Source organism: Mauremys mutica, chromosome 9 (genome assembly GCF_020497125.1).
Source record: "Mauremys mutica isolate MM-2020 ecotype Southern chromosome 9, ASM2049712v1, whole genome shotgun sequence".
NCBI classification, from domain to species: Eukaryota; Metazoa; Chordata; order Testudines; family Geoemydidae; genus Mauremys; species Mauremys mutica.
This window is the reverse complement of record NC_059080.1, coordinates 86,602,481-86,746,659: the sequence shown is the minus strand read 5'-3', so window position 1 is coordinate 86,746,659 and position 144,179 is coordinate 86,602,481. Positions and strand designations below refer to the sequence as shown.

General features: G+C 41.9%; 1 protein-coding gene and 1 long non-coding RNA gene across 2 annotated transcripts; one reads left to right on the top strand and one right to left on the bottom strand.

The window, feature by feature from the left end:
- Positions 1 to 63,571: 63,571 nt before the first annotated feature.
- LOC123377672 lies at positions 63,572 to 135,975 on the bottom strand. The gene is made up of 3 exons (XR_006582270.1): positions 135,284 to 135,975; positions 68,657 to 68,814; positions 63,572 to 63,678 (listed from the first exon to the last, which is right to left on the bottom strand). It is a non-coding gene; the product is annotated as an uncharacterized LOC123377672 (long non-coding RNA).
- Positions 135,494 to 141,298, top strand: SLITRK3 (SLIT and NTRK like family member 3). Its single transcript, XM_045030846.1, has 3 exons — positions 135,494 to 135,934; positions 136,592 to 136,619; positions 138,243 to 141,298. Exon 3 carries the CDS (start codon positions 138,261 to 138,263, stop codon positions 141,126 to 141,128), a length of 2,868 nt encoding a protein of 955 aa, XP_044886781.1. The 5' UTR covers positions 135,494 to 135,934; positions 136,592 to 136,619; positions 138,243 to 138,260; the 3' UTR covers positions 141,129 to 141,298.
- Positions 141,299 to 144,179: the final 2,881 nt, after the last annotated feature.

Here is a 144,179-nt window from a genome sequence, read left to right as displayed (position 1 = left end):
GGTAGGGCCTTAGTTCCTTGAACTCCTTTCAGAAATCAGGCATAAGTTCTTTATGTAAATATCCAATAGAGGAAGGAGAAAAGAATCCCAAAAGCAGCATATAAACAATTAAGATGATTTTTGAAGACTCAGTTTGTTTTTTCTCCTCTTTTTTTATACTTTACACAATAAACTCTCTAATCTTTGTATTGTGTTCTCAGCCCTGTGGGAAAAAATATCACATTCTGACAAAAATATGCTAAGCTACTAATTTTCATTTTGTGGATCTGATATTTTTTTACAAGGCCTGTAATTTTGCAGGTGCACCTGCAATTAATTATAGATGCAAAACTGGAGGTGATCTTAACTGCAAGAGCCAATACTAGCATTTTGATGACTTAGTATCTGGCTGTGCTTATAAATCAATATTCCTACATCTGAAATGTTAGCATTTGTGTCTGCAATTGCTTTCTCAACTTGGTCCCAGAAAATTGTTGGCTAGCTTGAGTCCTTTTTGAAAATTTGAATTTAGGGTTCTTGGTATAGGAAAGTGCACATGAGATGAAAATAATCATTATTTTGGAACATACCACTATATGATTTTTGGTCTTGCCAGCAGTGGCAATCACTTCAAAGCTATGGATTCTGTGGACCTCATCCTGAGAGCTGCTGAGCAACCCCTACTCGCTTTGGTCCCAATTCATTGTTGCCTACAGCCCCTTTGCTCAATCATAGCAATAGGTTAAGGCACCTCCAATTCATATCATAGGTACAGGAAGCTGTTCTGCCCACTCTACACACGCCCAAAGAGAGGTGAAAGCTTAGAGGCCTCCATCTGAGGGACACTCCTGGAGCGGACCATGGAAAGAGTGGGGAGGGTCAAAGGTGCAGTTACCTTGAAACTGTGGCATATTGATCTGACCATTTGGATGGGAGATTTTTATGAGAATTCTTTATAATAGTATTTCTGTGCTCCCCTTTCTGGTTTGAGCTCCAGAAAATCTTTCAGATGAGATGGTGAGAGAGACCCAATTTCCAGTCTGTGTTGTGGTGACTAGGAAAAGCATCTTCAGGGAGTGTAAAAAGGCACTATCATGGTTTAGCTTGCTAATCTTAGCTTGCTTTGTGAGATGGGCATTAGCACATTTATATGTAGATATTCAGAGTACAGGTTCTTATCTGTTTAATATCTTTGCATCTGAACTATCTCTTGCACATCTGTTACTCCACCTTAAAGGTGGAGTCTGTTTGTCTGCCTGGGCTGAAATTTTAAATAAGTGGCCTTTATTCATATGTAACTTCTATTGAAATAAGGAGTTTTTTTCTGCAGTAAGCCTGCAGGATTGGACATCCATAAGAGTATGCAGCAAAAGAGAACCTGAGAATAGTCAAGAGACAGGAGGAGATGGGGTAATTGTTAGATGTATATTTTGGCAGCCCTTAAATGTGATTTAAAGGATTGGGAATTTACCAGGTGATTAAATAATGTTCCATCTTTGGTAGGGTACATGCTGTGTAGAGATCCAGAAGAGATGCAACTTAAAAGCTTCACAAATTGGTGTAGATTTTATATTGTATTTCCTACTTAGTGTTTTGTGGCTGCTTATTCCCAGTTCATTTTATAGACTGGCTAGAAAAATGACTCCTCGGATCCTCTCTGTTAATCTTGCATGATCCTTTTGTTTTTATGTTAACCAATCCTTATAAAATATTGCATGCTCCTTATGTCCTTTAAACATGTACAGCTTTCACTCTTGTTTATGCTGACTCCAGAAGGCATTGCTAGTAATGCAGCCTTATTATACTGTGTGCATATATATATATAAACACATCAGTTATTTCTCTTTATACAGCAACAAAGAGAAAAGATGATCTGTTTCCCAGTCATATCACTTAACTCTAAGAAGATTTGTGCTCTCTTCCGGACTTTGCCACTAGCTTCTGACATGACCGTGGACAAGTCACATAACCTTTCTGTGACTTAGTTTCCCCAACTGTAAAATAAAGACAATTATACCTACACACAGGGTACTATGAGGTCAAACCAATGTGTGTCCAGAATGTTACAGTTATCGCACAGAATGCAGTGTATAATTGCCAAGTACTATAACCAATATCTACAGACTGCATGACATTTAATTTATAACCAGAGGATGAGGTTTTTTTCATAAAATACAGTTAATTGGTTAGCGTTGCTTGCTTTCAATCCGCTCTTCCATTACTGTGCTCTTATCATTAATTACACTGGGTTTTTTCCTACTGTGAGGCAGAAAGAACAAATAAGTAATAATTCATAATAATAATAGCTCATTTTTATATAGCATTTTTCATCAGTAGATCTCAAAATGCTTTACACCAAAGGGAGGTAAGTATCATTATCCCCATTTTACAGATGGAGAAACTGAAGCACAGAGAATGGCAATGACTTACCCAATGTAACTCAGCAGGTCAGCGGCAAAGCCAAGAAATGAATCCAGGTCCCTAAGTTCCAGCCCAGTGCTCTATCTTTTAGGCCCCACTGTCTATCCATGTCTGACATATATTTAATTTCATAACTTGGAGTAACAGAATGAAAATAGGTAAAAAAGAAAAAGAAGAGTGAACATCCGAGAATGAAAATCTTGAAAATGAAATAATCTCCCAGGGAAACCTAATCATTAGGGATTTTTAAAGCTAATCTGGACAATGCATTTGTGCATGTATTGTAGGGGGAAATCCTGCACTGGCAAAAGGAGGGATTAGAAAACCATAAAAGTTCCCCCCCTTCTTTTTAGTTTCTGTGACTGTGGTTCTACGAAACATGAACCCAGTAACTCCTGTGTGCAATTCAGACCTAGATATGTGACATGGAAAACATCTTTCCTGTTGTTGTTGTTGTAACCACTATTTTCAAATCCCGTAACACCCAATTAAAGCCATTATGAAGATACCAAGGTGTGAACTATCACAAGCTCAAGGGGTGGTTTAAGGCTGGCAGATAACTGTCAGTGGAGCAATCCCTCTTGGTTGCTGTACCAGTGAGGAATGTATTTCCCTAAGTGGTCTTGTTAGAACCTCATTACTTCCAGAATTGTCAGAATCCGTTCCAGGATTATTTATAACAGAAGACTTTGCAACCAAATTTCCATCTCGGCTACAGTAAACTGCACTACAGCAGCTGTATCCATGCAATTAGTTGTATTAAATAATGGTCAGAGCTGGATGCTAAAGCTGTCCTTTAAAATGAAGACTTCAAAACTAATGGAGTGGAATGCAGGAAGGTGTGATTAATTCTCTGGCGACGATTTTTCTTTATTAAGGCTCTAATTAGATTTTTATGTTTCAAACTGTCAGTTAATAAAAATATTAATATTTGATATTTATCTACTGCCAAATAATAATAGCACACAGTAGCACAACTCTGCACTGGGTTAGACTGACATTTCCATGATAAACTCTCTTCTGGAATTATATTTTAGTTGTTTTAATTACCATTGAGCTTCACCATGGCATAAAATACGTCAACCTAGGTACAATAGGGATCACTTATATAAGTGCAAATCTACTGACTTCATCATCATTGTTGTTATTACAATAAGTGTGTGGCCAGGGGATCCAAATCAGGTCTTATTGTGCATGGCATTGCGCATACCATAACTAGAGACAGCCTCTGCCCTGCAGAACTTGCAACCTAAACAGACAAGACAGATAAAGGGTGGAATGAAGAAAGTATTCGCCCCATTTTACAGAGCTGGAGCAGCAAAGACAGCGAGTGACTTGCTTGAGGTTATCCAGGAACTCTATGGCCAAGCTGGGAATTGAAACAAGATCTTTTGAATTCTAAACCAATGGCTTACCAAAAGATAATTGTTTTTAAATTCTTGAGTAGATTTACATACATATAAGGGAGAGCAGATTCAGAGCAGCCATTCTTAAACGTGCTCTTTAAAAAAATGTTTAGGGATAAACTGCTCCTTCGCATGAACTGGTGGCATTTGTTCATTGGGTTTTTTTATATCTCAAGTGTAAAATCGTTAGCTTCTTTGAAGATGAAAGGAAGCTGTTGTTTATTCTGAAGAGCTGCTGTACAATAGCTACTTGTCATCCGTAGCACAAATGGTAAAACTGATAAAACATTATAGAAAAATCTTCTGGTTCCAAAGTCATATTACATCTGAAGGACTTGTGGCTCCATATGATGTCAGTGGAAGGGAAGCCATACGCTTCTGTTTGATGTCCTGGTGATTTCTTAGAACCAGTTACAATGTTAGTGGTGTCTGTTCCATTGATCTTATAATATGTTTTCAGTTAAAGTGTCTCCCATGATGCATAAATCAGAGTATTTCAAACACCTCTGAAATAGCTGCAGCTACAAGATGTTGTCAACCACAGTTTGAGTTATTTCATACATACACCATGACATTTACACTGTAGTGATGTCAATCCAAGCATGGGTGGGAAATGCTTCGTATGATTTATTTGCCATTTCAAAATATTTTATTAAGATTCTAAACGTTTGGGGCCAACTATAATGGCTAAGCAAATTTTTGATTGTGACCTTTGTTATACAAGTCTGATACAATCTCCACAGGCGTTACAAAAACAAAGAAATAAACAAAGGGAAAGACCCTCAGCTGGTATATATCAGTATGATCTCCATTGCCTTCCTTGAGGTCAATGAATCTGTGCCAATTTACACCAGCTGAAGAAATGGCTCATTATTTCTAATAGAGAAAAAAAACCATAGATTCAGTAATGTTAAGTCAGAACAGGATTTCAACTGAGAGTATGAATTAGTGTAGCTTTTGTTCCAAGTAACCCAATGGCTCTGTGCGAGGTCCTATGAGCCACTGTCTGAGAAACTGGAAAGCCAGAGATATTTTATGTTGTTGCTCCTTGAAATGGTATAATGCATTTAAAGCACTGGTCCCCAAACGGTGATGTGCCCCCCTAGGGGGGCACAGAGAAATGTTCAGGGGCACTTGTGGGGCCCAGGCCAGCCCCCACAGGAGGCAGGGAGAGAGTGCCATGCTTTTCCTGCTCCATTCCACCCTCAGACAAGCTCCATCCCAACCCCATTCAGCACCCTGTCCTGCTCCAGCTCCAGGCCAGATCCACCACCAGTCCCACTCCGTCCCCAGCGCCAACTCCAATCTGCCCCCACCCCACCTCTGCCCTCATTCCTTCTCTGCCCCCAGGCCAGCTCCGCCTCTACCCCAACTCCTCTTCAATCCCCAGTCCCTCCCCCAGCTCCACCTTCAGCCCAAGCTCTGCTGTTGAGCTGTGTGGTAATGGAGGGGGGGCACAAACAGATTCCATTAATGGCAGGGCCTAAATTCAGCTGAAGCCCACCAGAGCAGAGTTCTGAAAAATATTTTCAAACCCACGGGAGCCCCAGCGCCTGCCATGGGGCTGAAGCTCAGAGCCCCAGCACCTTCCCTGCCCCATGGGGCTGAAGCCCCATTCCCCCACCTGCAGGGCTAAAGCCCTGAGACCCCCCCAGCCCTGCAGCTGAAGCCCGGGGTCCTGAATGGCGGGTGGGAGGCTCCGGGAAATAATCTAAGAATTTTAGCCCTGGTTAATGGTAAGGGGCGGGGGCGCGACTGTAAAAGTTTGTGCACCACTGATTTAAAGACATAATATGAAGCAGCTGCAATGACAGAAAATACTAGTTGTCGCTCACATCTTGGTTGTGAGTTAAATGCCATTATTATGTAGTTGAAAACTGGAAAAGGGATGAGATGAAAAAAATTAAAAGTAGAAGTCAGTCAGGAATAATTAGGAGGGTGACGACTGATACCTTGATTCATGAAACTAAAATTGGGTTTCACTTGTCAGATGACAGACATTAAAAATAGCACTGAGAACAATTTAATAATAAACATTAGGGCCAAAAAAGAAGTGTTAGTGATCGATGGCTTGAAAGACTAATAGTTTGATCCATCTCTTACACCACAGAGAATCTGGAGTAATGACATTGCTGCCTATGGAGCTCTTTTAGTTTTACTCTAGTGTCAGTGAAAGCAGAATGATGGCCCGATATCTGCAGTGTTAATGGAATCTGTTATGTGATGTAAGATATACAGAAATAGGAACAATTGTTAAATATCATATCCTTAAATGGCCACAGATAGGAATCTCAAACCTTGCCTGGGATTTTGTGAAAAACGCCCTGCAAATGCTGCTTTGGCTGGGCAGTGAAATGTAGCACAAAAACAGTTCCTCCTAATAACATCCTCACAGGAAGGAGGACATGCGAAGAAGGGAGCAGAGAGACAACAGAGCATGCGTAGGGGCAGTGCAGCCCAAGTGGGAAAGGGGAAGAGAAGGGGGGGAAGAGGATAAACCGATCAGAGAGAATCAGAGGAAGGATGAGAAATGCTGTAGAAAGTGTAAACAGGGGCAGAGGAAAAGAGGCAGATGGGGTGGGGGTGGATAAGAGAGAAATAATTAGGAGAGAAGAGAGATGTTAGGAGGAAAATAGTCCAGGGACAAGGGAAGAAAGAGGGAAAGAAATGGAGATGCAGAACAATCACTGGCAAAAGGGGGTGATTCAGCAAGAACTAATTCAGGCTTATGGAAAGGCATGAACAACAAATAGGAACCATCATTTTGTTCTCTGTTTGTATGGCACCTCACACAATGGGATCCCGGTCCATGCCTGTGGCTTCTAGGTGTTATTGCAATACAGATAATAAATAATAGCTACATTGCCAAATGACTGCTTATAGCTCTCTTCTCAAGTTGCTACTGGGAAACTGAAGCCAAAGGAGCCTTCACTCCCACTACGTCTCACAACAGGTTCCCATGGAAATATTTCAGTAGGCAGGTCATGGATCCGGCATATAGAAATTTATCACTTGTTGAAACAGATTTTAAGTTGGCATAAGTCATGTTACTCCATAGATAATAATGCCGCAAGACTGATTTACACCAGCTGAGGGCTTGTCCTGCTATTTTCAGAGATATCAGATTATAAACAATTATTACACTCTTCAAAGCACCTCGAGGAAAAATGTAGTGGAAATAACAAATGTACATATAGAACGATTCCATTTTGCACCACAGTTTTCATTTTGTGAATTTTTAAAATAATTTAATTTAGTGCAAAGCTAATTTCCCTTTTGTATTTATTTTTAATTAATTAGAGACTCATTTCTTTTTACTCCCAGATTATCATCAACAGCACATCCATTCCAAAAAAGGGATAGCACCAAAGTGGTATAGACATGGAGGGGTCACCAATGACAGGAATACTTTATAATTCTAATACACTATCTTACAAGCTGTCCCTTGCTGTCACTGCTATTGTCTAAACATTGTCCACTTTGATTGTTTCTATTTACAAATTGTCCCTTCTGCGCTAAAGTTTAAATATTCCCTGCAGGTCTAGGTTTAATTTAATTAAGTATCTTAAGCTTTTCAATAATAGCTGCCCTTTAAACTATAAATATATTGGCCCAAACCAAAGTCAATGGGGATTGTGTGTGTATCTGTGCACAGAATATCATCAGTCAAATTCAAGGTAGGCTTGATGTATCATGACAGAGGTGGAGACCATGATAGCTGTACCTCTCAGAGACACATACACCCTGACATGTGGATCATACCCCTGCTTCTCTTCGCTGACAAAAGCCAGAGAAGACCCCCTAGGCCGGACCTGAATTAGCACTTCACAAGAGCATTAGCACTTCCTATAAAGAAGGCAAAAGTCTGGCCAGTCATCACTTGATGATTGATGGCCACTACTTAATTCCATGATCTTGCCAACTACTGGCGCATCTCCAACCTCCCACTCCTGGACAAAGTAATTGAGAATGCAATGCCAAGGAGGATCTAGTAACATCTGATCACTGTCAATTCTGTAGAGTCTTGACATTGAGGATTCCAACCAGGACATCAGAGAGAGAGAGAGAGAGTATGCTGTTATAGGTGTTCTCCTCTTAGCCAGGGACAGAAGACAAACATCTGTGGTGAGGTCTTCCCTCACTGGTGATTATTTCCAAACTGCCAAACCTGGCCTGGGGGGCGGAGAAGCCTCCTACAGCCTTTGGGGAGGCAGGAATTCACCCAGAATAATTCCAACATCATTATTAATAGCACATCATCACCTTTATCAGAAAGTCACCTTTATTAGTCCCAGTGCCCCGCCAACCCCAGTCTCTTATGCCCAGATCCTCAAAGGTATTTAGGCTCCTAAGTTCTATTTAAGTCAATGGAAGTCAGGAGACTAAACGCATTTGAGAATCTGCCTTGTGCTGGTCACTAGTGCTTAGGCACAGTGCAAACTCAGAGTACTGAGTTCTATTCTTTGCTGCATTGCTTGAAGCCTATCTCTGTGGTCACTGTGATGGTCAGGGCTCCTCTGCTGGTTCTAGACTGCTCCTTCAGCTGGCTGTGGCCCTGGCCTGCTCCTTGGGCTGATCACTTTGCCCTGGATCCAGGCTATGCTGAGCCTGCTCCCCAGCAGCACCAACACATGCTCTTATCTCAGCATGTATGTCCTCTTTCTCACCCTACCCCAGAGCCAGTCAATTGTCCAAGACTATTCAGATGACCTGCAGGCTGTCCCTGATCTGAAGTAATGTCCCTCCCCTCCGATGTGGAGGCTGGTTGGCAGCAGGAAGTTTGCAGTGTTTTTTCTCCTAGTTCTCCAGGGCCAGCTCTCCTTTCTGCATCCGCACACAGCTTCAACAACCCCGGGGAGTAGGATGACACTGTGGCCACAACACACATCCATGCTCATACCTCATGATTTCTCAGCAGATTCCCACACTGATCTCAAGATGTTGCTATCTCTAGTGCAAGACCTAGGAGAAGTGGATGCTACAATACCAAGATGTATTTATCAGAGGGGTAGCCGTGTTAGTCTGGTTCTGTAGAAGCAGCAAAGAATCCTGTGGCACCTTATAGACTAACAGATGTTTTTGCAGCATGAGCTTTCGTGGGTGAATACCCACTTCTTCGGATGCAAGATGTATTTGTGGCTCTTGGATAGATCCCAGAAAGTCCTGTTCTTCTTCTGCAAGAGCTTTTACCTGTAGAGTCCCACATGGTATAACCCTATCCCCTCTACTCTTTTACATATATGCAAGACCCTCAAAAGACAATGTGAGGCACCATGAGCTGCAGTGTTAATATGCCAAAGGCGAAGAGTTGTGCATCTTCTCAGCAGACTCAGACAGAATCTTCGCTCAGAGGTCCCAGAGACTAAATGAAATAAACTCATGGATGAAAAGCAGGTAAACTCAATCCAGGTAAAACAGGGATGACGCTGGAATAATCAAGAAGAAACAATTTGAAGAGCTAACTGAAATAATGACCTGCACTGAGGACATCTGTCATCAAAATAGCACATTGTCTAAGTATTCTACTGTACCCTTGGCCAAGATTTTTAGAGATATTTAGGCATTGCTGTGCTTGGTGTCACAATGTCCAACTGATTTAGGACATAAAATTTTTTAAAGGGATTTAGGTACTTAGGAGTCTAAATCCCATTGACTGTTGATGGAATATAAACTCCTAAGTACCTAAATCCCTGTTGAAAATTAGATTTAGATTCCTATATCAGTTAGGCATTGTGACGCTGAGCACAGCAGTGCCTAACTACCTTTAAAAATCTGGGCCTGTGCCTAAACATATAAACTGATACAATGGCAAGAAATTACTTCTTCAATTTCTTGCTAGTTAGGATATTGCTCCCATTCTTCTCTCTCTGTAAAACCCGTGGGAGTAAAAGGAAACTGTGGAGGGAAGGGATAGCTACATTGAATATTTGAATTCTTTTGCTAAGTTATAAAAATTGTATAAATAATTCCATACAGGGCACTTTCTATCATTCATCTTGTCTGATCTGGAAGCCATAAATCCCACTGAAGTCAGTGAGCGACATATACAAAAGTACTGCAAGATAATGCATTCTACATTGCTCTGGCTCATATCATTCCAACTGTGAAAACAATGTTGACCAAAAGGGGGTTTTAACTGTACTTGAACATTTGTGTCTCAGCATGGCTTGCATATTAATACTGGCACTTAAGCCTAAGTAGGCCGTGAATACAAACCTTTCAATGAGGTAAATCAACGGTGGACTTCAATCTTTCCTGAGAATGTTGGCTGTGGATAGGTTTCTGCAAGACTGACTCAAGCTGGTGAGGAGACATTCACTGAATGCTCTTTACTACAATGAAAGGTGCTACAAGTGTGAGATTGTTTGAAATGGAAGCATTGAGTCTGTACTTTATGCAGAGCACATTATTTTTTCATGTTAGTGATTTTCAACTGGCTCTGGGCATGAGCAGCCATGATAAAGTTGTTTAATGAACAAATGAACATCCTCAAGGAATATTAGATCAGAACTTCTCTAATATGTATACACAGCACGTTCATGATAAAAATCTGAGAAGCACTTGAAGCCAAAAAATTTTAAGTTTAAAATCCACACTTTTTTAATGAAGATTGTAAATTAACCGATATATCCATTGTCATTATGCTTGGAATAATAGTAATTGAGAGCCCAGAAGCACATTAGAAATAAAACAACTGAATTTATTAAAAAATGTGAATTAGGTCTATTGATATCTATCTATATGGTGCTGATAACCATGGGATCTAGACATTTAATTCCAGCTACTCTTAATTGAAACTGCAGTGACAAGTGCTAGTTCCAAATCAGTTTCCAACCAATGCCAAAGAAATTTCACCCATATTAAATCTCTGGGAAAATATCAAGTAAACACTCAAATAGTAAAACACAAGATAAAAGTATGTCACTATTAGAACAAATGCCCATTGGCTGTACAAATGTAGAGGTCAAGACACTATATCACTCTATGTGGAATCACTTGGGGTGAAATCCTGGCCCCACTGAAGTTAATGGCAAACTCCCATTGACTTCAATGGGGCCTGGAGCTCACCCTTGGCTTTTAGGAATTAACTTTTTCTTGGGTTTCCCATATGCCACAATTATCTAAATATGTAGAAGTGTTAATGGCCCAATTCTTTCACCTTTACTCATGTTGAGGAAGCACCTTATGCTACAACTCAGACATGCTGACATCAGTAAGGTTACTTGAAGAGTAATGTGCTACTTGTGATGAGTAAGGAAAGCAAAAAATGGCCATAAATGATCATAGCTTCTGCTGTACTAGCAAGTGTATAAGTATTGTGAATAATGATTCCAGGAATTGTTGCTACAGTAATAAATATAAGGACATTTTAGAAACTTTTGTGATGTCTTTCAGTTACGTGTGGGTATTGCTGTAAAGGTCACAGACTGCAAAGTTAAACAGCTGAAAAATGTGGAGTTAGCCAGTCAGATTATATATCAACTAACAATGAGTTATTTAGTCTTAAAATGTCAACTAAGTGCACTAGAAGGTCAGTTGTGCAATTGCAAAAGGACAAATTCAGTTCCACCTTAGAAGGCAACAAGTGGCTTATTGTACTTCAGAACCAGCTAGAATATGATTAGAAAATATTATAGTTTTGGCTGGTGAACTTGATACAATGAATCACAGCTGATCCTTCCATCTAAATTGTGTTTCAAGGTGATTTTTTTAATCCCTTATTTGCTCATGACAGAATATTAAGTACTGAGTGATCTTAGCCACAAATGATATGTAAATACAGACGTATGAAGTCTGAGGAATTTGGATTAAGGTTTCCTCCATTTGCATGTTAGGTTATTGAGCTTTAGCAAACGGATCCCTTTTGAACATCAGTGGCCAGATGACGCCTCACATTCTATTATATTGTGTCAGTTTAACTGGGTACGACACATAAATCCACCCATGCATAAAGGCAAAGAAATTAAAAAGACACATGGTGTACTGAGAATTACATCTTCAGCATTTCTTTCATGCTTGATTTTTTTACTAATAAATATTTTATCCAAAGTAACCATTAAAATGATTTCCTATGGAAAACTGCTTTCTCCAGTGGTCCACTTTTGAATCTTCAGGGCACCCATAAAAAATGATGTAGCCTGGACAGTCCTCCTACACATCAGCCCACTAGAGCAGGGTTCATTGCACCTGTTGCTTCCTAATGGCGATGCATCCCCACAAACACAGGCCAGTGGCTAAATGCCATAATTTGGCCATAAGTGATTTTTTTCTGTAGCCCTCTTACACAATAGTAAAAAACAATATGGTTTTCCTCTGAGAAGGCTAATGAAAGCAACCCAGAGTCAAAGCTAGAATTTCAACTCAGGAGTTCTTGGCTGTAAGTGCTGTGCTCCTTCCACTACTAGACCATGTTGCTTTTCCTCGAGCAGGCAGTGGTTATTTCTTTACTGGTGGTAAGGAAGGCCTTGAGCTTCAGCTTAGCATGCTGAAGGACACAAAGAATGGTGTTTGGCAGAACACATTCAGTCAGCAGATGAGCCACTGAGTTTGAGAATGAATGACAGGCTAAGGATTCTACAGTCCCCAGGAATGATACATGAAACTGGACAAAACAAACAAACAGATCAGTGGTCGACACTAGCCATAATGTGTTGCATAACTTTACCAGTCATCTCTCCTTTTGGATAAACTGCAGCCTCACATGCAAAACCCAATAACAAGATGATGAGGAGGTATTTTAAGAAGTAAACATACCTCCTTCATTATGACCGTTGCTCTAAATGTCTACTTCTAATCTTCTGCAAGAGCTGGTAAATGGTTCTTAAATTCCAATAAAAGAGAAGACTTGCTGATGCTGTTAGACCTGGAGCTTATCAGGGAAAAGAATGAGCCAGCCTCAACTATTAAATCCCACTTGCCAAGGTGCAAACTCTTTTCCTTTAGTCATGCAGTATTTGGGCTAAGTGCACTATTTTTCCATAAATCCAGCAAGAGCCAGATTATCTTTGATTTGTTGTGAAAATCTAAAGTTATTTCTCAGTGAGGATACTGCGTTATTTCTAGAGTTCTGGCATATAGTCTAAGGAGCAACCTACTGCACAAATCTTCCTGAAACAAGGAAGTGGTTGTGCATCTGATGACTAAATGATACTGCAGATTTAGAAAAGCTATGCCTTAATTTCTTTTCTTTTGTCATTTAGGGTCCAATCCTGAAGTTCTTTCTTAGGCAAAGGTCCCATTGACTGGAAGTCAAATCCAGAGAAAGATCCTATGAATAAAACACCTGGGTATTTAGCTTTGCTGATTATTCAAATAAGCCTCCCCATACAGTTTACAGAAATTGTGATAACAGAACTTATTCAGAAACAATGAAGAGTACTGTTGCTTAGTTTAGCTACCACCGTATATAGTTACTAATTCTATTCATGAATTCAGTACACGGTTTTCCCCAAATTAAACCAGTTACAGTAAGCTTATTTAATCATTATATTTAAGAATTTAAACCATCAGTTCTATCCATGGATTTTATATTATTATATAAATTACCCTAAATAACAGAGTATGTTGGAAAATGGAGAGCAAATAAAATAAGTTAAATGATGCTTTATCTGCAGTGAAGTGGCTTAAATAAATGCAGCTGTCTTGGTGTCACTAACATAAATAGTACACATTGTCTAACAGATCCTCACTGGTGTAAATCAATGGAGCTCCACTGAGTTCAGCTGAGGTACCCAACTTACATCAGCAGAGGATTTGGTCCTTGAGTCTGAAATACTATGAAATGCTATTTGGAAAATGCTATTGGGGAAAAAATGAAGGGGTTAGTCAAATGACAGATCCTAGGAATGGGTAAACATGTCCATTAGCTGTATAAAAAACGACACTGTCATTTCTACAAAAGCATATATGCCATTAATAACAGTAACAAATCAATTCATGAATGAATATCAAACATCCTTCTTTATCTGGCATATTATAAGTACTCTGAGAAGGTAACTCTGGAGAGTGGCAAAATTAACAGAGATTGATGATTTTTTTTTAATTTTATTTTATTTTTAGGATGCTTTCTCAAATATTGCTACAAAGGCAGATGTGAAAGAAACTTTCTAGTAACTGATGTAGAAATGATCCAGCGTGTTGTGAAATCATTATTGATTTCAGGTTAAATATGTTAAAAATTAACAAAAACAACACACCACATTTTAAATATTACATCTTTACCTGACAGCTTTAAAATCACAAATCAGTAAAAAAACAGATTTCTAGATTTGGAGAAATTAAGATGAATCGAAAAAGATTCCAAGTATATATCAGTAACAGCACCCTCATGGGGATACCACACATTTGCCTCTGGATAAGTGGGCCATCTTCTACACAGCTGTTTGCAGATTTTAAGCAAGAGTCATGGATGATGGAACTACTGCATTTGGTTGCGGGGGAGAAGCAGGAGAGAATGGTCTTGGACTGGGATTCAAATTATCTGGATTCAATTCCTGGCCCTATCACAGATTTCTTGCATGACCTTGGGAAATATTTCTGTGCCTCAGTTCCCTATCTGTATAAAGGGGGTACCTTTAGTAATACTTTTCTTCCATGCTTTTCTGTCTTGTCTGTTAAGACTGTGAACTCTTACGGGCAGGGAGTGATCTTATTATGTGTTCATAAAGCATCTAGGACAAAGGGGACCCAATTTCAGTTGGTGCATCTAGGTACTATGGTAGCAGCAATCATTAAAAGGAGGATAAATCCAGCACCAGATTAAAAGACACAAGGTGCCTCCATCTGGGGAAACAGAACCCACAACAAGAGACCAGTCAACTTTACAGGGGTATCCTTAGTGACTCATTCACACTAATAGGAGCAATGCTTGCAATCCAAGAGCCAACAGAACACACACAAGGACAACAAAATCACAGAAGCAGTGACAGGCCAATTTGGATGGCTGTATTTAAACTAACAAGCAGATTAAACTGGCAATAGAAAACTTAAATCTGGTTAAACAGCTCTGTAGAAAATATAGTAATAATAAACACCTCACAAGTCAACCTCTCCCACTTCATGTGTTCATTGAATAGGCCCTCTGCTCTTCCCTTGCAGATAAGACTAACATCCAGCATACGTTATCATTTAGCTGGGACTACTGCGTACTCACTTGTTTAAAAAATATGCACAGAAGATGCCCAGCTTTAGGTGGTGGGGCCTGTTGCTATGGGTAAGGGACAGCAGTGATCAGGTAAGAGAGGCTGAACAAGCCTGGAGATCTCCCAGGAACACTCAGTCTCTGAGTAGGAGTGATGTTGTGGAACTTTCTCAGATTTGTGACAGAAGGTTCTTCAGATCCATTCAAGGTTTCCATCTTCCTAGCTGAGAAGGGCAGGACCAGACCGTACCTGATAAGGGTCTTTCCTATCTTTTTTTCTTTAGCCTGGTGTTTTCCCTGAAGTCTTTACCCAGAAGCTTGGGGCAGTAAATAAATACACATGGACTGAGGCCCCTTGTCTCACCAGCAATGACTGAAGCCTGCTGAGGATAAGCTGAGAACTCTGGCTGAGTCCTCCTTCCCCCAGGAGCTCCAGCTGGGATGGATTCTTGTTGCTATGGCAATCAGAGCAAAAACAAGAGCTCCAGTAGGCTTTAGGGCGATTTCTGTCCTATGTCAGTGTTGAAGTGAGGTGGTAAAGTATTTACATCCGCCCTCCTTGTACACTGTAGGAAAGACCGGAAGGGCTCACAAACCCCATATAGGTTGCTTGCCTTTAAAAATTACTTAGTTCAAGTTGCTGGAATAACCTAAATACCAAGGGGAAAATATACACTGGAATGTAAGGAATCGGGCTTGCATCTTCCATAAACAATTGCAAGACTTCTGGGCCCAATTTCTTGAAAAAGTTACCCCTAGTGGCTTCAAGCTGACCTTAGATGTACAGGCATGCATTATCCTCACCTGCTTTTGTAACTTATTTATGGCATACACTCATACAGTACACATGCACAGTAACTGCTTGTATAAGCCACATGTTGATAGAGCTCGTCATGCTATCCAATAACTCCTTAGAATCTGGAAGATGAAAGCTGGCAACCTGATATAGATGTAGCATTAATCCTTTTATTAATTTAAAATAATAAGTAAAACCTGATCACTTCTGAAGTATAATTTAGAAATCCTTCATTCTCTGAATTACACCCTGGATAGATTTGTCAGCTAGTAATGATATCAAGTCCTAGTCTGCAGAACTTCCAGCTCATGGTCTGTAAAAGATGTGGTTGAGATACTACTGCATGTTGACATGTTCTCAGCTAAATCCTAATCGGAAGTTTTGCTGAACAACCTCCTGCAGCCTTCAATTACCACTGCAGAACTTTAGAATTGGATCAGTGATGGCTTTTCTGACCAGAGGAACATAATGGTGTGATTTTTATTGTACACAGCCAGCCATGGAGTGCCAGGTTATACTGTAATGAGCTTTAATACTTATTTTTAATTATAGTGTTACAGTAAGGGATAATGATCAATAAAGCAATGCCTCCTGCCTGAGGTTTATAAGCGATAATGACCATCATTTCTTGAGGGAGAACCACTGAATGGAAAAGAAAAAAGAAACACCACAAAACAAAACAAAAAAAACCCATAATCTAGCTGACCAAACTCACTTTACTTTTAAAGAAACAAAAGTTCTACAGTTTTCCCAGGTTTGCGATCATGAGTAGAGCTGGTTGAACAATTTGTTGAATTTAATCTTTTTTTTTCCTGTTTGAAAATTATCAGCAAACAGGTCTTGATTTTTGAACATATTCTTTATTTGCCATTGTTCAACGGAGCTATTCCAGCTTTGGTTTGCTTGTGAGCCAGTCTGTGGCAGAATTCATGTGATTATTACTCATTAGTAATTTGCTGTTCGTGTTGTGTGGTTGGTCACCCTGGTATCACAGAACTGTTTCTCTTCCCTGTTGGGTAACCTAACTTTTAGTAACGGTGTCTTATTAAATCCACCAAGGTTTTGAACCTCTCTAGAACAGAGGGGGCGGATTGGCTCAGCTGTGGGAATGCTTTTTTGTTTTTTTGGTTTTGTTTTTTTCTGAGAGATATGCAGCACGGCAGGACAAATCCAGGTAAATATGAGGCACAGCAACAGCACCAACAGTGTCACAAGCATACAAAGCTATAGACCCATAAAAGGTCACTGTCACCCAGCACACACCTTCTGAGGGCACATTCAGAAGGTAAGAAGGTAAGACAATGCACTCCCTGAATACTACCTGGACAAATACCCTGGTGCTTGACCTACTCCCTTTTCCCCATAAGAAGGCCAACAGCTTCTCAAAATGGTAAGAAATCCTTTTATTTCCAAAATGCTATGTCAAATATTTGTCCTGCACTGAACGTTGCAATTCAACAGCTTTCTGAGAGCTGTGAGACTGGCGAAGGCACAACTAACCATAGACGTGGGGACCAATGCTCCTAGCACTCACTGCATGTCTATCAGGGATCAGATCTGTAGAGTAAATTTTTATATGGTCACTTAACTTGTCTTGTCTTGCCTTGTCTGCATTTTGAGTACCTGGTGTGGATTAGTGGTACAAAAGCGCAGGAAAGAAAAAGCTGCATGGGACCTGAGAAGAGAGTTGTAGCTAGTTTCAAATGAACTGTTTAAAAAGCAGATCCTCATGAGCTATGGATATTAGAGAGGAATCACGGAGAGTTGCGATGAGGACTGTGGTTTGTACAACATGTTGCTAATCATGAGTGATGAACACCAAGATGTTACATAAGGTATTATAACTAATCCCTGAAGTTTCCTTTAAAGCTCTCCCTAGGCTTTCAAGCTTAGCAGCCTTTTTTTTTTTTTTTAACTGAGCTTGCTCAGTTCAACTGGCAGGTTTTTCCAGACCCTTCCATTTTAAGCCACCAAAAGTCATTTTGAAGTCAGGCTTCCCCTTTAGCTATAACAATGACTCTTCATATGAAAATGTTTCCTCTACATCTGAATTTTTTTACATAATATTAAAGGCACTGCAAAGTTTACTCAAGAAATATTTATTATGAAAGACAGTTATGGTGCAAGTTAATATTCTAAATGCAACTTGCAAATTCCAAAGGTATCAATCTGTAAATGCAGTTATTTTAAAAAAAAATCTCCTCACATATTCATGTTGTAATATTTTACTCCTTATGGATTTTACCATGATCTGTCTCCTCTTTTTTTCTATAAACATTGTCTGACATCCCTCATAGACTTCACCCTAAACAGATTTTCTTCATCAAACCAAACTTGGTGCCTGACCCTCCTCACAATAATGTACACATGGCTTGGCAACAAAGGAACTATTCATGGTGGTAAGCACTATGATCAGTAATAAGCTTTTGTAGGATTGGATTCTTATGCCTTAAAGGTAGCTCCTTTTTGTCTCCCTATCCCTTGTGGTTATCAGAGTGGATTGATATTTTTGGTATAATATAAATTAGACATATTGGTTCAGTAAATACAGTAGATGATATTACTAGTGAGCAACTTAAATCAAGTCACTGAAACTCACTAACGGGATACATAACTTTGATCCTTATTGATCATTAAGTGAGAACATTCACACAACATTGCCTGTGTTGTCAAAGTCCTGTCCCAGCATTCACTAGACTCAATGTAAAATCTGGGATCAATTTCCTGGGGTCAGTCTCTTCTCTGGTTACTCCAAAGGCCTGGTTAGAGATCTCCAGGGCATTACAACAAATGTAAAATAGACATGTGTCAAGAAAGGTAAATATATAGGCAGGAGCCACATTGGAAAAGAGGGGCCAACAAAGCCAGGAGCTATCCTTGCACATGGAAGAGGGTCGCCTTCACTGTGGTTGCCCAATATCTTTGTGTTTAGAAGGATGCATGGACTCCAAAACTGAGACTTCCCCAACCTTTCCTACCAGAAGGTAAATTTCTTATGGACATTTCTTCACTCATTAACCCAACCTTGCCTAAGATTTGTCTGCCAGAAGGTGTAATTCCTCAGTGTTTGCTCATGGCTGTGTATACCAGCACTCTGTAATGGATAGAATTAGAACTGCGTAACTGTGCTTTTGGAGCAGGAAGATCTACAGTTCCATCCCCAGTGGTATTGTTAAGTTAAAAGTGACTATGGTGTACAACATAGTGACAGCCTTGAAGCCCTAGGTGCCCTGTATGTTAACAACTAAGTTTATTTTCCTGTTGTGAAGTGACAATTGCTCATGGAGAATTGTCTGTATCTGTTTCATTCACTGGACTGGAAACTGTGTCTTTTGTCTCAATTAAGTAGATTCTTGAGTAGCAGATGTACCAAAAGTCCAGCACCAGCAAGTTCATCTCAACAAGACAGCATCCAAATGAGCAGCTGCTCTGTCACTACCAGTTCTGAGCTCAGCTACACTGGTATATCTGTGCAATAATTCCATTGACTACAGTCACATTACCTCAGATTTACACTGTCGTCAGAGTTTTGCCCAAAGAGATTAAAGAGTTATTATGGCCGAAATCCCTGAAGCCTTCAAATTAATGTGGAATTGCAATTAAGATGTGAAACTATAAACAACCTAGATTATAATTGTTAGAGAAAAGAAATATGAATGAAAGAAGACAGCATTACTGCTACATAAAGCACAGGTATGAGTCTTGTTTCCAGTGCTGATTGCTGTGTGTTAAACTCAGCAGAATTTTTCTTAGACTGGCAGAGCATTGGGGGACCCCAGAAATAATGTGACTCAAAACCTTAACTGGCCAAAAAAAATTGATACTTTTACTGGGTTAAAAAGATTACTTGGAGATCAGAGGGACTAGCAAATTGATCCAAATAAATGTTACATGTTTGAACAAAAAAGTTTATTGGATGTAACATTCGCCAAAAAGTAATACATTAAGGGGTAAGGAAAAAAACTACTCTTTTAGGTAAAGCATAGTCCACAAAAAATATAATATATGGCACCTGATATAGTGAAACTGAAGCAAAAATTCATACATTATTCATAGGCTCATGAATGGTTTTTACCAAACTACTACTATAGACTATAGACAGAGTCTTTCATGCCACTTTGGAAATGAATTAAGATAAAACAAATTAAGGCCACTTCAATTTGGAATGAAGGTGTTCACACAGGGGTTTAATGTGGTTTAACTAATCTACTTCAAATTCACACCATTAGTTAATTCAGATTAATTTTCCTGGATGTCCCCATGTAGACAAACTCAAAGATATTTTCCATGTAATACTAATGTGCTGCTCAGTATGATTCTGCTCATTATCCTGCTCAATATGATCCTAAAGCCCTTTCATCAGACAACTGAATATAAAGGCTATAAAATGTACTTTTTAAAGCCATTTGGTTCTTTAAAAGATTGTTTGTGTGTGTGTTCCCTATACAGATGAGTGAGCCACAACTGCAATATATAAATATCCTACTTCCTTCCCTCTTTGCCTCTAGGTTTGCATATATGGTTCTGCAGAAGGCTTTTGGAGAAGCAAGTGCTGTTGTTATGGAATGAGAAAAATAATTATAAGTATGAAGAAAATTGGTTTTAGAGAAACATCAAACATCCAAAAGCGCAAATAAAAATTACTTATTGGTCCCAAATATTGTATTCCATTATTTACCTTGTCTACTTCTTAAAAAGGACACTGCCAAATTGGTAGGGTTAAAATCTGACCTGTACTATAGAGGTATAAATATAGATACAGGCCCAAATTTTGCTCTAATTTAAACTCAAGCATATCTGAAAGTCAGTAAAGTCTATTAAAGTCTATTGAACTTCTCCAGATTTACACTGCTATAACAGTGAGTAGAATATGTCTCACAATTGCTAACTCAATGTAACTTTTTTAGGCATTTACTTGTTTTCAACAATGTACTTGATACGCCTGCTTTCTTTATTTAAAATTCAAAAAATAAAACAAACAAATAACCCTTCTACCCCAAAACATGCCAGCTGTCTCTCTGTCATCCAATAGTACAATACCAAGTCAATCTGTGAACACAAACTATTTAGTAAGCAAACGGATTCCATTTCAAATAATTTAAGAATGCTTTTTTAATATAAAAGAACCTTAATAAAATCCCCATAATAGTCCACTTGTGAAGTGACTCACACCTAATATCTTAGCAATAAAATATTTCTTCCCAGAATACTGACCTAAAAATGTCAATGGTATCTACTAGCTCTTCATATGGTAATCATTATTATATACTATTTGCACAGTAGTAGCACTCCAAAGGCTACAATTAGGATTGGGACTCTGTTGAGATAGGTGTTATAAAAACACACAGGAAGACATGATTACTGTCCTGAAGAGTTTACAACCTATTTTTATTGTGAACTGTAATGGGAAATGTGTTATAACTCTCTTTAAGACTGTGTTTCTCTTCAGTAGACCCTAGTAGCCAAATCTACCCCTGGTGTAATGTCAGTCACTTCAGCGAAACTTCATCAGGGATGAATTTAACTCTCTGTGTCAAAAAGACATTTTGTATTACCTTTAAATGTAGCTATTTTATATGACGGATAGATCTTTCAGACAGTACATTGAAACAGAGGTCCTGTCTCTTCTGCATGAACATCAGAAGCCTTGTCAACATTAAAAATTGAGATGTGGTTTAAAACCCTTCTACCTCCATTTTACCTTAAGCCATTGTTGAACACTTTTTGTCCACTGGTGTGAAGCATCCTAGTGCATAGGGTTCAACACCAAATGCACCTTCTTAGATCATACTGTATTAGGCACTCCATATGGTTTATCTCTGTCCATACCAACCACTAAATCTGGTCAATCACTTTGCGGCCAGGGGCAGGGGCAGGAGCAGGAAGGAACTCGTTTAGACATTGCATATCAAACCTGGATCAATTCCTAGTGTACACATAAAGGAAGTTTGGATTATAACATGAGGAGAAACCCTTTCTCTTGTCAAAATTAACATGGAATATTTGACCACTCTATGCTCAGCGTTGTTTTCCCAAAAATGTTTCCAACGCTGCTTCCTCCAGTTCCTCAAATGGTATTAATGAAGGAAGCATTAGTGTAGAGAGAGTTCCAGGAAATCACCAGTATCTTAAACATCATATCATCTAAAGCTGCTCAAAGCAGATCCACATGAAACAGTGATTAAAATGCCGACAGCTGCCAATGCCTTGACCATATTAGTTCCCTAATGTTGTTACCACCAGTGAGGCTGAAATTATGGTGACAACAGTGGACATTTGGGGCAAAGAAGTATACTTCAAGTAAGAAGCATAAGCTCTTTGAGACCATCTTTTTGTTCTGTGTTTGTACTGCACGATGAGGTCTGGCCCATCAGATGCTCAGACACCATGTTAATAGGTGCAGCATAAAAATATATAGAGATGGTATCCATATAGATAGTAGCCACTGAGTTCATTAGCTACTGTTACAACTAATAATAACAATACCAGTGTTGCCAACATTAGTTGCAGATCTTGCAATATTTGGTATTTTTCCTAAAGTCCCAGCTTTTTCAGACTTTAATGGAATTATGTGAACAGAGAATTTGGCCTCTATTGTTCAGAAGTGGATTTGCTTTGACAAAGATTTTGTGCGTGAGTTTAGATTCAAAATCTGTTCTCAAGGGATTTAAGCTCCATATGATTGGAATCTTATGCGATAAACTGTTTTCACAAGATTTCCACCATTTCTCCCAGCATCATGATTTTCACTATTGTTCTCATGAGATCTTGGCCATAGGCAAATTGGAATTGGAAAATTGGACCCTTTCAGTATTGGATCCAGGGCCGGCTCCGGACCCCAGCGCGGCTAGTGCGCACTTGGGGCGGCGTCCCGCGGGAGGGCGGCAGGCGGACCCTCCGCAGGCACGTCTGCAGGAGGTCCACGGGAGCCGCGGGACCGGCGACCGCCAGAGCGCCCCCAGCAGCGTGCCGCCCTGCTTGGGGCGGCGCAAATCCTAGAGCCGCCCCTCATTGGATCCAACCCTGAAACAAAATTGTGGTGGTAGAGATTCAAAGATGAAGACATGCAAAACTTGAAGGATTTCAGATTCAAGGTTCTAGTTTATCCTTGTATTCAACCTACATTTATGATGACTGTGACATATCAGCCACTGTGTTGTTCTGACAAAGGAACCAACAACAGGTTGCAGCTCAGGATCTTGGAGACCTAATGACTGTCTCATATTTTGTTACACTACTGGGCTAATTACATTTTTAAACAGAAGCTATATACCTCTTTCCTCTTCTGGGAACTTATATACAAGTTCTTTCATTTCCAGCCAAACCTTCAGAGTTCAATTAATCCCAGAGTATTAGAGAAAATATCTACATTTGCTGGAGTTGTGAGCAGCTTATTTGCTGAGTTTAGCAACAGGAGGCCTAAAGTCAATCAGTTCAGCTTTACCTATACATCGGAATGCAATACAGTATGTTATGAGTATGGGAAGGTAAATTGACCAGTAAGGATGAATATCTGATCAGGAAAATCTGCAGGTTAATTATCTCAATGTCTGAACATTCGGGGCAGAGTGTTGTAATTCATAGTATTTAGAATATTGCTCTGGCATTGTGGATCTGGGAGGGTTCTTGTTTTCTTGCACATAATCTAAGTTCAATCAATAATTAGTTCCATAGCTGGATAGAAACGTGTATTCTCAGCTCAGGAGGATTTTATGTTTCATATTAGGAAATGTGTATCTGCATGTAGAAGGGGATTCCAGAACAAAACATCCCACACACATGATCTAAGTTAAAGCAATGCAAGTTCTTGGTTTTTTTAAAAAGTTGCATTTTCCACATACTAAACACTTATTTGTCTCCCTCTTCTTGTCTGTATTATTATTTATTTATTAATTGAGCACTATCACTTCTTATTCTAAAATGCTTACAAGAATATACCACAGCAGGGTTCATTCTCTATGAAGCCACCATGGGAACATCTCCCTCTTTCAGGATTCTACTGTGTCCCAGCTTGATTCCCTAAATACAACAAAGTCAATAATGCCCCTTTCCTCTACTCTCCAAGGAGCTAAGCCAATTTCAGGTCACCAAAACACAGGGTATAAATATGAATTGAGATGGATAAAACTGTCTGAAATCCTCCTGGGGTTGTATACCTTTATAACTCTTCTTGGATTCACTAAACAGTCCTTTTTTTGAGCTAGGTTTAATTGATATGGCCAAAACTCACTGCCTGGAAGTAAGGAAAACAACAACAACGACGAACACCCTACTGTATATTTTACAACCATGTTGTAATTGGAGAATTGCATTTTACGAGAGCTCCATAAAACCTCTTCATTGATTTCAGAGCTGTGAAATATACAGACTCAAAGTAAAAAAACCACAGGAATCGTTTCCAGGCAATTGACATTTAGGGCTGGATTGTGCCTTTAAAATGCAGCCTTAAATAAGGAACAATACAGAGCCACACCCATCTCAAACAGATTGTGTCTCACTGGGCTCTGCATTGACCAGCAGGATTGAGCAGTTTGCATCTATGTTATAGTCAGAGTTCACCACATATTATAGTCATGATTAGAGTTACTGCAGGTATTCACACAACAAGAAACTTTTTTGAATGTGAGAAGAGCCAGAGATTCAGATTTGTCCAAGTGTAGCTTGAAGGTTGTGCTATAGAGTGCTCTCGGGCACTCCTGGGAGCCCTTTGTTAAAAACCCCACCCCCTGGTCAATGTTTTCAAAACTTGTTTCCCTTAATCAATTTTAAGGCACCCTCATAAAAGTAGCCAGATTTTTGGAGGTGCTGAGCTACCCAGGATAACTCCCTTTGACCTCAACACCTCTGAAAATCAGTTTACTTAGGCCTGGTCTACACTGGGGAGGGGGTCGATCAAAGATACACAACTTCTGCTATGAGAATAGCGTAGCTAAGTCGACATATCTCAGCTCGACTTAGATTGACTTACTTCATGTCCTCAGGGAGCGGGATCGACAGCCACCGCTCCCCCGTCGATTCCGCTTCCACCTCTCACCCTGGTGGACTTCCGGAGTCAACGGGGAGCACATTCAGGGATCAATATATCACGTCTAGACGAGAAGCGATACATCAATCCTCGATAGATCGATCACTACCCACCGATTCAGCGGGTAGTGTAGACATACCCTTACCTTGGTACCTAATCATGGAGATAAGTACTCATATGCTCAAGTCTGAAAAATTCACTTACATCAGGTTTTGCCCTTATATTTTTCAGTGACAAAGTATAAATATTTCCTGAAAGCGAAGCCTGATATAAGTTTGTTTGCCAAGTTGTCTTGTGCACTACCTTGCTTATGGTGAGAAGAGAGAGGCTTTTTTTATTCAGAAAAAAAAATTGCTAGATTCTTTAGATCTTAACCTTCTTCTCTTTAAGTGTGAATACAAAGTGTTTATCAGAGGCTAAGGGAGAAAAGTGTGTGGGTGCCCCTTGTGGCTGCCTGCTGCATGGGAAACCAGGGAGGGAATGAGATTGCTGCTCTATCTCACAACTTTAGCACACCTGCTAAGAAGCAATTCATAGAGTGAGTGAGTGTGTGTGTTTGTGCATCTGAATTCATACGTATGTTAACTAGGAGTGTGTGGGGGGGGGGTGCTGCAGCACCCCCTGACGTGAAGTGGATTCCAATGTATGCAGGGTTTACAGTTTGGTTCAATGGCTCTCAGCACCTCCACTATACAAATTGTTCCAGGACCCCTGCCCAAATTTCAAACTAAAAAAAAAATGTCAAAATGTTTATTTTCTCTAATTAAACAATTGACAATAGTAGCGACAATAAAGATAATGTCATAAAGGGGAAGGGAAACTACTTTTACCTAGTAAATACATCCCCAACCAGGGCACATTTAGCTTTTGTTGATTGTCAGTAGGGTTGCCAATTTTGTCTGGATGTACGCCTGGAGATTTCATCACGTGACATAATCTTTAATTAAAGATTAATCTTTAATTCCTGGAGACTCCAGGACAATCCTGGAGGGTTGGAAACCCTAATTGTCAAGGAAGTAGGTCTCAGTAAGAAGTTGTTAACTGACTAGTCCTATGATCCTGAAAAGTCTTCTCCTCTCACATACATATTTTCAGCTTGTTAGAGTGGCAACATGGCAGTAAAAAAGAATGGGGTGTATTTCTGCTCTTGCATAGTAAGAATCACATTTAGATGCTCTGGGTCAGGATTTTATAGTCAGATAGCAGAACAAGGAAAATGGCCTTCTTCTACGATTTACCAAATAATAAAAGGAAAATCTAAATAACTAAGCTGGATATAAGGGACTCTGCAGTGCTTCACTGAATATTAGAAAATATGGCTGAAAAAGCTTTCTTTTTCTTGGTCTCATGTCCTGCAAAATAAATTAAAAAATGACCAAATGTTAGAGATGATCTGAATTTATACTGGGTGAAAGCACATACTTCTGCCATTATCTCCTTTACTGCTTCCCATATAAATCCAAACTGGATAGCATCCAATTTCTCATCACAACAGCCTCTGGAAATGAAAGAGAGCCTGAATAGAGGAGGAGATGAGCTGCTTTAAATGCTTTTTCATAGTTTTTCTCACTGCTGTGAAAGCGCCATTAGAAGCTGCAGCTTGCTTGTTTTCTGACTCTTCTAAAGTAATGAACATATAATTGCACTGAAAACCTGGGAGGAGGAAAGTATCATTGTAAATCAAATATGGAAAACACATTATTTTTTAAATCATTTTGTACTTCCTTGGGAAATGGAGCCCACTCTATCATTATTAATTCAAGAAAATTCAGAAGAAAAGGTGTCCTTTTAAAGGGGGGGTGGGGTGATTAAAATGACTGAATGTCTATGTACTTGAAGAGATTAGTCTTTCATAAGCTACTGCATGTGAATCTATTTTGTACTGTGGCAGTGCTATGCCTATATTGTCTGCCTTAGCCACAGTCCCTCATTACCAAAATAGAACAAAAACAATTACTTTATTGCTACATAATTAAAAGTCTTATTTTATTACCTTTAACTGGGGTATTTACCTTTGCTGAGATAATGAGGTGAAGAAACAAAAGCAGCAATGAGGGAAATTTGCGATATAATTGTGATCTTGGATGCCCAGGACATATTACAGCATACTCAGCTACTCTGCTAATATATGCGTATGCTGTAAGTGATTCCACAAGCTTCAGTCTAATATCTGATGTCATCCAAAATCAGAGTCTGGCATCTACATGAGAATAATTGTTCTTTGAAACAGCTGGACGTGGTCTTAGACCTTGCTATTAATGCATGTATGATGGCCACCCTGTTGGCAGACACACCAGGGATTGAACTGAGGTGCTCCAGGGCTAAAAGAATGAACTGCTACAGCTTGAGCTAAAAAGCCAACCTCTGTAGCTAGGGGCTGTAACAGCTCATGTCCTCTGTGGATCGGCAGAGAGAAGAACTCAGAACACACGCTCACCAGTGGGTTACATATGCATTTAACAAAACAAACTATAACAACAAAAAATCCCTCCAACTATGGATTCTACATATTTTTTAAGTCACTCTATTCTTGTGTTTTCTCATGGGATAGCCGCTTTCCCCAGGGCCTGACCTTGTGAAGTGCAGCAAGCCACTGGGGAGATACTTCCCACACTCTGTCGCAGAAGCCACTGGTGTCAGGATATATCAGCCTTTAACGGCGATCATATGACAAGAGTGAAACTTTGTGCAATTCTGCTCCCTGCCATGTGACTAGGACCAGGCAATAAAGATCACTCTTTTTCTTACTCACTACCATGTGTCACACCATTATTCACACACCTACGAATTGAGGGTGATGGGGACTTTTGGGGAGGTCCGTAGCAGCTTGCAGGATTCTGTCTAGGTATTTGCATGGCCCTCATCACCACAGCATCTGAGGTCCAGTCCCAAGACACACATACATAATTCCCAGTAAATTTAATGGGTGTTAGACTTGTGCATCAGGCAGAGATTAGATTCTAGCATATATAGAAAGAGAAAGCAAGAGAGAGAGAGAGTAGATTCTGTGCATGTAAATACACATTTCTTTAATCTCCTCTGTAACCATATTCCCATGCCTTCTTTCTGCCTGAAGTATTCATTATATCATGTAAAGATCAAAGATCTTAAATTGTTATTTTGAACCTCTGTTTATGTTATATGAATGCTCCATCTCCTCATTTCCAATTTACTTCTGGAACCTCAATGAAAAATCCTTTCCAGCTTATAATGAAGTAGAGTCTTTGGATTCATATCCTGTGTAAATTTGTGAAGCCATGTATTTCAAATGGATTTCTTTCCGCAAATGGAACACTGATAACATTGGCCCTCAAGCCTTTCTCTAGTTAAATCTGCATTAAAGTTCAGCAATACGAAAGTGGTATTTGCATGTGTAGCCTTTGTTTCACAGATTGATAAAATAGATGGCCTTTCCAGAAAATGAAAAGTGACTGTGAAAAATGACATTGGGACCAAACACAGATTTTGCACCCTTTTGTGTCAATGGGAGTTTCTCCATTTACTTTAATGGAAGCATGATCAATCCTACTGTGTGAAAAATCAAGTGATTTTCTTTCTGCCTCATCAATATAAATTTTGCACTCATGGAGTAAACGCCCAAAGCCCTTACTCAGCTTTCATTCACCCTTGACTCATGTAAAATTCTTACTGATACCAACAGTAAATTTCACTGTGTAAGGTAGGATGGAGTATAAATTGTGCAGCCAGTGGTCCCTCTGAAATCTATATATGGAGAAGTAGCTCCACTCATGGGTCCTACCAAGCCCCCCTGGTAGGGAAGAAGGTCAACCATCTCTATCCATTGTCCAACTCCCCATTAACCCTATTCCTGAACAGGTGATGGGTTCTCCACAAGTCTGTACCTATATGTGGGCAGACCACAATGCTGGAATTGGGAGTCCCTACAGAATCCCTCTCATTATGATAAATAGTTCCCCAATAGATGGTGCTATAGTATGATTGTATATAGGAACTTAGAGAACTCTACATTCAGGAAGTGCTTGATGAGGGAGCACAGTATATGTGGAGGAGGGAATGAAGCCTGAATGTTGCACTGACTTGTTTTACTTGCTTTGGGTTTGCACAAAGAACATCTCTCATCCCATGGTGAATCCAGTTATAAGTAAATACAGGCTCAGACTGTATTAACTCCTGAGCAGATCCCCATGGGCATCTGCAGGTGAGGGAAGCACTAACTTCCATTAGGAAGGGCAGGGAGTGCAGAATCAGTGGCACAGAGCCCTGCTCCTCAACAAGTCCTTGAGACTCACAAGGCTCTTGGTAGGATACGTCTTCCTTCAAATCCCTCCTTACCACTCACCTACAGAATCCTTAATGATCATATAACAATTGATTTCCCCCTTCTCTTCTTTTCCTATTCCTTTCCCTACCTCTCCCCCCAATTAAAATGTTACAATCCATGTAAGTTATAAAGCTAGACCAAATCTTTACCAAGTTCATTTGCTTGTATATTGCATCTCCATCCCTCATCCTTTGTCTTTAGGTTTGAAGCCCTTCTGGGCAGACATTGTCTCTTTTCTATGCACAATGAGACCCCAATCCCAATGTGGACTTTTGGGAATTATAATAACAATACATAAGCAGTCTGAATTCTTTATTTGTTTGGGGGGTTTTTGGGTGGGGAGGGGGAATTCCACACTCAATGGAATAATTTGGAGGATATCCCACTAGGAGAATTTTGCAGAATATTCTTCCCCTTAGTACTCTCTCACATTTTCCTATGAGTTTTCCATGTGAGGGAGTGATGGGGCTCTTAATAAGGACTTCAGGATTAGTGTTAGAAAGGCTTGTAAAGAGCTCTGAAAATTCAAAATGTCACAGAAGTGCTAACAGTTTTGAAAATGATGCACAAGAATCTAGTACAGACTCTAGTTTGATTTTTCGTAGCCATATTAGCTCTGCAGCTCAAACAATAGCAAATAATTCTGTACGTGCATCAGGACTTGAAGATGTCTGGGACTAGATTTTCAAATCTGGATGTGTGCAACTACACACCTAATTTATGCACTAGGTCTAATGGTACCTTGTGCATCCTGTGTATTTGTATGTGAACATGATCACCAACTAGATGTATAACTGATCACCTTGTGAAAAAGCCAATTTATGCACATAGTCATAATATTTGCCTGAATAAATTAGGCATGCACCATTGTCAGGGGTGGCTCCAGGCCCTAGCACACCAAGCACGTGCTTGGGGCGGCATGCTGCAGGGGGCGCTCTACCGGCTGCCGGGGGGGCGGCAGGCAGGCAGCCTTCGGCGGCACGCCTGCGAGAGGACCTCCGGAGCCGCGGGACCGGCAGAGCGCCCCCCCGCGGCATGTCGCCGTGCTTGGGGCGGCGAAATGTGTAGAGCCGCCCCTGACCATTGTGAGTATGAAATTCTTTTAAGATCTAGCCCCCAGAAGAAGTGTTCTTGAATAAAATGCAGCAAAGAATCCTGTGGCACCTTATAGACTAACAGACGTTTTGCAGCATGAGCTTTCGTGGGTATTCGAAAGCTTGCATCCGAAGAAGTGGGTATTCACCCACGAAAGCTCATGCTGCAAAACGTCTGTTAGTCTATAAGGTGCCACAGGATTCTTTGCTGCTTCTACAGAACCAGACTAACACGGCTACCCCTCTGATACTTGAATAAAATGGTGACTTTTTCCATAGATATGTTCCTGTCTTTAAATACACTTTAAAATTTGGAAAGTGCCATTTTAATATCAATTACATCAATTTCATTTTTTTTAACATCTGGGCAGAGTTGCCAGGGCTATCCTCAAAGAATCTAGTGGATACGGAAGACATAGAACCTGGATCCAAGAGATACTGCCCCATGTTACTCACTAGAAAGGCTGTATAGCTGTGGAAGCAATGCAGTAAACAGAACACTAGACAGAGATTTTTAAAATGGGCTTTTGTGCACAGATGTGAAGTTTCTTTTGAAATACATGCAGGATTCTTTTTTCTCTTGTGCTTAATTTTGGAATCTAGTGAGGAAACAAGGGAAATATTTGCTCTTCCATCTGTACACCAGACTGTCTAAATTTTCATCAAAAATCTCAAGCATTTTCAGGTGGAACAGTCCCCTGACACTCCCAGAAGCAATTAATATTATCTGTTTTTGTAAACGTTTTTCTGCCCATGCCTATTTGTCATGGGAACTATACAAATATCATTTTCAGGGTATTTTTCAAGCACTAACTGCTTATCCCAAAGTTGCTGAGCTGACTAAGAGATGGAGAGACCATAAAGTGTCTTGACATCACCACCTATATCCATGCCATGCTGCTAATGCGCATTATTCCAGCCATAGGCAGGAGTAATTTGCCAGCTTGACAGTGAAGGGGCAAACAGGTAGGATGTGGGCAACCCATCGCTGAATAGTCCTGTCATTTTCTTTCTTTTAATAGGAAAAAATTACCTTGGACCTCTGGGTAAGAAAAAAGCCCTAAATTGATGTTATTGGCAGAGTAGTCTTTTCCCCAGCTGACAAAGCATGTGGTGGATATCAGTGAGCTAAGGAAGTTCTTTAAAGTGCCATCGGCTGGAATTTGGATGTGTTCATGAGCCAAGAAAAACAGTATATGCCAACATTTGCATTTACTACTCTTATTATTCACAGGGAAGTAGAGACAAATAGTTGGCATAAAAACAAGCTAACAAAAAAACCCGCTTTCCTTGTCTAGCGAGAGAAATGGCAGTTAGGAAAGAGATAGAGGAGAAAATAAAGGCGCATATAGATATTAATGTTAGTGTTCGTTGATTTTCTTGGCTGACTTCCAGGCCACTTCCCAAACCTCCAGGTGTCTTTTCAAAATGACTGACATCTAATTCTTAGGCCAGCAAGGGAATAACCCTTCCTTATATTAAGAGACTTGAATTGCACTCTCTGAGTATGGTGGGTGGAATTAGGGACTCCTTTCGGAATGCCTTGAAGAATTGTGCTTAGCCCTGGAGCAAAGGAGGCCCATAGATCAGCAATTAAGGCAGTAGCTTTTGTTTACTAAGCCCTTCAAGGAGGTTACAAGTTTTGGGATTTACTGTATTTAATTGTCAAAATAAAACTCAACAGATTTTGTGTGCTTAAAAATATCATTTTAAATGTCACTCGTTTTTCATAAATTCACCAACATTTGCTGGACTTTTCCTTTTCTCTTTGGACAATGACAGCAACATGCAAATAATTTATTGTCAGAAACAAAGAAAGGGCAAGTGCAGTAGTTGAAGAGAATGTGTTTGTGTTTAATTCCTAAATATTTAATAGTGGAAGCAGTAATGCACTGTAGTGTTTTGGCATCATGTAATGTTTTGTTTGCTTGTGTAGGTACAATATGTAAGCAGTTTCTACACCTAAGTAAATCCGTCAGTCAGAGTGAGAGAGATGAAGGCAGAACAGCCCTTGCCAATGATATGCACTAGTGTCTAAAGAGACGTGAACATCTTTCCTATATACCCAATGTTTTTACAATGTTCCTCAGGCTGAATGGCTTGCTATGCATGATTCAAATATGTCTGGATGTTGCTTTAGGTGTTTAGGCTTACTGTATAATGTCTTTGTGATTTTATGTAATGGCATGATGCCAAGGATTTAGGAATCAGATGTTTTTTGGTTATTTTGCAAATCTAAATGAATAATTACATCATTTAGCCTATATATCTGTCTGAGCAAGACAGAACCAGACGCAACATGAAAAACACCTTTATTCACATAACAAAGCATTTAAAAATATTACAAAAGTTATAGAATTACAATATATACACAGAAGACATAAAATAAAGCAAAACACATCTTAAGATAATAACAAACATGGATCACTAAAGCATCATCATCACCAAGTTCACTCAAAATGTGATTAACACCCCAGGTCATCCAAAAAGTGTCCAGGTTTCAAGTCAATATACAAAAAGCATAATCAGTCTGCTCCTAGGCCATAATTATTGTGCAGAACAGCCCAAGTGCATCACACTACTCCACCCTGGCCCATTCTGTTCTGGTGAGATTTCAAAATATCTCGTTTTGCCTGACCCAGCAAAAAGTTAACCAGCCAAATATGAGCACTGTATCTCACCTTGAGATCAAATTCTTTCATCAGCTGAGACAAGAAGTTGGATCCTCTGTCCATCAGGATTTCCCTTGGGATTCTGTCCCTGGTGAAGACCTTCATTAGCTCACCCGTTATTGTGGGTGCCTTCATTGTATGCAATGGGATGGCCCCAGAATACTGGGTGGCGTAGTCTACATTCACCAGTATATACTGAAACCCAGATCCTGGATCCCAGTTCTATTACTACCCGCTCAAATTCCAGTAGGGGAAATTCAATCAGGGAGCCTTGGGCATCCCTTTGGGACCTGTCAACTAGCACACAGGGCATGAGGCACAGAAACCATGTACCTCCTTGTGGATGCCTGGCCAGAAATACCTGAGGGCTACCCATTGCAGCATTTACTCTCTCCTTCAGTGTCTGGGCCAGATGTAATAGCACCCACCGGAACCTCCTGAGAACTAATAGCTGCGGCAGTGTCTCTGGGGTTTGGGAGTCTTTCATCACCCACTACTGTCAGTCATTGTGGATTTTTAAGTGGTGTCTCAGGGTCCCCAGTCCCCTCCCTTGAGTGGTAACTATCTGTTCCCAGGTACTACTTAGGGTCTGGTCTTATTGCTGCTCCCTCACAAAATCCCTATTGTCTGTCAACCATTCTTGGCCTGTCTTCTCATCTAATGCCTCCACATCTTAGGGGTCCAACAACAGTGTCTCTGCCTGTTCTGAGGGACCCTTGCCCAGGTCCTCCATCTCCTCTCAGCCCATGACCCTCCTCACTTTCGGGCCTGGGTTTGTTTCTGCAGGGCAGTTGCTGCTCTATCACTTCCAGATCTTCCCAAACCACATCCAGTCCCATGCCAGAATTACAGGGTAGGAGACATTGGTCACTAAGCTGACCCAGCACATTTCCTCATGGCCTTCTACTTTGTCACCAGGTAGGGCTGAACGTCTCCATGGATGCACTGAAGGTAGATGGGGGTCTCCACTGTGTCAGGGGATCCCACCAGACTTATCCAGACAATAGTCTGGCTACACCCAGAGTCCACGAAGACTGTTACCTGGGTGTTGACCTGCATTAGTAGCAGTAGCTTGGGTGGGCCACTCTTGGGTGGAGGCCTGCGGTCTACACCTAGCCATAGATACAGTCCCTAAAAGGGTACTCCTGCTTGAAATGCCCCTCCTATCTGTACCTGAAACATTGGCTCTTCAGGGCCCCCGTTGGTCTTCTCCTTCCTGGGATGGTAAGGCCCCTGGTTGGTGTGTATTCCTCTCCCTGGGGTTCTCAGTCTCCTCTTCATAATACCTCAGTACCCAAGTTCTTCCCTCTTGTTGGAAATACCTCCCAGAGGGTTGGTCAGATGAGCAGTCTCCATTCTTCTTGTCTCACCCAGCCTCTGCTGGAATTCAGGGCTTTAGTACCAGGGCTACCTGGCCTTCCCTTCTAACAGGACCTAGTCAATGCCCGCATTCTCCACCATGTGTCAGGGGTTGGCTGTGTGCTCTAGGCCACCAGTACCGCCTTAAGGCGATGCTCCAGGGCATAATGCCTAATTGCAAGAGTCCAAGAGTCAATTTACCTGGCAGTTATAGTTCAGGGTAGTGTCTCCAACTGGCAAGAGTCCAAAGGCCACCTTGCCTCATGGCTGTAGTTCAGGGTAATGTTATCCACTGGTGAAAATCCAAAGGTCACTTTGCCAAATAGATATAGTTTGAAGTAGTGTTACCCACTGGTAAAAGTCCAAAGGTTGCTTTGCCTAGTGACTATATTTCAGGGTAGTGTCGCCCACTGACGAGGGGCATGGATTGGGAAAACTGGGCCCACCCTCCTGTGTTCCCTTCTGATCTGTCTCCAGAATCTCTTTCACTGGCCACAGCGAGTTGTCACCCTTGGCTCCCATGCCCGACAGGCTTCCAGCAGCTTGGCTGTGAGGCTTGGTCCTGGCATAGTGGAGTCTTGGTGGCTTCCTGGCAAGAGACTGCTGCACTTGACTGCTCTCCTCTGTCAGCTCAAACTGAGCTGAGTCACTTCCTTTTAAATGCTCCCTCCACTTAGAGCATGACCAGCAGAGGTGAGGAGGAGTGGCCTTTTGGGCCCAGAGCAGCTCTTTTACCCTCGTGTCACCAGTACGGGGTTGGTACACCCCATCACACATCCCTAAAACAAAGAACTAGCAAGTAAAACAAAAACAAACACAGATTATCAGAAACACAGCTAGTGCACACAGCACCTACCGAACACAGCCTCACTCTCAGAAACTCCCACAATCCCAAGAGAAAGAGAAGTCATTGGTTGGGACAGTCAGGGTTTACAAATGTCCTCAGGCAAGCCAAGGTTTTGATCCTTTTCATATTGGTATAACACACATTGCAATGAAAGTAATATCAGATAACTCAATATAAAATACATTTTTTTTAAAAAGCAAAATTTTGGGGTATCAGCAACTTGACCTATAACCTCCTTTCTTAAGTAAGCAAATGCCTCAAGTTTCTCTGCCAGATAAGCCATTGACTTCACCATAATCCTCCAAATATTACATTTTTGAGGGTTGTAAAACAAAAACAAAAAAAAGGAAGTATGAACGCTGAATAGTATTTAGGGGAAATCATTTGTGCTGGGTTATAATTTGCTACTAATGTGGCTGCACCCTAAGATCATAGAGAGTCAGGAGCCAATAATCAACAGTGTAGAAGTCATTTGCCAAGTGCAATGTAATGAAAAACACGATAGAGTCATTGTGCATAGCCAAAGGAAAGCCATATGATACCTCCATCATTGTGGCTTCCATGCTGACACTTAAATTCCTTAAATAAATGAATCTGATTGAGGTGACCCTGAAGCAATTCAGCCACCAACTTCTCTAGCAGCTAGCAAGGAAACAAAATAGGTCAACTAGAGAATGGGAATATTTCTTAATTAGTGGCAAACCCCCTCGAAGCCTAAAAACAGATGCTGCATGGCTAGAAGCTAGAGAGGCACTGACAATGATGGTAATGATGAGACCCATAACTACAAGGTTCTTTTTGAACAGCAGCACTGTCCATGGGTCCAGCCTTCAGATGGTTTATCTCAGCCCCAGGACCTAATAGCATACACAGAAAATATTTGAAAATCAGACAGTCTTGTCAGAATGTCATACGGAGAAAACATACTCAGGAAATTACTGACAGTTCTGTAAAGTAGAATCGACACTAGAAATGTAAAAACGGAGACAAATAGAATTGATACAGTGTATCTAGGCTAAACTAGGCTCAATATTTTCTTTGTAAAACATCTGCAAAGTAGTTCTAATTGGACCAAAGAAAAACAAACTGTCATTTTAATCTGTCATTCCACATTTCAGAAGAGAAACATGCAAAGAATCAAGGGACAATTATTACCAGAGAAAACTAATTTATTGGTACAACGAAGTTATTTGGAGAATGAAGAGCATCTTTCTGTCATACATTTAACATACATTTTCAACATCATGAAGTGTTTTAAAGACATAATTCACAGACCACTGAAGTTAATACAAACCTGTTCATTGACTTTAACAGGCTTTAGGTGAGACCCTAACTTCCCATCTTGACATTGGGCTTGTCTTCATTACAGAGTTAACTTGGGCTCTTATTCTGTTGTTATCTATAATGTGGCTCCCATCCACATACAAAATTCTCTGACAGTTGTGTTATCTACACCCCTCTGAGCTGCTGGTCTTTTATCAGGACTTCCTCAGGACCTGCAAGTTAAACTCAGTTACCAGGTCTGTAATGGCTGCCGAGGGGGAGGACATCCATACAGAATCTCTGCTACACAATCTGCATCTTTCTGCGGCGTGGGTAATGGTCTTGGCTGGTGCCACCAGAATTAGAGACCTCCTGGACTTTGAGATTAGGGACTGGGGGACCTCTCAACATTTGGCCAACACAGGTGGCTGTTCAAACTGCATGTCCCCTGTTGTGTGCTCCAAGAAGTGAAGGCAGCCTTGCCTCCTGCTTCTCTCACTTTCCTCATGCAGGCCCTGTGGGATGATGCTCCTTGCCCACTCCTCACTACTGGCCCTCTGGAACTTGTCATCAGACTCCTGCCCTGTGAGCTTCCTTGGCTGTCCCCAGCCATGACATCAAGCTGCTCGGCCTCTGAAGCATGCCTAAAGGACATCTGTACCACAGTTGCCAACTTTCACATAGTAAATAAGCACCCCGACTTTCACAATAAACCAAAAATCAAGCTAATCCCATTTCAAAACAAGGCCAAAAGAAGACAATCCCTAAGAACCCCGACACTCTATGTGACTAGATCCCCCTGATGTGCAGTCTTGGATTGTGGGGGGCCCACTGCACACCCCTGACTCTCTCCCCACCTTCCCCCTGCTTGCCCTTTGCCCCCCTTTGCCAGGAGCCAATCAAAAGGAAGCAAAAAGCTACAAGCCCCATTTCTGTGTTTTTTTCACAGGTTTGGCATGTCTGATCTGTACATACATGTGCTTCATACTATCCACTTCCTTAATATATGGAGATATACTTATTTCATAGAGCTGGAAGGGACCCTGAAAGGTCATTGAGTCCAACCCCCTGCCTTTACTAGCAGGACCAAGTACTGATTTTGCCCCAGATCCCTAAGTGGCCCCCTCAAGGATTGAACTCACAACCCTGGATTTAGCAGGCCAATGCACAAACCACTGAGCTATCCCTCCCTTGTCCTTGTGGTCCACCCTGACACCAACTGGCAGGACTTGTTGCCCCCATCCCTTGCCACCAAAGTCGTGGGACCTCCTCTCCAACCTCCTCTTGACACTAGCCAAGACTTTGGGAGAAGGCAGCTGGATGGTATGGGGGTACTCTGTGACTATTGCGGCCTGTGACTAGTTGGGAAACCTGATGTGCACAGGTGCAACACTCACAATATAGAAACTCTTTTATATTTACAAATATAATTTATTAATACATTTAGCACAGTCACAAGCACCCCAACTTAGTAAGATAGATAGAGATACTACAGAATGTACATCTACACACACCATTTCTTAAAGAACAACCTGAAATGTTAGCTATCATCTTCCTCATCACTATCACCTTCCCCATCATCACTAGTGGTCATCATTCTGTCACCTCCCAAGGACTACATCTCTCTCTCCTACTGCCCCTAGGCTGGGATGCCACATTTATGTGTTACACTGACACCGTTATGTTCAATGCATATTCAGTAAGGGATTTTTCCCTTTCTCTTATTTGTATTTCTTCACCTCACTAATGTTGGAGTATCTTTTTCCTGTTGGTTAGTATATCAATGATCTCAACTTATTATATACGTCAATTCATTACCATGGCTCCTTTGTGGATAGATATCACATTTGTTATTTCTGTCCTAACTGGTTATTTCAGTTCTTTCCAAGTTCAAAGTTGTGGCATACCTGTTAAGTTTAAAAGGGTATGAACTCAGGAAAGCTCCTGTGCCAACCTGCTTTAACGCATCCTTTATGTTAAAGGTTGCAGTCATACATGGACCTTATGCTTTGGCTCCATTTATCTAGGTGAAAGGGCCCAGACATATGTATGCTAACTTTGCCGTAGCCTTAGTTCACTGTACAGGAGGTATGGCCTGCAGGTCCCTTCTGTTACAGCCAAAATATACCCTAATATAAACCTATTATAGTAAAACAAATAAAACAAATAATAAACATAATAAAATAAGAAACTTATAAGAAATATATATATATATATAAGCAAGCAGGCTAGCCTTAAATGTATCTCATGTACCTGTTATATACGTCAGTTAGTTGCCAGGACACTTCTGTGGTTGAATTATTTACCTATGGTCAGAACATCCCCTTAAACTCTATTTTCAGCTCCCCAAATACTTGGGGGGTTTCCGTTGGGCCATTTATCTGTTCAAAGATCATAGGTCTCAAGCCTTATGCTAACTTGCTGTAATGTCTTACAGGATACAGGCCTGTAAGTTTCTGGCATTACTGCTGAATATAATGCAAAGCAGAATATAATGCAAAGCAGTAAATATAATGAAGGCAAGCTAGCCCACTGGACTACAGTAGCAGTGAATATAATAAAGCAAACTAGCCCACTGGGCTACAGAACAGAGTGGCAGCCTAAATATTTTAAATCAAAATTTACTTTAGCAACTGGCTAATCACACAGTGGTGAAAATGAACTCACTATGGGAAGGGCCAGAATAAGGGGTCCAGACACATACAACTCTGCCACCCCCACCTTGAGTAGCACTGTTAGGGATTTCCCCTCCGAGAGAATCTAGGACAGTGGCAGTAAGCCCTCTTATTCCCTTGAAGAAAGGCAACATCACCCCTTCTTGGAGATGCCAGAGTGGTAGTGGGGTTCTCCTATGCTCCCCAGAGAAGTAGGAATGGCAGCCAGGAATGAGCTTATCACTCACACCAATAACTGTCATATAGCTGCATAGATGGGGCAGGCCTGCTGCACTCTTCTCCTACTCACAGAGGTATTTGTTGAGGTTAGTCTTGAAATTAATGTAGAAGGCAGTTCCCTCCTTCAGATCTATTCTTTCAGGCTGTCTGCAGATTCAGGCAGTTGTCATTGTATCTGTTACACTCAAGTCTCATTTTCAAGGTTTTTTGTAACCAGAAGAGCTGAAATAATAAAGCTGAAATTCTGCAGTTATCACATGGCTCCAGGAGCTGGAGTCCTAATCATGGCCTTATCGTATCCATGCCTAATCTGGTCCTGACTAGGCTTGATTCTCTTCTCACTAACACCAAGGTAACTTGACTTCACTGGAGTGTCTCCTAATTTACACCAGCGTAAGTTATAGCAGAATCTGGCCCACTATATTTCCATTGATGAAAGAGCCATACTGAGTAAAACTACAATATTTTTAAGGGATACTTAAATTTGGCCCCTAATTTAATTTTTGTAAGAAACAAGCTGCTGTAAAACCTAATGTCAGTAAAAATGGTTCTTTTTTGTTTGTTTGTTTGTTTTAAAGAGCTTCCAGTGAAAGGAGTTGTTTTATACAAATAAACACTCCTTTGTGACATTTGAAACCTAAGGGTTACAGCATTAAGAATCTGAAAGTGAAAGGTCCAGATCCTCAAAGCTATTTAGGTTCCAAAACACTATTGAGAATCAGGGCCAAACTGAAGAAAAGGGAAACTGGCTGTTCAGGCTGGCAAAAAAACCAAAAAGTCAAAATGGTGGCAAATTGGATTTTTAAAATTGTTTGACTTTTAATAACTGAAGATGTTTTTAGTACAAAAGTAAATATTATGTTTACAACATATGATTTTAAAGTAGGTTGAAAGTGTCCCTTTAAATGCAGTCCTAGGAATTCTGTTTTTAAAACACTTTCTGCAGCATGAGAACAATTTGCTGATAATTTTAAGTCAAAATTTATGCCACATAAGTGTAGCTGTTCAACACTGCTGTGTATTCTATCAGTTTCCTCTGTGATTTCTGCTTTGAACTCCTTTTCATTTGCCTCAGCTTGCACTGCTAATTTTAAAGTCAAGTCTGAACTTTCAGTGGATTATTGCAATAATCAGAGCATCTGAAAGCCACTAAATGCTGAAGAGTCTAATATTTCCATTAAGGCTTTTAACCCTGTGTAGAAAGTTTTGTGTTGTTTTTTCTGCGTTAGCTAGTGCTATAGATTTATTTGCTGAAAAACATGCTTGATGTTTTTAACAACAGGAGAACAGGTTGTGTTTCTTGATTTGTAATTATTGGGTTAAGTTTACACAGGGGATTCAGCATAGGAGGCTCAGGTGGTTGGGATTTAGAAAATGTGTTGTAAATTGGAAATCAGCTTTTTGATGAGGAGGCATGAAGGATAAAAGGCAGGTTTCTGGGGACAAGCAAGGCTTTGATAGTTGTTGTGTCAGCTAGGAGGGGAAATTTTGGTAGGAACTTTTCCCTGCTTGTATAGATGGTTTTTCTTGGGAATTTAAGGTGGAAGAAACTTATCTGCCCCATCCTGAGAGTACATGGAAATATTTGCTGGTATAATAGTGGGGAACAACAAACTAATGAGAGAATATGAGGTGTGTAACAGGCAAAAATGACACTATGGTTACCTTGACCTTGTTAATGATGGCTTCAAGGGTATAACTGTTTATAGCTATTTGTATATAAAGGCCCATCCATTTACTTGACAAATAAATGGAAGTTTCTCTGGTTATACCCATTTGATTTTTGCTTTGTTTTCTCTCATAAGAATCATAGAAATAGAAAGGGCTCTTATTCATTCTAAGTCCATCCTCTTAACAGTGGAGGATTTTTCACTGCATTAATGTGTTTCATAAGGAAGCAAACTTTGCTCAGTGATATAACTCTGGCTTCTTAATATTTTATTCTTCCTTTTTATTTTATTGCATGTTAGGCTGACTAAAGAGTTTTCATCATGTGCTTGGGAGAAGCTGATTTATAAGTAAAATTATTTTTACTAGTTCTGGAATGAGATCTCCCAGTAGCGCAGTTGAGATTTTCGTATGGAGTACTAGGATTTCAGTGTGATTCCTTTTTAAACAAAGGCTGCTCTTTTCATCGTCTGCCCCTCTCTCAGGGGAGTAGGGGCATTCTGAGTGTGGCCATGTTGCTTCTTGCAACGATGCATAGTTCTTAATTTGAGTCTTTGTGGACACAACAGACTAACTAAATGGAAAATGTCCAGCGAAGTATTGCTTCAGAGGGAGATCGATGCGGGGATCAACACAAGTTCAAAACTTGTCCTGGCAAATAGGCAGAAGTAATTTCCTGACACAGGACACATATCTACCATTAATACCACTGTGTGTCTCTAACAGCACTGAAACATTGTCACAGACTTTGGGTCAAAGGAGATTTTTATAAGAGGGCATCAGACATACAGAATGCATACATATAGGTGTGACACTTGGCAAGGTGTTAGGCTAAGCATGGCAGAAACTAATAAAAGAGGATTCAATTCCTTCATATAAACAGAAAACATAGCAGGGTATCTTAAGGCCCCACTCTTTTCTGAGTAAATAGATGCCAGTAATCCCAATCCAGTACTGCTTGAAAAAAAGGATGGGAAAAGTACCTAAACCCCATAAGTTAACATCGCTAGTTCAGAGATTTTCACTGCATCCTAAATGCCATTCCTTGAATCCTTTGTGATTATATTCTTTAAGTACACAAATAGCTTGGGGGGGGGGAGAAAGGGAAGGAAGCAATCATTCAGACATAAATTTTCAAAAATGCTTTCCTAATTTTGAGTGCCTCCATTTTTGGATGCTACATAGGGCCAGTGGATGTTCTGAGCACCCATGACACGAATTGATTTCAATGGGAGTCTGTAGGTGCTGAGTGCCTCTGAAAATCAGGCCCTACCTGACAATCTGAGAAATTGTGGTCTCAAAAATGAAAGCACCCAAGATTAATGAACACATTGAAACACATAGGTCTTGTTATTCAGCAGCTGAAGATTTGTATTCAGTATAGCAGATTTTTTATCCCTCTGTCAGAAGAGCTGCTTGGGTGGAAACTTAGATAATGTTTCATTATTTGTAATAAAATAAGTTTAATATAATAATGACTGCACCCACATTCCATAAGTAGTATTTGCACAAGAGATATCTGGAGAACAACTGTGGCCTTCTAGCTCTTCATGTCTTCTGCATAAGATTTTTTGATAGATACATGAAGAAAATACATATTTGTCAATGACAGTGGTTTGTTTATTTTTACCTTGCTTGATAGGTTAAGTTGTTTGGATAAGTCTCCTCCCTGCCTTAGCACACTTGGATTTTTTGTTTCCTAGCTGGTTTTTGAGGTAGTTAAAGTATCTGGGGGCAGTTGCCATCTTGTTTCCTTCAGCTGCATTCATACACTTCTGGATAACTAGATTCATCTCTCCACCCTTAGACAGGTAAATCCAACATGAGACCAGGCATAGGGAGATATTTTTGATCAGATGGCAAATCAGAGAACGGTGTTTATATTAAAAGAATCTCTAGTTCTGAGTCTCTGGGCCAGGGCCGGTGCAAGGAAGTTTCACACCCTAGGCAAAACTTGCACCTTGCACCCCCCCAGCCCTGCAGCAGCTCCCCACCCCCCCTCCGCCCTGAGGCGCCTCCCCCCCCGCGGCTGCTGGCGGCGGCTCAGACTCCCTCTCCCTCCCAGCGCAGCGGCCGCTGAAACTCTTTAAAAAAATTTGGGGGGGCGCTGCTTTTTGGCGCTCCCAAATCTTGGCACCCTAGGCAACCGCCTAGTTGGCCTAAATGGTAGCACCGGCCCTGCTCTGGGATCTGAAATTTGTTTTAGGGCCAAAGAAGTGGTAAAACACAGCAGGCCTGCTCTGCAAGAAGACTCAGTTTATCCCTAGTCTCTCAAACCCCAAACTGGGACAGCTGTAGAAACAGTATGCTGTGCTCAGAAGGGAGGAGGAAGTGCCTTGTATCACTAAAACTACCCTGACAAGCTACATCAGTTTCAGTAGGGAGTTACGTCCAGTTCTCTTCATCTCAAGTGCTGGCTGGCTACAATTTGGGCATCAGTGGTGGGAGAAATTTGGTCTCATCTGTATTTCTGACAAGGAATGAGGTCAATCCCCTCATAAAAGAAACTTGGGTCAGATGATGAAAGTAACACAACAGATTTCTGTCACTCCTCTGTATATTCAATAGGCTGCATCTCTACACTGCACTGTAAGGGACCAACCTTGTAATGAACTTCGATATGGATGGATACCTGCACCTGTGCACAGAGATTCTTGCAGGATCAGGATCAAAGTACAGTATGTTAATCTGCAAAAATGTGCTTGTCTTGAGTATACTCCTCTCATAAAATACTTTAGGGTATATCAGGAGCAACAGAAAGTTTTATTTGGAGCGTTGTTACCTCTAAAAAAATCAGAACATAACAGATCCATTCCAAAACATGTGTTGGTAAGTTCAGGTGCTATGTCTCTGTTCTGTAACAACTATACCACAGAATAACAAATGAGGCAAGAGTGTTTTTGTTAGAGTGGCATTGATGGAAGCTTAGAAAACTGAGAAATGTCATAATTAGGGCTTGGATTCTGAAGAAAAAGCCACATTGCTTTGCTGCTCTGTGCCTCAGTTTCCCCATCTGTAAAATGGACATAGTGATACTCTCCTTTCTGAAGCGCTTTGAGATCTGGGTGAAAATGCTGTATCAGAATTAGAATTTTTGTACCATCCAACTCTCAACAATTTCAGGTTATCCCAGGATACATCTTCAGAAAGGCATCTAAGAATGCTCTTTTATAGCACCAGTGAGTCTAAAGCGGGATTGTGACCAATTTGCAGGTAGGCAAAGAGGCTCCTTCTCTTCCCAAATTGTGCTCCTGCCCCAGTCCTTCTGGGAGTGCAGGAATCACTGCCTCTGCACACCATTTTGAGGGTATGTCTACACTGCGATTAAAAAACCTATGGCCCTGGGTCTCAGAGGCCAGGTCAGTTGGCTCAGGCTGCAGGCTAAACATTGCAGTGTAGAAATTCAAGCTCAGGCTAGAGCCTGGACTCTGAGACCCTCACCACTCCCAGGGTCTCAGAGCCCTGGATCCAGCCCAAGCCTGAACAGTTCCACTTTTTAACCCTGTAGTCCAAGCCCCATGAGCCTGCGTTAGGGTGACCAGATATCCCGATTTTATAGGGACAGTCCTGACATTTGGGAGCTTTTTTTTATATGGGCTCCTAACACCCCCATCCCGATTTTTCATACTTGCTATCTGGCCACCCTAGTCTGTGTCAGCTGACCTAAGCCACCCATGGCCATGCCTCGAGGCTTTTATTGCAGTGTAGATGTACCCAGAGAGTCTAATGCTTCAAAAGGGGCAGGGAGGGCTGGAAATGAAGTGGGGTCATGGTTCCACAGCCCCGCCAGCCTGGTTAACCACCTCTGCAGCATGGCATGGACATTTTGGAAGAAATTTGTCTGCCTGAGGCAGAACTGATCCCAAATCCTCCCTCCAGCCAGTGTGACTCTGAATTGCCCTTAATGCAAGACAGTACCTCAGAGAGAGAACTGATCACCTAAGGGCTTTAATAAGGCTGGAATAGTGAAGGCCCAAAAGGTTTTGAGGCTGCCATTGCACATGGCATACCTGCTGTCCAAGGATAAACTAACCAGCAAAAGTGGGCGTGCTCCCATGACCTAGGGCAGAGCAGTCCTTCCCTTAATGAGCAAAGGCCCCAACAAAGCTTCCTTTCTCCTGAATTTGAATTAGCAGTGCTCAGACATTCTAAAGTATCTAATGGTTGTTGTCATTTAAATAAGAAATAACTAAAAACCAATAATATTTGTTTAAAGCTGAATTAGCTGTTGAACAGTAGAATTAATGGCACAGTCACCTGTATTATACCCGATGACTTAATGCAGAATACATAGGTGTAGCCTTGGAAGGATTAATCTTTTATTGGTAAATGCCGGTAAGCGTCAATTTCACCACACAAACACACACATATGAAAAAAATATTTCCATTGATAATAAAAAAAATATACATATAGGTAAAGTAAGAAAAATGCTACTTAAGAACATCTTAAAGTTTGATTTAAGGATATTTACTTTGTATATTTTGACATGTGATGTTGACAATTTGTGTTTTAATGGACATAAAGTTTGAACTTTTTGAATCTCAACATCTACTGTCATTAAATAATTATTGTCTCCCACCCCACAAGATTTCACACAATTGTGAAAATGTAAATCAATTAAAAATTAAAAAATGCTAAAAAACTATTAATATTTGCCATTTAAATAATAAATAAAATGAATATGCCAAACCTACATATGTGTATGTATACACACACCAACAACTCAATTTATTAACTTCACAAAATAGAGCACACTAATTAGCTATTTTTGTCTTATTATGTTTGGCTAATAAATTGCTATCATCATTATCACGTAAGAAAGAAGCACCATGGATGTAATATCTGCTTTTGATTAAACTGATGCCTGGGCGTTTCAATACTTAACTGCTATTCAAACCTCAGGTTTGTTATTCCCACTTCCTATAAAGAGAGATTAGTCAAAAATATGTTCTAAATGATTTTTCTATTAATAAGAATTGTATTAATGTAGCACTTTGTCGTGAATGAGTGCCCCCATTGCATTAGGAGCTGTACAAATACAGAACAAAAAGACAGTCCCTGCTCTAAGAGTTTACAATCTAAGTGTAAGACAAAAGCAGATGGAGACAGACAGATGGAAGTACAAGTGAATAAACATGTTAGTCAGTGGTATCAGCTCAAGAGCAGCCTAACTCTTGTATAAAACAATAAATGTTGTGGTTTTTTTGGTTAGGTTAGTTCTTCAGAAAAAAGTGGAACAATGGACTAATGTGTCCTGGAAATATTAAAAGATTCTTCTAAATGCTCCCTCACTTAAAAAGTGAACTTTGGATCTAATTTTCACATTGGCTGGCCTGCAGCTCCCCTTAGTTTCAGATAGAGTTGTCCATGCTCAGCCCCTCTACAAATTAGGCTCCAGGAGCGTTAAAGTAATAAGTAAGGCTTCATGAGGATATCCTTATCTGCCTCATTTAAGCAAAGTGTATTGATCACTGCCAGGATTCCTAAATTCATGCCTGAGTAAGATGGGAATTTGATACTGGTGGAGATGGGTTGTAGAGAGATGATATCTAAAGGAACTGGGAAATGTGCTGGCTGCAACCTGAGCAGGAGCGGCTCTAGAAATCAGGCTGCCCCAAGCAGCGCGGTGCGCTGCGCCGCCCTTCCCCGGTCCTGCGGCGGGTCCCCTCTTCCCGCGGCTCCGGTTAAGCTCCCGCCGGCATGACTGCGGCAGGTCAACCGGAGCCCGGGACGAGCGGACCTGCCACAGGCATGACTGCGGCAGGTCCGCCAGCCCAGCCTCCCGCCCTCCCCAGAGGCAGGGGACGCCCCCTACATTTTGCCACCCTAGGCACCAGCTTGTTTTGCTGGTGCCTAGAGCCGCCCCTGAACCTGAGAGGGGAATGGATGTGGGCCGCAGTGAACTGGTTATGCATACACAGGAAGAAGAAACACCAAATGCCATTTGAAGGGACAACTGGGCTAATGTCACAGCAAGTGAAATGGAACCTTCTCTTTCCTCCCTGTTCTGGGTCTCAGAATTAGCCAAGAAGAAGTAGGAAGAAGAGTCCAACCTGGCCATGCCATAGGTACCATCATGAAAGAATGCTGCTTCCAATTTATTATTTGCCTGCAAATATTTAATCTGGATACCTATTAGAAGCTGAATTTCAGTACAGCCTTAGGTTTAATGGGCCCATGTTTTACTGCATCATTTACAGTCCAGATCTCATTTAGCTGAACAGAAGACAATAAAATTTTATAGATCTGTTTGTTTTGTGAAGAAAAAATATAACTTAATGGAGAAAATCTGATGTTTGTGTTTTTCATTTTTCTTAGAATCCTTGTTATGGTGATCTGTCTATTACAGTAGCACCTGGCAACCCCATTTAAGGATCGGGGACCCCAATATTGCTAGGCACTGTATAAGCATGTAACCAAATTAGATAGTCCCTGCTGTCAGAGAGTTTATAAAGTAGGTGTCAAAAGGGATGCAATGAGATTCATAAGGTTGGAGATTGGAACAGAGACAAGTTAATATTTACTATCTTTGCTTTGTGAATGAAACATCATAGGAAGTTATAAAATCATTTGTGATTACAGTCACATCTGAGAATGAATTATTTATTGGGTCAGCAATAAATGAGCAATTTTGGGCAACTGTATTGATCATGTTACCTATTTCTGTCAGAATTCCAGGAACATTGACCCATTACATAACAGAAAATGTGGAAATGGCAGAGATACTTTATTACTTCTTTGTTTCAGTTTTCACCAGGAAGGTTGGTGGTGATTGGACGTCTAATGTAGTGAATGCCAGCGAAAATTAGGTAGGATCAGAAGAGGCTAAAATAGGGAAATAAGTTAAAAATTACTTGGACAAATTAGATGTCTTCAAGTCACCAGGGGCTGATTAAATGTATCCTAGAATTCTCAAGGAGCTGACTGAGGAGATATCTGAGCCATTAGTGATTATCTTTGAGAAGTCATGGAAGACATAAGAGAGTCCAGAAGACTGAAAAAGGGCAAATATAGTGCTCATCTATAAAAAAGGAAATAAGAACAGCCCAGGGAATTACAGACCAGTCAGCTTAACTAGAAAATAATAAGGTGATAAGTAACAGTCAGCATGGATTTGTCAAAAACAAATCATGTCATACCAACCTGATAGCTTTCTTTGACAGGGTAACAAGCCTTGTGGAATGGGGGGAAGTGGTAGACATGGTATATCTTAATTTTAGTAAAGTCTTTGATACTGTCCTGCATGACCTTCTCATAAATAAACTAGGGAAATGCAACCTAGATTAAGCTACTATAAGGTGGGTGCAAAACTGGTTGGAAAACCATTCCCAGAGAGTAGTTATCAGTGGTTCACACAGGGCTGGTGCAACCACTAGGCGAACTAGGCGGTCACCTAGGGCGCCAAATGGTTGGGGGCGCCAAAAAGCAGAGGCACCGGAGAGGCAGAGCTCCATTTTGGAAGGAACAATCAGTTGCACACATACAAAATGGGAAACGACTGCCTAGAAAGGAATACTGCTAAAAAGGATCTGTGGGTCAGAGTGGACCACAAGCTAAATATGAGTCAACAGTGTAATGCCGTTGTAAAAAAAAAAGTGATCATTCTGCGATGTATTAGCAGGAGTGTTGTAAGCGAGACATGAGAAGTAATTCTTCTGCTCTACTCTGCTCTGATTAGGCCTCAACTGGAGTATTGTGTCCAGTTCTGGTCACCACATTTCAGGAAAGATGTGGACAAATTGGAGAAAACCCAGAGAAGAGGAACAAAAATGAGCAAGGGCCTAGAAAACATGACCTATGAGGGAAGATTGAAAAAATTGGGTTTGTTTCATCTGGAAAAGAGAAGACTGAGACGGGACATGACAACAGTTTTCAACAGTTGTAAAAGTATGTAAAAGGTTGTTACAAGGAGGAGGAAGAAAAATTGTTTTTCTTAACCTCTGAGGATAGGACAAGAAGCAATGGGCTTACATTGCAGCAAGGGAGGTTTAGGTTGGACATTAGGAAAAACTTCCTGACTGTCAGGGTCATTAAGCACTGGATAAAATTGCCTAGGGAGGTTGTGGAATCTCCATCATTGGAGATTTTTAAGAGCAGGTTAGACAAACACCTGTCAGGAATGGTCAAGATAATTAGTCCTGCCCTGAAGGCAGCGGATTGGACCAGATGACCTCTCGAGGTCCCTTCCAGTTCTATGATTCTATGATTACCTAATTGAGTATCATGATTTCAAACACATAAATGAATAATAATTTGCTCTATTTCTTTTTTGAGTCTTTGTTTCAACCCTTCCACACACCTGAAATTCTGTCTTTGACACCATCATGTGTGTACAATCGAGGTATTTAATTCCAAATATATCTAATAGGTTCCTGAGCATAGTGTTAGGAGTCAATAACTTGCTGAAGGTGACATCTTTTTGGTGATACATAAAACCAAAACCAAGTTTATGCTTGTGAAAAATCCCATGAGACTTTTTACAAGAGTAACAGAGTGAGCCCAGATGTGCAGGCTAAGTGGAATCAATTCTCATGCTCAATGTGGTATGCACACCAGCATATTAATAATTATAAACCTTGAGGTGGCTCCAGAGGCAGCTGCAGCCAGGGTGATCCCTCAGAATCTGGCTACGTGTGTTCTGGGAGGCAGAACTGCTGCAGAGGCATGGGCCTTCTAGAGAATGGCCCCGGTCTCCCACTGACTCACAGGATAGGAGCAGATCCTCTGTCATTCCACAGGGTTGCTTGGCAGACCCAGCAGCCTATCCTGTAGAGAGACAAACCCTACCCCCAGTGAAGGAACAGATGCATAACACAGAGGCTCAGGGAGGTTAAAAGACTTGCACAAGGTCATACTATAAGTTAATGATAGAGCAAGGAGAAGAGTTTTGACCCCCAGTACTCTGCTGTGTGGGTCAATAATCTCATTTCAAAGGCTATCTTTATGTTAATTGTATATTTATTTCTATTATATGAGGCAAATTGTGTCTTTCCAAACCCTCCTGTGTTATTTCAGGGTGACAGCAGTGTGGTAAGGAAAGCCACTCATCTATTTCTATTTGCTTATACGAAAGTCATTTGTTAAAAATAGTTCATAAACAGGAAATGTTGAGAGTATGTTCCACAAATGGAAGAGCCTGCATAGCATAAAGTGTCTCATACATTGCTGGAGAATTTTAAAAATAAGCAAGTAAATAATCATAGACCATAAAGATTTATTTTGTTGACAGTCATAATCCCTAGAAAAGCACAGTGCAAAATATTCTCATTTATATATTTGGAGAGAATTTAAAGTTGTACACAATTACTGGCACTTTCCTAAAATATGTAAATTTTTCATTTGGGTTCCTCAAAATCAACCAGACCTACACAATGACATTTGACCTTTCATTTAGATGCTAATTTTCATGAATGGCCTTGAGTTATTTTCACAAAGAGTCACAAAAGTGACACAAAAGTGTCACTTTTTATTTGCATTTTACCCCCGCCAAAGAGTAGAGTTTGATCAGGGTTCTCGATCAACTTTTTTCTAACTGACAGGTTTTTTTCACCAAAGAGATTTAAGTCCAAATATACCTTTAGAATATATTTCATCATTATTTTGCCTAATGGAAAAGCATTCGTTTTGATAGCAATCTTAAATGATCGCTGCCTTAGAGACACATTCTTTACTTCATTAGGGATTTGAACATTAGTTGATTAGTGGTGTAAATCTTGAGCAGGAAGGGCAGTCAAAGCTTGCATTTGGTCCATTCATTTAATTCACCACTGAATAATTTGCAAGCATTTATTCCTTTATTGTTTTGTTGTGTGTGTATATGTTCCTCTCATATTGTGAAGTGAATTTGGTTATTTTTCACGCTTTAACTCTCTTTTTATTTAACAGGTAACACACACAATAAAACATATTAGGTTCTACTGTTGGTGATATACATATAGTAACAAAATTAAGGATTTGGGGGGAGGAGTTGTTTGTATTTAACTGAATCCACTTCTAAAATTAAAATTTACTTGGGAAAGTAAAAGGTTACCATATGTGGCTGATTTTCAATGACTCATTGTCTATTTATGGTACCTGAATTATGTTGTATTATGCAGTGCTTGGTTCTAACAACACTGGAGGATCTTTATGTTCATTTTTCAAGAAAATTTAACTGATTTTAGCTAAGGATGAAATTCTGACCCCTTGAAGAAAAGTACAAAAGAGAAAAATGTCTGTATAGCTTTGTGACTCTGTCAGGGCAGTAAAATGTACATTTCATTCTCCCTTTTGAATTTAAATTTCATGGCTCTGACAAGGGGTTTCCATATATGTGTTTACAATTAATGACTAACTTATGCATTTGTCTAAACATGAGTCTGTACTGAATCACTTGTGTGCTTCATATGTGCCTCATTTTGCTGTCCAAACAGGAAGGGGGAAATTGTGTTTTAAGTGCTGGGCTGATACAAGCTCTTCAAATGCATAACTTTTCCAATTTTCACAGCCTGTGACAGGGTGCATCTGAGAGCAAAATTTGACCCTAAAAGTAGAAGTTGTATCTTGTGCCTCAGCAATACTGACTGCAGGCAGCAATAGGCATGAGGAACTCAAGCAACTATTCAGTTAGAGAAAAAAAATGTTCAGCCTTTAATACTGTACAAGACCATGGAAACCACAGAAAATTGTTTTCTGCAATTTCTGTAGTCTAGCACAGGCTCTGGGGTATGACAGTCCAATGTATTTACGATTAAATCAGATGCTTTAAGAGGAAACAGTCCAAAAGCAAATCCACACACCTTTTTTTGTTTTTTTGTTTTACATTTCTGTGGCAATATTTAAATATTCAGCTCTTCTGCTTCTCCAGAACTGACCACTTAGGTAGCCTGCCGCTATTGAAAAAGTGTACTGAAAATCCTGAGTGTTAAAATACATTCTAAGGCAGCATCATAATGTTTATATGGATGGCCAAACTTTCCTCATTCCCACAGGCCCAGTTCTCCTCTCACACCAGTGTAAAATCAGGAGTAATTCCACTGCAACCAATGGAGTTACATCAATGTCAAACATGTATGATAGAAGAATCAGGCCTTCATGACTCTGCCTTTTAACCAACTCATTTGCCATAGACAGCTATAGGGGAGTGGGGAAAGGCATCTGGGTAACAAAGCATGCAATCTCCCCATGATTTTCCGACATGGGAAACAAGTTCCTCCTCAGCAAAATTAGCAGATGAGCATGGAAACTGAATGGCCCATGTGAGGAATTTTAAAGGCAGCATGTGTGCTTGAAGTTTGCCGTTTCTGCCTGATGACTGCTTTGTTGAGACCTGTCAACCCGGGGGAAGAGATGGAGGCTTCAGTGGACTGAAAGCCTGATCTCGTGAATATCACAGGCCATTACATTTCACACAGTTACACCTGTAGGGAGCCCAATAACTTGTGTTTGGTTAATGCATATTTTCCTGAAAGGCCTCCAGTATACCTGCCTGTGGAGTTGGTGCAGATGCATTTCCCACTTCCTCATCCCATTACTCACTGCCTCAGATTGTTCCCAGCACTCACATTATGGGTTTAAATCATCCCTTATACACATGGGCATAATTCCCATTGGGTCTGATCCAAAGACTATGGAAGACAAGGAAAGACTCCCATTGACTTCAGTGGGCTTTGGATCAGCCTCAATGAGTCTCAGAATTCAATAGATGTGGCCTATATATTGAGGGCAGACTTGGGGCCTGTCTCTTTAGTTTAGTCAATAGTTTGGGGGTGCAAGAGCATTGTTGTCTTCATTTTTTTGGCAAAGAACACACTTCAAAGGCAATTCTGTCTCGTGCATTTTAGCAGGAAAAAAACATAAAGCTACAGAGTGTTAAAAAAAAAGAGTAGTAGTTTCCAACAATGCATTTTATATCACAGAATAGTCTTATACTAACATCTTTAAAAACCAAACTGGAATGTGAAAATAGATTTTTTTTGAAGTACTGTTTTAATGAGGTGTTTAGTTTAGCACATTTAGTTTCTCCAAATCACCTCAAGGGGATTCATATGTTAACAAACTACCCAGCTGTTGTTTGTGAAATCAGTCTAGCACAAGCGGCTCATCGTGTGCAAAGATTTAAATGTTCCATTGTCCAGGTCATTGCACTCTTTTATCTGCTATCGGTTATTAATAATAAGCCCACTAGTTAATTTTCTGCACAACAATCAAACAGCAGCTGGTTTCTGTTTCCTTGGGAAAAGAGACGGATTGAAATCACAAGATAACCTAATTTGGAGCAGTTGATGAAACATTTTAGGGTGGCAAAAGGAATTAAGTTTCACTTTCTGGTGGTGAGCTAAAGAGAGTGCATTGAGGAAGGCTTATATTTGGAAAGATAATGGTATTATAAACATGACTTGATATATTTCAAAAGCTTTAATTCTTATTTTCTTAAATTAACCAGGATTTGCTCCTGGCAACCAATAAACTGCTTTCATTTTAGGGATGCCACTTTACATTCTAGGACATTAATAACTGGGTGGGTCATCATTTTTGGTAACTAAGGACCAGATTAATTTGAGTAGTACCTTCCTACTTGAGTAGTAGCATCAAAATCAAAGGGAATGCTTGCAGATTAATGCACTCCTCTCTAAGAGTAAGGGCGGCAGAATCTAGCCCATAGAAACTATCATGCACATATGACATTCTAGAGCTCCTTTTATTCTATGTAATTCCAATTTCTACGTAATTTAATCATTGAAATCTTTTGTTTTATTTCCTTCATATTTTAATCGCAAACCTAACAGCAACCTCTGCTGGCAGATAGATGCTGAGCTCTTAACTTTCTCTTTACCTAGTGTCGTACCAAGCTGGGAGAGCATTTGATTACAATATGTCTGCAATTGAGATAAAGATTACACTATTTCTAGTTTTCCTCTCCCTCCCAAGAAAAATTATGTATATTAATTATGAGAGATGGTCTTTTGTCTCAAATTGTGTATCTCATGAAACAACCTTATGATGATTGTGTGGTCTATAATACTTTGTAGATTCTTAAAAACCTGAATAGGTTCTACAATGTTCACAACAGTATGTTGTATCAAAGTATTGTCATGAAATCTTTCTATCTTAAGACCCAGAATAAATGTATACCTCAGGGTTTCTCAGTGTATATTTATTAAAAGATTACAAATCATGAACAATAAAATTCAAATTAAAGCCGTCACACTGGCTAATACCAACCACCTATGTTGTTTAGTTAGTTTTTAATTTAATGTAGTACTCTGGAAAGTCATGAAATTTTTAGCCCTAGAGATTGTTCTCTGTTTATCTGTGGAACAGATCTATCTATCTTAGTTATATTACTATAGTATCTGAGTGCCTTACAACCGTCAATGTATTTATCCTTACAACACACCAGTGAGGTAGAGAAGTGCTATTATCCTCGTTTACAGATGAGGAACCTAGGCACAGAGAAAAGAAGTGACTTGCCCAAGGTCAGACACGAAATCTGTGGTGAAGCAAGTGTCTGGGTCTCCTGAATCACAATGATATAATTCAGTGAGAACCAGAGTAAGCTTCATTACCCAGCCCCGCCACCTTGTTTTATCTCTGATGAAGATGGACCAACCTTAGGAGGTGAGTGATAGTTAATGTTCTATGCCAGTTGAAATCTCTGTTGATAATGACATCCAAGGTGACAGTTACTGCCACCTGCAGTATTGGTGTATGGGATGTGGATATCTGTGTGCAAAGAACTGGACTGAGATTGCCAATTTGTTTCAGATAGGCTATAAACAACAATCAGATACAGGCTTTTGGTCACTAATGACATCTGTATTTGAAAAAGTAAAGCAGAGGTCAAAGGCTTTGTCATGCCATTACCAATTCCCAAGGTCCCTACCCTCAACCCCCACTTAGTCTGAATATATGGAAAGTAGATGAGGATTGTGTAATTGTAAGCTACTAATTATATAGAGAAAAGTTGAAAACTGCAATGAAATGTCATGCACAAGACAGGTTCTATAAAATGACTTGGAGTCATTATGATTATTTATTACATATACATCACCATAAAGGTTGTGTAATGTACTGAAGAAGAAACCCCAGAGGCTGTTTTGTTTTGCAGTATGTAAATGTTGAACTAGAATGACTGAAAATATGAATTAAATGATCTTCCTTTGCTAGTTCATTAGTTACAAAAGAATGTGTTTCCTTTTGGATGCTGGATTTGTAGGGTCATATTAGCCCTTGGGTCATCAGAAGCTGTGAAAACCAACAGATCCAGTCCAGGGTGGTGTACCATCATTCCCATCCGTATGTCATGGTTTAGGTCAACTGCACCTGTAATCCCCTTCTGTGGTCAAGCAAGGGCACCCACTTTTAGGCTTTTGGCTCCCAGCCATCATTTCTCTTGGGTGAAGACCCATGTCTCTCTTCCTCCTGACCAAGGTTTTTCCAGGTTACTCAGTTCCCTGCCTACTCTATGTTATTCCCAGCAAACCAGACTGACTAAACTGGCCAGCATCCACATTTCGGTCTCTCTCTTCAGATGCTATAAACAGTGTAATTGCCCACAGTTATAGGTTAACACACAACTCTTTCTAAGCAAGCACGTTTATTTTTAAGGTTTATTCTTAAGGCACTACATAGAAAACATATTAAAAACAATAGAAGAACCTACACACCTGTTAATAAGCTTACTAGAGGACTCTCTCTCTCTCTCTCTCTCTCACACACACACACACACACACACACACACACACACACACACACACACACACACACATCCCAACTCCAGCAAGGGCTCAGATAGCAGCTAGTCTGCAAACCAGTCTGTGGTTACAAGTTCATAAAAGCTTCAGCTCAGAACAAGAACGCTCATGCATAGGTTAGTCTTTCTTTTATACACGTTGGGCCTTTGAGCTTCAGATTCCTGGAACAGCAGACAGTGGCCTCTTCCTCAGAGTGTAATGTCGAAAGGCTGGTTTTTTACATAACCAAGAGAAAGGAATTTGCATTCACCTCTACCTAGATATTTTCCAGGAATCCCATTTCACAAGAATTTTATCCCAAAAGGTCCTCCTCATCTCCCACATTGTTCAATATAATCTTTTGATTATCCAGGCCCACAATAATACAATAACCTTTTTGTTTAATACAATGGACTCCAAAGATACTTAAACTTAACTGAATAAAGTTTTTCAATGATATTGTAGGAAATTGCCACATCTGTCAAACCGTACCCCAGCACTCTCCATAGCACAGCTTTCCCCACACCCATAATAATTTAACTTACTGTCTCTTTCAACAATGTGAGACTGTCTTGAGGGTCTCCCAGGACAGCAGCCAATGAGGGAGTCTTTGTCTTCCTAAAGGAGTGATGCAGCCACGGGGGAGGGTAGAAATTGGTAGCCACTGCAGAGGCTCAGGGCCTCCAAGCTCATAATCTTGTGAGTCCTGTGGATCCTTCAAGATCCAGATGCGGCTATCAGGGCAGGGATCTATTACTTTAATAGTAAGAAAAACCAATCTTGGCGCAAAGAATTAATAGGAAATGCCATGAGCACAATGAGCCACATGTACAACAGTCCAAGTAAGCAATTATATGGCCTTTAGAGTCATAAAATATTAGTCAGAAAGTTTGAGGAAATGGGGTTGAATTTTCAAAAGAACTCAGTGTTGGCTTAACTTTGCTCCAACTGAAGCCAATGCTGGAATTTCCATTGGCTTCAATAAGAGCAGAGTTAAGCCAAAGCTGACAGCTTTTAAAAATCCCATCCATACTGTATAACTTGCACTATGGAACATCTACCCACAATGTATTCTATTTTTTTTTAATTGCTATTAATTTTTGTCCATTTCTGCTACAAAATCATGCTAAATTCAGCAACATTTTCCATCAGGCAGGGCCTCCCAGAGGATTCAGGGGGCCTGGGGTCTTCGGTGGTGGGGGGCCCCCGCTTTGGCGGTAATTCGGTGGCGGGGGGTCCTTCTGCTTCGGGATCTGCTGCCGAAGTGCCCCGAAGAACCACGGCGGGGACCCCCCCGCCACCAAATTACCGCCGAAGACCCGGCACTTCTGCGGTGGGTCCCGCTTCAGCAGTAATTCGGCGGCAGGGGGGTCCTTCCGCCGCCGAAGACCCAGAGCGGAAGAAGCTCCAGGGGCCTGGGCCCTGCGAGAGTTTTCCGGGGCCCCCGGAGCGAGTGAAGGACCCCGCTCCAGGGGCCCCGATAAACTCTCGTGGGGGCCCCTGAGGGGCCCGGGGCAAATTGCCCCACTTGCCCCCCCACCGGGTGGCCCTGCCACCAGGAAGTCCACAGTCTATGGAATATTATGGAAGCCAACTTTGCAGAATTCTTCAAACAAGACTGTGAACAGCACTAAGAGATAAAAATTCACTTTTGCTTTGTGGTCAGTTCACACTGTATAGCAATTGGCACATTCGTTTTTTCTATTCCTCATTAGGTGCATAAGCTCTTTCTTCTAAGGAAGCCATTAGACCCTCTTTCATTTAAATATTTAACCACGCATTTTCAAGTCACTGATTATCAGGGTATCTTTTTTGATAAAATATCAACTTTATTCCTTTATCAAAATAAAATTATAGTGCACTAATTTAATGACACAGCTCTTTGAGGTCTGAAAATAGGTCAGTAACAGTTTCACAAATTACCCCAATAACTTCTGCTGATGTGCTTATTTGTTCTCATTTATGAATAAATCTAGTTGACGTGGCTAATGAAATATATCAGGGAATTCCCTGCCTCAGATTCAGAACAAGCTTCATTAGAACACCTCAGAATGGAAATGTATCTTGAGCACAAACACTTGACTCCAAGAAGGCGTGAGGTGCAGTTTTGTATAACCACATGTAAAGATTATACATGCTGACACTAGCATCAAGAAAGGATTGTGGAAACACTTTCCCTTCCCACTCAGACCTATGATTTCAGCACTTTTCACCATCTGGTGAAAGACTTCAAAGAAGAAAATAATCTTGCTATGTTTAATTTTGCTATGTTTTTGGAACATTATTTTAATGATCTTTTATGTCATTAAGCATGATTACTTGTCCTCCAAGGAAGTTCCTTTATGTCATTAAGTATGATTACTTGTCTTCCAAGGAAGTTCCTGTTTACAGTGAAAAAGTATTGGAGCTTGGCCAGATACATTTTAAATGGAATGGTACAAAATACTACATTTTGTTATAAAAGATCAAAAACAACATTTACAACATGGAAATGCATCTAGCATTTTGCATTCTGGTGGCTTTCTGTTTTGATCTTATTGTAGCATTAGAGAAACAAAAATGAATTAAAGCATAATTATAAGTTAAATTTTACAGAATACCAAAGAAATGGAGGACCTAATTCAAAGAGGTGGTAGTGGTGTAAATAATTGTCAAATTGTTTCCATTTTCATATTGCGTATTTGTTTCCTGGAGTCAGAATGGCATAAGGCAAAGTGTTTTCAGAACTACAGCTAGACAAATAGGAAGGAAAATTATTCATGAACATTTTGTGGATTCTAATTAGAATTTTTCTGCAACAGCATTCATTAGCTCTTTCCTTCTCTTTTTGTGAACATTTTGTACAAGCAAATATTTGTTTCCAAGAATGTATGTAGAAGCAGAAAGTGTCACAAAATTGTATTTGCAATAGAAGTGTCATACAGCCATTTTATGTGTTTGTTTTAAAGAAGGCTGGTCTCTCAGTATTGTTTGGAGCAACTGGTGGGTTGGTGTTGTACAGCTATGTGAAAGATGATGGACACACAGGCAGTAATGTCAAATGCAACAGTGGTATCCTGCCACACGTGTGTTATCCTAGCTTCAAGTTTCTCTTCCTAGAGCTGGGACGAACAGTGATGGCAAGGCCAAAGTCCGGTAGGCTGTCCCACAAGGACCTCCCTAACTCTGAAATGTTGTTTGCACGTTGGTGATGCTGTGGCAACTCCCTTCATGTGGCACAATGGTGTCTTAATTTTGGGTCATTGCTCTGTCAAATGTATTAACCCACTGCAGCCTCTGTGTCAATTATTAGTCCATGTTTCCAGTGGCTTAATATATCTCTCTCCATTTCTTTGGCAGGATTTTTTTTAAAAGTTGGGGGCCACTTTTATAGCAATAATACAAAGATTTCCTGCATTTCTAAATTGGTGGTTACCTATCCACTTGTCCATTGATTTTTGAGTCAGCACCAGACCAGTTTTCTTATATTTATTATGTAATATTCTACACTTTTCTGACAGGTAAATATTCTAACACATAGCAAATATTAGCATCAAACCCACTGAACTTCAAGTGTTCATTAAAGGGCTTCTTTCAGGAAATGGAGACAGGCAAATTCAATGAATGTGCATGGTAGATACAGTATATTGTTGTATGTGGGAAGGACACTCACCACAGGAATGGACACTGAGCCTGATCCACCACAGCATTACCCCAGTTCTACAATTGTAACTCCATTCAGTGAACTTATTATGACATAAAACTGGAGTAGTGCAGTGATGAGTCTGGTCCATGAAATTCAATAGTATATGGGCTGAGACATCTATCATAGCAATTCTTCTTACTTGGGCCACTGAATTCTCAAAGAAGCAGTCATAGCAAATAGTTCACAAACAACTGCCAGGCTGAAATTTGTTCGTATAAAAATTCAGCAATCAACTTTGGAACCAAGAACAAATATGTAAAAAAATATGATCTGTTCTTGGAAAATTCACACAGACAAAAGGGCTAAATCCATTGAATAATTTGATCATTACAGCCCAGTCTACCCACAACAACATATCATTAAATCAAACATGACAATCAAATTCCCTGCATTTCATCAGATTAAGGGAATCTATTCTCCCCTTGTTGAATATGCATACCTTCCAGGAGAACAAATGAGACTTACATGCATGCACTGGAGGGAGAATAGATTCCATTAAGAATCCCAACTCTTACTCACATGAGTAATTCCTATGCATGTGAGTCAATGAGACTACTCATGCAATGAGATTACTCACATGAGTATGAACTGCAGGATCAAGCCCTTAGTAATAAGGTAATATCCAAATTCTAATCTGGGATTTAGCATTGACCGCTATGCACAAAAAAACTATTAGCTAACACAGCTGTACAGGGGTCAGAAGGTTAAAGGACTCCTTGGGTCTGCTAATTCACTGTTTGTTCTTCAAACAGCCTGCAGGGAAAGTTGCAGACTAATGTGATGCTCTCCTTCCCTTCTCAGTTCAGTGGAGCACAGCATCTACATAGCGCTAGTGGCCTCTGCTGCCAGCATGCGAGAGATGGAGAGAGAGAGAGAATACTGAATATGGGTCTCCCCACATTATGGCTTCAGCTAAAGGAATGTTCTATCCTTGAATCTAAGATGGAGGAAAAATAATCTTTCAATTTTATTTTTAAATTTAGAAAGAAGATATAGTGTAAGGCTCTGTCCCCACTATAGTTATACCTCTGTGGCTCGTCCAGATTTATCATCAAAGTGTGGCTAGCAACAGCCATGGTTAAACGCAGTTGTGGTTAGTACACTTTCAGCTGTAGTTTGAAGAGAGCCTAGATGATCTGAAAATGTGAGGATTGTACCAGTGCGTTGGATTGACAATCATACAGAAAGCAACTGCATGTAAAAACATGAATAGAAATTAACAAAATGCAAATTTTGCACTGCTTTAAGCAGGGGCGGCTCCAGGCCCCAGCACGCCAAGCGCGTGCTTGGGGCGGCATGCTGCAGGGGGCGCTCTACCGGCTGCCGGGGGGGCGGCAGGCAGGCAGCCTTCGGCAGCATGCCTGCGGAGGGTCCGCTGGTCCCGCGGCTTCGGTGGAGCCGTGGGACCAGCGGACCCTCCGCAGGCACGCCTGCGGGAGGACCACTGGAGCCGCGGGATCGGCAGAGCGCCCCCCCCCGGCATGTCGCCGTGCTTGGGGCGGCGAAATGTGTAGAGCCGCCCCTGGCTTTAAGTGCTGCTATCCTCTTAGCTCTTTATAAAATACTGTAGACATCATTTGATCATATTTTTAGCCTAGGCAACTAATTTATAAGTAGGGAACTATTTTCTGTCTTGTGTCATCTGCCCCTCCTCCCTCTCCACTCCATATACACAAATGGCCTGTAGGTTTGAGACAAAAATCAGTTTTAATTAAGCTAATGGTGCCCAGAACTCAATTTAGTCTCACTTCCATGTGCGGTTTCAGAGTAGCAGCCGTGTTAGTCTGTATCCGCAAAAAGAACAGGAGTACTTGTGGCACCTTAAAGACTAACAAATTTATTTTAGCATGAGCTTTCGTGAGCTGCAGCTCACTTCTTCGGATGCATAGAATGGAACACACAGACAGGGTTATCTTAATTATCACTTCAAAAAGTTTTTTTTCCTCCTGCTGATGATAGCTCATCTCAATTGATTAGACTCTGCCTGTTGGTATGCATACTTCCACCTTTTCATGTTCTCTGTATTATAAATATCCCCTGTCTGTGTGTTCCATTCTATGCATCCGAAGAAGTGAGCTGCAGCTCACGAAAGCTCATGCTAAAATAAATTTGTTAGTCTTTAAGGTGCCACAAGTACTCCTGTTCTTTTTACTTCCATGTGCGTTATGCCACACAATATGTGCTGCAGATACAGGTAATGTGAGCTTCTTTTCATACCATAAATCTCTTAGAAACACTGAGACCACAAACCCGGGGTTTACAATGCAGTGTACACATACCACAACAGCCTGAAGGTGAAACCACGAATCCATTGAAGTCACTATGATTTTTACCTCTGGCTTCAATGGGTAGGTCTACACACTATGCTCAGCCCAGATCTGTGGGATATGAGCTTGTGGACTCAGTGTTTCCAAGCCCAGGCTTGAGCATCCACACTACATTGTAAACTAGAGTTTACCATTGCTGGACCTAGGTCTCACAGCCATGCTCATGCTTCCATACTGCAGACTTTTTGAGTCTTGATCTGTGTCTACGACTTGATCTGTGTCCACACTGAAAAATGGCAGGACTTAGACCCAAGTTACAGCAGGACTCAGGCTCTGACCCACATCCCTAGCAGGGTCCTAGGTCATAAGTGCTTGCTGGTCTGAGTCAAACTGATTTCTGTGTGGACGGAATGGGGGCTTGGGCTCAAACCTGAATCAAAGCTCAAGGTTGGTGTGCAATGTAGACATACCCAATGAGACCCACATTTCACCCAGAGTAAAGAAGGGGCCCAATTCTCTGATGTGACAGAGCTCTGTTCAACCAACAGAAGAGAGCCTAAGAAGAGCCAGTTATGGCTCCCTGCTTCTCTGACTAATTTTACCCGAGCTCCAACCGTGGCATTCAAGAAGCCTAATCTCTAACCTACAACAGCTAGCTACACTCCCAAACGAACTATCCCCTAGCTGAGGATAGCTGCACTTCACTCTGGCCACACTCATTCCCTGCCTCTGACACAAACTCTGGTAAATCCCCTACACTGTGGTAGTGCCCACCTGAGGAGATACAGATGTCTTCCTCTCCCTTAGCGTAGCCTCAGAATTTACTCTACAGCCCCTAACATGGCTGCTCCTCTCTTCCTCATCTGCAGTAAAGATTGGAGCCAGATAAAATTAAAGAGGAAGGCCAGACACGGATCATGGAGTTTAGCCTGGAAAAGTTAAACTATATTTATAATAATTTCTTATTTATTAAATACTTCTGATCCCAATGATTGTACATACAGGATTGTCTTCACCCTCTGATAAAATACATTGCCATTGTGTGCAGAAATGGCACTCAGAAGAGTTTTTAGGAGTAGAAGGATAGTAACTACCATGAACTCTTCAATTTGATAATGGGCTTTTCAATCCAGCTGGAATGGAATGGCTGAAAACTGAAGACAAATTCAGACTGGAAATAAGGCATAAATTTTTAAGTGAGAGTAATAAGCCATTGGAACAATTTACCAAGGCTCGTGGTAGATTCTCCGTTACTGGCAATATTTAAATTATTTTTCTAAGCTCTAGGAATTACTTTGGGGAAGTTCTGTGGCCTTCATTATAAGGGAGTCTGTCTAGATGATCACAGTGGTCCCTTCTGGCCTTGGAATCTATTAATGAAAATAGTAACTCTAATTTCCTGAGATGTAATTTAGTCTGGAGACTGGGGCTAACTGTCTTTGTCATAGAATCCTCAGTGACCAAAGAAGTCGAGGACTTTTTTTTTATATATATCCTCTGAAAGATAACACCTCCAATAGCATCATGCTCACTGGGGTGTTGCTTCAATATGGACAGTAATACTTTGGTACCGAACCAAAGAGATCAGGCCAGTGCCCACCTATACATTATATTTTATTTCATTCTCCTCTTTTTCAATTACCTTGAATTTAATCCACGATACAAGTGTTTATGGAGAGCATAATATCATGATCTCTAATTTAACTGCCGTAGCTTACAGTACATGGTATTCACAGGCATAATTGCGGGAGACACTGCAGCTTTATCTCTCTCTCTCTCTCTCTATCTGGCACCCATCATCTTCAGTATGTTGCATATTAAACCTATGTAACAGAGAGCCAAATCTGGCTGTATGCAGATACCCTGTTTGTTGTCAAAAAGTTGCTGTTGTGTGATTAAAGATGTGACCTTTCTTGCCAGCAAGTGTGTTTCTGATTGATTAGTGAAGATGCGCTCAAGTGTGGAAGCATGCCAGTGTTAACCTGATTCAGCCACAGGCACTATGAATCAAATCATTTTGTTTATTTTGAACAGCCTGTTAATGAAAAAATATTCCAATCAAAACAATGCATTTCCTTCAGCTCTCGCCACAGAAGTGTTGTTCTGCTTGAGAAGAATATGCTTCAATTGTCCCTGTTTTGTTCCTAAAATAGAAAAAAAAAAGCAACCAAAAATTATTAAATACACTTCTTAGCAATTGTTCAGCTACATTCAGTATTAATTATTTAATTTCTTTTGATTTATTTTTTTCATCAGGTAAATGAGAAGAGAATGGAATCTTTTCACTCCAATTTTCATTTCTCAGAATGTTGGCACATGCGGAGCTAAGTTTCCAAAGTGAGCTGCAAGGTGCACAATAATAACGGCACACACTGATAAGCAGAAATATGTTCACAAAGGCAATTGGAGTGACTGGTGTAACTGAAGATAATAAGGGGTTCTTTCTTTTTTACATGTGCATTTTGACACCTCACTAAGCACTCATTTAAGGACCAAATTGTGGCTAGCTTTGTCTAGGTGAATAAGAAGGAAGTGCGGATACAAGGAGGTTTCCCTAGAATGCACATTCGTACCCATGCATAGGGGTCAGGCAGAATGTGGCTGGGAAGTGGAGCCACTGCTCCGTGTTAGTGCAGAGGGGGATGCACTCAGAGCCTCCATAAAGCGGATGATGCCATGACCTTTTAAGCAGTTCAAACAAATTTCTAGGCATTAACTTGATGTGCTGTGTACCACCCAAACAATCCCATAACTTTATTCTGGGAATTTCTTCTCCTTTCCTGTTTTTATTATCTTCTCTAGCATTTTCTCATGTTGTGCTCAGTTTAGGTTGTAAAGTAACATTTTCAAAAGTGCCTAAGTCATTTTCAGAAATGACTTAGACACTTAAGAGTCATGAAACATAAGTTCCTTAAGACACTAAAGTGCTTTTTAAATGTTTTCTGTAAGCTCTTTGGAGCAGGGATGGGGCCTCGGCTGTCATGTAAAGCATCATGTACATCTGTGGTGTTGTACGGTACAGCTGTTAAAAAAAATCATCCTCAGCTGAACCAAGTGGAAGGAGAACTCCAACACACATTCTCTCCTAGTTGCACTGATCTGCTTCCCCCTAACAGGCCCCTGGACCACCTTAGATAGGGTGGTAGAGTGACCAGATGTCCTGATTTTATAGAGACAGTCCTGATATTTGGGGCTTTTTTTATATGGGCTACTATTACCCCCCACACCCATCCCGATTTTTCACACTTGCTATCTGGTCACCCTACCTTTAGGAGACCTCTTGGGGATAATGATGCAGACTACCTGGCCACCACCATATCTTCTGGGTGGCTGTTCAAGATAACATACGTGTCTGAGTTCTGTTGGGAAGAGGGAATGATACAGGAAGGGACAAGTGGCAACAGGGACTTGTTTCATACAAAATGAATTTTGCAAGGGTTTGTTTCAAGTTTACATACTATCACAGGGAGACTGGCCCTTTAAGGGAAGATAGATCTCAGCCTACCTTTGACAGACCCTACTTGCAGAGGAGATACATGGGGGGAGCATGCAGGCATAGGTGCTGATTCTGTGAGTGCTCAGCACCCACCAGCAGCTCCCCTCCCAGCTCACCACTGCTCCGCTTCCGCCTCCTCCCCTGAGCACGCTGCATGCCTGCTTTTTCCCCCTAGCTCCCAGCGCTTGTGCCGCAAAACAGCTGTTTCACGCAGCTGGGAGGGAGCGGGGATGAGGGGGAATGCAGCGTGCTCGGGGTAGAGGCAGGGCCGGGGAAGGGATCCAATAGGGGCACAGAGGGGACGGAGCTGGGGCAGAGACTTTGGGGAAGGGGTTGGAATGGGGTCGGGGCAGGGGTGGGGAAAGGGTGGAGTTGGGGTGGGGGTGGGGAGCACCAGCACCCACGGGCACCAGGGAAAGTTGGCATCTATGCATGCGGGGTCATGTGCCCTGCCAGCTTTGCTGCTTGGCTTGTACTGAGCCTACTCACATGGACTGAGTACGCTCAGCAACACTGCTGAAGCTGGCTGCCCTCACTCTGCCCCCCAGTATCGGCAGGCATGGGTTGTCTGTGCCTACATGCTTCTCCAGGTGGAGAGAATGAATTAAGCAATGTGACAGATGATCATGCAACTAATGAGGCCTCTAGGGGAGGGGAGGGTTAGAAAAACAAAAGCCCATGGATAGTTGGGGGAGGGTGGGCACAGGAGGTAGAAGATCTGAGGTCTATGGGTAGCCAGGGGAGACAGCCAGAAGCTGGAATAGGGGGCAGGGCAGGCCTTGCATCTTCTCTGCTTGCTCCAAGAATAGGAAGAGACAGTCCCTTGGGGAGCAGGTGCTGGGTCTGGTTTCAGACTGGGATGAAGAAGGTTCCTGTCCAGGAACGGAACCTCCATGAATCTGCACATCCCGAGGGAGAAGGACTGTGACACTTCTCATGGAGGAGCGACCAAAGAGAACTACAGTCAATGGATCCTCATGAAGGAGGAACTGGGCCGAGCTGGAGTCTGGGCAGAAAATATTGTATTTTGACTCTTAGTGGAAAGAGACTTTATTTTGAGTGTATTTGGACTTAATAAAGGAGATCCCCATCGGAGGATTTTACGTTTATAACTTTTGGACTGTTCTTAAGGAGCCCAGAGGAGAGGGAAACTGGCAGGGTGCTGCAGAGCCTAGATGACAAGGGGTGCTCAGGAGATGGCTGCCCAGTTACACTTGCCATTTTGGGGTTCATGCAAATCCAGAACCCATGCAGAACTGAAGGGCTGTGTACTAAGGTGAACCTCCGCTACCAGCTACAGTTCACAAAGCCATGGGAACCAGTATGAGTAGGATTTTCAAAGCCCTCATGTCTAGTAGATCAGACATGAATAAAGTCTGCTTATAAAGAATTAACACTAATAAACATAATTCACCTGTAACTGTATTTGTTAGGTTTGATTTGATCTGCATTGTCTTATTCTTTATAACATTTTTATACTAATCTGTTTCTTCGGAAAGTGTATATTTTGTGTCAGCTGGTTATGGGGTTGTGTGTGCATGTATGTTGATTTACAACTTTATAAACATTTAATGCAAGTATCTCAGTACGTTAGTACATGGGAAATTGATCTGAGTTAGCAGCCTTTTGTTTTCAAGAATGGGAGCTGCACAGCTCAGGATAGGGAGACTACTTTCTAAGAAAGTAGAAAGAAGAATGTGACAATTATAATGGTCCCTGGTCAGTGCCAGTCAAGACAACTGAGAATATCACTTTTCCACATGATCATATTTCTGTCCTTGGCAGGACAATATCTCGGTGCTGGCCTCAGTCAAGGAGAAATTAGGACAATCCTGCTGGAGTAAACATGCTGTTCTTTGTCAGTTACTAATGATCCTTGGTGAAGATAAGGGGAGAGGATTAAAGAGAAAACATGTGGCATGTTATGATACCAAAGCAAATATTCCATTTATATGCTGTTTATATATGATGCATCACTTACTATTTATTACTTATTTTATTATGTACATCATTGAGATATCTGCACAAACTTCAGATCAAACCCAAATAGCGATGTGCCTGACTGAGTGAGAACCGCCTTGACAAGTCCATCTCTAGGAAGTGAGAAAGCAAAGAACCAACCTGTGTGGGTGTGGAAGGCCTAATGGAGGAATAGAGGAAGAGAGGAAGGGGAAATGACTAGTATTAATACTCTTCATCCAAAAGAAAATTCCCTTCCCCTCTTTTCCATACCCAACCCCTCCTCTCATCTTTTTTTTTATGGATGATTTTCCTCCTCATCCTCTTCCCCTCCTTGTCCATCCAGTTGAGGACAAGGGTGCTTATGCCATATTCAACCTATGCAAATAAATGATAACATCCTTAATGTACAGTCCATAAAGTATCCATCAATTTCACTTATACTGCAATTGGAAGTTGTTGCACAGGAACCATGAAGGATGTGCTTTCTTTGAAAAGTAAATGCAAGTGAATTTGAGACAGTAGGATGTTTTAAGAATGTGAGCCTACCAGAGTCAAAAATAGATCATCTTGATGAGGAGTTCAATTTATATCTTCTATATAGATGTGCAAACTGTGGGTTCCTATTTTACCCAAACCAATCATTCAAAACTCGATTTGCACCTGAAACTATTTTAGAAGTTCAAAACAATTTCAGTCAAATCTTCTTTATTGTTTCAGTTTCTTATGCTGCCTCTGCATTTATTGGTTTCAGCTAGAATCAGGAGAAGGAATAAGGTGATATCTCAGGAACAGCTTTTCTTCTCAATATTTCTGACCTGACTGAAACCAGGAAATACTGGATCTCTCAGAAGAAAAACCCTGACCTTGTAAGATTTCCTGTTTGATTTCTTAGCCAAAGAGATTCAGGTACATTGATATCCGTGCAAATAAACATCCAAACGTTTGGATTTCAAACATTTCAAACCATCAAAATAGCTTGCAGCAACTTCTACAGGGGACCGGCCCAATACTTCTATTTAACCTTACATGTCTACCTTAAAAACGTCACAGGAATGAAGGGAACCCAACATCAGTGTGAGCACAGGATTCATAGCCTCTCGCAGGAGAACGCTCCCAACACCCTTCCTGCCTTAGTCAGGAACAACAGAGCAGGCTGATTCCTTAGTCATTAATATCCTCCCCAGAGAACATAAAGTTGTCTCTTACAATGGTGTTAAATGCTATAGGCCAAGATTTTCAAAAGGGAGTAATGATTCCGAGTGCCTCTAATTTTGGATGCCCAACTTGAGACACCCCCGATTTTCACAAAATATGGAGCACTTTGAAAATCAGTTGCCTTTAAGGTGTATCAGTTTGGGTACCCACAATCATTAGTCACTTTTCCTTAAATTGTAAGTTCTTTAGGGTAGGGTCCGTGTTTGTATAGTGCCTATCACAGTGGGGTCCTGATCCATGACTGGGTTCTTAGGTGTTACCATAATACAAATAATTAATAATAATCACAGCTTTTGGAAATCTTGGCCATTATCAATAGGATTTGTTTTATTCCTTTCATTAGAGTTACATTTATCTACAGAGCATTACTAGTCAAATCAAAAGACTATGATATATAAATAAGGAAATTACTAGTAAATATCACATGATATCATGGCAATTTGGCTTACCTCCTTGGGCTCCATCAACTTTTACAGACAGTGTGGTCTTCAAATCCATGCAAATGTTTGGCAGTGTGATATCCAGCCCCCCCAACCTGCTGGTCTCTCTCTTTTCTCCTTCCCGTCTACTGAGTGAGATTTTGCCACAGAACATTCTGATTCTGAGCCTGTGAAAATATAAATACTGAGTTTATTTGAGTCAGAACCTTGGATTTCAGAGGTAAAGGACCATGCTGTCCTCCCTGTCTTCCCTAGTGGGTGGATGGAATTCATCGAGTTCATAACAGTCTGTCAACGTGTGCTTAACAATTACCAAAGAACAGTGAGGGCAGCACACTTCTCTGTTTCTTTAACTAACATGAAGTGTCATATTCCTGGTATCTATTGCACTTGTGGCTTTTGACTTTTCCCTGCACCTATGTGTATGTATTACTAACTTGATGGATGAGGCTGCTTCATGGATTAGTGCACTAGCCATTTACTTCTGGAGACCTGAGTTTAAAATGTTTCTTAAGTCACAGGTGATAATGACTGTGATGTCCCCTCATCCTAAATTCCTGACTCCAGTAAGTGTTCTTAGCCCCTCGTTTTTGAGAGCTCTCCATTTTACAAAAAGAATTATCGTGAAATAGCTACAAAAATCCCAATAGCAATAACAAAGTTTCAATATTCTTTTTTTAGTCCATCAAAAACACTTTCTTCCATTATAAAATATAGGTGCCTTAGTCCTCCTGACTACATAAACAAACAGCTGCCAGGCATTTGTTTTTGTGTAGTTCACAATAACTTCACTCTGATGTAAAATAGCACTTAAGGCAATGCCATCAAAATAAAAAGTACTTATTTAAACTTGGAATCTGGAAGACTTGCAATGAAGAGTACTTCTGCAGTACTGTTAAAAACCTTAAATCTGGATTTTGTGGATTAGACAGTCAGTCCTTTAACAATGCTCTATAATTTTCTGTATAAACAGATTCAAAATGTGATCTTGATTCAGGAACTCTTGTGTTATGTCAAACTAACAAAAGGTACTAAGGAATAAACGATCAACCTACTTAAAGCAATGAGAGGAGGAAAAAGTTCAGAAGTGGTTAAACTGAGAGAGAAAGAACATGAGGAGGTATAATAACTGACAATAAAATAAATACCAGGTACATGCCAAGAAACTTCAAAATTTACATCAGGTACAGTTGCTTGTGAACCACAGACACTTAACCATTCACCTCAATCTGCCAGCTTCATTTTAGGCAACATGCTCTGATTCAAACCGATAGCAAGTATCTGAGCCAAATAAGTGAATATTTTTACTAAATGTTGTCTGTCACATCATGTTATTCTGCTTTGGCTTCTTTGCCATATGCACCAGTATGACGTGGTACAATATAACATGATGCGTCATAAGTGACTTAATGTAACATGACAGAAAAGCATTGCTGCCTTTTCAGAATAAACACCTGCTTTTAGCAGCTACTGAGCCTGCTGAAAGCAGTTACATAAGATGTGTAGTTTGGGTACCAAGAGAATATATTGTGCTTTGCTACCTGTACATCTCAGATATATTCCATAGCACACTCCTTGTTTTTAATCTTTTACATCACGGAACGTCTCTCCTCTATATTTTTTCCCCCAGAGGAAATAGTTTGTGTATTAAAAAAAAAATCTACTCAAAATACAAATGGAGACACATAAGGAAAAAGCTAGTATAACAGAATGAAAATATGTACAGTGCTGACAGCAAATAATACAGCTACCCATTAGTAGCAATATACAAACAAACAAACAGATTTAAAGAAGGGGAAGGGGGGCTCTAAAATTGCACCTGCAAATTTATCATTGAAAACTGGGTAGCAAAACCTGTGTTAGAATAGGTATATAAAGAGATGTGTACTGTAGATATTTAACTGTACATTTTGTAAGTGCAAATTTACATTTTACTAGTGTAACCATTTATATCCATAGATTTAAAGGATTGTGTGAGCTTTTGGGAACTGTTGGTCCACATACCTACCAAATAACTTGAATCATAGAATATCAGGGTTGGAGGGGACCTCAGGAGGTCATATAGTCCAACCCCCTGCTCAAAGCAGGACCAATTCCCAACTAAATCATCCCAGCCAGGGCTTCGTCAAGTGGACCTTAAAAACCACCACCTCCCTAGGTAACCCATTCCAGTGTTTCACCACCCTCCTAGTGAATTTTTTTTCCTAATATCCAACCTAAACCTCCCCCACTGCAACTTGAGACCATTACTCCTTGTTCTGTCATCTGGTACCACTAAGAACACTTGGTGTTAATCTATTCTGAAAATAGAAGCATCAGCACCAATAACTAATTTGGACATGTTAATCGTTTAAAAAAAAACCAACAGTATCTTATTTGTATTGAATTAAATAAACTTATTTAATGTACTTTCCCCCTCAGAAATATATATAGCATGTGTGTGTGAATTCATGAAAGGAGTCAGATGGGCAGCCATAAAAACTGCACTGCCCCACTCTTGATTTGGAGTGTCCATGTCTATGGATGGAAGACTATGTTGGTTACCATGCCCATTGAGGTCACTGATCTGTATGATGAAATTGCCAACACTAATCAATGTGGTAGTTGTCTGTGATGTGAATGCCTGTCCACTGGGAACTGGCTGTGACCACCAAACTCATGCCACATTAATAAATCAGAAGAAGAAGACCTAGCTCTTATACAGCAAAAGAACATACATTTTTAGGCCAAAAAACAACCCTCGGATTGTCACTGACCTTCATTCCGCTCACTTGTTGATACTAGTAATATCTGATAATCCCAAAAAGCTTCAGGATGAATTTCCTTTGCTGTGATTCTTTATGCCAGGTTTTACCAGTATTATTACACCCTGAAGTGATGGTGAACCAAATGGGCATGCTTCGGCTCATCAGATCAGGAAAGTCAAAACCAGATGGTTTTCAGAAAGCATGAGCTTAGCTCACCATGCTGTCTTCAAAAGCAATAAAAATTGTTTTTGAGGAGGCAGAAAGCAGTATCTATAGGCAGAAGCAAGCAGAGGGCATTTGGTGTGTTCTTTAAATATCTTACATCCTTTGATGAACAACCTACAACTGTCAGTGTCTACAAACAAGATTTCTATCCACAATATTTCCCCTTCCTTCCCAGGAATGAGAACATCACACTTGTGCTGAACTAATTAAAAATTGAAAATGGATATTTACTAATATGGACCTGATCCTACAATCAGATCCATGCAGGTGCCGTTGTTTGTCCTTACAAGGTTAAGGCTAAAGCTTGGTAATAGGAGAACGGAACTTTTCAAATGAATGAAAATTAAATGTTGCATTCATATGTAGTGCATATATATGTAGAGCAGCCATGTAAAATTGTTACGAAAATTTACCAGCCTAGGCACAAAGTACATTATTCTGCCTTTTACTACGAGGATTGGAAATAATGAGAAAACTAAAGATATTTGACTCACTGATCAAAAAATACATACTTGCCTCAAGTAAGCAGAATTTACAAGACCGATGTAGAAAGATATAGATGAAGGGCCAAATTCTGCTGTACCCATTTACAAACAACAGACAATTTGGCATATAGGGTCAGATTCTTCTCTCACCTGCTTTGGTGGAGTTACTTCTGATTTGTACCAGTATAAGTGAAAGGAGAATTAGTCCCATATTGTGTTGGTAGATAGTCAGAGCTCCTGACTTCTGTTCCCAACTCTGCCACTGACTGTCTCCGAGCAGGTGGTTTGATTTCTCTGTACCTCAGTTTCCCCAGCTATACAATAGGGATGATGATGCCTTTCTTGCAGGCTTGTTGTGAGGTGTAATGAATTCACGTGTGTAAAGTGGGTTGACATCCTCCATTGAAAGACTGTGTAGTGTATTGATATTGTATGAAATAAGTAAAATATAAGGTATACAGACCTGGTTCAAGCACTTCTGAGGCCCCCTGCAAAGCCCTTCATTTAGGCTCCTGCAGCTGCAAGGCAAAAGTTTCACTGCTCAGCATCCTAGCCCATTTGCCGCCAACTGCTCTGAAATGTTAGCGAGGGGCCTGGAGGGAGAGATTCAGTCCTGATGGGACTCAGTGGGCTGGAGGGGCAGCCCAAGAAATATATCGAAAGCTTGTGTGTGTGTTTCAGATGGGGCCAGAGGATCCTGTGAGATAGGAGGAAGGGGAACCTTCATTGTGCCCCAGGCTAGCTAGGGCTGTGATAAATGAGAAGACATCCTGATTTCCCAAATGGCTTCAGCTATTTTTACCACAGAGCTTTGTCAGCTCACAGCAGCTGGAACTCCACACCATGCAGCAGTGAGGCATGCACAGTAAACATCACACTAGCATTGCAAGCTGTCCCTGGTGGGACACCACTCCTCCCCCCCCCCCAGCCCGATGAGCACGCACACACACATATACACACCAAGCCAGGGCCCCATGTACTTGCAGGTTGTCAGCTTGTCTAAGCCAGCCCTGGAGGTAACACAGGCAGAATGAATATTAATGTACATAGTGTTGTAGTTCATAAATGTAGCATTCAGATAATCTGGGGTTTGGGTTTTTTGTTTTGGTTGGTTTGGTTTGTTTTTTTAATAACTAAGCTATACAAAAGCATACATTTGATAGCACCGCAGGCCAGCTCCCGCAGTCTTTCCAAATGCAAACCTTCTTTTGACCTTCACTTGCAGTTAAACACTCAGAGAGATTGGGCAAAGCGGATTTTAATTTTATATTAAAAATTGAGACATTGTCGACTGTTTTTATAGTGAGGCCCTGAAGAGTTAGTTCCCTTGCTATGCCAGTCCAACAAGTTGGCAATGTATTTTAATGTAGTTATTTGATTCTGCATTCATTCTTTCATTCATTCATCTATTCAGTCATTCATTCAGACACTTGTTCTTTCATCCCCATCCTTTTGCAGGAAAAGAACATAAGCCAGTAGTGGCGTACTTCTCCACTGTCCTGATTTACACCGATGTCTCTGAATCTGGATCAATAAATCTGTTTGGCCCTCTTCAATCTAGCATTATCCCTCATTAAGGACGAGGGTTTAAAAAAAGAGATTAAAAAGCTCAGATTTTTTTGTTGTTGTAGTTGAAAATATCAATTGTTGTGCCGTGATTAAAGTGCTGGGGATTTGTTATTCAATACCTTTAATATTTATGGCTCTCTGGGTCTTCATAAATCATTTTTGCAAACCATCCATCTGCATTCCACTTGTTGCTGCATGCAACTTTTAAATACTTCTACCTGGGACCCCTTGGTCCTGCACTGGTATGTGTGGCAGCCCTTGGGATTGCTGCTCTGGTTGCATTTCTTCCACATCCCTTCACTATGACCAGTGCTGATTTTGTTCCAGAGCTTGTGTGGGCTGAGCCCCAGCACCTGCCACTTGCCGCACCAGTTATGAAAGTAAAAAAAAAATTGCTTGAGCCCCAGCACCTCTTTCATTACAAATTAAGCACTGACTATGACACATCAGACATGGGATTTAATGGGAGCAGGAGCAGCAGCATTTGAGTGAGTCGGGGTATGTTTCTGTGCATGCTTGTGTGCATTGTTGGTGCTTTTTTTGCACTCAGGGGGACAATAGAACTAGCTATGAGAGATAAGTGGCAATGGTTGGAATCTCTCTATCACTCTCTGGGCCAATATGCACCCCTTATTCACATTTGAGTAATTCTTACAAATGCGAGAATTCCCATTGAAGAACACCGAAGCCAGCAGGTATTACTCACATGGTTAACAGCTGAAGAACCAAGCTTTCTCCTTTCTCATCTCTCTCAAATACGTTATCTGAATGTTTCAGACAACTTGCAATAACACATCCCCAAACTGTAACCTTGGAAAGCATTTGGCAACATACTAACATCTTAGCTATCTGTTATCACGGGGAATAAAGGTGTTTAAGGAATAAACTCCATTAACATGTTAGTTTCTCTTAAATGCCCCCAAAACACTTCAGTTCTTCCCTTTGCAATAAAAGCTGTTTTGTATACGTTTTAGAATTTCTCCTGAACATGAACTGTGCTTGTGGGGGATAAGAATTCAGTCTGTAATGTGGTACGTCTACTTGTAATATACTATCCAGCCACTAGATGTCTCTGTGTGCTGTTTAAATTCCAGGCAGGGTGTGGTTCTTGGTAAATAAAGAAGAGAAAGCTGGAATTCAAGCAGTGTGGAAGTATGATAGTTTGTGACTGTAGTTGTAGTTTTTTTGTTTATAAACATCTCCTGCTTAAGAATAGTTGTGATTCCATATGTCATACCACTGGTCTGCATTTGTTTGCCTACTTCTCTGTTCACTCGGTTCAGAAACCCAGCATCATTTCAAATCAGTACTGGGTTTACGATGGTGCCATGGCACCAGGCCCATACTCAAAAGGGGCCCTGGCCCAGCCCCACCCAATCCACTTGCGCTGCGCCCGGAACAGCTGGCTCCTCTCTACGGCCTGGCTCCTCCCGCCCCCACTCCGCTTGCTCCTCTCAGCTGGCCGGCTAGGGCTTCTCTCTGCCCCGGCCCCACCTGACGGCCCCTGTCTAGCCCCTCCCCCACAACCACTGCTTGCTCCTTGTGGCCGGCTGAGGACTTCTCTCTGCCCCCATCACTGGCAGGCAGGCAGGCAGCCACCAGCAGAGCCCGGGGCAGAGAGGAGCCCTCAGCTGCTGCCACTCTGGGCCAGTAACCATGGTCTTTGGGTTCCCCAAGGGTGGGGCCCACCTCTCCCTGCAGCTCTGTGGAAGCGGGGGCTGGGGAAGTTGGAGGCTGCGTCCCCCCCCCCCCCGCTCATGCAAGGAAACGCCTCCTCCACCACAAGTACCATCAATGCCAGGCGGGTAGGACTGTGTGGCTCTGTGCTCCTGAGCCTCAGCTGTCCTTCCCCCTAGCACTGTGATGGGAGGGGGGATCCCCGCTCTGCGCTGGCTCGGCAGGGCATGGGGGAGTGGGTCTGTGGCGGGGATGCTGGGATGGGAGGGGATGGGAGGCGCTGGGCAGTGGGGGAGGTTTGTGTATTTTGGGGTGCTATGCAGTGTGGGTCTGTTGGGGCCACTGTGTAGTTATGGTGGGGGCGCTGCGGGGAAGGGTATTGGGCAGTGGGGGTGGTGAAGATCTGTGCATGTTGGGGTGCTGGGCAGTGGGGGATCTGTGTGGGGTACTGGGCAGTTGTGGTGAGGCTGAGTCGGTGCTGGGCAGGGGTGGTGGTATTCAGAGCACTGTGCATTTGTGTATGGGGGTGCTGGGCATAGTGCAGGGTTTCTCAAACAGGGGTCGCCGCTTGTGTAGGGAAAGCCCCTGCCGAACCAGGACGTGTGTTTACCTGCCCTGTCTGCATGTCTGGACGATCGCGGCTCCCACTGGCCATGGATCGCTGCTCCCATTGGCATGGAGCAGCGATCCACGGCCAGTGGGAGCTGCGATTAGCCGGACCTGCGGATGGGGCAGGTAAACACACCGGCTTGGCCCACCAGGGGCTTTCCCTACACAAGCAGCAACCCCTGTTTGAGAAACCCTGGCATAGTGGGTCCAGGGGGTACTGGGCGGAGGGGCTGTGTGGCATGGCATGGACCCACCCCCATGGCAGCACAGGGCTAGGTGGGCCAGTGTGCGTCTGGTGACTGACAGTTTGTAAACAGTTACCTCACTCTGGGTGGAGTGGGGCCGCTCCCGCCGTGCCATGTCCCTCACTACAAAGACCAACTTCCCCGCACCATGTTCCATTGCCCTCACAGGGGCCCACAAATATGTTCAGAGCCCAGCCCACAAAAAGTTAATCCAGCCCTGTTTCAAATACATATATTCTCCCACTTTAAGTGAATGTTTGGTACTCTGTTCTGTGACCTTATTAAGGTGTTGCAGCTAATGGTTTGCTTCTATAAATTCAGAAGATCCTGCCTTTCAATAGACCTATGTAGGGCAATAGGCTGTTGATGTCAGAGAGCATTAGGGTTGCCAACTTTCTAATTCCACAAAACCGAACACCCTAACCCCACCCCTTCCCTGAGGCCCTGCCCCCCACTCACTACATCCCCCCTCCCTCAGTGGCTCACTTGCCCCAACCCTCACTCACTTTCACTGGGCTGGGGCAGGGGGTTGGGGTGCAGGAGAGGGTGAGGGCTCTGGCTGGGGGTGCAGGCTCTGGGGTAGGGTAGGAAAGACTGGCTTGGGATTCAGAAGAGGGCTCCAGCCTGGGGGGTGGGGCAGAAGGGTTCAGGGTCTGAGATGGGGCTCTGGGCTGCAGCAGGAGCTTGGGGTGTTGGAGGGGGTGTGGGCTCTGGGTTGGGGCCGGGGATGAGGGGTTTGGGTGCAGGAGGGGGCTCGTGGTTTGGGGGGGCTCAGGGCTGGGGAGGGAGTTGGGGCTCCAGAGACTCCCAGTCAGTGGCACAGCAGAGGGGCTAAGGTAGGCTACCTGCCTCTCCTGAGTCCGCGCTGCACCCTGGAAGTGGCCAGCAAGTCTGGGTCCTATGCGGAGGCGCAGCAGGTGGCTCTGCATACTGCTCTCGCACGCAGGCACTGCCCTCCCAACTCCCATTGGCCAATCAAAAACCAAACACATGGTCACCCTACTGCGGGCATTCCATTCTGATCCTGTCTGCTTTTGTCACAGTGTTGTCATTTGAATCTGGTTGGATAATAAGCTTTAAAAAATGAGAAAAAGATAACAGGCTATTTGAGATTTTTCAATTCTTCTATGTGTTACTATAAATAAACCTACCTGTGAAAATCAGAGTCTCATTTTGCTGTAGGCAGGGTAAGAAACAGAAAACAATATTTTGACAGACCCAGCTGAAAAATGTGGATCCTGGTTCAGATTGTATGGATTTGGGATTCCAGTTTGGGCCCATCTTTATTTTAATATTTAATCCATTGATGTCTAAATTGGGGATGAAATGTGTAGTTTTGGCAGGAACAGTAAAGTAGATCACTGTTTTACAGTTTAATTTAGATCAGTTTTGTAGGCGAGGGATCATAGGGACAGCAAAGGAAGAGCATAATTTTTTAGACCATTCCCAGTAGAGTATACCTGCTCCTACTCTGGCATTCTGTTAGTGACCCTGTTTGTAAACATCACAAGTATAAATCTTACATTCAGGGTCACCAGCCTGGAGACTCTGACAGGTGAGGGTTTGTGTTTGTTTGTTTTTTAAGAGTCCTTATTCACCAAGTTTTCAATATGGTTTTAGTTTTAACCTAGTCATCTTTGTGTAAAATGGAAAAAAGCTGTTGCTAAAGCGAATTTGTTTAAGCATCCACAACCCTGTAATCCATATTTTATAACTAAATTTACACATATCTTAGTACTTTTATAGCCCCCCCCTTACTGTAGTACCTGAGCACTTCACAGTCTTAAACGTATTTACCCTCCTAACACACGTGTGAGGTAGAGCAGTGCTGCCTGTTATCCCATTTTATAGATGGGGAACTGAGGCAGAGGGAGACTAAGGCCTGGTCTACACTAGGACTTTAATTCGAATTTAGCAGCGTTAATTCGAACTAACCGCTCAACCGTCCACACCAGGAAGCCATTTAATTCGAACTAGAGGGCGCTTTAGTTCGAATTTGGTACTCCACCCCGACAGGTGGAGTAACGCTAAATTCGACATGGCTAGCTCGAATTAGGCTAGGTGTGGATGCAAATCGAACTTAGTAGCTCCGGGAGCTATCCCACAGTGCACCACTCTGTTGACGCTCTGGACAGCAGCCCGAGCTTGGATTCTCTGACCAGCCACACAGGAAATGACCCGGGAAAATTTGAATTCATTTTCCTGTCTGGGCACTTTGAATCTGACGTCCTGGCTGGACATCGGGGCGAGCTCCGCAGCACCTGCAACGATGCAGAGCTCTCCAGCAGAGGAGTCCGGCCAATCCAAGAATAGAAAGAGGTCCCCAGCATGGACAGACCGGGAAGTCCTGGATCTGATCGGTGTGTGGGGCGAGGAGTCTGTGCTGTCGGAGCTGCGCTCCAGCAAGCGGAATGCAAAGACCTTCGAGAAGGTCTCCAAAGCAATGATAGAGAAAGGATACAGCCGGGATGCAATGCAGTGCCGCGTGAAAGTCAAGGACCTGAGACAAGGCTACCAAAAAGTCAGAGCGGCAAACAGACGCTCCGGAGCCCAGCCCCAGACATGCCGCTTCTACGAGGCACTGCATGCCATTCTAGGTGGGTCTGCCACCACTGCCCCACCAGTGACCGTGGACTCAGTGGATGGCATAGTGAACCTGGACAGTTCCTCCTCGATGTTCGCCGATGGGGAAGATGAGGAAGGGTCTGTGGAGGATGGCGCAGGCGACAGCGAACACAAAACCGCTTTCCCTGACAGCCAGGATCTCTTCATCATCCTCACAGAGATCCCCTACCAACCCTCCCCGGCCGTTAACCCGGACTCTGAATCAGGGGAAGGATCAGGCGGTAAGTGCTAGAAACATGTAAACATTTATTTTTTATAAAACAGGTATAAAAAAATAGAAATACTATATATAAAATTTTCAATGAAAAACTATATGAAAAGTAGGTCCACACATATAGGGATTGAACAATAATCCTCCAGGGACAATTCAAGAAAGGTCTCATTTAGGTCCTCGAAAAGCCTCCGCAGGAGGTTCCTGGGGAGAGGTGCCTTGTTGGGTGCTCCGTGGAAGCACACTCTTCCGCGCCAGGACATCCTTATGTAGATGGGAATCATCACCTCCACAAGCATGGCCGCATATGGTCCTGGTCTCTGCAGGGCTTCCCTTAGCATCCGCTCTTTGTGACTCCGAGGGACCCGCATCAGGGTGATCTCGTTCATGAAATGCTGCATCTAATTAGGGCAATTAGTGTATTGTTACTGTTGTGAATGGTTGACTTTTACTTTGCATAACAATGACCCTCGCTTAACAGCCATGTGTTGTAGGCCACATAGGAAAAGCATACATTGATCTTTCCCGTGCACTGGCGGGAGTGGCTGGAAAAGGGTCAGAGTATATGATTTCCAGATTGCCTTTAGCGGGAGGGCACAGCTATCCATTAACTGATAAGCAGAATGTACTGTAAGGCTTACCAGGACTGTCTGCTAGACGGATTCAGCTGTCTCTCCCCACTTGTCCGCTCTCCTGTGCAATGCCGCAGCCAATGAGAGCGTATTCCGAAATCTCGAACTTGGCCCGAGATCTCGTGAGACTTGTTGCCCTTTATGGTCTTGTTCAGAGAAACTGACTAGACTGTGTTCACTGTTCGCAAACATGTATCTGTTCAAGGAAATCATTTACTGTTTCCCATCACACAGCTTCTGCTCTTTCCCGGACTGCCCCGGCATCCCCCTCGCAGAGGCTGGCGCAGATTAGGCGGCGAAAGAAAAAGACTCGGGACAAGATGTTCGTGGAACTGATGGCCTGCTCCAGAGCCGAGGCGGCAGAGCAGACACAGTGGAGGGAGACCCTATGTCAACAGCATCGCACACACATCGAATGGGAGGATAGGTGGCGGCAGGAAGACCAGCAGGCGACTCAAACGCTGCTTGGGCTAATGAGGGAGCAAACGGACACGCTCCGGCGCCTTGTTGATGTTCTGCAGGACCGCAGGCAGGAGGACAGAGCCCCCCTGCAGTGTATCTGCAACCGCCCTCCCCCGCCAAGAAGTCCTGCCCCCCCCTCACCCAAAAGTACAAGACGGCGGGGCGGTAGGGGCCATGAGAACTGTCACTGCACCACTGCATAGCGCTAATGTACCACACACCTCTCACGCTATACATTTGTAGAAGTGCTTCCCTTACAGGCTCACCCAGTACCAAATCCAAGTTTCATCCCCCCACTGTGTATTAGATTATTAAAAGCTGTTTGCTGTTATTCACTGTTTCGGTCACGTCTTTCGTGTCAGAGGATTTTTTTTTGTATGGGGCGGGGAGGGGATTTATAATTGCACGATATAGCCTACATTACCAGGGTACAGACTTGGGGGCATGATCAACTGCAAGGCACACACACACTGCAGTCAGTAGGCACCAGGGTCACTCTGTGTGGTGTATGCTGCCCCGTGTCATTCTGTGATGTGTATGCTTGTCCAGGGTCCTAGCGCCTGCCACCCCCTTAATGTTAAGGCACGCTGCCCTTACCATGCACTTCCACCGTAGCAACGAGCCTCTCCGCTGCCCTGAGCCCCAGCAAGAGCCCTCATCCACGGACAGATACTCACCCTTCCCCCACACCCCTCACCCCTTCCTACGCCCAAACCCGCAGCCCACTGCCGTCATCCAAACTCCTATCCAAAGAAGGCACCACTCGCCCCTTCCTGCAAACCCACCCCTTCCTGCAATCCCTCCCCTTGATGCACAACCACTTGCAACCGTCCCCCACCCCAGAGACCTATGTAGGAGCAGGAGGATGTCATTCCTCTATGGAACAAGCGGTCTGTACATCAGTGCACACCGTGCCCAGCACAGTATGCGTCCATGTTTCAGCAACTGAACAGAAATGCAAAGTAAAACAAAGATTTATTAATAATGAGTGTAACAATTAATTTGATTTAAAACGTGCTTTGGAAGTGGGGGAAACTTGGAGAACGGGGTATGTAACCGCAGATCGAAATCGACACATACAGACACAGGCCCAGGGTCAGTTTCTCTTGAAAGCAAGTGGAGAGTCATAGGTTACCCTGCTCTCCGAGGAAACTAGCTTTCAAAGCCTCCCGGATACACAGCGCTTCCCGCTGGGATATTCTCTCGGCACGGGTGTCTGGCTGAGCGTAAACTGCAGCCAGGCGATTTGCCTCAACCTCCCATCCGGACAAAAAGGTCTCGCCCTTGCTCTCACAGAGATTGTGGAGCACACAGCAAGCAGCAATAACTACGGGGATATTCTTTTCGCTGATGTCCGAGCGAGTCAGTAAGCTCCGCCATCTCCCCTTGAGACGTCCGAAAGCACACTCCACCACCATTCTGCACTTGCTCAGCCGGTAGTTGAAGAGTTCCTTCTCTCTGTCCAAGGCGCCTGTATAGGGCTTCATGAGCCAGGGCATTAGCGGGTAGGCTGGGTCCCCGAGGATCATTGTAGGCATCTGCACATCCCCAACCGTTACTTTGTGGTCCGGGAAGAAAGTACCTGCCTGGAGGCGTCTAAACAAACCAGAGTTCCTGAACACACGCGCGTCATGAACCTTGCCCGCCCACCCAACGAAGATGTTGGTAAAACGTCCCCTATGGTCTACCAGTGCTTGCAGCATGTTGCCTGATTTGGGGAGGGTTAGTAGGGACAGTGGAATTTATCCACTTAATTTAGTTGTATTTAATAATTAATTTTCTAATTAATTAAGAATGTTAGTAATAAGTGATAAATATTAATAATATGGGTATGGCTCGCCAATATGTGTGATCAGAAGATAAAAGTTCGTCTTGAATCAGGCTTCACAGAATTTAATACAAGGAGATTGGGGTATAACAGGAATTTACACTGAGACAAAGTTTAGTCAAACAAGACCTTTTATTTAAAACCAATAAAACAAGAAGTAAATGTAAAATGTTAAAAGCAGTTTGATTACAAAGTTACAAAATATCACAGTTCTTTAAGAGATATGATATGATATATGATATCTAATGCACTTTGCAGCAAATAGTACTAGAGTGAATTTCACACCTCTGCTAGAGGAAGTATAGTTATAAAGAAACTGGTTATTATTTAAACCCTTCTTAGCATAGATGCTTTAGAGGTGAAGTAGAAATTAAGAATTATTTCATACTTACAGCTGTGAAAGGACAGAACACTACGACTTATCATTAGTTGACAGCTTTCGTAGGTGTAGGCAGGGTGAGGCGATGAGAATAGAAGGATGGGTGTATCGCCTGCCCTAATGGTGAATTATCACACCTTTTATAGGGAGAAATCCTTCCTCTTACGCCCAAATTTGGCTTTCCCCATGGAAAGGTGAGGGTACCTGTTTTCATAGGCTGACCTTTGTATACGTATTAATGACAACTATCTACGTATCTTGTGGTAGACTTGTTGTATTTTGTGGGCAGAAATACCCTACTTTTGCACCTAACTAGGTGAAAGGTTAGCAGATATTCAGAAAGTCCCTAGACAATTTGCGTAGGTTTGTTTCCTATTATCACTTTTCTGAGTAAGGGTCTTAAAGGTTGCTTTTAGCATCACAGAGGAAATAGGCCAGGATGTCTGGTTTAGAAGCTTCTAGGTATCTTGCGTTTACAGCTATTGCAAATTCTATTAATCTATGCAGCCTACACACTTTTATCAAAAAGACATTTTATACAGACCAACAGATTAATCCTCAGGGCTACACGCCCCCCTTTGACGGGTGGTTTACATAAAGAAACCCCGTCACCTAGGACTTAACATCTGTGGGGCCCTTTTTAGTTTCATACCTGGGCAAATTTTGGTAGGTATCAGGAATGGGCACCATGTATATATATTCATCTTTATCCCCAGATGGTGCTCGTCTGTGCATTTGTTTAGGTGATTGTCTGGGTGTCTGTCTAGGTCTCTGCCTAGTTTTTGGCTTGGGTTTGTTGCGTTTATACAGCATATAACCTAATATAAGGAAATTAATCACAATTCCAATTCCTTGGATAATTATCCATACTTCTAATCCGAATTTTTCTTTAGAAGTTGTTGCAGGCTCATTCCCTTCATTCATTAATTGGGTAATAACTTGTTGGGCTTCATCCATATTATTAGTAATTTGAATGAGGTGAGTCTCTTTACGAGTCATTAAGGATTTCAGTTGCAACCCTAATGGTGGAATATAAGCCAGAAAAGTAGGTGTACTTTGAATAGTTAAATTCTGGTAATCAGGGTTAGACTGAATAATGGTAATGTTCTCAAAAATAGGAATAGGGGAAATAACTTGATTTCCTATTACCGTGGGTTGCTTTGGGGTAAAACAGAAATTTGGCTCTGTGACAGGACACTCCAAGGGACCATACTGGTACCTCTTTTGGTTGGTAACCACGCAAAATTGGTTCTTCCAGCATAGGTCACCCTCTCCATCGGAGTCTTCCATGTGGTCAGCCTCACCAGGCATGACGATGATGAATTCTGTGCTTTCTCTCCTGTAGTCCACACAAAACAGTGTCTGTTTCAAACACATTACACCTACAGATATACTGGGGTCCCTTTTCAGAACAACAGGCCATCTGTGGTATCTTCCAAGTCTGAGTTGGAGTGTGATAGACTACCAGGGGAGGTGCATTAACGCGTTCCCTGTAGATGTCCTCTTCGAGGTGACCTATAGAATGGATAGCAGCCAATTGCCTGTACACATCTCTGTCTGGGTCAAACACTGGTAACGAGACCGTGAATGAAACATACAAAGACCGTGCCATCATACAATCTTTTGTAAGAGAACAACTGTCTCGGTTGGGGTGAGGTGTCACAGATCCTATCTCTCTCATAGCACCCACTGACAAATGCTGGCATGTATCCAAACAAGTGGATCTTTCCTTTTCCAGCTTCTGAAAACATTTAGGACAATACCAACTTATTAGTTGTTCATCCTTAATTAAATCAGGGACTTCTCCTAATTTCAAGGATCGTAATGCATCAGTAATTGTGCTTACAACATATTCCCCATATGCAGAACATATAATTTCTTTCCCCAAATGCTGATCTCTTTTCTGATCATTGTTTAAAGCAATTAACTTTAAAAGCAATTAACACATCTTTTTCCAACCACTAGAGGGTAGTGCAGTTACTTCCACCAATTGATATTCAAAAGTAACATCCTCCCCCCGAATTCCCTTAACCTGTTGAATCGGGTTGTTGACCAGTTCTGGATTAAGTATAATAGTCCGTTCCTTCTTTGTTGGTATGTTCTGTTGCTTAGGCTCAGACAACTGAGTACGATCTGGTCGTCTGGTTTCCTAGGGTTGCAATAGTTCGGTTTCAGACTTAAGATTTTGGCATAGTCCTACCCTTAGAGCAACAATAAGGGTGTAATAAGTCAAAAATGTCAATGTCAATTTCATGGTTGCAAACTGCTGGGCTCCAATTGTTGCGATTTCGTCTGATCACTTAAGTCCTGAGGAAGAAGCTGCTCCTGCGACCTGGACGATCGATACAGCTTTAACTGGTTAGCATGATAAATCTTGTCTCTATTATGCTTTCCTCCTGTTACTCTGATCTTATATACTGCTGAACTGAGTTTATCAATGATTTGGAAAGGTCCAATCCATCGATTACACAACCCATGTTCTGGTGACTTATATGACAATAACATTACTTGGTCTCCTACCTCCCAAGTATTCTCTCTCTGGTTTTTGTCAAAGTAAGCCTTTGCCTTACGTCTGGATTTTCCCAATTTAGCAGCTACCTGCAAGTGAATGTGATTTAAATGTTTTTGCAGATTTTGCAGGTAGGTATCCATTTTTATTCCCTCTAATTGAGTGCCACTAGCTTGCCAAATTAAATGTTCTGGTAATCTCATTGTTCGGCCTGTCATCACTTCAAAAGGTGTTTTATCAGTAGATGCAGCCGGTGTCGCCCTTAATGCCATTAAAATTAAAGGCATGAGGGTGTCCCAGTTACGTCCATTGGCATCAACCAGTTTCCTCAACATCACTTTTATAGTCCGATTGGTTCGTTCCACCATCCCAGATGACTGTGGTCTATATGGGATGTGTAGTCTCTGCGGGACTCCCATCAATTTAAGACAATCCCTAAAGAACTGTCCTGTAAAATGTGATCCCTGGTCTGATTCTACCTTTGCAGGGATCCCCCAGCGAGAGAAGACTTGTTCTACCAAGACCTTGGCAGTGGCTTTTGCAGTATTGGCTTTAAGAGGAAATGCCTCTATCCACTTTGAGAAAGGATCGATAATCACCAATAGATATTGGTTACCTCTTTGGGTCCTTGGCAAAGGACCTACAAAGTCAATCTGCAAAGCCATCCACGGACCTTCATACACCTGGGATCTTAGTGGCGCATTTCTTTTGGATGGAGTAGGATTAGCTTGGGCACATGCCAGACAATTTTCACAATATTGTTGCACATCCATCCTAAGAAGTGGCCACCACCCTACAGATGCAAGACGTTGGACAGTTTTGTCCACTCCCTGATGTCCTCCTGTAGGAGTGTCATGGACCATGTACATCATTTCCCTTCGTAGGTGAGCTGGAACTACCCACACAGGGAAAGGACCTCCTGTATACATGAGAACTCCATCTACGACTTATAACTGCTGTTCATGTCGTTTGTACAAAGGGTCTATTGTTAGTGATCCCTCTTTGTCTATTTTGGAAAGCTCTAAAATTACTTTTATTATGTCCTTATCTAATTTTTGCATGTCTTTTAAATCTGGTATATTGGGTTGTACCAATTTAGTTGGTGTGACCTGGTTTAGGCGTCTGTAGTCTATTGTGAGACGCCACGAACCATCCGGTTTCTTAACAGGCCAAATAGGTGAATTTGCAGTGGAAGTACATTTTCGTAGTACTCCCTGTGTCAGCAAGGACGTAATAGTCTTTTCTATGTATGGATTTGCTTGTTCTGGGTAAGGATACTGGTTTTGGGCTGAAATTTCTCCTCCTTCCACAACAATAGTGACGGCCATGCATCCACAGTCATGTTTGTGTTTAGCAAAGGCATCTGCATGTTTGTACAGTAATGCCTGTAACTCAGGTTGGTCTGCATGTTTAGCCACTATTTTGTCCAAATCATACCCTTCAGGTTCAAAGTCCTCCACTGGAGATACCATGCCACACTCAGGTATGACTACTGGAGAGTCATCCTTTTCCTGTTCTACTGAAAGACACAATAATTGGTTACACAAATCAAGAACACATCCCTGTTTGTATAAGAAATCAGTTCCCAATAAGGAATTCTTTGGGTCTGCTAACTTCATTAATGCAAAAGTATGATTCTTTCTTAGGTGACCTATTTGTACTTCAAGGGGTGTAGAAAGTTAGTAACCTGATTACTTGCAAAGGTTGCAAGTGTCTTGGTACATCCTGATGATAGAGGAGAGGATCTAGGATCCTCGACATGGAGAATACTGATTGCTGCTCCAGTATCTATAATGAGATTCCTGTCTAGTCCCTCTATCACTGCAGATATTGTGGGTCTTCCACTTGTATCTCTGCCTAAAGGGGTTATGACTACACTTGGGGTTGTTTGTAGTCATGCAGCATATGCTGTCAGATAATCTAAGGGTTCCTCCTCTATCTCCTCAGAGGCAGCCAATTCTGGAGGAGTGGCTGTCCACTGGGGAAAAGGGGATGGATCGACGGAGGCCACAGGACGGTTCAAGGTTGCTGAGCCTTGGCCTTCCATCATCATCAGCTCATTCACACGGGCATGAAGTTCTCGGATAGCCCGTCGTTGAGCCTCAAGCGTCTGTTGCACTGTTTTAAACATTTTCACAACTGAGTCCTCAGTTTTGTGCAAAGGCGGTGATTTAGGTCTCTGCAGACGTGAACTGTTCTGTGCAGCATCTGAAAAGAAAGGAACACGATCCCGGGCTCCTGCATAGGATCCAAACGCATAACCCTGTCGAGGGACCTGGCCACTCGAAGGTCCAGGGTTATTACGTGGGTTAGGGTCATTTTGCCAACGTTGATACTTAGGCTCAACGTCCTAATCCTGGCTGAGGTTGAGGTCCCTCAATCCTCACCGTAGGATTAGTTTGTGGTTCCTGAAGTACTGCAACCGGGGCTCCACGCCGACCTAATTTAGAGCCTCCCTGTGCATGTGCTTTAGCCAGCAAGGCTAATGTTCTTTTTAAAGAAATATCATCAGTTATATGCATATTAACCATTTCTCTTAACTGAGGAAGAGAATTATTAACAAGCAGACTGATATATGGCAGTTCATCTGTTTCTTCTTTGATATGACTCCGCCAAGCTGCACTTAACCGCAAATGAAACTGATGTGGAGTTTCATTAGGTTTCTGCTTTAAATTAGACAGAATTGCTACTCCAGCTTGCCCTGGGTGCTGATTATGTTCCAATAGGGCTACTGTCTCTTGAAAAGTTTTCTCTCCTACCCTAAACTTAAGTGGCAAAGTACTCCACAATGCTCGATTCACTGTGAGTTGTAAGATTTTAACCCAATCCTCCCTTGGTAAGCCAAACACTTTTGCTGTCTCCTGCACACGTTGTGCATGCATAGCAACTGATGAATCCTCCATCATTCCTACTTGCTTTGCTACCAGGTCTAAGGTTTTAATATCTGTAACAACTGCTACAGGACAATCAGAATTGGAACCTGCAGTTCCTTCTTCTGGATCTGAATCTGAGCTTTCATCTGAACTTTCATCTGAGCTTAAATCTACAATTTCTATTCCTTGCCTCCTTCTACCTGGATTCACATTTTCCTCATCTGAACCATCAAAACTTTCCACTGGAGATAATCCTGGGTATTTAGGATAATTTTCCATGAAATGTCTATGGGTTACATTCAAAGTGTCTCCACACTGACGCAGGACATCCCTTAGTCCACTAAAGTCTGGTGTGGTAGGGCGTTCTATCGATACACTAGGTGATACCAGCATATACCACGGGGGTGTAGAGGACCCACGAAATTCCTGGGGTCTAGGCAATGTTGATTGCCCAAATGCCAATAAATGTCCACCCAAAGGGACTGGATTTTCTACTCTATATGGTGCTAATGTAACATTGGGTGGAGGAGCAGGAATTCTATTCCCTGCTTGTTGTTGTAGCTCTCTTTGTAACTTAGAGATCACTACATCACATGCATTAGCTACCTGTGTTACCTGTGATACGGCCTCCTCTAACCCTTGAACAATGACCGATTCTAAAGGTACTCTCACAGAAGCTGTCTCTACAGAAGTAGAGATCTTTTCCTCTTTCTCTGCTTCTCTGTTTGTGTCACTAACTACTTCACTGACTGTGACACTTGTCTCCGCCTCCTGAACTGTCACTTCAGAACTTCCGTCTCTTATCGGCAGACTGTCAGTTTTCTCTGCACTGCCAATTTCCTCTGACTCCACAGATTCAACTTGCAAATTCGCTTCTGAAGGTACTGTGTCTGCTTGAGCTAATTCTCTTGTTTTACTTCTAGTCACTGGTCCAATAGGATTTTCTACCGCTGTTGGTTCCACCATTCCAATAGGGATGGGAATCAATTCTTCAACTTCCTCTGCTCTATTTTCTCCCTTTTCTAGTTCTTTAATCTTTTCCAACAGCCGACCACGGTCTACTCTATAGGCTACTAGCATCTGCTGAACTTCCCTGAGTAACTCCATCTTTTTATCCAATTTCTTTCCCAATGAACTACAAGCTACAAGCAAGCATTCAACAGCTATTCCCTTCACCACCTTAGCTCTCTTCTTTTTCTGCTGTGTTTCATCCTCAAATACATTACTCACAAAACCCCACGGGTTTCTCTGCTCAGAAATCATTCCACTATTTCTCAGCTGCTCCAAACCTCCACCATGTTCCTGAATATATTTCCTAGCAAAGTTTTCCAAAGCTAAACTGCTAGAAATTCCAACACACTCCACTCCAGTTCTATCTTCACTTTTAACACTCTTACTACGAAATAGAGAATTCATCTCTTTCTTTTCCTAGTATATTCACTAGAATCTAGTATAGTCTAGTATATTCACTAGAATCAAACCTCTGTTGATTTACTTCTGATACACAAAAAGGCGTCCCTTTTACAGAAAACAACAGGATAATACCCCTTAACCACCGGTTTAAACACTGTATCATAAAAGTCCCAAGTAAATAGAGGGAGTGGGGATACTCTCTTCTCTCTTCTCTCGATGGCTTATAGCAGATCGAGAGGTCTTTCCCCTCTGTCGGGACCTGCCAAATATCGGGGAATACTGAGGCAGACGGATCAGAGGTGCAGTCCGGAAGAGTTAATGGGACTAAGATAAGGTATCTTTGAACTATTCAAGTTCTGACTGATTGCAGCCTTTCTGGCGGCTATGAATACCTTGCTTTATTAACTCCCCGCCACCACTAGTGTGGGTCACCGGATCCAGGTGCGGCTGCGAATTATTTTATTCGGTACCATTCATTAACTTCTTCAACATATAAAAACCCCTTTCTGTGCACATATATCACTTTAAAACTTTATTACTTTAATATTCAGTTAGCTAATACAGTTAAAATCCTTTAGGCAAAAGTGAAAGTAAAAACCTTTCGGATGTATAACCACAATACAAAACGGAAATACTGGGCGTGCTGCCAGCAGCAATAACCACAGTTGATTCTGACTCTGGTTTAAGAGAAAGATTTCAGAGTTTTACTGAAATTAACTATTTACTTGTGTTTCAAAGGGTCCAGGAATATCTCTGGATTCCTGTCACACACTCCTTAAATCTCCTCCTGGCGGCTCGCCAGTCTGTTGCCTGATTTGGGGAGGGTTAGTAGGGACAGTGGAATTTATCCACTTAATTTAGTTGTATTTAATAATTAATTTTCTAATTAATTAAGAATGTTAGTAATAAGTGATAAATATTAATAATATGGGTATGGCTCGCCAATATGTGTGATCAGAAGATAAAAGTTCGTCTTGAATCAGGCTTCACAGAATTTAATACAAGGAGATTGGGGTATAACAGGAATTTACACTGAGACAAAGTTTAGTCAAACAAGACCTTTTATTTAAAACCAATAAAACAAGAAGTAAATGTAAAATGTTAAAAGCAGTTTGATTACAAAGTTACAAAATATCACAGTTCTTTAAGAGATATGATATGATATATGATATCTAATGCACTTTGCAGCAAATAGTACTAGAGTGAATTTCACACCTCTGCTAGAGGAAGTATAGTTATAAAGAAACTGGTTATTATTTAAACCCTTCTTAGCATAGATGCTTTAGAGGTGAAGTAGAAATTAAGAATTATTTCATACTTACAGCTGTGAAAGGACAGAACACTACGACTTATCATTAGTTGACAGCTTTCGTAGGTGTAGGCAGGGTGAGGCGATGAGAATAGAAGGATGGGTGTATCGCCTGCCCTAATGGTGAATTATCACACCTTTTATAGGGAGAAATCCTTCCTCTTACGCCCAAATTTGGCTTTCCCCATGGAAAGGTGAGGGTACCTGTTTTCATAGGCTGACCTTTGTATACGTATTAATGACAACTATCTACGTATCTTGTGGTAGACTTGTTGTATTTTGTGGGCAGAAATACCCTACTTTTGCACCTAACTAGGTGAAAGGTTAGCAGATATTCAGAAAGTCCCTAGACAATTTGCGTAGGTTTGTTTCCTATTATCACTTTTCTGAGTAAGGGTCTTAAAGGTTGCTTTTAGCATCACAGAGGAAATAGGCCAGGATGTCTGGTTTAGAAGCTTCTAGGTATCTTGCGTTTACAGCTATTGCAAATTCTATTAATCTATGCAGCCTACACACTTTTATCAAAAAGACATTTTATACAGACCAACAGATTAATCCTCAGGGCTACAAGCACCATAGAAAAGTAGCCCTTTCGGTTAATGTACTCGCTGGCCTGGTGGGCTGGTGCCAGGATAGGGATGTGAGTCCCATCTATAGCCCCACCGCAGTTTGGGAATCCCATCGCGGCGAAGCCATCTATGATGTCCTGGACGTTTCCCAGAGTCACTACCTTTGAGAGAAGTTGCTCAACGATTGCGTGGGCTACTTCAATCACAGCAACCCCCACGGTAGATTTGCCAACGCCAAAGTGGTTCGCTACTGACCGGTAGCTGTCTGGCGTTGCAAGTTTCCAGAGGGCTATGGCCACTCGCTTCTGCACACTCAGGGCTGCTCGCATCCGGGTGTCCTGGCGCTTCAGGGCAGGGGACAGAAAGTCACAGAGTTCAAGGAAAGTGCCCTTACGCATCCTGAAGTTTCGCAGCCACTGTGATTCATCCCAGACCTGCAGCACTATGCGGTCCCACCAGTCCGTGCTTGTTTCCCGGGCCCAGAATCGCCGTTCCACACCATGAACTTGACCCATTGCCACCATGATCTCCACGGCGCGGCGTACCCTGCTTTGTGAGAGGTCTGCACCACTCTGTGACTTCCTGTCCTCACCGCACTGACGGAGCCTCCTCGCCCGATTTCTCAGCAGCTGACTGTGGAAGAGGTGGACGATAAGGTGCGAGGAGTTGACAACGGCCATAAGTGCAGCGATGATCGCAGCGGGCTCCATGCTCGCAGTGCTGTGGCGTACGCGCTGTAACTGACAAGAGAAGGGCGCGAACAGATTTCCCGCCGGAGCTTTCAGGGAGGGAGGGCGTGATTGACGGTTCAATGATGACAGTTACCCAAAACCACCCTCGACACATTTTTCCCCCCAGCAGGCATTGGGGGCTCTACCCAGCATTCCAATGGGCAGCGGGGACTGCGGGAACTGTGGGATAGCTTCCCACAGTGCACCGCTTCCAAAGTCGACGCCAGCCCCGTTACTGTGGACTCAGAAATTCGAATTAGTGTATTTACTGTGGATACACAAATTTGACTTCATAAGGTCGAATCCACAAATTCAACTTAAGTAGATTCGAAATAGTCTTGTAGTGTAGACAAGGCCTGAGGCTCATATAGGAAATGTGTGGTAGAGCAAGGGACTGAACCTAGGACTCAAAAGTTCTAGACTAAAACCATAACCACTGGACCATCCTTCCTGTGAATGTGTTCTTCAGAGCTATACAAAATTTCAGTTTCATCAGTCCCCTTTAAAATAACTTTTAAAAAGTCAGAGGCCCAACAAAGTCACAGCTAGTAAGAAAACAAAACATTTCACAGGAAAAATTCAGGAGCTTGTTAACATTTTACACATTTCCTGTCCAGATCTAGTTACATTTTGAAATGTAGGACTTCCTTTCTGAGGGAAACATTAGGGTCTAATATTATCTTCTTTACTTTTTTTTCACATGGATTGAAGAATCCTCAAGAGATTTTTTTTTCTTCCAAAGCACAGTAACTAGATCCAGCCAAATAATGAAAAAAGTCAACTTCAAAACTATATTGGAGAATAAACAGCTCAAGTTTTATTGGCTCCTATTTATGGGGTCATAATATTCAGTACTTGTAAATATTTGGTGCTGCACTGTATTCATGAAATGTTTGTTCAAATTAGAAATTTCTACTGGAAGTGCATTATTTGTCCTTTGGTATTTTCTTGTTTGAAAGTTTCACTCACCCAAACAGACCAGAAACAAAACCATATACTTTGAATTACTGTTTTCTATGCTTTCTCGGCTTTTCTAATATCAAATATTTAATATCATTGCTGGAGACTTCACAATTACTCTATAGACTGTTAAATGTTCACTCATTAAATATTTTCAAATACAAAATGTATTTACAAAACACAAGACTCGTTTTCAAAAAAATTACTAAACAAAAAATCAAATTCACCAAATTTTGTATTAGATGAATATTACCGGTATTCAGCCAGCCTTAATGGTAATATTTCATGTCACACATCAGATTTATTCCTGGTGCAACTCCAGTTCTATCAGTGAAGTTACAGAGGGCTGAATTTGGCTGTAAGACCTATTAGTCTATGTTATCCTCTCCTTTGAATGATATTTATTTTTTCACATAGCATCCTGTTTGCCCTGTGCACACTACAGCTGCATATTGAAGCAGCACAGAAAAGACTTCGGGGATTTCCCTACAATAATGCTGAAATCTCTTTCCTGGTTAGTATTCTGCACCACCATTCTATTTAGCAGACATTTCCCCTTCTCCAAGATTTCGATAGGCTACATTTATCTGCATGGAGCAGCAATCAACATTTATTTGCCCATGTATTTATATAACTCAGATCTTTCTGTATCCACTGCCTTATTATTTGCTGTTTCTCCATTTGAAAATTTTGCTCTTTCTGCCATCATCCAAGAAATACCGTGTGTGTGTGTGTGTGTGTGTGTGTGTGTGTGTGTGTGTGTGTGTGTGTGTGTGTGTGTGTGTGTGATTTTAACAGCATGATTGGAAAATGTTTATGTTACTCTGGGAAAGTCATAAGTGTGTTATTCCTGTTAGCCCAAACAGAATCTAGTCGAACCTCTATTTCACACCATGGGGTATTTGGTTTATGCCTCGTGTTACAATTGTGGATATGTTGGAGAGTTTAAAAAAAAATATTTGAACTAGTTTTTGTATCCCTCCACTTGTAAAGCCAGTCTGCCTTTGAAACATAAAATGCTATTCTACAGGCCTTGGAGGAAGAAAGAGAATATACATAACAAATACAATATAGAAACGTCTAAAGGTGATCTAAAAGACCTATATTATATATCAGGAGATCATGAATTTAGGGTCTGCTGTTTTATGACATACCTAAGAAAATAATTACAACCTTTGTACCACAGAAAAAGTAGGATTATTATCTTCTTTCCAGTGGTATAAAGCACCCATTTCTAGCCATGATGGTTTCAGAGCTACTGGAATTTACATCTGTTACTGGCCCAGAATTAAATATTACCCAACCTGCACCAGAGCAGTATAATTTTGAGGGTCAATTTCATAGTAGGTGGGAAAGCAGGAAACCTTTTTGAGGTAAGTAGTTTATATATATACACATACATACATATATATGGAAACTCTGAAAATTGTTCAAAGATCTGGAAGGCCAGAAATAGATTCAGTGGAAAGGTATTGGTTGGCTGAGTACAGGCAATTCATTCATTGTAAAGGCAACTTATCACATATTTACCACATGGATGATATCACCATATGTATGTAGTATTATTATACTAACACACATATGCAAACAATCAAAACTGGGGGCAAAATCCTGACCCCATTGAAATCAATCTCAAATCTCCTGTTAATTACAAAGGTGAAAGATTTCACCCTGGGTCTCTTCCATCCTTGATCTGGGTATTGTTTTGCTCTAATAATAATTTCCAGAACGAAAGATGAAAAAGATCACTCTCTTGGAGCAAATTGTTCATACAGTAAGCCAAATTTGATTTATTTAGTACAGTGTTTCTCCACCAGACAGGGCCGCCCAGAGGGGGGTGCAAAGGGGGCAATTTGCCCCGGGCCCCGGGCTCCACAGGGGCCCCCAAGAGAACAGCGGAGGCTCCCGCCTCCGCCCCTCTCCTGGAGCCTCAGCGCTTGATGTCTCCGGCGGAGCCCCTGAGCCCCGCCCTGCTCAGAGCCGCGTGGTGAGGGGGCGGGGCTGGGAGCTCCGCTCCCTCCGCTCGGCGTGGAGCTCCCAGCCCCGCCCCCTCCCCACGCGGCTCTGAGCGGGACGGAGCTCAGGCCCCGCCGGCCACACGCTGCGGCTGTTCCGGCGAGGCGCTGAGACTCCGGGCGAGGAGGGAGCCGGGGGTAAGAGGCTGGGGCCGGGGCCAGGGGGAAGCGGGACCCGCCGCCGAAGCGCAGCCCGGTCTTCGGCGGCGGGGGGCCCTTCCGTTCCGGGACCCGCCGCCGAAGTGCCCCGAAGACCCGCGGCGGGGACCCCCCCCCACCGCACTTCGGCGGCGGGTCCCGCTTCGGCGGTAATTCGGCGGCGGGGGATCCCTGCCGCGGGTCTTCAGGGCACTTCGGCGGCGGGTCCCGGAACGGAAGGGCCCCCCGCCGCGGAAGACCCCGGGCCCCCGGAATCCTCTGGGCAGCCCTGCCACCAGATGATTGTGAACCTCAACAACAGGCATGAAAAGTAATCAGAGGGATTACAAGGCATTGAAAATGGTACAGTATTTGTAAGGTATAGAAAATCAAGCTGCCCCACTCCCCACACGCCTTTCCCCTCCAAGGTCAAGTATTCGCTGTCAACCTCTCAAAACACACACACAAATAAATTATGTAGGCTTATCATTGATACATTTTTTACGCTTACTTTTATAATAAATGTGAGGAGTCATGAAAATATTTTACTTTGTATACAGGATCACCAGTCTGAAAAGATTGAGAAACACTGACTTAGTCTTTCTATAAACTTGCAAATTAAATATCCATTTCTCTGTCTGAGGATGGTCTATTAGTCATGCTGGCCTTCCTATCGTAAAACAATTTGTTACCATATTCATACTGTTCTTTTTCTAATATCTTCCATATAAACTCTCAAAGTGGTATTAAAAAACAGCTCCCATATTCTGATGTTGAACCACAGAATGACTTGTTATAAGCCCCCAATTCAGCAAAGGATTTAAGCATGTGCTTAAGTCCACTGATTGCAAGTTGCAACTTAATCATTAAGGCCTCGATCCTGCTAATTGACTTCATTCAGGAGAACCCCCATTGAAATCTATGGGGCTCCACCTGGATGCAGGGGAGTCTACCTATCCAGTGTAAGTTGCAGAACTAGGGTTTAAGAACCTAGCCCCAAACCCGTTAAAGTCAATGGAAAGACTTCAATGGGCTTTGGTCCAGGCCCTTAGAGGCCAAAACATAAAGCAAAATTCAGGTGCTGTGAGCCCCATGTAAACTTGAAAAGAAAAAAGGTTTGAGGTGAGAGCAAGTAAGTTTTCATACAACTTCAGTGATAGTCCCTGTCTGTACATAGCCTTGGATGGATTCGATTTTTATTGTTAAATGTCAATAAATGTAGATTTCACTGTAGAAACAAACTGATGAAAAAATAGTTCCACCAATAATAATTGAAATTTACAGCTAGGCAAAGTAAGAAAAATACTGCTTGAGAAATAATTAGTGTGTGATTTAAGGATGTTTACTTGTTACTTTTTGACATGTAACATTGACTATTTGTGATGTGATTGTTATCAAACTTTCTGAATCTTAACATCTACTGTCATTACATAATTATTGACTGAGACCCCCATTCCCAATTGTCTGACACCCCCACCTCAGAATTTCCCACAACTGTGCAAACGTAAATGGCTAAAAATAAATTTTAAAAAGCTTAAATATCCATCATTTTGTGCACGGTGAAAATTTCAGTTTATTAAAAGCTTAAAAATAAACATTGATATTATCCATCTAAGTTAACAAAAAAATAAAAATCAAATTCTGTCAGCCCTAGCTATACAGTATTTTTTTTTCTGATGAGACCATACCTAGAATACTGTGTTCAGTTCTGGGTAACACAAAACCAAAAAGTAACATATAAGCACACTGTATGGGACTGATGGAAGCTCAGGAGCAATGATCCAGGGGTTTAAAGGATTCATCTATTATGTGAGCTCCAAAGAGTGAACCATGTAAAATATGCGTAGCTTGGCTAAACTACCGATAGGAGAGGACATGATATTGGTCCAGCAGTACCTGAAGAGCCAGCACAATGGAGAGGAGGAATTATCTGGGTGCTACAGAGACGTATAACTAGGATTAATGGGATTAAAGGGAAAATACAGTTGAATATTAAGAAAAAAATATTTCCCAATAGAGAGAACATCTACACAGTTAGACTAAAATAGCCTCCTAAGGGAAATAGTAGACGCTGTGTCATTTGACATCTTTTTGGATATGTTGCAATAAAAACCCAGCAGCACCAAGTTCAGAGCCTTGTTCGGCTGACTCAGACTCAAGGGGCTCGGGCCGCAGAGCTAAAAATTGCAGCATAGACATTTGGTCTCAGGCTGCAGCCCAGGCTTGGTGACCCACAATTTCAGAGCCCCGGCTCCAGCCCAAGCCCGAGCCTCTATGCTGCAATTTTTAGCCCCTCAGCTCAAGCTCCACAAACCCGGGTCTTTGTACAGCCACAGCCGCATGTCTTTTTTATTGCAGTGTAGACATTCCTTAAATGCTAGAAGCATCGGCAAAGAATTAGAAAATATACTGTGGGATACACTCATACAGCAGTAGATAGATGGATTGGGTAACCTAAAAGATCTTTATTTAATTTCTAACCTTTATAATTGTATGTACTTACTTTTAGGGGCTATTTCTGCTCCAATCCTTCTCCATCTTTACATAAGACCAGTTACTTATAGTCATGGGTTCACTAGAAATGCACACATTAGATCGGGTTGGTAGATAGATTAGATAGAATATGAAGATTGAATCAGGTTCCATTTTATGGCCAGGTTTTGAAAATTCTTCCACACCAAGCAGAATTTAAAAAAATAAAAAAAATCCTGGCAATATATTTGACCTGTGTTCGTATAAAGTAGCTCAAGTACTGCTTTTCTTTAGGAGTCCAGCATTATGCCATAATCTGATCCCTAGAGATTTTTCCAAATATAATTCTTATCCCAAAGGCAATTTGAAACAAAGTAAATCTGTCAGAAGGAAAATTTGAATGGGTTTCCCAATCAGATCCCAAAGGTATAGGCTGTGTCTGATTCCAAGTGTGTCAAATACATGGTATTAGCAAAAATGCTGCTGCAAAACAGGATGTTTAGTATTGCAAGGGCTAGCAGCAGTAAGGCAATCTGGTGGCAGTGAACTGGCCAGGAAAGCTGGTTAGTTCATCAGGGCCTTTAGGAATTGGAGAAATCATTAAGTCTGGCCTTTTATTAAATCCTCTGTGCTGGCCTTTTAATATTCACAGCCTGTTTCCTAGATTATCTAAATCTTAGTTAGCCCAATCACAACGTATTTCTGTTTTAAACACACATGATTGCAGCTTTGCATTCTTGTTTCTCTTGGCATTAGAGACAATTCAGCTTTACAGTTCTCAGTGGTTTAAAAATGAAACATTTTTCTGATCCATTCATTCCAGACTCACTTCATTCTTGAGTTCCTATCAAAGTCAACAGGTTACACTTCCATGGGAGCAGGAGTTCTGTATCCTCAGATGTGCCTGAAAGTCACAGCCCTTCACTGGGGGCAGTGGAGAGCTGCACAATCCTCGGAGAAGTATCAAAAGGCTTTCTCTGTACACTGGAATGTGCACCCTGGAGCTCCAGGAGGCAGAGGCAAGGTGCCGACTGCTGCACCTGTTCAGGAAGTACATTTTCTCCACTCCCTACAGTTGGCCAGCTCTGCTGGCTGGTGCATGAGGGGATAGAGCTATGACCCAGCCTCCTGCCTGGGAGTAAGGAAGGAGCCATCCCTGAGCTCCAAAGAGCACTAGGATTGTAGTTGTGCCTGATCCTTACTCTTAGGACTATGCAGTGGGCACCTTTCTCCACCTTGCATGGTCTAGGTTTCTGCACACAGAAGGAATCAAATAACAGGAAATGGCTTCTTTTTTCACAGCACCAAAAGCACTCCTTTCAGCATGCATCCTTGACCCAAAATCAGCCACCATGATTTTAGCTACTCCTTCTGCCTCCTTTCTCTCTTTGGCTTTCCCAGTTTTGTCCATTCTGCCTTCTGTCTCTCACACACTCACATACACACACCAATACTCAGCAAAAGCTCCTCAGTGCATTAACATGCTCCTTTTTGTCTTAGGTAAGAGCTTATGCTTACAGTTATGTTAACTGAAGGGTGAGTTCATATATGCCTCAATGGAGTTTGAAGTCAACCCATAACGAGGTTTCACTCAGTTCATAGTGTTACTATAGAACAGGGGTCAGCAACCTGCAGCACATGTGGCAAAGGCAGCACGCGGGCTGATTTTTAGTAGCATGCTGCTGCCAGCTGGGGTCCCGGCCGCCAGCCCCACTCAGTCTGCTGCTGGCCTGGATTACGGGACCCCAGACCAGCAGTGGGATGAGCCGCTCAGCCCGCTGCCAGTTTGGGGTTCTGGCAGCCGGCCCCTTCCAGCCGGGGTCCCGGCCACTGGTACCGCTCAGTCTGCTGCTGACCTGGATTACAGGACCCCAGACCAGCAGTGGGATGAGCCGCTCAGCCTGCTGCCAGTCTGGGGTTCCGGCAGCTGGCCCTTGCCTGCCAGGGTCCCGGCCACCGGCCCTGCTCAACCCACTGCCGGCATGGATGGACAGAACCCGGGCTGGCAGGTGGCTGAGCGGGGCCAGAGGCTAGGACCCTGGCTGGCAGGGGCCAGCGAACAGAACCCCAGACCAGCAGTAAGCTGACCAGCTCAGCCCGCTGCCTGTCTGGGGTTCAGTCTGCCGCACGTGCTGCCAGTCTGGCACGTGAAACCTTCAATTAATGAAGACTTAGCACACCACTTTTCAAAGGTTGCTGGCCCCTGCTATCGAACCAATAGGAACACACCGGTGGCTAGATTTTGCCTGGTCTTTAGCTAAGGGCTGGTCTACACTAGGAGGGGGGATCGATCTAAGATATGCAACTTCAGCTAAGTGAATAGCGTAGCTGAAGTCGAAGTACCTTAGATTGAATTACTTACTGTCCTCACGGCGCGGGATCGACGTCCACGGCTCCCCATGTCGACTCCGCTACCGCCGTTCACGTTGGTGGAGTTCCGGAGTCGACAGGAGCGCGTTTGGGGATCGATATATCACGTCTAGATGAGACGCGATATATCGATCCCCAAGAAATCAATTGCTATCCACCGATACAGCCGGTAGTGAAGACGTACCCTAAGTATGCAGAGAGGCAGAAGGGACAAAGAGCTTTGAACTGCCCATATAAAGGATGGGCAAAAAGATACCACTCCCTTAACTGTCACGTGGAGCAGTGAGGGGAAGAGACTAACTCTACCTTCCCACCCTATACACCCTTCTAGGGTACTTGCTTACATTGCTGTTGGCACTTGTGCAATTCACGCTGTTACTGATCCACACATGCTGCCCCATATATGTCACATTTCAGGGCAACTGCACATGTATTCCCTCTCTGTGGTCCAGCAAGGGCACCCATTCTAGACTCCAGGCTCCTTAGCCATCCCGTAAGATAACAGAACTATCCAATCACCTAGGAGAAGAGTAGTCTACATCCCATAAAGAGATAATGTAGTTTGTGCATTCCTTTGTCAACAAAGTCGCTCTGAGAGGCAGATGCTCTGGGATAAAGCAATTCCATCCTGCCCCCCAAAGCAGGCCTTTTCCTCAGTCTCACCAAGGGATAGCAGGTATTTCAATGCCTACCACCCTCCAGTGCGAATGCAATGAAAATCCTTGTGTAACTGTATATGCCCAAGCCAATCATGTAGAGCTAGAGAAATACAGTGTTAATGGAGCTTGGACTGTCAGGAGCCCAAATCCCTATAGTTGTTTGCTTAATGTATATATTTAAAAAAAATAAGCTATTTCCCAGATTAAATTTATCACTGTTGTTTGATGCCAACTCTTATCAGACCCACTTAAGTCAACATCTTGCATTTACATTAAAAGGAAACCAAGTGAAATTCCATGAGAATGAAGTTCACCTATTGTTCCAAAGGATTTAGAATAAACGACAAAGTAAAAAGCAATCACCAAACAGCTGAAAATGTCTGGAGATTCACTGCAGCGCTATATACAAAGAAAAGTAAACAAACATGGCTTCATTACACAGTTCACTACACTCAGCAACTGATATGCAATCCCTATTTCCTGGTCACATACAGTATCTCATCAGTGATTTCAGCCCAGAAAAGTCAATAAAATGAGAATGTATTTTGCCAAGGTGAAGTTTTAAGAGTTACAATTTTAAGTTTCCTATTAGGGATAAAGTAAGGCTTATGGATGATATACTGATGTAGAAATCTGTTTAGACAGTAAGTTTTTTTGGCTTTAGGCTTAAATCAGAAAGCTTGGTGTAAAGAAAGATTGTTAAAGGTTTTGCAGTACATAAAATAAATCCAACTTATATTTTTCAGAGAACCCTCTGGCTGTATAAGAGATGATGACAGTGACAATGAAAAAAATTTGCTTATATCTACAATTCTCCATTATTTTCTCATTAACTTGAGTTTTAAAGGAAATCATATTAGTGCCTCCAGAGGATGAGCTATATAAACAAGAACTACAAATTTATCTGTGCATTAAAATAAATGCTTTGGTAACAGGTTTGATTGCTGTGGATGCAATTTAAAATCCTAAAGGGTGTACTATCCTGAGATAATCACACCCTTGAGTCCTTGTATATATTATATCTCATACCTCTAATCCTGTGTGGCTATGGCTACCAAACTATATCCCTTCCGCCTATCGCCAGATTGTTCTTCTAGAACTAAAAAGTATCTCTTTCCATTTTAAATAAAACACATCAGTTACGTAATTGTATTTTGATCTCTATGAGCTACAAGTTACTGTTAGAAGCTGATATCTGGAAAACGTATAAAGAAGATGGATCTACCCTATTGGATGGCAAAAAATGGTTCAGCAACTCCCTCAGTATGAACACATTTTTAATAAAATATTGCAATTCAACATGGTCTATGAAGTCAGATGTCATTTCTCCACCAATGGTTAATATGTGGAATGAATAAATATCTCTGGTCTGACCAAGCCAGAGGGCTAAAGGTGGCTTTAAACCAGTTTTATGCCACCTCCTCCCCCGGCACCCTGGGGCCTTCCAGCTGCCAATCTGGTCCATGGTGTAAAGTACAGCAGCCTCAAGGTTGCTCTGAACTACATTAACTACCGATGATTCCAAGGTATCCAGGGATTGCTGGGGTGCAGAGATGCCTCTGGGCAACTTATTTTCTTTTCCCCAGCCCCTTCTTTTCCTACTTCTTTTCACACATGTCCCACTCTGCCCATGCCATGTCCCCTATGACAGGGCCTATCAGGGGCAGGTAGTGTAGGAATCAGCTATGCTGGCTCTGTGCCTGCTGAGGACTCCCACATACAAGAATATCCAGCAGGGGAGATACTGCCCAGTTTCTGCCTTTGTCTATGAATGATAATAACAATCTAAGAAAGTGAGAGTTAAGGAAGGTGTGTTCCCCAATCAGGGACTGATCCAAGACTCTGAGCACCTGTTAGAAGATTCTCTGCTTCCAAGAGAGTTGAAGGAAATGAGTATGTGCCAGGAGAGACTTGCCACCTCAAGGGATTGAGACCCTAAAGTGTCATTCATTGATCATATAGGGGTTTTTTACTCAAATGCAACTCTCCCTATAGTGCTTACAGCAGCATTATTCTCCTTTTTTATTCTCCCCAAACTGCTGGTTATTTAACTATATAAACAGTAATATGCAGGCATATTAGGGTGATTTATAGATGGAGACGGCGATGCCTCATTAAGAGAAAATGACCTTGCTTTTATGTGTTTAAGACAGATCCCTAGGGCCAATGAAGTCTCCTCAAGGTCTGCTCCAGTCAGCTGCTGTATGATTTTTATCTACTGCTCCTGGTATAAATAGAGTCTGAGGCTGAGCACACCTTTACCTGTCAGGTTTGCTAAGTTATTTTTAAATGTCACAAGCTAAGACCAAATGTTGCCAGAATCCCTATAATTACTCCCACAATGTGAGTGAAACAACTAGGTAATTGTTGACGGGAACACAAATGCCTGATTTGGGCACACAGCCATTTTTATGGTCATGTGAGTGTTTTGCGTACATGCAAACACATGCACTGACAGGTATTACAGACACCGTTACAGCAGCCCTTTGAAACTGTCCCTTAAAGTGTGGTTCTGTTCTGAAAAGTGACTCTGTACAAATAGCATTGCAGGATTTCATATGTACTTCCCCCCGGCATAGCCAAATTAAATCTGCTCAGTTTACAAATAAAATGCATTGGCGGTGGTGTGGACTCCTAATTATGAACTCAGCGTTATATCTGAAAGCCAGCCAGTGCTCTTTCTGTCTCTTGTACCGTTAGCAATAAAGATTCTGGAACTTAATTGACAATTCTGTTGTTGATGCATGGGGTCATCTCTCTCTTAGAGCCTGATCCATCCCCTACTGAAGTCAATGAGAGTCCTTCCACTGGATTCAATGGGCGCTAAATCTCTCCCGTAGTGGTTTAGGCACTGCAATGCTAACATGAGTTCCCACCAGCAACACCTGTTAGCCACTAACTCAGAAGACTTGACTCTCACTACAATATGTGGATAACAACATTGTTGAGGTAGCAGATAGTATATTTGCGATTACTTTTCCCAGTGCACTATAATATTATATGAAAGATTTTTTTTCTTCATTTTGTATAGATTGAAAAATGGGATTCATTCAAATTCTTCTCAAATAAAATGTTTATAGAAGTCAGGTTTGTAGCACCCATGAAAAAAATGAGCTTGAAAGAGAATTGTCATGGTGCATACATGACAGCTGTCCTCACATCTCTCATTTTCCCCATCTCCAAGTTTCATTGATCTATTAAATGAGGTTTGCAAGGTAAAGGATTTCTTTTTTACATGCCAGGTATATTTTGCTCTTTACAACAAATTAAATAGCACTTGTGGGAAGTGTACATGAAATATTGATACTTGTTCTACCTGTGAAAGAGCTGCTGTGCGGAACAAAAAGAATGCTACATGATGTGGCAGTTATTATAGCAATCACACATTTTAGCTGCTTGCATCTATAAGTAGATCTGTAACAGATCTTGCAGCTCATTACTCAGAGCATATAGTGTTGACCTGAGGTAGCTTTATTGACTTTGTATGCCATCTTTTCCTATTTTTGTTCTTAGGTATGAAATAGTTGGATACCGAGTCTTCAACATAGTATTTAAATACCAGATTCATGTCTCTGTGTCTACAAAATTTGCAAATCCTTGCCTTTTATAAATTAAAGGGTACCAGGCTCCAGGACCCAGTCTTCCCCAATTCATTTTGATATCTCTTCATAGCCTTCATTGACTGAATTTTCAGTATTTGTTTTGATCCATTGTCCATTTCAACTGGGAGAGGGAATATTTTATTTTCCACATCACCATGTAGTTTTCCACTTAGGCTTATTCCATTAATATTGCAAACTCATTAAATTATTCCTTAATGTCTTTCAAGCATTGCAACTAAAGATTAATCACATCTCACTCTCATTGGTTAAGTTTGCAAACAAGACACAAAGTTGGCAAAAGCAATAACTTTGCACATAGTGAAAAAAGGAATGTGTTAGGTATAAACTTCTACTTCTTTTTTTTTTTTTTAGCCAAAATATCTCTTCTCCACTTTTTCATTGCTTTCTTCATGGTGGCCAGAGGGTCAAGACTAATCATATTCTAGATTTCAGGCTTTATACTTTGTTCTGTGTCAGCTTTATACTATCATCAGCTCTTTTTCTTCCACTAAAGTCCAACATCAAACCGAAAATCATTTTTTCATCTATTGTAGTCTGAGTCAGGAGACCTTTACACAGTTTAGTGAATAATTGGATAATGCTATAAGAGGATCTCCTAAGTAGATGATGGTGACAGATTGTCATAACTTTTTAAACCAGAAAAGGAGATGGGTCACTAGAACCTTCAAACATTCACATGGGCCAGGAGAATGCTGCAAACCTCATTTGGACAAATTACATATGGGAACAAAGGAACAAATCAATTATCATCCTTAGTGAATTTAGTTCTTTCATTTGTACTGTTCATATCCCAACCTCCAGTATTCTACTTCTGATTTTGAGCAGTTTTACATTTTGAAGAAGTCCTTTTAATCTTGCAAGAAGTAACTTCCACATAAAGTGCTGCTGCTAATGCATTATAAACTCGGATTAGCTTAATTAGAGACTTCACAACAAATGAATGACTTTTTAAGCACTGAAAACAAGCTAATTATTTTGTATCATATCATTGTTGCTGAAATTCCACAGTCTTGGATTTCTATAAAGTGAATGTTCAGTACGGTGCATGGGAGGTAAGCAGATTAACCTAACAAAAGTGTTTGATTATGTTGCTTCAAAATGCCTACTTCCCATATGCAATAATCATTGCATACATGCTGTTGGTTTACTTAATCCATAATTCAGTGCTACTTGCCACGATACATTTGGGACACAGTTATTAATATGATAGCATCATAAAGCAAAGTTCTGATAATTTTTCCGTAATACTATATCAGAAATGTTTGGAAATTTCAGAATTTAAATTCATGCCCTTCACTTTCTTACTACCAGTTTGGTTATATGTGTTTAACAATATATGTTCAATACTGTTAAATTAATAAAAATGAATATATATAACCTGATCTTCCAAGATGCTGAGCACTCTCAGCTCCTCCTAATGCATCACTTTCCATTGATCCATATATTGCAACTCCATTGATGCATCAGCTCTCATTCATACATTAGCTACTGACCTGGAAGTCAATAGGAGTTGAGAGTACCCAGCACTTTGAAGGATCAAGCCCATAAAATCCATATTTATTTTCACAGCATATTTATGGTATTGATCCACTAACTTCCACTGCTTGGGCAGATCCCATTGACTTCAACAGGGGATTTTCATGGAAACAGTTGCTTGGGGCCTATGTGAGCATGTAATGTAAATACCTTATGTAATGAAATATCTTCTATTTAGGTGGGTGCAAGGATTTCTGGCATCTTAGTCTGATAAACTGTTATATCTTCTCTATTTTTCTCTTCTTCTCTTCGTATGTTGTTTGTTTCTTCTTTACAATCATCTCTCCCACTTTTTTAATTCCTGTGTTCTACTTTTCCTCTTCTAAACTTTTCATTTTCATGGCTCCTTAGATTATGGGTTCCCCTCATTCTTTCACTCAAAGATGCTCACACACATATCCATGCACAATCCCTAGGAAAGGATTTCATTGGTGTGTTAGCAATTAGCGACCTGATATATGCTGACATGCCAGCTCTTTTATTGTCACTGGATATTGTTTTTATTGGATAACTGATTTTCATTACAAGATTTTGGATATATAAATGGAGTCTGACAAACTTTGAACTCTGCTGTGAACTGGTGCATTGGCCCTTGTCTACCCTGAGTTTCCTGTGGTGTTACTTAATATATTCCTTGCAGTGCTGGCTCCAAGAAAAAAAAACGTATAGACTTTAAGAGACCATCATGAACATCTAGTCTGTCCTCTAGCACATCGCAGGCTCCAGAACTTCACCTACCCATTCCTGTAAAAGATCCATAACCTTTGATAACAAAATTCACTGGCAGAAAGGTCAAATACTGGGAATATCAGAAGAAAATAACTTTAAACCAGGTAAAATACATACATGTGCTGCCTCCTCTACCCCACGCCACAAAACAAAAAAGAAAAATGTAGACATCTCCAGCTACAAATACAAATGGCTGACAGAGTACAGTATTAAGCATGCATTTAGGTTCTACCACTGGTTATTGTCAAACCAAAGATTATTAAGCCTCATTTAAGAGTTACTGCCTTTAAAAGAATTCTTCTGAATGGAAGAATCTGTCATAAATGAGAGCCTCTTAAATTGAAATTTAGATTGACGGATTTCAGCTCTGCAGTGACCTGGCTCTGGCCCTTTTCCATCTTGAATTTCCTGTGGTATCATCTTATCTCATGGTAATGCTGGCTCCATAAGAACCCTTCCATAGAAAATGAGAGTTCATACAGCTCTCTCCTCCTAAGAATACTCATGAATAATGATACATCACATCACTAGTCAGTAAGACAGAAAACAGCTACTCCAGCTATTCCAGAACTGGGATTTTGATTTAAGTCTGGTATCAGGCTCTTTCTTCAGGCTGGATTGTCCCAAGCCCTTGCAGGAAGATTAAGGAGGCAGTCACAAAGATACTTTTTCCCATTCCCATGCAACAGCAGAGCACAATTGCAGTTTTTGTGCATGGAGGCATGCAGGAACCATTCCCTCTATGTGTCAGAGGATTTCCTGAAAAATCCAGTCTCTCCTAAAGTTCCCCCAGAGGAGGTACAATTTTATACCATTCTGCAAGAAAATTACCCATGGAGTGGGGTAGGGGAGGCAGCACACATATGTATTTTACCTGGTTTAGAGTTCTTTTCTTCTGATATTCCCAGTATTTGACCTTTCTGACGTTGAATTTTTTGGCTTGTCCTATATATTTTTATCACAAAACAAATACTGACCTGCATTTACTACCCAAGCGCAAACATTTCCTATTCCACAAAACCAGCTTTGCCACCAGCCTCAGTATATCTGCAGATGAAACAATTACACCTTCTAAGCCTCTGATTGTCATTGTGAGCCCAAGAGCACACTATGAGTTAAATATCTGCTTATTATGATTGCACATTTCACATGATAGAAGTGATTTTTATATTATGTTCTGGTACAACGTTCTCCACTATAGAAAAGTCTTTAATAAATATCACATTCAGTAAGATTTGAAAACCAGTCATGTGAATGATAAACCTTACTTCATATAATCTATTATGCAATATGTGTGTTTGATATGACACTATATAGACCGGGGTGAATATAGCCCATGTGTTACTCTGGCATCTGCATCATGTTAAATATCTTGATCAGAATTAAGCACATTTTTGGGACTGGTCATAAGTACGTTTAGTCAAAAATTTTCTACTGAAACTATTTTCAACAGAAAATAGGGTTTTCAACTAAATGAAAATTATAACAGAAAATATCTACTTTCCTCAATTTTTATTATTTTTTGTTGGGAAACTAAAAACCTGAAAATCAGTAATTCTCACCGGACCCAGAAAGTTTGCAGGCCAGCTGGCAAGCAGCACAGCTGCAAGTGGGCTAGGCAGCCATAAAAAGAACCTGCTTGCAGTGGAGCAGCTATGAACCAGCTGTTGTGGGGGGGCAAGATGAAGAGCAGGAGATTTGGGCTGGGTGGGGAGGCTGCAGAATCATATCAGGAAAGCCACCTTTGTGACAGAAAAATTCCAAAACATGTGAGGAAGCACTGTAACACTTGTGTCAAAGCAGTTCTTTCCAATGTGCCACATTAATGGCAGATGATATAATTAATATACAATCCAGTGCTTTTACATTTAAAGAACAGATGGCTTCAAAACAAATCCTTGGATCTGAACATTTCTGGACTTGGGGGAAGTTTGGATCCAGGACTGAACTACAACTTGGGACCATTTCTAATAAAAAGGGTATTCAGAAACAGGATATTATTTGTAAAAATAGAGATTGTTGGGACAATAGAACTTTATTCATGCTAAGTGTTCCAGGTAATACCAAGGAAACATCAGTAGAGCCCTGATCATGTCTACATCTCTGAGGTCTGTTGGATTTGTTTTAATATTTGTCTTTCACTTATCATCTTTCCAAAGAGAGAACCAGTTGAAAGACAAAACAAAAAGAAGTCAAAAGAGGATACTGATATACTCTGGATTATATGGGCTTGATTCTGATCCACATCCATTTCACATTGGTGTAACACCACTAACATTACACGTGCACTCCTGATTTACATTGGTGGGAGAGATATTAGAATCAAGCCCTATATATGTTTTTTCTATTCTAGCCATAACCATGTTCCTACTGCTGCTTTCTGTGATCTGATCCACTACCCCAATGACTCTCTCCACAGCCTTCTTCAGGAAAAGCAAGCTGTTTGTTGATTCTCATTGACAACTTCAGAACAATCATTTTGGTACCGTGCTATAATAAAAATAAACTCTCCCTGCCTCTTTTCTGCACCTTATCTATTCAAAATGCACAGCACAACATGTCAAAAAGTAACATGTTTGCTCTGCACTAAACATAAAGGTACATTTGCTCATTTCGCTGCAACCTACAATGTTGCAATTACTGCAACATGATGTAGAAGAAGAAAGAAGGAATCAAATGGAAGTGAAGGTAATGACTTAAGCTCTAGGAGCCTATATACTAAACCTGAGAGAGCATGCTGCACTCATGTGGGAGGAGGAAAAAAAAGGAGGAAAAAAAAGGAGGAAGAAGAAATAGAAGTCAAGTTCTCTGAACCTAAAAGAGGAATAGCTGCAGCTTGGGCAGTAGTGGCAGGGGGAGAAAAAGGAAAGTGTGAATGTCACGTGTAGCACAAAGGTCACCTTAAAGAAATTCCTCCCTTGTCTTGAGTAAAAAAGGCTTCATAAATTCAAGCATCTCAAGCATCCACTGGGAGACAGCAGGGGCTAGTGGATAGCGCACTGGCTCATGAGCCAGGAAACCTGAGCTCTATTCCCAGGTCAGCCATTGGCCTGCTGTGTGGCCTAGATATGTCGCTTGGCCTCTGTTTCCCTTCTAGCCTTTGTCTGTCTTGTCTATTTACTCTGTAAACTCTTCAGGGAATGACTGTCTGTGTACAACACAGATCTTGGTTGGGACCTCTAGGTGCTATTGTAATATTAGGTGCTGTGGTTTTGTCATCCTTGAAATGAGATCTTTTTGAACTACTAGTTATGAATAAAATTTAATACAAATGTATCTCCTTTGGAGGCTAGGGTACTGCTCACAAATCAGTCCTGATTTCTGAGAAACTTTTGTAGGAGGCATCAAATGACTTACATCCTGTTTTGTGAAATGCTATCTTAGAATAGTTGGTGTTTTCAATAGTTATTATTCTTTTTGTGTCTAAGTCGCATGGCATTTTTTCTGTTCCTTGATTGGAAAAATGAACAGGAGAATATTTAATGGAATTTTTGGCTGAATATCCAGTCATACTAAACTTCTTGACACCATGGTTTTAGCAAATGTTTTATGGATACCTACCCTGTACCTGAATACTCAAGAGTAACACATAATGTCACACCATAAATCATAGGGACCTGAACTCAGTGTCTTTTATTCATGGAAACATTCCAAAATGTGTTTTTAACTATTCATCCAGTTCTAATTGACACTTACCATAAAGATGGAGCTGGTTACATTCCGTATTCTGGCACAGTAAGATGAAGAGCTTGAAATAAGCACCTAGGTTGTCTTCTTCTGCACAAAAATATTCAGATGAGGAAAAAAATAAGTAAAAACTTTCTATATTTTAACTCAGTTTATGTTAACTGTGGGATGAAGGAGAGATTAGTGGCTGAAATGGGGGAAATGAGTGTGGAGTCTCATCTTCACAGAGGTTGAGGATCCAAAGCAAATCCCAACCTCAAAATTGTTTATCTCAGGTCATCTGCATGAAAGTCCAGCTCCTCCATGAGGCCTCCAGAGTTCCCTTCCTACCTGGCAGCAAGGCTGGATCATCGGCAGTGTTAATATTGTCACTGGGGGCCTCACTAAACCTGCACATCAATTCCCTCAGAGGTAGGGAGAAGACCTGAATCAGAATTAATGCTTCACTGAGCTTTTAAACATGGTGGTCTTGATTTGCTTGAAGAACATCCCACAGAGTTCAGCTACTCCCTAGATTTGTCCTGTTCACCAATGAAACTCAGACCCGGAGAAATATATTGTTCACATCAAGTGCCCTCAATATACAGAGAAGAGCATGTTGTATAAATTCTACTCTTGTCCTTCATACCCGCTTGGCAAAATTGACCCAACTAGCATCCACAAACCCATCATTCTTCAACTGCTATTTAGAAGGCACCACAAGCTTGTATGAGAATACCAACAAGACAAAGGAAGAAGACTAAGAAACCTGAACCATGGTGGGAAGATGAGTCTGACAAGACCGGAGGGTCAACAGTGTTACCTATTAAATGCTCTCCTAGATCAACTGAATTCTTTCCACATGCTAAGAACCTGAAGTAAGGTTCTGTAGTTTTTCCTTCTGTTTTGAAGGGGGAAATCCTATCGTATTATTTCATTTATCAGAACATGAGCTACATATATAAAGTTTTTAAAAAAAATATAGTGAATGTTTCATTCCCTGCCTCCCACACAGAAAATTTCCCCCTTGACAGTTCTTTTTATCACAGTTTCTAGGACAAAATCAATAATTGATCATCCTTGTAATCTTTTGTGTGTGTGTTGTTTTAGGTAAAATTAAACCAGAGCAATTTCACACGTTCCAGTAGGTGCTTTTTATCAATAGCATATAAAAGATGAAAATCCAGCCAAGTAATTTTGTGATGTATCATATCCTGTTGTCCATTATAATGGTTTTGCCAGGTTTTTTTAATCTTCACAATTGTGCTTTATTACCTTCAAATTTGGTGTGAATAATTCTACTGTAGATAGTAATGTTTCCTGATTATATGAAGTGTTAATATTTATTATTAGATCTTTATAAATTATATCCTCAGTCATTCATCATGCTCCATTTCCTCATACAATAGTTCAGAAGGTCATGAGGAACTGTTCTGAAAATTTCAGGAAGAAATTTCAAGATATAGTGAAGAAATGAATGGTAACAACTGGCAAGATATAGTCTATTTCCACACACAGTACTGTATTTATATATACATATATAACAAGACACGTGTGTGTGTGTGTGTGTGTATATATATATATATATATACACATATATATATACACACATATATACACACATATATATATATATATAATATATGATGAACAAATGAGGTTCAAAATGCATATATATATGCATTTTGAACCTCATTTGTTCATGTACTGACATATGAATAACCAAGGTCATGATTATAATGCTTTGTCGCTCAGTATTACTCAGATAAAAAATATAAATTTTCATTAAACACAGTTAATGATGGGTTTGTTAACCATCTTGAGGTAAAGCTGAGAGCTATCCAGTGTATTAAGGACCAATTCCAAGAAAATTACTGCTGTTGTAATCCCCAGTGAATTTAAAAGGATTTTTCACCCCTTCAAAAAAAAAGTGTCACAGTATATGGGCCTATTAAAATTTAGCTAAAAGATAGCTCTTGTGGAAAGGTAGTCATGTAATAATAATTACTACCAATTTCTGCATCAATCAAAATAAGATCAAGCTCCTCTAGGCTTACTATCAAGCGATAGCCTCATAAAATTACTTACCGGTACTTATATTTAAGAATCAACGTGTTAGTTGATGCTGCAGCAAAGTAGTTAATTAGAGTGGATAATTATTTTGAGGAAATTACTGGCATAACTTAGTTACCTGTCACAGGAGCTCTATTGTGGAGTCAATCAGTGATGTGTAACTGGTGTTTTTCCAATGATTTGTTGAGTAGGAAACCACAGCAAAAGTTCTGTAAGATCACCATAACTGGATGTCTTTCTAAATTATATGCTTTATCTCAGACAGAAATTATGGGCTTGATGCAGAAATTACTACTTTAGGTTCTGTGGCCGGTGTTATGTGGCCAGTCAGATTAGATGACCAGAATGAATCCTTCTAGCCTTAAAAATTTATTGATCTCTGAACATGGCCCCATATTTCTAGAACTGTTAAGAAAAATACAGGAGAAGCCAGTCTTTGTTGAGCAAATTCCTTTCTTATTATAATAAAATAGGATTAAAAATACAGGCCAAAATCTTCAGAAATGAGTTTGTAAAGTTAGGCTTCTAAGATAGGTAGGTAGGTAGGTTCCTACGGTCTGATTTGAGTCAACGAAAAGTGTAGGGCCATTAAGTCAATGGCAGATATAGATGCTCTAAAAATCAGTAATTTAGTTAGGTGCTTAAGCATGAATTTAGGAACCTAATTTAAGACTCCTATTTTGAAAATCTTGGCCAAACTCAGCATGAAGGACAGACCTGTGCCAGATTCCATTCTGTGAAGGATTTAAAATTTGCCTTTGTTCCAAATCGGAATGAAACCCCAAAATTTCAAAATTCTCTACAAAAGAAAATTCAGGAAAAAAAATTGTTTTGGATAATGTTTTGATTTTATTTTGAGTTTTTATTTTATATTATATTATAATATGTATATAATACAATTTTAAAAAAATAAATGAAGTCATTCAAAAGAAAAAAAATTAAATTTTTGTTCCAAAAATGTTGAAATGTGATGTTTTTACATTGTTGGAAAAAAAATTTCCTGGAAAATGGCTCTGTCAAAGTTTTTACAGCCAGATCTAATGAGGGATTAAACTCCTCCTAGTCAATACAATGGGAATTACCACCATAACACAACAGATTTTTTCTGTCTGTCTAAAGAACAAGAATGGGGAAGAGGAGGGAGAGATGACAGAGTAGAATGAGGAAGGGCAGGGGAAGGAAGGAGGAAAAAATTATCTCTGTATTATGGAGGAGTACAGGATCATATTAATGCATAAGCAAATGAGGCACATGCATAGGGCTCAAATTCGGGGGAAGAGAGAAACCCAAGAGACACTCTCACCCTGTACACCAGGTTACAATACCACTCCCTCAAATTTGACCCTGCCACTCCTCCATCATAATGGTGGTCAGGCCAAACCTGAGCAGTGCTGCAATCCTGTGCTCACCTAGGGCCAGTGATAGGTTAATCCCACCCTGGAGGCCTGTTTCTATAAAGTTTTCATTGCTGTAAATTTAGGGTGATCACTCTGTTGATAAGAGGGGAAGCCACGCGAGCTGTCAACAAATACTTTAGTGTCCCCATGCACTCTCCCATCATTTGTTTCTGCCATCTGCAGTCTAAAACTATATTCTTCTGACACTGTTCAGAGTTTACCCTTATATTCAGTCTTCCTCTGCCTTTCTCTGTCTGAAGTATATCAGTTGCTATGGAAACCATGATGCCATTGGCATGGCGGGCTTCGTGGTGTCTGCTTGTGCAGCAGAAAGTCATTTGATGAAAGGGTTTCTCCTGTATACTATGCTGAATGGAATACAGGCACTTATGCCATATTATTCATGACCATATACATACGGTGTATATCAGTAGTGTTCCAAGATGTGGCCCTCCAGTCTCAAAACTGTGGCTGGCAAGAGGGCCATCCATTTGTATTTGACTATCGATTGGAGATGTGTTCCTTGTGTCAGGCCCTGCAATCTCTAAATAGAAGTGTCTGAATCAGCCCCATCACTGCAGGCAGCACCTCCTCCACTATCTCACAAAACTGTCCCTGCAAACCCAGGAGCAACAATGCGGTGAGCCAGCTGTTGTCCTTTACTTACTGCAGCTGCTCAGCAGCTCCTCTGCTGGCTTCCTATTGCACTGTAGGGGAGGGAGAAGAGAATAGCTTTGGCTGCTTCATTGTTTGCATTCCTGCCAGGCTGTAAGAGCCACCGGGAAATCAGAATAGGAGCTGAATTAAGCCAATGAGAGCACTTAACAAAGGATGTCTGGTTGCCCCAGCAGTCACCCAGGAGAGCCAAGGAGAGGGAGAGCAGCGATAAGTTGAGAAATAACAACCCTATATGGCTCCCTGATTCTCTGCCCCAGCCAGCTGGGGACAGCTAGAGTACAGCAAGCTTCAGCTACTCCAATTCTTCACCTTGGAAAATACCCCTCTCTACTCTCACTGTGCCAGGGTGTGAGGAGGGAAGCTGAGGAGCCAGCCACACCAGCACTGTGTCCACTAGTGAAATCCCCATCTGGAGATCTGTGGGTGGTTCCTGTGCCCTTAGTGCCATCTGCCAGCCAAAAAGTGCAGGGCAGGGAATCTGTTCCAGGTTATTGACTGTGGCCCTTTAACCTTTTTGAAACAATATGTTTAGCCTTCAGGCTAAGAAATGCAGACAGCACTGCTGTACACACACCTTGCCCAATCAAACCAGGCTAATAGTTGTTCAGTGTATGTCTTTGGGGGCTTAGTGCATATTTATGGGCATCTTTAACTGCTTCTGCAATCTAAATATGAATTTCATCAACTGTATGAGTGTTAAGCACCTGCTCCTGTTCCCACTGACATCAATTAAAAAAACACTTGAAGTCAGTGGGAGAAAGACCCAGCTCATAATATGCATAAACTGGACAGCAGTACACTTCTCTTGAGCACAGACTTAAATATATTGCTGCTGAGTCCTCTCTTTGTTTTGTGGTCAGCTCATTATCTGACATCTCTTAAAGGAACTCTGTTCATTGTCATGAATTTCCTCTCAGAGAGGCATGCTTTTCTAAGCAGGCATCTCATAAGTTAATGTAACTCATTTCAGTTGAACATTTCCTGAACAGCGTGCTTATTTCAGAGAAGGAACATTTATTTGGGAACACGAACATGCACTTATAAAGCAAGAAGAGTAAGACCTTCTAAATGCCCTGCCTGAAGCAATCCATCTCTTTAACATGTTTGCTCTTGAAACCAGTCTGCAAGGATTGTTTGTTATCATTTGCCATTGGAGTTGTAGCCATTTAAGGGGCTTATTGGGCAAAATTGTGATCTTAGATCCACACAAAGGTCTACACAGGGTATTGAATGTTGCAATCCCAAACAAACAGCTAATCTGCGTGTGTTCTGCCATCCATCCCCCTCACAGCCAGATCGCCTGCGTATTTGGCTGAAACTCACTGACCTTCCTGACACAAGCACATAAATTCAGGTACAAAAATAAATAGACTTTATGTAGGTGATGAAGCTTCTTTGTATATACAACACCAAACTATGGGCTAAAATAGCACCTGCTTCCCATTTGCACCCTCTGTGAAGAGATTCTCAGGTATTAATCCCATGTATGTGTGGCCCTAGCTTCATCCCCTTTATACAGTTGTATTTCAGGCTAGCACAGAGCTCTCTTTCCTGGAGCCCATTGGTGCAGCTTTCCTTCTTCATAGCCACTCTGCCCACTTATTTCACTTGGGATACTAGAGCCTGGGGACCTACTGAAGCTCTCCTCACCCATTTGTGACTGCCAATCCATTAAGAGATGTTGTTGGACCAAATTCGGATTTTCTTAAACCAAATTTTAATGACAGGTTGTATACAAGGAATACAAGTTTGTCTGAGTAAAGCGTGAGTAAAGCATAAGGACCCCAGTATTTACTCCAAGTACATAAACCCATGTGACCAAACCAATTAATTGATGCTTAGATGGGTCACCCAAATATATTCATTTCTCCACCTCCAACCTGTTTTGTTTTGGTTTTTTTTTGGTCCTGGGTGGAAAAAAAAGTGCTCATGTAATTAGACACCCTATTAAAATTCAAACACATAAAGAGCAGAATTAAAAGTACATTGGTTACCACAGTTCTGGCATTTCCTAGCTTCTGAGCGCTTCGCTTTACAACCCTTAATAATGTTCTTTTCACATAGCTTTTTGGATGGATTATAGGTATTCATATATGTATGCAATACATTACAGCAAATCTTGGCAATATGTCCCCATTGCTTCAATACCAGAGGTTTGCATAATTATGGTCCTTTATCCTCCTGGTTATATGTAGCAGGGTGCCTATGTATTATTTGATAAGCAATCTTTACCAGATATTGGACAGGAAAAAAAGAAATCCCAGGTTTAACAGCTCAAACAAAAATAAGATCAAAATAATTAGGCAAAGTCCTCTGCACACGCACTACATCCTAATTATCAGCCTCTGATTTGAGCAGGTGTGTAGTGCAAAATATCCCATGTTCAAGAGCAGAATGTTTCATCCCCACCTTCCCCTGCCCTCCACCTTCCCCCTTTCCCCCCGCAATAGCCTTCACTAAGCTTTCCTTTATTTCTGTTCCATACATTGGGTCTTACCACCCAGCATAGGATATGCCCTCTGAAGAGTAGCCAGCCCCAACATCTTAGAAAAATCAAAGATCAGACCTCTTGAGTAAACAGTAAGAATACCGGTAATTTGTTATTAATGGATGAAAATAAATTGCGCGTCATTGTGTTCTGTTCATAAAGGGCTAGACAGAAGGCCAGACTGTGTGCCTAAACAGGGGAGTAAGAGGAAGTAAGACAACATTTGAAGCCTGTACACTGACAACCTGGATCTTGGATCAGTGAATGCAAGGTTAAAGGGGGTGTCGCATCTGCTGCTTCCTGCAGGTGGGAGGGAGTGATAGTGCCTTGTCTCTGCACTCCAGCATGCCAGCCCACAGACCTGGGCCAGTACAGTAGAGTGGTTGGCATAGCCCAGCAGCAAATTACTACCTCCCTGAAGCAAGGGAAGAGCAGGGAAGCAAGCCAATGATTTGTAGTTCCCTCCCTGCATGCTCCTGGGCAGCACACCAATGCACTGTGGGACATAATCTAGCCCAAAATATTTAGCGGGGATAAAAATCAATCCATCAAAAGAATAAAATCACATACAGGGGAAAAGTTAGAGAGGATCTGAGCAGGCATGCAAGTAGGGTGGTACCCGCCAGTACACAGTACCGGCAAGAGATTTTTAGAGGGTGTGGGGTACCAGAAAGGCTTGGGGCTAGCAAGGCCTGTGCTCTGCTCCTTAAAGGAGCAGAAAGTGGCTAGGGAGGGCATTCATTCTTTAAATGGCTTTAACAGCACAAATACATATGCTAACAAACTTAAACAAACGCTTTGTTTAAGTTTGTTAGCATACATATTGTTGGTCAGGAGTTCTCAAGAGGGGAGGGTTTGGGGGGAATGGAAAGTGTTTAAACAGTGTTTTTTATTCTGTTTCACCTCATTGGTCTGAATTATCCATGGCATCCATACTGCATCACATCAAGTCCGAATCATTAGAGGAATGCCTCTGCTTACACTGACCAGAGAATGTTTGGATTCTGATGTCTGACAGGTATTAGGTGTTGTCCCCAGTGTACATAGAATTCTTCTTTGCAGCCAAACTAGTCTTATATGCATTCTGTTAATGGGAACTGGAGCAGCAAAACAAAGAAAACAAATGCCTCATTTTCCAGCTTTGTGAGTGAGAGAACTATAAGTGAAGATTATAATGCTGGACACTGACAGCCTTAAATCAGCTGCCTCAGGAATCTGCCAAGAACTTTGCTGATGTTCCTCATCTTAGCAACGGAGCTAAGACTTATCACACATCTGCCCACCTTTATTCGAATGAAGCTCCTTCTGATCTGACAGCTCAGGCATTGTCAGTTTCATCCAGAACAATTTACAAACTTGGAACCTAATCCTGTAAACCCTTAATCATTTGATCAATCCCATTGAAGACAATGGGACAATTTGCATGACTATGGACAACTTTTGTGACTGCTAAGAATTTCAGGAGTCTGTTCCTATGAAGGAAGTCGAATCTCCCATTGATTTGGGTACAATACCATAAAGCAATTTAGGATACAGTTGTACTTAAAATTTGTCTTTTAATAAGTCATACATATACTGAAATGGTTCCTCACCCAACTTCCATATTCCATATAAACAGACTGAATACTACATATGTGGGGGGAAAGTGAGTAGTTAAGCATATTGATGTTTGTATTTACAATAGGGGTAACAGAGAGGATGGGGAAAGCGTTGGGGCCCCGGGCTGGGGCGGGGCGGGAAGGAGTCACATGGAGGGTCACGTGAGGAGGTCACGTGCCCCCCCACCGTGTCTCTCCCATGAGTGCAGTACCGGCAAGAAATTATTTCTACTTGCACCACTGGATCTGAGATGAGGACGAGAAGAAAAAATGTTCTACCAAGCCCCCAAACTGGTGTTCTTCAGTTACAAACTGAACAAATGAGCTAAATTCGGTGCCACTGAAAAAATTACAAGCAAAGAGACAGGTAACATCTCCTGACTGATAAAACGGTAGTGTTTGGCATAGCAGCCCTTACACGACCCATTAGTTGCCATGCCTGGGGCTTGTGTTGAGGATAGAGTCAGGGAACAACACGTCCAGCTACCTTCTAGAACATACCAAGCAATGAAAAATGAGAGGAAAAACCCTAGCAGCAAGGCTAATGCTCGTGTGGGCATTTGTCATGGTGACACTGATGGTACTGAAAGTCTTATATTGTAATGATTGGTTTACAATAAAAATTACTCCAAATGCTAGGTCAGAAAATATGATTCAGTCCATCAAATCACTGTCAGCTGTAAATTAGGTTGACCATCCCTAGGCAATGTGGAACATAATTGGCTTTGCTCACTGCTTGTTTTATTTTTATCTGTTCTGTTCTGTTCAAGCCAAAGTATTTGCTCACTTACTTTGGTGCAATCTGAGAGAAAGTTCACTGACTTGAAGAGTTACTCACTATTTACACCCAAGTTAAATGGGCATAATTTGGCCCTGCATTTGCAAATTTTCCAGTAGGTATCTTTGGTTAAAATAAAGCTACTCAGAACTAAATAAAATAACAACAACAAAAAACATATGAATTTGGTGGGAGTCTCCAGCTGAAACAACCTTTAAATTGCCAGTTGCTATGTTGTTTGGATTACATGTTATGCAGCTGGAGTTTGAGCAGAGGGGGAATCTTCTTGTTTCCTTTCTAATCCTTTCTATCTCACATTAGCTTCAAAATCCGTTGTAACCGATGGGGAGAGGGGAGAAAAGACACATATCTAACTCCTTCCACTTGCTAAGGACTGCTCCTTTTAACATCTGCAAGATGCAACCTGACACCTTGATTTTCCACAAAGCTGTAATACACCATGGTAAGGTTATGATGTTGCAATAGCTTGAAATAACCTTTGGTAGATTTTAATGGTCATGCAAGCCACTTGAAACCAGGACTGTCATTTCCATGAGTAGGCAGCCTTCTTTAAGCCCCTGACCATATATTGTGTTCCGTTACTCTTTTGCAGTATATGAGGCCAAGAGTTTAGAGACTATATTTGCTTTCCTAGGTGCTCCCACGCAATACTTTCCAGCCCCTGCCCTGTCAGGGCACAATGACTCCTAAGGAGAAGAAATCCACAGAAAAAAATAATATAGCCTAGATAACTTACATAAGTTGGAGGGGAGGATGATGTATGTCACCCTGGACCCCACTGCTGAAGTACCCACTGTTCCACGCACCTGCCCTGACTCTCCCTACTCCCAAAACTAACTCTATAGCTTCTGGGAAGCCATCTTCAGGGTATGGGAAGCAAGGAACACGGATAAGGGAAGAGTGTTCATGGAGCATCCCTCCACACCCATGCAGAGCTAAAGGAAGAGATGATCTGACCTATATCTGTCTCAGCCCTCACACAGCGTATTATACAAAAGAATATGGGTGTGGATAACAGCCCATAGAAGTAAATACAGTTTGTTAAATACATTAGCAAAAATCAAATAATGCAAAAAGGATGGATGAACAGGAGATACAAGTCAGTTAATAAGGGAATAAAGAAGTAAAAATTCTTTATAAACTAGTTTTGTCTCAATTTTACATACATTAGCAGATGCTGAAAACATAAAGCCAGGAGCAAGAAGGTATTTTGCTAGAAAAATAAAGTATGCATTAATGATCCAGGTCTAATGAGAATGTGCATTATTATGACTGCACCATAGGCACAACTGTATGAAGTGTGCACACACACACACACACAAGCAGAGTCATATACAAAGGAAGAAGCCTGTTTTGAGGATACCTGCTTTATTCCATTCAGTTTTTTCGGATAGATTGGACTGGAAATGGAGCAATTGTCTGCTAAAACTGGAAGTCCAGCTCACACAGTAGCTGTTGCTTTCTCTTCCTCCCAGTGCTGGGAATAGTTTGTGACTAATTTCGAAAGACTGCTGCTGCCCTGGGATCAGCCTTCTGAGCTCCTAAACCTAAATTGCTCTGCTAGCTCTAACCTTTTGACCAACCTCAGCACTGGGAGAACAGGACAGGAAAGCACCATCTGGGGGAGCCTGCAGGCTTTTGCAGCAAACTGAACCTAGCATGATAATTATGGTGCAGTTTGATATTCACCAGTATTTTCAGAGGGTGGAAAACCCATGTTCTCACTTTAAATTAAAATCAGCTTGCACAAAACAGTACTCTGGTGTTTGTGGTATATGTGTGTGCTCTTTCCTCACAGTTCTCTTGCTTAGGGTCCTGCAACATAAATAGCTGGCCACCCACAAAGCTGGAAGTGTAAACAGTGACTGTTTAATAGAGTCAATATTGTTAATTATTTTTCTGCAAGAGCAGAAAAAGGGGAAAACACAAAGATCATCAGGGTTTCTATATATAAATTGTGTGTGTGTGTGTTAATGACTAATTTATTCCTCTGTACAAACAAACAGAAATGATGCCATTTTAAAGATCTTCCAACAAATATAAATAGCAAATCCATCATTCTGAACCTATATCGTGTGTTTGAGATTTTTGTAGCTTGGGACTATATTATTGCAAATATTTTTCAATTAGGTTTGTCATGATAAGGTTGTCATATGACTTTGTGTTTAGTATTTCAATGAAAGTCCTGTGGATTAGCGTCCCCTGAAATCTCTCTAAGCAGCTTTCCCTAAAACGAGCTTTATATGGATAATTTGTAAAACTGCATGAGATAAAACATTAATTATTACTATAAAAATAGAATTGCATTGTAAGGCTGGGGTAATGTGCATTTTAAAATTTTATTATATGCTATTTAGAATGTTGATACATTAAAAAAATGTATAAAGAAATTTGAGATGTGAGACTGTTTTAAATTGTAAAATAAAAACCAGAATGCAAAAGCCTGTATCCTTTTCCTTTCTCTTTAATCAGTCCTGGTGGACCACATTCTCCACTGCTTTGGATAATTATTTACACATGTGCAAGCTGAGTGTAAAATGCTGCCATTCTGATGGAGAAGTGTTCACCTACTTTGCACAGGTGCAAGGCAGGGGAGAATTGGGAAGGTATGTGTGGCCGTAGACTGTCTGCATTTTTGCAGTTCTGCGGCTTTCAGGAGTTCGCCTAATTTGGTTGTAGCTAAGGATACAGTTTCTGTGTGATTTTCAGTTATACTTTTTTAACTGGACATTACTGAGCAGGTCCTGCGTGTGAGTATGAGGACAGGAGATCTGATTCTGACCTCACACCACTGTAAAACAGAAGTAAATTTACTGAAATGTGAAGTGGCTCTAATGTTAAACTACAGAGAGGGAGATTGCATGTACCCAACAAAAGGGCTGTCTGGCTTTGGACATCCTCACAAATGAATGTATTTTACATTATACTTTTTTAACTAATTGACAAAAGGCTTCTGTCACCCAAGCTAAAACTAACTGCCTGGATAAAGCTTAGCGGATAGGAGACTGGACTTGGAGTTAGAAAACCAGGGTTCTATTCCCAGCTCTGCCAATGAGCTGCTTTGGCATGTTGGTCAAGTCACTTCACCTCTCCAGGCTTCTGTTTCACTCTTGTCTGTTTAGATTGTAGTCTTCAAGGTAGGGACCATCTCTTATAATGTGATTGCACAGAGCCTAGCACAATAGGGCCTTGCTCTTAGTTGGGATTCCAGTGGTAAAAAAGTAACAAAAGACCTAAGCAGCTGTCATGGGCTGAAGCAGCTATACCTAAGCAGAGCCTAGCTAGAAACAGCAGCACTGAAAGAATACCTGACAGGGAGACACTATACATGTATAGAAGATATTCTGATAGTTATATATTCATGTGGTTTTACTAGAGATGTTGCTAAACTTAGATCTCCTGTATGGCACACTGGAAATTAATAACAAAATAAATGCTCTTGAAACTAATGGGCTTTGGGGTTTAAAAAACTGGTGAGAGACCAGAATCAGGCCCTGGGTGACCTCGCGTATGAATACGGTGCCAGAATTTTTAGCACAAAAGAGGGTGACCATATATGCATTCACATAGATATTTATTTAAATTGAAAGCTTTCTGGGGGCAGGGATTGCCTTTCCTGTTCCATGTTTAAAAAGAATCTAGTACAACAGAACCCTGGTCCATAACTGGGGCTCTTTGGCATTTCTATAATATACAATCAATCGTCATGGCAAACCATTTCCTTGCTCCAAGTTGGCCTCTGCAGGTGGGTGCTGCAGCTTGCCTGTTGCAAGAGATAATTGCTGTACATTAATTTTCACTCATTTTGTAAAAAAGAACAAACACAGTTAATATAGCAGAATATAATGGACACTGAATTTTCCCAGTTCTACAACACATCTTCTGGCTTGAAACGGAGCAAGTATTATCATTGTACTGGTTGTAGTCTAGCAGGGTGAGATCAGGCCAGCCTATGTTGAGTAGCACCTCCATAATCAGTAAGCTGTCTTGGTTCCTCAATCAGACTACTCAAGGAGTAAGGGGCTATTCAATGTGGGTAAGAGTGGTAGAGTCTGCCCCAGAGTCCTTTCAAAATATAACAGATATCATGTTCGCTGACTGTTCAGAGGACAGATCTGATATATTTATGCTCTTGTATTTTAAAATAATATCTGGTCATTTCATTTACGATTCCATTCTATGTTTTATTTACACTGTTCCTCAGCAGTGTTCCTGCTAAACCTTTGACAGTGGAAGACATAGTATGTTATTTGATGCTTGGGCATTGTATACCCCATAAACTAATGAATTATATACAATTTATTCCTTGGATTTTGAGACTACTTAAATCAACAGATAACAGGAAATTTCATTTCTCTTTTAGAATAGCTAATAAATAATACATCAAAAGTATTTGTGCAATTCTGAGTTTGTTAAAATTTTTATAATACAGCATACCAATGTTTTTCATATATTAAGAAGGCAGAGTTTTTTGTTTATCTTCAGAGTTACCAACAATTATGATTCTGTTGCAAGTCTTATGATATTTGGTACTTTTCTTAAAGCCCCAGCTCTTGGAATCAGGTTATTACATAAACATTTCAGCTTTAATTTTTTTTAATGTAAGTTTCTAGCCTTATGGTTGCAGAGAAAAGTTTGCAAACGTGAACCCTAAAGCTCAAAAACCAGAAGAAACTTAAACTTTTCTCTGCAACCATAAGGGCTAGAAATGTACATTTTATATATTTGAAGATTTTAAAGCCAATCTCAGGATTCTGGAGGGATTTGAATCATGATTTTTTAATGTTTGTGGTTTGGTGTACTGTATTATTTTTTAATGTCATTGTATCTACTTACACTCTGTACCTATTTTTCATGCAAAATTCCTATTAATTTTTATGGGAATTTTGCATTTGTAAGGATGGAATGTGGGATCATGTACATTTCATTCCTTAATGTATAGTGAATAATGACTGCTGAGAGTGACAAACACTGGGCCTGATCCTCCATTTGTACTCATCTTCTCATTAAATTCAATGGGAATTTTGGGAGCAAAAAGAATATAAGATCTGACCTCTTTCCCTCTCCCCACAAAAAAAAAAAAACAACAACAACCCACCTTCAGACAATAGAGAAGAATTCAGTATTACTAGTTACTGCTTGTAGCATATGGGTATATGGACAAAATATTAAATGCAAGATTCAGTGAGGCTGGAAAGATCAGAGTTGAAAATATTTGATATTTTCCCCCCAAAATCTTAGAACAAACTTTTTTGGTACCTGGTGAAAATTAGTGCAGATTATAGGTATGTCATTTAAAATCAATTTTTGTTGTTGTTTCTTTTTGGTTTTTTTACTTCCTTTGGCATTATGAAAGAAGTCATTCTTTTCTTCCATGATAGAGTTTCTTTCAATGAACATGTCCATTTAGGGAAGTTCATGAATCAAAAGAATGGCTGCTCTTAACAGAATTTTAAGGTATATATTATTTAAAATGTCAAAAGACCAAGTAAATTAGTAAGCAAATACATTGACTATTTGAATAAATCAAAAACAGTTTTTCTCCAGAATCCTCCAACTTGTATTAACTTTAACTTAAAGGACCTTCTTTGAGACAAGAAAGCAGGAAATTATTTCCTTTAGGTTTAAAAATATTGTCTCTAAAGCATGATCATGTATTTAGCCATTGACTGCTAGAAATCTGAATACTGTGGTGACTGTTGTCAAATATTAGATGATATTCAAGATCCTAAGCACTGATTCTTCACTCTTTTACCCATTTTTACACCAACAGAACTCCTTTGACTTAAATTACTCCAGTACAAGTTAGGTCAGAATCAGCAAACCTCAGTTGATTTCCAAAACCTTAATGAAATGAATTGATTTGATGTCGGATCAGATACTACTGCCTCTGTATTCAAGATCAGACTCTATTATAGCAGCTGTGTCATCAAGAACAAGAGAGGAGGGTGAGGCTTGCAGGAGAAGGTGATATGAGCATCTGGCCCATGACCTTCTGTGAGGGATTACAGTGACTATTCATCTGGCTGCTTTTGGCATGAAATATAAAGCCCACATCTACATCCTAGCTTTTAATAACTGCAAAGAGTAACTAAGTCTAGCATGCGTCTGATGAAGTGGGCATTCACCCATGAAAGCTTATGCTCCAATACATCTGTTAGTCTTTAAGGTGCCACAGGACTCTTTGTTGCTTTTTACAGATCCAGACTAACACGGCTACACCTCTGATACCTAAGTCTAACAGAAGATTCTAAGAGAAAGAAGAAGGAGAAATGGAAGAAGAGGAAAAGAGAGTAACTCTTATAACTTAGCCTTATTGAAGTCAAGGGTGAAGCTCCAGCTGACTTCAGTGAGGCTATGATTTCAGCTATATGCAGGGAGAAAGGAGAAGAGTGTGACGGTACCTCCCATAAGGCTTTATGGAAATATGCTTAGAATGTGTTTTATGCTACCTATGCCATGTAACGTATCTCAAAGGTTATGATCTACTGAATGTATTAATCCTATTTGCATGTATCATTTTTGTATTCAAAGTTATGAATGTTGGCTGTGTACTGGCTTGATTTCTAAATAACCTTAGTAGAGCATTTGGTCAGTTCCTGGAGAAAGGAATGTTGAAATTAAGTACCTAATCAAGAAACACTTAAAGGACAATGGATCTTGGAATGCTCCAATCCACATAAGAGGTCTACTTGAGGACATACAAGGTAGCTGTAGTGGGGCGGCTGCCCCACTCCCAGAAAGTGTGGGCTTCGGCAGGCCAGGGCGCCTGTGCAGACAGGGAGCCAATTAGAGAAGGGCTTATTGTGAGCCAATCAGGGCCCAGTTTGGAGACAGCCAATCAGGGCCAGGCTCAGCCCTATAAGAAGGCTGCCCAGGAAGGGAGCATTCAGTCTGTCCCAGGCCTTTGAGAGGGGAAGGTCAGTCTCCAAGGGTGGGAGACTAGCACCATGGACAGCACAGTGCTGGCCAGGCTCGGGGAGGCTAGAGAGCTCTAGCCTGGAGGCTGCCAGGCTGCAGGCCCTGAACGGAAGGGCAGGGCAGGGCAGGGCCTGGCCTGGCCTAGCGGGTGCAAGGGGCTGTAGGGGAAGCGGCCCAGGGAAGCAAACAGATGATGGGAGAGAAGGAGGACAGCGAGGCTGCCGCCAGAGGGTCCCTGGGCCGGAACCCAGAGTAGAGGGTGGGCCTGGGTCACCCCTTGCAGTACACCCAGCCATTGGCCGTAGGGAGCGGCCATTATAGACTACGCCAGATCCCTGACAAGAGGGATTGGACTCAGAGGGCGGTTGGACATGGTGGCTGGGGTGTAGGACTTCTGATCTCTCCCCCCCCCCAGAAGGGGGTGTGGATGGACTAAGGGGCACTGCCGGAGGGCAGTGGTCCCAGAAAAGGACACTGCGAGCTGAGAGCAATGCTGGTCCATACGCCAACCGAGGGTGGAACGATGAACAGGACACCACTAGGAGGGGGCGCTCCACTGGACAGAGCTAATTCCCAGAGACAACTAGCAGGAGGTGCCAGGTGGTGAGTCACAACACCGTTACAACAGCATGTAAACAATGGATGCTACCTGTAAAAACTGTGAGTCATGCATGGACATGTGACCAGGGCCAGCTTTATGCCGATTCCACCGATTCCCCGGAATCAAGCCCCACACTGAAGAGGGCCCTGTGCCTGAGGAGGCCCTGCTCTGGGAGTCTTAGGCGGCATTTCAGCAGAGGGGGATACTTTGGTGCCGCAGAAGACCCGGAGTGGACCCCCCGCCGCCGAAATGCCACTGAAGCCCCGGACCGCCGCTGAGTATTCCAATTGGGCCCCGTGGGTCATAAAGCTGGCCCTGCATGTGACTTGCCCAAGTGACTCCTAATCTCCATCTTGGAGCTAGACTTTGCATACGAGTGAGGAGGGGGTCTCTACCCACAAGAGAGAGTCTATTTAAACCCCTGGGAGACCTTTCCATTTTGTCTTCAGCTGGCTAAAGAGAGAGCATCTCCACCCCCAAGGATTCTTGGAAGAAACTGGAACAAAGGGCAGTAACTACAGAGGGTGTGAGTGATTGCTGGACCCAGGCTAAAAGGAGATTAGTCTGTAAAAGGGAGCATTCTGGAACTGGTGAGGATCTTATCTGTATTCAGTTTGATTAGACATAGATTTGCACATTTTTTTTATTTTACTTGGTGACTTGCTTTGATCTGTCTGTTGTTACTTGGAACCACTTAAATCCTACTTTCTGTATTTAATAAAATCACTTTTTACTTATTAATTAACCCAGAGTATGTATTAATACTTGGGGGGCAAACAGCTGTGCATATCTCTCTATCAGTATTACAGAGGGTGAACAATTTATGAGTTTACCCTGCACAAGCTTTATACAGAGTAAAACAAATTTATTTGGGTTTAGACCCCATTGGGAGTTGGGCATCTGAGTGTTAAAGACAAGAACACTTCTATTAGCTGCTTTCAGGTAAACCTGCAGCTTTGGGGCAAGTAATTCAGACCCTGGATCTGTGTTGGAGCAGATGGGAGTGTCTGGCTCAGCAAGACAGGCTGCTGGAGTCCTGAGCTGGCAGGGAAAGCAGGGGTAGAAGTAGTCTTGGTACATCGGATGGCAGCTCCCAAGAGGGTTTCTGTGATCCAACCCATCAGAGAGAATGTGTGTTTAATCTAGTTCCTTAGTAAAACTATCTAAAGTCAGCAGCTAGACTAAGTAGTTCAGACACCATGGTGATTAACATGATATCAACATATAGATTATATGGATAGCTGGCCAAATAAGTGTTTTTTCTCACAATCACCCCATGCAATATACAGCATATGTTGGTCTGTTTTATGCCATGTACTCCAATGAACATTTGGAAAAAATGTCAGTTTGGCCACTGTCCAACTGGTCGTTTGATCAACTTCTTATGGGTCTGATACTGTACCCCTGGAAAAAAATAGGAATTTTGCCATTAACTTCATTGGGAGTAGGATCAGGACTGATCAAAGTAGCAATTCCCCATATGTTGGCAATCCCTTGGAGTTTGAGGATAATCATCTTCCAATAAAATGATTGCTGGTTATCGCGGGTGGATCGGCAGGTGACAAATGAGACCTATCTGGGATCAACAGACCTTGTCACAGTAGGGGCAGACATTTCCCAATGGAAGGGGTAAATCTGGATTGTTAAATTGGGCTGCACCCCATTCTTTCCTCCTTTCCTTTTCCAAATATGAGCTTTTCTTTTCATATGAGCAGCATCTTTCTTCACACAGCAGTCAGCAAGATGGAAGCAACTTCTATCAATATACTTTGTAAAATGATTCGTGTTATGGCATAATACTGGTGAATTGCCATGACATGATCTGTTCATGCTGATGTTTCTAATTCTGGCAACTCTAATGCCATTAACTGATGCCTCGCAAATCTGTACTCTTGGGCAATCACTATCTTCACATACTCAAATGAAGTAAAGAAAGTGGCATGCACAAAAGACAGATCTACTGGTGAAAAGCACACTCAGCACTAGTAGTTGCAAATGGAAATTACCACACATAAAATAGATACTTGTAGAAATAATCTATTACATGAGTACCCTGGGATGTTAGATGAAATCTTCTACTTGGAGGGATCTGAAGATAACATTCCTTATTGCCTAAGGAACTTAGCACATGAGCAGGGCAGTAGATCTCATTTTAAATCTTCTTGCCACTTAGATATCAGGTCAGTGGTTCTTGCTGTAGAAGGAATTTCCAAATCTACATTCTTCCTTCACATCTAGGGTGGCCAGATAGCAAGGAGAGGGGAGGGAGGTAATAAGTACCTATATAAGACAAAGTCCCAAATATTGGGACTGTCCCTAAAAAAATTGGGACAGCTGGTCACCATATTCACATCATCAGTATTCACCATAATTCAATATATCAGAATCTGTATTTGTGTTGCAGGGAATTAAGACTGCCCTGCTTTGGCTTCACCAAAGAAGATGCAGTACCTTGGCACCAATGTGGTTGCGGCTGACATGCTGCAGAAATCTCTATCTGGAGCATAAAAGCATCTGAAGAAGCCACGTTTCTATATTATAACAGAGCTAGTTCATTATTTCTGGGAACACCCTAAGTGAATTATTCAGCTTTTGATACATGCATGAAATTCTCGTTGCTGTCACAGGGAATTGTGCATCATAACCATGGCTGCATATTACCCTAATAAAGGTAAATGAGAGAGTCACACATAAACTGAAGGGTGACATTGGCCAAATAAATATTTGGACACGTTAAAAAATGTGGGTTGTATGCTGAAGTGGAAACAAGTAATTTATCTGTGTCTAATATAACAGAGAAAATGGTCAAGACTATTGTACCATTAGTTAAAAATTGCCCCTGAAATGTTCACTAGTTCTGGATTTTATATATTATGTGCCATGCATCTGTTGACTGTTAGCTAATTTTGTATACCTATCTCTTTTGTTTTACTTTATTTTTATATAAAATATAAATACATAACAAAACAAAACGTATAAATACATACACAAGATGGAAGTAGCATATGAATAACAAAATTCAACACTCACTATTTGCAAAACCTGGAAGAAACATGACAAAAACAAGCAAACAAACCCCTGAACCCATAGAGGTCATGCAGGGTATTTAATTATTAAAGTGACTAAATAGATAAATAAATGCGAACATAACCTATAAGTGTTGGGGACTGATACTACAAAAGTTCGTGACCAGACATGCTCATATTTTTTCCAAGTATTTCTATTAGACAGTGTCTTTTTTCCCACCATTAATGCAGTAGTAGAGAGCTCACTAAGCCAGTCTGTGTATGAGGAAGGAATTGCAGATTTCCATTTTCTCAGAATAACTCCTTTGGTTATTAACTAGTTACTGCAATCCATTTCTTAATGTTATCTAGTAATACCAACTCCTCCAGCACTCAGAAAATACACAAGCTTGGAGAAGGAAAGATATTGACACAAACTTTTTGAGAGAATATGGTGTTTCAGAACACATGCATCTTTTGACGAGTATAGAGGATGTGCAAAAGATTGGCATGTGGCCTCTTTCTCTTTCTTAAAAATATTGCATTAAATAACATTTTGCTTTCATAATTTAATGGTGTTTGCTGTTCAGTTTGAATCCTCACCATTTTCCCCTCTTACTCAGCTCCTTTTAATATTCATACATACCTTCAAATACTTTGCAGTAAACAATCCCTATGGCTGTTACTGATTTCATGTAATTTGTCTAAGGGTCCCTTTGTTTTTCTATGTAAAATACATGAAAATTGTCCTTAAATTCAACATAAATTAGTTTAGGACCAATTCATTAGTAGGTAATGTGTGGTAACTTATATTTCTGTATCTTTAATCTCATATAACAGAAGTACACTGCATGTCATTCTGCTATATTAGTTACGATGGATCTACCATGGAAAACATAGTAGACTGTTACTCTGTAGGGTAATATGTAATTATTTGTTAATAACTGAATAATCATATAATTATAAAAATTATGGCTTGGATTTTCAAATGGCCCGTAGGGAACTAAGTGCCCAAATCCTAAAGAATTTCAGTGCAGCTGGATAACTAACTCCCTTAGAAAATCCCAAATTTATACATATTATGTATCATAAATATCATGTGTTCACAAATATTTATATAATTAAACTAATCTATGTTTGGATTTATAAATGAAATGTCAACCTAGATATCTATACTGTAGAGTGCAAAGTGCAAAGGAAGCCTTCAGTTGAACAAGGCTGAAATAATCTTAATTTAGGGCCTTACCCAACTCCTATTGAAATCAGTAGAAAGATTCCCTTTAATTTCAGTGGAAGTTGAATTGGGTTCATAAGGTCCAGTTTTTCTCACCTTGAAGTCAGTGGGAATATTTACACTGACTTCAGTGAGTTCCGAACTGGAGGATTCAGTCCTTTGTGTTGGACCATATATGTCCCACCACCAGTAGCACAGTTCATTTCCACTTTAAATTGATTTGACATGTTGGTATAGTACCAAGGAGATCTTGGTTTCTAAATTAGTATTAGACCAGTTTGACTCAGCTTCTAGGTTAAATGTTCTTTCCTACAGCAGGGTGGATAAATCCCATTGGCTAAATTTTTTTCCATCTGATAAATGAACTAAATCATGTTGAAAAAGCAAGTTTATACCATGCAAAGTGCTGAATTAACGTTAGGCCAAAAAATACTATATTGTGGTTCTTTTTCAACATCTTCACTAGAATTTCTCAGTCTAAACTGTCTATACATACCCTGAAGCCAGTTTTTCCCCCTTAGGAAACAAAATCTATTTTAACTACTTTTGTCTTAACAGAACAGACAAAGTGGTATCTTACAGGGCAAATGGATGGCTCAGTAATGGACTAGTAATAGGATTTGAAGCCTTCTACCTCTTCCTCACTGGTTTGAATTTAGCCCAAGCTTATAGTCACTAATGACATTATCACATGGTTGCTATCTTGTGGCCTGGGAAAAGCAGGGGTGGCCTCCATCTAGGAATTCCTCCTGTATCTGAACTCATTAAAAGTCCTGCCATTATATTTCAGTGGGAGAGGGATCTGGCCCTGAGCTCCTAATGGAAAGATATCCGCCGCCCAAAATCACCATGGCACTGACTGACACCTTTGTTAGCATTCTCAAGAGAGAACCCCAAAACTGAGTGGACATCAGAGTAAAGTATGCTCTTACTCCCAGGGTTAGGTTCCTCCAGGTGAATGTAGAAGCACACTGGATGGCTTAGGGAAGATTGCACTGTCCCTGTGGTACCTGGTCTGTGGATCTCCAATCTCCAAGGCTGTCCAGCTGATATCTTTCCCAAGCACTTTTACATATGGTATTTGCTTCACAAATTAATCAGCTTCACAGCCCACTTGTGTCTTTTTTTCACCTCCTCCCACTTGGATACCACATGTTCACTTGGACTGATGAATCTCTTCTCAGTACTGCTCCCACTCTATGTCCTCTCTATGCAGACTGTGCTTGTGTAGGATGCATGCCACATGTGTGGTTATATAGCGATTATTAAAAAGAAATTCATAAAGACCCTGAAACACTGCATGTGCTTATGGCTGTTCTTAAACTACTGCTAAATAAAGATCAACAACATTCTTGCAAAGCCTAAGCTGCGTGCTGGGTTTCCAAAATATAGAGAAAACTAGAAACCAGCTCTTGTATATAATAGTCACAGCAGCCATGAGTTTCCCTTGTCCTTGCACTATTTATTGCGTTCACCCTGGCCATAGCTTGCTGGAGGCAGAGGAGACTATTAAACCTCGGAATATTTCTTTCTAGTCAGGCGGAGAAGGCTTGGTAGAAAGCTCCCTCTTTCTCCTAACCATTGTCATTTATGTAGTTGTAGGGGATCTATTAAAAAGGAAAGGAGCTGGTTTACACTGCAGATTGAACGAAGCACTCAATGACTGCGTTAGAATGACTGCAGTGGGGGAAATGGTCGCTTCCAGTGGAAATGTAATGTTGCAATGGTACTTTTCAAAAAGGTGCAATCATTGTTCAATTGCCCTTGTCTCATTTGTCACAAAAGTTGTCCACGGCTTCCTTTTTTTTTTTTTTTTTTTTTTACATTTTACCTGCTACAGCTAAGGCGGAAGAATGCGCTGCAAATAGATGGAAGGACATTCGTCAACCTCCACACATATCAGATGCTCCTTAGCTGAGTCTATAGCCCTAAGACTGGGTTCGGTTTTGCAAGGAAGCAGGTCGTTTACCAGTCAAAATACTAAAAAGGCATAAGGTCCCGGACCAGGCATCATCGCTCTGCCATATGCTCCTGAGTCCTGCCAATCATTTAACATGGATCTTGTGCTGAGCGGGTTGTATGTCGACCAAACAAGCAGAAACGCAAAAGCATTTCTGCCTTTCTTTGCTTGGGCTGAGATGTTTATGAAATGACCTCTCGGCGATTTCCATGTTCCTGATTTGGAGGAGGGAAGGCTGAAATTCTTGGGGGGAGGGGGGGAGTTTGGGGGTATCCTTGTTTCTAGTTCATCCGAGAGGTCGCTCTCACTGTGTTGGAACAGGAGCTAAACACGGATCTGGTGAGTACGATTCCGATCTCAGACAAGAAGTTCTCCTTTTTCATAACAATCTCTCTCGCACAGGCTAGTCACAGCCGCTGGTAAATAACATCGAATCCCCTCCCGGTTAATTCGTGGCCGTTAAATAGCACTTTTGAAGCAGCTCTGCCTTGGGAGACGTCTCTGTCTCCCTTCTAAGGAATCTCCCCTCCCTCCTTGAAGATCCCCCCTAGCCAAGCAGCGCGGAGTTGTTACCTGACACGCTGCTCGATTGCCATCCTTAGCCTTGTGATTTGACTGCAGTGCCCTACATCGAAATTGCAGACTTTTAGCATCTAGAACCCTAGGGATTGTCCTCCCCTCCTGTCCTGTCCTCCTCCTCCCCTTCCCCCGCCTGCCATTTCGCCGCCTGGCTGATGCTGGGATAAAGCAGCTGGATTCCCCCCCCCACCCGCGGGACACGGGTAAAGGATACAGTGGGGCTGAAGGGAGATATCCCACCTCCAGTGGACTCAGGGAGGATCCAGGCAGGGATTGCACTGTGTGACATCCTATCAGGAAGGAAAAAAAGACACGCAGCAGGAGCAGCCCACCGCTAAACTCCTGGGGACCAAATCCTTTACTGCTGCATCCCAGAGGACTCCGATTTAAAATAAAAAGGGGTGTCCTTGGAAGCTTCGATCCGACAGCGACTGAGTCTGGGAAGATTAGGCTCACAGGGCTCTGTATTGTGATACTGTAGGCGCCATGCAATGCTTTTCTATTTGTATTCAACCAACACCCCCCCCCTCCTCGCCCCCACTCTCTCAATTCATCTGCAAAACTTGAAGGTAGAACCACTTAAAAGGATTACAAGCCTTATTCGGTGCCATTGCTGAAAGTTGCTGGCCGGGGGGGAGTGAAAGTACAAGGTTATGGCATTAGGGATGTAATACATCTTAAAGAGTTCGCCTGGCGTCGCCTAGCCATTCAGAGCAAATCTCGGTGAGCTTTTAGCACTCCGCATGGATCGGTATTAACCGCGATCGTTTGCTACTTTCCTAATGAGAATCATTAGCGCAGGATAACTTCGCCTGGTTGCATGTTCGGGACTTGAAAGCTGCCTGCGAAAAGATCTATTGACATAGCAACGTGGTGTGGGCAAAAATACAGACCTTTGGTGGATGTATTTCAAACCCCAGTGCGTTGCTAAGGCAGCTGCGAAAGAGAAACCCCGGCAAGAATAACAGAAATTCTCATACAATCTGCTTTGGTATTTCTTCCCTCTCGTTTCTTTAGAGATCCAATAAAACTGTTTTCACTTCCCTACTCTCCCCCCTCCCCCAACCTTTTTAGAAGTCTCAAGTGCATTTCGCCTGACGGCACCAAATTTTGCTCCTGCAAATGAATGATGCAGCATTTTAATTAGCAAGTAGTGCTGCTTCCACACTGAAATGTTTAACGAGCCCTTGGGATGTTTAAAATCATATGGGGAATGTTACTGATCCGACAGGTAGGGGAAGCGGGCAGGGAGAGAGGAGGAGGTGGTAAAGGAATATGGATGTTCCTATTAACAGAGTGGGCACTAGCACCCTATTTGGGAGTCAACAGGGAGTGATCTGTGCTCCTGACAGCTGGGCTTTTTCCCTACTAACTTTTTCATACCAACCTGCTGCCTCTTCAAGGATTCCAGTCAAGCCTCTCTCCACCCAAACATTTGGAGCGGAGAGGGAGACTGTTGGAATAGCAGTGTTAAAGGTTTGGTTTAAGGCTGCAGTGACTCTCTGGACCTAGGGGCTTATGGCTTCCAGAAGGGATCCGCCCCCTGCTTGGAGGCTCGCTTGCAGCTCCCAGCAGAGGTGGGGTGGTGGAGGCCAGAATGCCACGTCCATTTAAAGTTAGGGAGCGAGCCCCTTTCCTGGTGAATGTAGAGTGTGTCTGCCATGCATGTCGTAGTGAAAAAAAATCAGCCTGTTCAATAAAGCGTACGGAGCGTATTGAATCTCCCTACACGAACAACGTTGCCCAGCGCTGAACAAAAAATCTGAATTTGAGTTTTGAAATGCACAGACAGGGATTGAGACGTGTATTACTGACCCAATAGCCCCTCTGTTGCTTAAAACAACTTCGCCCTGACAACCGATCTTGCCAGCTAAATTTAAGCCAAGGGTAAATTTGGACAGACTCTCGAGTCTCAGCTGCAAGGCGCTCCCTCCAGTGATCTGCTACCGGCTGGCAGCTCTTCGCTAACAAATAATCTACTCCCGCCCACACAGTGTCACTTTCCTTCGCCCCGGTTTCTCAACAAAACTGTATTACCTTCTTGCTGCCTCTGTCGTGAAAAGATGTCAGCTGAGTTGTATTCTCTTCCCGGATCCAGTCAGCATCGGGCATGGTTTTCTTCTCGGGCACACGCCACACACACACAAAGCCAGACCGAAAAATCGTGCGGCGGTTAAGGAGTTAAATCCTCCTCTTCGCTTTTGATGCCTTGCTCGGTGACAGAATGCAAAATGTGCCGTTGTTACCCAAGTGATTCCGGGTCTCTTCCCAGCGATTTGCTTTGCCTCCTTTTAAAGCTGGAAGCGAACAGGAGGCTGTTGGATCCTGGGGAAGATTGAAGGCTCGAGCTGCAGCGCAACAATCAAAAAAAGGGGCGCTCGTGGTGCAAAGGGATCAAAGAGAGCGAGGAAATGCGAGGAGAGAGGAACCACCTTGTTCAAGTCACCCAGGCTGAGGCTTCCCGAGCTCTCACGTTGGGACACCCAGGTGTGATGATGGAGAGCGGCTACCTACGGCTCCGCATCAACTAATCTATTGGCTTTGCAGCAGTGTCTGTGCGCGGAGAGGAACCTATCCGGGGGGGCAGCTGGCCAGAGATACATTTCTCCCAATGATCTACCCGCGGCACGAGCGCCTTGCTGGAATTTGCAGTTGGCAATCGGGGGATCTTTTTCCTTGAGAGTTGGGGTGAGGGGACTGTGGCTCGTTTCTGGAGGCTGCTGCTTCCTTTCTCGTTCTTCTAGGCTTTCCCCAGTCTATTTCCCACTCCTCCCCCACCCCACCTTACCATCCCCCCCCCCCCAAAAAAAAACTGTACAGTCAGGGCTTCCCAAATGCGCGCCCCCGACCTGGTGCCAAGCGCGCCCCCTTCATTTGTTCCCCTTCTTGAAGCTCATTTTCATGACGTGGAAAAGCCTGATCCAGGGCAACACCACCACACACACACACACACACACACACACACACACACACACACACACGGAGAGAAAGAGAGAGAAGCCCGAGATTCTCCGCTGTGATTGAGCCTCCCTCCCTCTCCCTCCCAACGATGTGCTGCTGGTGCCCAGAGAAAGCAGCAGCCCCAGAGCTGGGAGCCTGCAGCAGCCCCCTTCTCCTCCCTCCTCCATTGAGTGTGCCAAACAGCGGCTCTGCATCCTAAAGAAGCTCATTGAGGAGCTCATTGCATTCCCAGCACGTTTCAGGCTTGCTTGCCTTTTTTTTTTTTTCCTTTTGCCTCAGCCTCAGCAGGAGTAGAGAGAGAGAGAGAGACAGAAAGAGACAGAGTGAAACCAGCAATCCTTAAACTCGAGCTTTTTAAAATTGTATTTATTTATTTATTTTCAGATGTGCTAAAAATCTCTCCTGCAAACCGGTAAGTACAAGCGTTCTGGATCCTCTTCTTTCTGCCTAGCTTCAAAGACGCCCCCCATTGTCTCCCCCCGCCCCCACATCATTTTTATTATAGCCCTTGCAGAACAGAAAGAACTTAAGTCGCTATTTTGCAAAAGAGACAGATAGGACTGACGGGTACTGCAATATAGCTCTCCTTTTTCTCTCTCTCTCTCCCTTCTTCCCTATTAGATCATGGCTTTAATTGCACAGGGTATTTCTCTATTTTCTCCCATTTCCCCTTTCCTACAGCTGAGGGTTTCATTGGCAAGTTGATCCTAAGGCTTTGTATCCTTTTCCCATTTCTCTCCCTAAATGCGTCTTTCCGATTTTAAGTTTGTGCGGGGAAGGGGGGTGGGGGAGAATTCTCTAGCAGTACATTGGAAAGGCAAAGAAAAAGGTCATTTTTATCGATAAATTAGGACTAAAATCAACGATCCCTCGGAACAATTTCAATTTGATATTTCACTGACTCAAGAAGGGCTGCATCACCATCATTATTATTAGCATAACCATTAACGTTTATTTATCCCCAAACATTTGAAATATCTGGCAAAAGGAAGGGGAAAACTGTATCTTGGGGAGCTGCATCTCATTAGAACAGTATTTGTTTCCTCTGATTGGAGAAGAATGGTGTATTTTTTTTGAAAGGTAGAGAGTAGGATAGATAATTTATCAGCTAGTGTCAAGATATTTTTCTTCCACTTTCAGCTTTTTAACCGGGTCTCTTGGTTGGTCCTGGGGGCGCAAAATATCATAATCCAAACCAGCCTGAGCATTTCAGTGCGAAATGCTTCTTTAGCTGTCACTTCGCCTTAGATCTGATGATCGCATGGGCATGTGCTTTAGAAAGATTAATCATCTCTAAATGCTTTAATCAGCTAAAATGACTAATATGTAGTATGTATTTATCTGATAATATACCAGTAGCATTAATCCATCAGTGTGTCTGGAAGGGGGAGGTTTTATTTTAAATCACGGTTGTTAAGCATTATTAAAGACACCGTGAGAATTTCTAAAGGAAACTGTTAGATCAGGGACATTTACAAACCCTGCACATTCCTGCAAACTTACATATAGAATATACTGAGCTGGTGCATTGAATATCCGACCATTGCAAACTAGCAACTTTGGGAGGGTTTTTTGTGTGTGTATGTATATATAAAGGATGTAGTATGATGCTGGTGAAAGATATCCACTGGTATTTTCTCCTGTAATCAATGCAGGTTATGATGTGCACAGAGGTAAGCTGCAAATAATTGTTTTTCTAAACACTGGTCATGTGGTGAAAAATATGTATATATGCAATACGCTCAGACAATATGTTCATTTGCTATATGGTATGTGCATGCTATTTTCATTATAGATGCCATTTACTAAGTATCATATGGGAAGGGAAAATATGGCATCTTATGATTAGAGATTTCTATAGCTCTTAAGTCTGAAACCAGCCTTGAACATCAAGCACTGCTAGAGTTTGTTTTGAAGTCTACCCAACAATTGCTGAACTTTTCAGGAGCCTAATAAAAGTCTAGCAAGAATGGAGTTTATTAAGAACAGTGACATGACTAAATACTAAAATTCTGCATTTTTATTTCTGTTACAGTTTTGTAATCAGCCACAAATGATGAAACCTCCCACAGCAGAGACTCTCCATAAAGGAAGGATGTTGTGGGTAATTCTTCTAAGCACAATTGCTCTAGCATGGACTACACCAATTCCCTTGATAGAGGACTCAGAGGAAATTGACGAGCCCTGCTTTGATCCATGTTACTGTGAAGTAAAAGAGAGCCTTTTCCATATACATTGCGACAATAAAGGATTTATAAATATTAGTCAGATAACGGAGTCGTGGTCAAGACCTTTTAAACTTTATCTGCAGAGGAATTCCATGAGGAAATTATACACTAACAGTTTTCTTCATTTGAACAATGCTGTGTCTATTAACCTTGGGAACAATGCACTGCAGGACATTCAGACAGGAGCCTTTAATGGGCTCAAAGTTCTGAAGCGATTGTACCTGCACGAGAATAAATTAGACATTTTCAGAAACGACACTTTCCTGGGTTTGGAAAGTCTGGAATATCTGCAGGCAGATTATAATGTCATTAAACGGATTGAAAGTGGGGCATTTCGAAATCTGAGCAAACTGAGAGTCTTGATCTTAAATGACAACCTTATCCCCATGCTTCCCACCAACCTATTTAAATCTGTGTCCTTAACTCATTTGGACTTGCGGGGAAACAGGTTAAAAGTCCTTTCCTATCGAGGGATGCTAGACCATATTGGCAGGAGTCTGATGGAAATCCAGCTGGAGGAGAACCCTTGGAACTGTACCTGTGAGATTGTGCAGCTGAAAAGTTGGCTGGAGCGCATACCTTATACTGCCCTTGTGGGAGACATAACCTGTGAGACCCCCTTCCACTTCCATGGTAAGGACCTGAGGGAAATCAAAAGGAGTAAACTCTGCCCCATGCTGTCTGACTCTGAAGTCGAGGCCAGTCTGGGGATTCCTCAGTTGTCATCTAGCAAGGAGAACTCATGGCCTACTAAGCCTTCCTCCATGCTATCCTCCTTCCATTTCACTGCTTCCTCTGTTGAGTACAAAACATCCAATAAGCAGCCCAAACCCACCAAGCAGCCCAGAGTGCCCAAACCTCCCCCTACATCCCGAGGCCTGTATCCTGGGCCAAACCAGCCTCCTATAGCTGCATATCAGACAAGGCCCCCGATCCCCATCATATGCCCTACTGGGTGCTCTTGTAGTTTGCACATCAACGACTTGGGCCTGACAGTCAATTGCAAGGAGAGAGGATTTCACAACATCTCCGAGCTCCTGCCCAGGCCCCTGAACGCCAAGAAGTTGTACCTGAGCGGCAATTTGATACAGAAAATCTACCGCTCGGATTTCTGGAATTTTTCTTCCTTGGATCTCTTACACCTTGGGAACAACCGTATCTCCTACGTGCAGGACGGGGCTTTTATTAACCTGCCTAACCTGAAGAGCCTGTACCTGAACGGCAATGACATCGAGAGGCTGACTCCGGGCATGTTCAGGGGCTTGCAGAGCTTGCATTACCTGTACTTCGAGTACAACCTGATCAGGGAGATCCAGCCCGCAGCCTTCAGCCTCATGCCCAATCTGAAGCTGCTCTTCCTCAACGACAACCTGCTGCGGACCCTGCCCACCGACGCCTTTGCGGGCACCTCCCTGGCCAGGCTCAACCTGAGGAACAACCACTTCCTCTACCTGCCCGTGGCCGGGGTGCTGGAGCACCTCCACGCCATCGTGCAGATCGACCTCAAGCTCAACCCCTGGGACTGCACCTGCGACCTGGTGCCGCTCAAGCAGTGGATCGAGACCATCAGCTCGGTCATCGTGGTGGGGGACGTGCTGTGCGCCAGCCCGGAGAACCTCACCCGCCGGGACGTGCGCTCGGTGGAGCTGGAGGCGCTGTGCCCGGAGCTGCTGCACGCGGCGGCCGCCTCGCCCGCCCCGCCAGGGGGCAAGCCCAGCCCCAGCAGCCCCTCGGCCTACGAGCTCTCCCCGGCCGGCGCCGCCGCCGTGCCGCTCTCCGTGCTCATCCTCAGCCTGCTGGTCCTCTTCTTCTCGGCCGTCTTCATCGCCGCGGGGCTCTTCGCCTTCGTGCTGCGCCGGCGGCGCAAGAAACTGCCCTTCCGCGGCAAGCGGCCGGAGGCGGGGGACCTGGGCGGCATCCACCTGCAGTGCCACCGCTTCTTCGAGGAGGGCGGCCGCGTGGCGGGCGGCGGCGGCGGCGGCGGCGGCGGGGGCGGCTCGCCGGAGAAGGCTCACCCCGTGGGGCACGTCTACGACTACATCCCCCACCCGGTGACCCACATGTGCAACAACCCCATCTACAAGCCGCGGGAGGAGGAGGCGGAGCGGGAGGAGGGCGGCGGCGAGGCCGGCGAGCGCCCGGGGGGAGGCGGGGCGGGGGAGCCGTTCGCCGAGCCCGGCCGCCAGGAGAGCGGCACCCACTACCGGACCTTGCTGGAGAAGGAGCAGGAGTGGAGCCTGGCCGTGTCCAGCTCCCAGCTCAACACCATCGTGGCCGCCGCCCACCCGCACCACCACCACCCGGCCGGCGGCGGCGGGCTGGCGCTGGCCGGGGAGCTGGCGCTGGCGCCGGCGCCGCCCGGCTTCCCCCACGAGAAGAACGGCGGGGTGTTGCTCTTCCCGCCGGGCGGCGCCGGGCTGGACAGAGAGCGGCCGCCGCTGCCCTGCACGGTGGGCTTCGTGGACTGCCTGTACGGCGCGGTGCCCAAGTTAAAGGAACTGCACGTGCACCCGCCGGGCATGCAGTACCCGGACCTGCAGCAGGACGCCAGGCTGAAGGAAACGCTTCTCTTCTCGGCCGGCAAGGGCTTCACAGACCAACCCCCCCCCAGCGAATACCTCGAGTTAAGGGCCAAACTCCAAACCAAGCCGGATTACCTCGAAGTCCTGGAGAAGACAACCTATAGGTTCTGACCCGATAGCTTTGCCCCGGCCCCGGCCCCGGCCCGCCAGTAGCGCCCCCGGCCCCCCTTCTCCAGCCCCCGTGCAAGCGCATGATGAGAATAGAGAATACAGCTGTGTGCTCTCCCCCACCAGAGGTGTGTGTTTGGAGGAAGGGCCGTTCTCAGATCATTAATCAATGAAGTGCCTTCGCAGACTTGCCAGCAGATGTTAATCATTATTTTTTATACTGAAACTGAGACTTTGACTGTGCCATGTCTAAGGTATATTATTATTAATTATTATTATTATTATTACTACGGGGATCTTTGTATTGATCCTAAGTAAATTCTATGTCTCTTTTTTTTCCGTTGCAGTAAACTTTTTACTTTCTTTTTTTTTTTCCCTGGGGGTAGGGGGAGATGGCATTTTGTGGCTTGCTTTCTTCTTGCCCATCATGGCACAGATCCTGTACATTTATTTAAAACAATCAAATGCAGTTTGCTGCATGCCTGGAAACTGCAAGGGGGGAGGGGCGGGGGGTCTTGTTCGAATGTTCTCTCACTCTTGTCTCTCTCTTTCACATGCACACACACGTAGACGCGTCCACACAGCTCCCCACCCCAGCCGCCAGTCGGGTCCCCAGCCACTCCGATCTGCTCCCCTTCCGTTCCGCTCGCCCTTCCCCTCCTCTCCTCCTGGAGGGGGGGATTCCATATCCAGTGTGAAGTCATCCGAAAGGAAGAAGCCCATTGGATGTAACCACGTGGCGCACGCACACACACCTAGGGATGATCAATGACACTTCATGACGCCATGAGTTTTTGGAGGACATCCGCACTTTCTTATTAAAACAAACCCATGCAAATATACAATAAAAATAAAAAAAATTACTGGGTACCTATCACTAACGGCTTTGTAGGAAGCACTTTTAATGTTTTCTCTCTCTCACACACACACACACACAAATACAAACAACAATGTGCATATATTTATTCTGTAATTTCAAGTGAATATAAATTGTAAAGGTAATGTTTAATCATTCATTGTACAGTGATGCGTCTGGTATAGCTTTCCTAATAAAAAGTTTTGAAAAAAATACATATAGATATATAGAGGATACAAAGCTTGAACCTAAAATTTCAGCTTACCCTCCCCCTACCGATGATTACTTCTCCCACCTTAATCCTGAAAGCTATTTTATTAATCACTGTTCAGTGCACTGTGATGTAAACAGGGGGAAAAATCTGTACAACTTCTGCCACAGTACCACTTAGGACTTTAAAAAAATCCGATTTGAAACCTGTTTTTCTTCCACATTGCACTGTAACTATGTCAGAGTTTCTTCTATTTAAAAATAAGCAGCAGAATTAACCCAATTTCTTCTACTAATATTGCTAGTAGAATCTGTGTTCTGCTACAACCTAGGAGAAAATAAGGCATTAGTATTACAACTTTTCAGTGTTTAAATTCACATCAATTATATGAGGAAATGAGTAGAGATTGGAGAAAGGCTTAGATGTAAATTTGAGTATTTGATACAATTGCACTTGGAATGTTCTCTCCTCTCGTTTGGAAAAGACTGAAACAATATGGGAAATTCAGGCTCAATAGCTGACTGCAATCAGAACAACTAGGGGGGTTAGGCTGATTTTACAAAATGTGTGTCATTAAAATGATGCTGCAAAATAGACTTGCCGCGTCACCCAGTTTACAACCCACTTAGATCTGAGCGAAACCAAAGAAAAACGGATTTTTCTTTTAAGGTACTAGCTGGTATCTTGTTCCTGGTAGATCTGGATTGACACACACTGAAAAGGCCGAGGGAAAGCTTTGTTGTGGGAGTTACCCAATGTGGCCAGTAGATGGCGCCGGAACTCCAGCGATTGCAGCAAAAGCTGCAGCTGAGTTGTGCCGCCCGTCCGGTACTTTCCGCTTGGACTCCTGAGTGTGTCCTTAATAGCATGAAATCGTTACGTTGAATGTAATTCACCAGACATCACTAATGCCTTACATCAAGCTAGGGAACAAATTAAATGGGAATGTGAATGTCAGCTCCTTAGCCGTGCAGTTACGTCGCTGAGGCCCTCTCCTAAAAATCTCAAATAATGAATTTTATATATAAATATCAAATCAAAATATATTTTGTGTTAATAAAAACAACAATCGTGGCAGTTTATCAAGGTAAATTGAAAAATGTTTCCACTGTATAAAAAAACCCAAACCCTGTATCTAATGTTCTTGTCCCTTTGGGCATTTGTTATGGGACTAAATGTCCATTCGTAAGTTGCAACTTTTTGGATTGGGTGAGGAAAGAGAGCCTATGTTTGCATGGACTGATGTGCCACACCCATGCCAGATGTCTTGGTCAGGAAAGGCTGCTTCCCTTTCTCTTGTGTAACAAAATTATTCCACCCAGCACATTGTAGTCCAGTGGAGTTAAAAGGTGGATGTTCTCCCCAGATGGCCCTAATTATAGGTTTGGCAGGTATGCACAGTACAGGCTTTCTGTCTGTTTCTGAGAGCTATGTGGAGGAAGTAGAAAACATTTTCTGTGAATCAATAGTAGCCCTCTGGACCTTAGAGATAATGCGGGGCGGGGGTGGGTGAAGGGACTGCTTCAAAAGTCTGTAAATCTTTGCATCACCTCCATATTATTGGTTAATGTTATGAACTTCCAACTTACCAGATCCTTCTATAGTATTGATGTTGGGTTTCATTATTACTGCATTCAGCACTAATCTGTTTTTAATGGATATTAGAAAAGCATGCCGGTATTTACAAAAAAATAAACATCAAAGTGCAAGGCCAGATCCTTCTGATGATAATCATTATAATTCCATTGATAATGCTGCAGCATGCAGAACATGGAGTATATGTCATGTCAGGTTAAAGTACAATCCCTGGTGTGACTGGTGCTGTATACATTTGGGGGGGGGCAAAACCTGAGTGTTCATAAATCATATCAAAGTGTAAGCCAATCGTTATAAATAATATTTATATTTTATTTAAACTACAAAAAGGCAAGAGCATCTTGACTTAAATAGAGGTAGCAATTTCACCTGCAAATGGTGAGGGAATCTA

What these genes read in the sequence shown, in the direction of transcription:
- SLITRK3 (XM_045030846.1), top strand. Translation starts at nt 138,261, where the DNA reads ATGATGAAACCTCCCACAGCAGAGACTCTCCATAAAGGAAGGATGTTG.